Source organism: Equus asinus, chromosome 1, assembly GCF_041296235.1.
Source record: "Equus asinus isolate D_3611 breed Donkey chromosome 1, EquAss-T2T_v2, whole genome shotgun sequence".
Classification (NCBI taxonomy): Eukaryota; Metazoa; Chordata; class Mammalia; order Perissodactyla; family Equidae; genus Equus; species Equus asinus.
Genome location: NC_091790.1, coordinates 133,898,355 through 134,023,066, shown reverse-complemented (window position 1 = coordinate 134,023,066; position 124,712 = coordinate 133,898,355). Strand labels below are relative to the sequence as shown.

The 124,712-nt window shown below is 36.9% G+C and overlaps 2 protein-coding genes and 2 long non-coding RNA genes across 12 annotated transcripts; 2 read left to right on the top strand and 2 right to left on the bottom strand.

Moving 5' to 3' along the window:
• The first annotated feature begins 13,598 nt into the window (after positions 1-13,598).
• Positions 13,599-32,632, top strand: LOC123284715 (uncharacterized). Its single transcript, XR_011502866.1, has 3 exons — positions 13,599-13,711; positions 21,633-21,737; positions 32,499-32,632. It is a non-coding gene; the product is annotated as an uncharacterized lncRNA (long non-coding RNA).
• CFAP69 (cilia and flagella associated protein 69) lies at positions 15,363-73,871 on the bottom strand. Of its 7 annotated transcripts, none has more exons than XM_044767563.2 (24): positions 73,488-73,871; positions 68,136-68,195; positions 65,987-66,052; positions 63,562-63,671; positions 60,969-61,045; positions 57,985-58,083; positions 55,718-55,867; positions 55,441-55,618; positions 53,252-53,375; positions 52,423-52,471; positions 52,205-52,326; positions 49,697-49,913; positions 47,197-47,361; positions 44,273-44,388; positions 42,574-42,692; positions 34,409-34,490; positions 31,066-31,258; positions 29,590-29,727; positions 28,917-28,993; positions 27,765-27,962; positions 25,800-25,886; positions 23,779-23,883; positions 23,040-23,229; positions 15,363-15,480 (listed from the first exon to the last, which is right to left on the bottom strand). In XM_044767563.2, the coding sequence occupies exons 1-23, from the start codon at positions 73,605-73,607 to the stop codon at positions 23,059-23,061; spliced, it is 2,823 nt and encodes a 940-aa protein (XP_044623498.2). In that variant the 5' UTR covers positions 73,608-73,871; the 3' UTR covers positions 15,363-15,480; positions 23,040-23,058. The 7 variants fall into 7 exon arrangements, with proteins under 7 accessions (XP_044623498.2, XP_014698399.3, XP_070364178.1 ...); XM_070508086.1 differs by lacking the exon at positions 15,363-15,480 and adding an exon at positions 22,329-22,671 and having other exon boundaries at positions 58,039-58,083; positions 73,488-73,810; XM_014842914.3 differs by lacking the exon at positions 15,363-15,480 and adding an exon at positions 22,534-22,671.
• On the top strand, positions 73,850-103,767 carry LOC123284716 (uncharacterized). The gene is made up of 3 exons (XR_006526002.2): positions 73,850-73,988; positions 89,178-89,394; positions 103,360-103,767. It is a non-coding gene; the product is annotated as an uncharacterized lncRNA (long non-coding RNA).
• STEAP2 (STEAP2 metalloreductase) lies at positions 79,711-106,355 on the bottom strand. Of its 3 annotated transcripts, XM_044767590.2 has the most exons (7): positions 106,031-106,311; positions 97,299-97,366; positions 93,731-93,855; positions 92,965-93,489; positions 89,844-90,371; positions 86,892-87,056; positions 79,711-84,694 (listed from the first exon to the last, which is right to left on the bottom strand). In XM_044767590.2, exons 4-7 carry the CDS (start codon positions 93,454-93,456, stop codon positions 84,407-84,409), a joined length of 1,473 nt encoding a protein of 490 aa, XP_044623525.1. In that variant the 5' UTR covers positions 93,457-93,489; positions 93,731-93,855; positions 97,299-97,366; positions 106,031-106,311; the 3' UTR covers positions 79,711-84,406. The 3 variants fall into 3 exon arrangements, with proteins under 3 accessions (XP_044623525.1, XP_044623521.1, XP_044623533.1); XM_044767586.2 differs by lacking the exon at positions 97,299-97,366 and having other exon boundaries at positions 106,031-106,355; XM_044767598.2 differs by lacking the exon at positions 97,299-97,366 and having other exon boundaries at positions 105,899-106,031.
• Between the last annotated feature and the right edge of the window lie 18,357 nt (positions 106,356-124,712).

Sequence of the window (124,712 nt, the reverse complement as noted above, 5' to 3'; positions counted from 1 at the left end):
GTCTTTGCCCGCCTCTCCTTTGAAGCGCGCCTTCGTGAGAGAGAGATCCCCTTTCCTCGGCCGCGCTGCACCGGCAGGGGGCTCGGCGTCGCAGTCAGCCCCCTCCCCTCCTCGGCCCTCCTGCAGTAGGAAATGCCCACAGCCGTGCCAGGCGGCCCGGCACCACGCTGCCAGGCTTAGAGTCCCTCCTAACCACCAAGCCTGCTCATTTCTGGAATCCTTTTCACATTTCTACCCCTCCCTTAGGACAGTGATTATTTGGAAATAGCGAGATGTGAAAACTGGCCCTCTCTGTCTTGATTCCTTTGCTGCTACCGAACCTCCTTCTTCCTCACCAATCACTAGAGCTGTAATTGTCATTTAACCTGTGATGATTGATTAATTAGGACCTTAGGTTGTTACTGTGTAGATACTTAGCTTAATCTTGATAATACTTGCTCCCGTTTGGATTACCATCTTTCCTTTTTCTTTTTTCCTTGTGAGGAAGATTCACGCTCAGCTAACATCTGTGCCAATCCTCTATTTTATGTGGGTCGCTGCCGCAAGGTGACTTGATGATCTGTACTAGGTGCACACCGGGGATCCAAACCTGCAAACCTGGGGCTGAACCCCAGGCCGCTGAAGTGGAGCACGGGAACTTCACCACCACACACCTGGCCAGCGCCTGGATTACTGTCTTTACTACGTCTTACTATTATGTCAGAATAGAGTTGAGACCAATCTATTTATTTCTTTAAGGTTTATTTCTTATTAGTGAACACAAGCCCAAATTGTTTCCTTTCCCGTGGTATATACGTAGGAAAATGATAATAGCAAATAAAAAGTAAATGAAAAATTGATATAAAAACATCCCAAAGTACCGAGGAACATTATGTACTATAAATAAAGGAGAAAGCATATTTTTCCTGGAACAAAATATGGTCAGAGACTGAGGTATTTACTACAGCTCTAGTTACCAGATAGTAAAAGAAACATGAGGGGCCAGCCCGGTGGCCGAATGGTTAAGTTCGCACACTCCGCTGCAGCAGCTGAGGGTTTCACTGGTTCGGATCCTGGGCGCTGACTTGGCACCACTCATTAGGCCACGCTGAAGCAGTGTCCCATGTGCCACAACTAGAGGGACCCACAACTAAAATATACAACTATATATACTGGGGGGATTTGGGGAGAAAAAGCAGAAAGAAAGAAAAAAAAGATTGGCAACAGTTGTTAGCTCAGGTGCCAATCTTTAAAAAAAAACAAGAAACGTGAAACTGGAAATTGGCCCCTTTAAAATGTGCAGCTGATACCCAGCTCCCCGACCCCATAAGACATTAACCACAGCCGTGCTCAGAGCAACCCTAACATTTCGTCTTCAGTTTACCAGAAACCACAGTGAGAGGAAGAAGCAGATTAGCGAGACATGGTGGAGACCAGCCTAAACTGGTTGAAGGCACATGGCAATCCAATGTGACCTGACATAGACCCGGCAGCTCATTATATACTCTGTAACCCTAACGTCCCTGTCTCCCAAGCCTATTCCAGGGTTAAGAATTGCCTCGTCCTAGCCTGTGTAATTACAACTGCTTAATACTCCTTGGCTAAAATGGTTTTAGAATATCACATAGCTCTTGACTATCTCCTAGCTAAACAAGGGGGAATTTGTGCCCTACCAAATATCTCCTGCTGTTTCTACATTAACAATTCTAGATGTCTTGATCTGAACTTAGAAAGGGTGAGGTTGGCAACTAATGATTAGGAGGACCTAACTGAACACAAATGGGCAGAACAGATCTGGGAAGAAGTTCAGAAGGTCCTCCCTAGGATTACTTGGTTTCTTCTGCTCCTTGGCCTACTTGTAGCTCTTTTCCCTCTGCTGCTCTTGGGTCTCTGCATCTCGATCTAATAACGTCTTTCATGGGCAAACAGCCGGAGGCTATTAAACCACAAAAAAGTCATATCACAGGGGTATGAACAGCTGGGGATAAAGCCGGGTGATAACTAGACATGCTTATGGTTAGCTAGGGTAAGTTTCTGGGAACCTATAGACGCTGCTCTTCTATTGGGTCCCCAGGTGGATACCCTCTTTCAGCAGGAAGCAGTTACAGAAGTCTGACATCGGTCCCTCTGTGCCCCTCAAGAATGAGGAACAGTACATAGGAAAGGGAGGATTTGTTACCCACTGCACTGACCCCATATGACATTAAGCACAACCCTGCTCAGAACAAGCCTAATATGTTATCTTCAGTTCACCAGAAACCATAGTAAGAGGAAGGAGCAGATGGCTGAGACATGTGGTGGAAACCAGCCTAAATCTGTTGAAGGCAACGTGGTGATCCAATTTGACCTGACATAGACCCTGCAGCTTATTATACACTTATTGCAATATCTTACCATATTATAGAACACACCCACCAATGCAGTGACAGTTTACAAGTGCCATAGCAATGGCAGGATATAACCAAATAAGAAAAGAGAAGAGGTGGCACCCTTGCTTCCCAGAAAAGCCTGCCCATTTCCCTGAATATTCTTCCTCTTCATTACCTAGACCCCTTATAACAGCTGCTTGACCACCTCAAGAGCTGAGAAGTTGATTTGTGAACTTGGTTCTCGCTTCTCCATTCTTTGGCCATTGAATAAAGCTTGTGCTGTTGAACACTCAGCTTCAGTTTCGTTTCAAATCCACAACACCAAACAGGAAAGAACCATCCAAGGAAGGAACTGATTGTGGCTATGAGGCCCACCTGTGCGCCCCACCTCAGAACTCCTCCAAGTGTGGGTCAGAGTCCCACCAGAATGAGGTGAAATTGGTAACACAGCTAAAATGAACATGAGGTGAAATGACCCAGGGTATTATCCAGACCTGGGGTAGAAGTCATTATTGGAAGAAAATATCACTACTTCTGCCATTGAGAGGACAAATGTCTTACCAATGGTTGCTCAGAAGATTAAAGTATAGACAATGCATTAAACTCAGTGGCACCAGAGAATTTTGCATAATGGGCACAACAGTCCCAAATGAGCCATTGGCATAACTCACAATTTGATTTCAAAAATATTTTGATATAAACTAGTTATTCTAATCAAAAAATTATTAATAAGCATTTTATTTTGGAATAAATTTAAATTTACAAAAAAGTTACAAAGATAGCCCAAAGAGTTCCCATATGCCCTTTACTCAGCTTGCCCTAATGTTAACATTTTATGTAACCATTTGTCAAACTAGGGAATTAACATTGGCACACACTGTTAACTGCACTATAGATTTTATTTGATCTCACTAGTTTTTCAACTACAGCCGTTTTCTGTTCCAGGATCCAATCTTGGACACCACATTACATTTAATCTAATAAAAATTTTAGTGTAGCTATTATTTTAAGCATAAAATGAACAAATATATAATTAACAAATCTAACATTTTATGATGTACTGCTTAATTTTGTCAGCAGACAAAAGTGAAAATTGTCTAATTTGATTCTCTGTAGATTATCTAAATTGATCTTTTGTCTTCTCCTCTTCTCTTAATTAGATTCCTACCTTTTGCCTATCATGCTTTTGGTTCTGCTGTCCAGGAGGAGTCAACATAACCAGGTTAGAGGGTTCCTATGTGAAACTGCCAAGCTAGAGTCTGTCATCAGTTTCACACCACTCTCTGTGGTGTTCACTAACTTCCTGGAGGTGCCAGCCTCTTCTCCTTCACATCAAAAACTAATTTCCCAGGGCCAATAAGGGAACTCCTAATGTGACCTTTTCTCCCTCAGCAGGATCTTTAGTTCCCTTTTTCTTTTCTCTCACATCAAAACTTACCCAGCCCATACCTTATTTCCTGAGGACATTTCCAAGGATGGGCCAGCCATTGTGACAAATTAGTTGTGTCAAGATGTTTCTAGATGGAATTGGCATAAAGCTACTCCTAGTAAAAATAACTGCCTACTAAATGGCTTCTGGTTGCTTTGTTGCAGAGAAATAACTCTATTGCTGGACTTTTCCAGTACCATGGCAAGTCAGGGGACGAGATTTTGGTGAACAGGCAAAATCTGCCCTTTCAGATCTGCTTAGGGCAGATGTTTCCTGTGATATCAACCATAGGCCTAAACCAGGATGGAGTTGGAACCAGGTGGGAAAGAAGGAGGTTAAGTGTATAAATAAATAAACTTGTATACGCGAGTGTTCGTTTCTTTTTATGAGATAATAACTGTGCTTAAATTCCCAGGAAGTTTCATATACAACATATAAGTGCAAGTACAGCACTACATTTAGAACCATAAACATATTCTTATTGTTTTATGTTATTGATGCCACTTCTATTAACATAGTTACTCAGGAAGTAAATAGTTTATCTCAGTATTTGCAATGAGATTAACTTTCTGGTACTCTTCAGCACCTACAATTTTTGTTATGAATATCATAGGTTAGCAAGAAGTAATCATTAAATTGGATTTACTAGAACTTATTAATGAAATTCTTCCTCTCTGCATTTCCTCTTCCTGAGCCACCCCAAAGACAAAACGTTGAAATAATTGTTTGTTTTTGGTGTTCTTAACCTCCTTTTTGTGCCTTCCCCCAAACCTCCTCCCTGATAATTACTTCTTCTTGCTACAGGTACTATGTACCCTTCTGCCTTCCTCTCACAGTGCCCATCAAAACTGGCTCTCAGGCATGGTTATGATACCTGCATTTTACAACCTGACAGGATTTTACGTCAGGGTGTTAATTCTCTCAGAGCATTTACTTTTAGTCTTTATCTCTAATTGTGGAATAAATAAAAGGCCCTAGCTTCTCCTAAAAAGAATTTCAAGCTTTCATGTGGGAAAGCCTCCAGTGGGGGGAATATCTAGAAGCAGAAGAGGCTTCTTGGTGTCCTTAGTATAACAGAAGGTGGCAGCTAACATTGCTTCTATAAGATTCATCCTAACCTTAATTATTTTATTGATTCTATAACCCTATTGTTATCAGCCTTCACCAGTTTTCATATACAAAGAAAATAATATAACCCACCGGTTCTTGTTCACTGTAATCCTTTATCCATATGATTTCCAGAGATTTTTTTCCTTCTTAAACATACACATCTGATCATATCACTGTGTTCCAGATCCCCTATGATTTCAGCATGATAGCTGTAGTTTCAGCCATCATATCCGTGTTCCAAGTGGGAACATTCGTAAAGCTGCTTTCTTGGAAGTCCCATGCCACCTTGATCTTGAAAAGATCGTTTTTTCTTTTCTAACGCTGGATACATTGCCATCTCCAATTATTTAGATGTCTACATCTTATACTTTTTCATGTTTCCTAACAGGGGTCATCTGGCTCAGGCCTTGGACTCTGTATGTACTCTCTGAATATTTGTTAGCTAATTAATTCACTCTTAAAAAAGACAGTAGCTAGATTGCTAACTCGTATAATATATGAATAGCCTAAAATGGGGCATAGAGTTCTTCTTATTTATTAGTGTTATAATCCCCTAAAGAAATATCAAATGTTCTTTTAGTTTCATGCCATTCAAAATATTGTAATTCTGAGAACCATTGTAAGTTAGGGTCTTAACACTCTATGATTAAATCGAGTTCTCCTAGATAATAAAGGTAAATGGATCGAACAAATGAGAACCATATACTGGCTAAATTCTTCATCTCTCTAAATCAAAATGTAGCATGTCAAAGTGAGGTCCTCAGACCATGTAGTTTTTGTCCTGAAACAAAACCTATGTGAACAAAAAAAAGGTAGATTTATCTTGTTGCCTTTCTTTCTAAGGATTTACGGGTTATTTGATCCTTCATTCACATAACAGTTACTGAGTTCCTAATTTGTCGCACACACTCACCTGTGCTGGGACGCTGCCATGGTTACTGGAATAACTAAGCAAGAATAATTAAGCAGAGTAGTTGTGTTAATGAAAGAAAGAAGTAAATTTTAATATTTCTGATACCTGAAATCATAGTGAGCTGAGAAAACTTACTCTTATTGAACATGATTTTGCTTTGCTCTTAGTGCACCCTGTTTTTAATTTGAAGGGTATCATTGAAAAGTTTTTTTATTAGAAATATTTATACAAATCCTAAGAATTAGTTGAATCATGTTGTTAAGTCCCCCATTGTCAACCACTTGTACTAGAGGAATAAATATATTTTAAGGGGCTTCTCTTATACTATGAGTCATTGATTGCTTTCTTTTTTATACTTTCTTTTGATCATCTACAGGTATAAGAATGGCAGTGGAATTGTCAGTAGGGCCTTTGATAGTGACGCTTCCTGCTTGTCCAAAGGAAGAGTGCTCATACAGGAGGAAAGTCGGTAATGTATTCCGGATTCTCATTTACCTAAACCATTTTGATTTGTTGCTTGCTACTGATACTTCATAAAGCAATAATCACTTACAGTAAAATGGAATTCTTAGGTAATTTGAATAGTGATTCAAAATAAGGAAATTAATGTTTACATTAACATATTCGTGTATTATTTTAAGTCCCTGTTACTACTATGTCATAAATTAGTCAGCTAGAATATTCTCCTCTAGAAGGAGGCATTGTCAAAATAGATAAGTCATTGTCCTATGCATGTGTGTTAGACTATCACTCCATACATGGTAAACTCCGGCTTTGGAATAGAATAGCATTTATGCACATTGCACCCATTACATAGCCTAGATAGGGGACATGGCAGAGAGTATACTCTGAGAAGGTATAATAATAACTTATTAGAGGACATGGTTTTGTGAGCAGAAAGGAACTTTACTGAGAACTTATTTTGTTCAAGAGTTATATAGAACATAAAAAAATATATAGTTTTTAAAATCTTTCTTAAGGGTCATAGGCACTTAAAAGATATTATTTTAAAAAATTAGATCTGTAGTAACTCTATTTGGCCTTTAAATTCATTTATTCATTCAGTCTAACCCTTGCAATGTCACTAAATTTCTCATTTGGTTACTGCAGAGCTCCCAGAAATTTAGGTATTCATTTCTTGTATCTATTTCCTCATCTCCCATTCACTCTTCAGCCTATTAGAGCTTTATTTCTGTTCTTACTATTACACTAAAATTGCACTCACTAAGTCCTTTTCTCAATTCATATTTTATTTGACCTGGAAATGTCTATTAGTGAGGCAATTAGAGTTATGTGGTATGCCCCCATTTTTGTTGACCAAACTGAATGCTAACAGACAGAAGAGAAAAAAATGAAGATATAGAAAGGTAATATAATCCAGAGAACTTTCGATTTTCTATAATTATTTTATGTAATCCTTAGTAAGAAAAATCAGGCTCAAACCCCAGTATGTAACAAAACTGAGAGGGAAAACACCTGCAAAGTTTTGCAATTATACCTAAGCATAACACCCCTTTGACTGAACAGAATTCTAAGAAAGTTTCTGATGCGTCAAAAGGAGGTGGCAATAACTGAACATAGGAGAGGACGAGTCTATATCTAGAAAGAGTAAAGAATAAGTTGTTTATTCTAGGGAGTCTAATGGAGCGGAGTTGGTATAAGATTTATGTGTGAGTGATTTTTTTTATTACTTTTACATTGAACAAGCCTTGAGCATAAGACCTAATAAAACATTTTTTACTTCCCATTTTCTCTTTAAATCTTTCCAATGGTAGAAGATTTCCCCTACTATTGAATTAGAGTTCCAAGATTTTCTCCTCACTCTTAGATGAACCATTCCTTAAAGACATTTTAAGGCCCAAAACACTGTCTGGATTCACAAATTAGAGTGTTGGTTCCTGTATAATAATGGAAACTCTTCCTTTAACTTAAAGTTACATCTTTTTCCCTCTCTCAGCTAGTGCTGATTTTAGGTGCCATGTTGCTAACCTTGGCTTCAGACCATTCTAGATTTAGAGCATGGGAGGGAGGAAGAAAAAGATAATAAGAATATTCTTTTTTTTTTAAAGACTGGCACCTGAGCTAACACCTGTTGCCAATCTTTTATTTTTCTTCCTTCTTCTTCTTCTCCTAAAGCCCCCCAGTACATAGTTGTGTATTCTAGTTACGCTATGTGGCACGCCGCCTCAGCATGGCCTGACAAGCAGTGCTATTTCTGCACCCAGGATCCCAACTAGTGAAACCCTGGGCCACTGAAGTGGAGTGCATGAACTTAACCACTTGGCCATGGGGCCGGCCCCAGTAAGAATATTCTTACTTGAACTTGTCTTTGGTAGGCTAGATCTGAGTTCTTAGATCTAGTTGGCAGATATTTAGGGCTGACTCTCTCGTGAGTGTTTTTGTGGGTATTTGGAAGAGTGCCATCACTGGGACCTCTCACTTCTGATTCCCTAGTAGATAAATCTCTGAATGCTGACTTTAGACTCTTTCCACCCTTGCTACCTCTAGAAATCTGCAGTCCACCTAGATCCTATCTTTGTGGATGGGGCCTCTTGATCCCTTTTGGGATCCTTATTGGACTGAATCCAAGATGAGCTCTTCATTCATGACCCACCTCCAAGCCATGGGAAATCCTCATGTAGGCTTTACCTGGGCAAATTTGAAGGTACAGGCCTATCCCCAAATGTAGAAACTCTCCTCCCTCACCACCAAAGCAATTGGTGGACCAGTCTGTTGACTTCCTAATTTCTCTGGACAGGAGTCAGACTACAGTCATTATGCCTCACCACTGCAGAAGTAAGACAGTAGGCTCTCTCAGTGGACTTCTTGGAGGCTCCTGCACATTTACAGGAACATGAGGAGAGGGGTCAGGCATCCCCTACTCCCTGCCCACTGGGGATGGAGGATCTGTGAGGTCTCAGAATTTTGTGATCATTTCCTTTAAAAATCTGAATTTGGGTCTGGCAAGTTACTTTTGATATGAAGCATCTGCTTCATCTTGATGTGTCAGCTGTAACTTGGCATTCAATGTCCTGAGATATTTCCTTTTTGGGAAATATGAAATTTGGGGCTGGAATTGAATTTGACTCAAACATGAACACTTTATTTTCTGTTCTTTCTTGCTTTTCTGCATGATGCAAAACTCTTATCATTTCTCTTCTTAGTGAATTAATTAGTTGTGGGGAGCTGGAGAAGGTATTAATATAATTTTTCTCTTTTATAACTTTTCTATTATAATAACTGATATTTATTTGGGGGATGATATTTCCCACCTCTTTTACCTCTTTTCCCCCTTCTGAAATGTAAATGAAATAATAATCTAACCTCGGTTTAGATCTTGGATTGTGAGACCTGCTCTCTGTGTGCCATTAATTCCAAATTTGGACTTCTCTTTACCTACTGTGTAAATTGTCTCTCCAACAGGTAGGAATTATTGTATCTCTTCATTAAGGAAATCATCTCTCACATGAAATTTTATCTTAGAAAAAAATGTTATTATTGTCAATCTTGCCATACAAGGCTTCTGATAGAAAATTCTCTCATAAATGAAAAGTAGTTTATTCTTATTGAAGAAAAATGGTGTCCTATTGGCTGGTGAACACTTTTTTTGTTGAAAGAAGATGAGATCTCTGATGTACAGAAATTTCTTACAGTTCACAGAAAGAGAAAAACCAATAACTACATCAATTTCATATTACTTTCTTCTAAGCTATTGAAGTGTCACAACAGGAAAGCAAACAAAGATTACTTAAAAAATATTACTGTGAGGCTAGATGTAAAGGGCTGTAGCAGAATTAGATAGGATATAAGATTGAGTAATCTTGACCCGTTTTATTTATATAGGCACATAGGAATTACCACTGAGTCAAAGCTATGATCTATCCAGCCCCACATTTTACTAACAACAGTAGCCCAAGTTTATAAAACTGCTGTGGTAGTGCTAGTCATAATGTCTGAGAATTTCAGATGGGATTGTTGAGTGGTTGGAACCCGAAAGTTGAGTTCATTGAGTTATTTTGTCCCATCACATTCTGTTGGTCTTAAATATATCCAACCTCTCACTTCATGTATTTTTAAATAGGGCGACGATTGGAGTCGAGGTGATTCATTGTCTTCTTTCTCGTGGTATGTTTGGTGAAAAAGCATAACTATGGTAATTTCATACTGTGTTAATTCAGCTGTAACTGTGGTTCCCAGAATTTCCTTCCCTTTAGTAGTTTCAATTTAGAGTTGGCCATTAGAGAAATTTGCATGAGATTTGGAAGGGAGAAGCAGCCCCCATTATGCTCAGAAGGTTAATACAGGGCCCCAGGCATTGCTCAAAACTTGCTTGTATCATGCATATGCACGAGTGCACGTGTGTGTGTGTGTGTGTGTGTGTGTGTGTGGTTTCAGACATTTTGGCTCACCTTGTTCACAGGGAACAGCACCCAGGCCCACTGCTTCTCTATCTTCTGTGAGATCTCCTCCTTCAACGTTTCCAGTTCTTGGGCCAGTAGCATGTGTAGCAAGATGGTCAAAGGCACCAACTTTTTCAGCAGGTGGCCTGCATCCTTGGAGTCTGACCTAATGAGTGACCAACATAGGCTCCAGTTTGTCCTTGTGGAAGAAAAATGTGTCCTTGCTTTACCTTACTATCTGTCCAGCTTTTCTTCCTGACTCTCTGATCTGCTAACTTACGATGACTTGAGGCCCACCCCCAGATGCAAAGGCAACAGCCACCTACAAACTTCTTCACAGCTCACTTTGTGATCCCTTGTTGGTGACTTTTCTCTAATCTTCCAACTGTTCACATTCAGACATTTATTTCCTCAGCTTCTCTCACAATTGTGTAAGTTCTAATACCTATAATAAATTCCTATTCCAGACAATTCATAGTATTCTGTTTCCCTGATTGAACCCTATCTGATATAATGCCTATTAATAGAAAGGATTACAAGAGTTACCCTTAGTTATCTCAGTGGGAGAGCTCAAAAAAAAAATAAGGTAAAAAATGTCCGTTGGACGTGGCAAAGAAGGAGATGTGTGTTAAGCCTGGCAGGAGAGGCCAGGAAGACTACAGGATAGTCTGTACCAAGGAATGCCAAAGGATCTTGAGTATAGCAAGGAAATTAAAAAGGAATCCAGAAGTCTTTTCAAGTCTACTCTGTATATATTTATATTCCCAATGAAATAAAATAAAAAAGAGAGCTAACTCTCAAAATATGTCCTTTTTTTAACATATATTTTAAATTCTTTAATAACAATTCAATCTCTACTCTCCTCTCTGCTTTTACATAATCATAAACACAAAAGAAAAGGAAAAAAATCCAGAAAGCAAGATGTTAGGAAGTGCCAACTTGACTTTCCAGAATTAGCTTTTCAAAATCTCTTAAGAATTTGATTAAACTTTGCATACTCCCCACCTAAAGTCCTGTGAATATATACACAAAATTTTCATTCCATTTAAGGGCATTCAGGGATCCAGCAAAGCCCATTATAAAAGCATAGGGAGTTTATGGACTCCCTTCCCACCACTTCTATAACATCATCTTTCCCCAGTCATCCGCATCTTAGTTCTTAGCATGATCATTCATGTAACTAACTGATAAAGCTGAAAACCTCAGAATCAACCTTGATTCCATTCTTCCATGCTTCTCACATCCAATCCTTCAGTGAATCCAGTTGACTAGACCTCCTAAATATTTTCTGATTCCAATACCCTCTCACTATCTTCACTCATACCCTGATTTATCTTCCACTTGGACTGTAGTAAAAGTCTCCTAATTGATATCCCTGCTTCCACTCCTGACCCTTTTGGTCCATTCTCCACAGAGTAGCCTATGGGATCCTTTGAAAACATAAATCACATCATTTTCTTTTCTAGCTTAAAATTCTCCAATATCTTCCCATTGCAATTAGAATAAAACCCAAAGTTTTAAGGTCTCGTATGATGTGGCCCCTGACAGTTTGTTTATGATGCTTTCTTCAACACACTAAACATGTACCCAAATTAAGGCCATTTTGCTAGCTAGTCCCTCTAGTTGGCATGTTCTAACACATGCAGCTTTTCTTATCTTCTTGGCCAGTTCTTTCTTATCATTTTAGTCCCAGCTGAAATGTTATCTCTTCAGAGATAGCTTCTGAAACTACTACATCTAAAATAGCACCCACCTCCCAGTCACCTTCTATTTTATTATCTTCATAACACTTGCCACTATCTGCAACAATTCCTTTTATTTATATATTTGTTTACTTGTTTATTGTTTGTCTCTCTCCTCCAGGGCCTTGTTTACCACTGTAACTCCAAAACCCAGCTCAGCCCCTGACAAGAAGTAAGTGCTCTTCAAATACTTGTTGACTGAAGTGTGTGATGATTTTCCCTTATAAAAAATCATAAAATTAGTTGATGTTGTCTCAGTTATATTCTTAGTTTTTATAACATATTATATGCCTATAGAAACATTTCCTGTGAAGACTTATGTCGCCTGCCTGGATTTTAATGTGAATCTGGATTGCTTAGGATCGCAGTGTTTAGAAATAACAATAATCCATAATTCCCTTTTCCAGCTGCTCTCTAAATGCCTGCTATATCAGCATACCATTCTTTCTGTAACTGTCCCCTTCAGGAAGCTGGTCCATCATTATGGTGAACATCTAAATCACTGAAACCTAAAACTTTCCTTTGGCTTCTCTATCCTTAAATGCACCATGGTGTTGCTTGGCCCACAGTAATCCCCAATTAATCATACTTTATTTTTACTGGAGAGTTTTTAATGATGCCCAGTCCACGTTGGGTCTCCTAAATGGTATAGTTAACTCCCCCCTCCCCTCAAAAAAGCTAAATGTAGGTGGCCGAATGTGCTATGTTACTCTCTGATTCTAGCTAAAAATTAACAATAAGATATGGGTTTAAAAGCATATTCCCTCTAATCTCAAAAGGACTAAGCATCAACTTTTCCTCTGTCTCTGTACCCAGCAGAGTTTAGAGGAACCCAATAATTGGAGTCTACAAGACAGTTCTGGAAAGCATCTCTATATCTATCATTTCAGAATTCACAGGTGGATCTAGAATCCAACTCCCCCTAACAAATCCTCCACATCTAACAGGGAAACTCCAAGATAAAGCACACTATTCTTATTAGTTTCACAGAGATAAAATTATTAATTAACTGTGTAAGGAACTCAATGACTAATTTATGAACATTCATAGCCGCTCTCTTCTCCTTAAACATCCATCTAAACTTAGGAGAAAGAATTTCTTTTGGGCCCCTTGGGGCTATCATTTGGTCTCCAAAATTCAAGTATAGGTTTAAACAAATAAAAAAAAAAACAAAACAAATGAAACCAGGAAGGCAGTGTGGAGCTACATAATAAAAAGCTACAGAAGAAAGAGAGAAGGTAGAGAGAAAAGGCATATGGGGAAGCTGTCAGAGAAGTTGTGGGGGACAGGGAGCTCAGAGTGGAGAAGAGTTTCTGGAAATAGCCATAGTGTTGGAGAAAATGAAGAGAAATGATGATGGGCTGAGAACATTTTAAAGATGTGCTGTTTATTAAGAAAGCACTCTTCCCTCTCCCTTTGGTGTTTCCTGTCAGAGACAAGATCTATCATACTTCTCATTATTTTTTCGTCACTGAATGTGTATCTAGTCTGGGTCATGTGGAGTACCAGATGACCTAATCCAGCCAGAACAAAGGTTGTATTCATGTTATATTAGTCTTCTTTTTGACTTTGCAAAGCAGTTCTTCTTTATGACTGGCATATTTTTCTGTTGCTGGACCTTGTTCTTTGGTATTTTGCATTCTTCTTCCGTCTCAGTGTGGTTCCTGGTGTACAACTTTCTCTTGCTCCTGCACCACGGACCTACACAGAGGGTGCACAAAGGGAACTGCATCTCTTAGAGTACAGAGACTTCACTTCCTGGAGTACTGGTTGGTGCATTCTATTTTCAACCCTTACAGTTCTAAAGAGATTTAGCAGCAAAAGTGTGGCTCTTGAAGATTATTTTATTCTTATACAATATTTGTACTTTCTTAGACATTTTCCCAAATGATCCCATCTACTTCTCATTAGCTGTCTCCTTTTTAATTAAAATAATTATGCTTCAACTACATTTCATAAATGGGCCCTTTACTACCCTGAATTCTATACCGTTCATGCTGGTAGATAATACAGATTTCCAATCTTCCTTAAGTATGGGCTTAAAGACTTACTTTTTTCTACTGAACTTTGCATTGAGTTGAATTTTCCAGTAGGAAGGAAATTTCCTGATTGTGGTAAATGTGGAGATGTAGCACAAGACTCCCCTTCTAGAAGGACTTGGTGGCTCACCTGCTGAGAGTGATGTTAACAGACTTTAGCTATAGGCCCCTACAAGGATTGTCTCAGTTGTAAGAAGCCATTGTGCCCAAGGTCGCACCCATGTGAGGGTGGTCTTCCAATGACTAATAGAGGAGAGGGTATAAGGGCTAATTTGACCCAATGTGGGCAACTCTGATGACGATTTCAGCTTCAGCCCTCCCCATGGGGCTCACTGAGGACTTCATTAGGAATGCATCACAGTTCAACTTTTCCCTCTGCACAATTCTGCTTCCTTTCTCTCCATTTTGCATGTATGGATCCCAAGAGGGCTCCCTACTAAACATCCTGCCCCCAAAATCTATCCTAGAACATACTTCCTGGAGAAACCAACCTGTGACAATGATCCTTAAAGCTCCTAAAATGTTCTACTAGTTGCAAAGGAATGGAGAGCCTAAATTTTTCTTCAAAATCTAGAAATTATTGCTAATTTATGAGTACAAGTAGAAGTTTAAAAGGTTGCTAATGTAGATCCTTGCTTTCAAAATATCTGTTATTTACTTTTACATTATTCTGAAAATTTTTTTATATATAACATTTTTCCTTTATAAATTAAGCATTTTATTCCTTTCACCGTTTAAAGATTTCACAGTATAAGGACATAACTTAAAATTAATTGTAAATAGTTGAGATGTTCGCTTTTATTTTAATAATATTTTCAATGGCACTCATAATAATTTAGAATTTCTAGTGGATTTGGATGGAGCATTAAATCCACAAGATATGAAAAAAGCACGGATAAAATTTTTAAATGAAAGGAAATGTTTTGAGAATTTATTTTATTTTTAAATCACTCTTTTTCTTATTGTAGAGCAACACAGGCTCAAAATATTACAAACAAAAGGAAAAAAAACCCCTAAATTCTATCATCCAGAGAAGTAGTTATTGTTTTTTTTTGGTATATTATTTTAACTTTTGAAATAAGCATTCATGTTAGATTTTCTGTTTACATATGTGTGTATGCTAATTTCAAACAGTTTTTAGTACTCAATAAAACATATCTTCTAGGACCTCCTATTTTCAGCAGTTTGCTAACAAAGTCTTGAGAAGGAATGAAAAGTTGTGATACGGAGCAATGGGCTCACTCTGCTCACTGCAGTCTGAGCCAATCAATCACAACGATTTAGGGATCGAGAAAGGAAGTTTTAATCAAATCTCAAAAACCACGTTCCAAAATTACAGAATCTTGAGGCAGTTATATAGGGAAAATGCGCAGTAAGGGGGGGGTCCAGGGATGTTGGTTTCCAGGCCTGACCGGCTCCAGGCATCACACTGTTCTGTTCTTCTGTCAGCTGTGATACATATCTTGTAGATGTGTTTCCTGCCTGTGGTCAGCCTGTTCCTGGAGAGAAACTCGTAGAACAAAGTTTTAATTTATCAAGCTATTGGGGAGTACATACGTAAGCAGAGGCCATAAATTAGGAGAGCTTATGAATTTTTAGAGTACGTTCAGAGCAGTGAGTAGTCACACAGAGGAGGGGCTAGGGCCGTTTAGCATAATAAGATGGCCTCACTTTTACTTACAGTTATAACATTTCTTTTATAATATTTATAATATAGAATTTGACTAACACTCATTGAGTGTCACTCCAATAAATTCAAACTAGTGATGTATATTACATTTAAGGAAATTGCCCAAGAACCTCTATCTTACTACCACAACTCAATCTGATGATGGCAAATCCCAATTCCAATAAATTCCTCACAAACAAGGAAACACCCCCTTAAGCCTGTTTTCTTAACCTACAAAATGAGGGCCGTAGAGGAAGTTTGGCTGGATTGCTCTTGCCTCCTACATATAACAAGGATTCATGTAACAAGGATAAACTAAGTGAAAGATAAAGAACAAATACCTGAAGTCTTTGGAGAATGAACAAAAGTAAGCAGATTCTGGAGGGCAGTTTACATTTGTAAGAAGGAAGGCACTCAAACTCCTATTTTTACAGTTTCTAGTCTAAGGGCAGGCCTCAGTCTGCTTCCTACGCGTTGGCTAAAATTCTAATACAAAACACAAGGTTTTCTGGCTTGAAGAGTGAGAGGACAGAGTTTGGGATAAGTACAGTTGCTGGAAAGTAAGGGGGAAATCCAGGAAAGGAGGGACCCAGAGAAAGGAATCCTCAAATTTCTATAAATCTCTTGCTGACCTGCGAACCATGCCTGAAGAGAACAAACTTCAAGCAGCCAAGCCCAGGCTAAAAGAACTGACCTGATATTTGAGCTGTTGCCCAAAAGACATAGCCCAATCAAGTCAGTTGCATGCTAAACCAAACCAAACCAACAAACAAAAAACCTAACATTCTTTGGGAGAGTATTATAGAACCAGGGTCGTTGGAAAATAACATTTACAATATCAAGGATACAATCTAAAATTACTTAATAAACCAAGAAACACGAAAATGTGACTCATTTTTTGAGAGAAAGGACAATCAACAGAGATCAACCTAGAGATGTCCCAGATATTGGAATTAGCACAGATTTAAAGCAGTTACCATAAACATATTCAAGGACATAAAAGAAAATATGTGCATCATGAACAAAATACCAGAAATCTAGCAGAGAAATAGAAACTATAAAAAAGAAAGAAATGGGAATTCCAGAACTAAAAATGTAATACCTGAAATAAAAATTCACCAGATGGACTTAACAGCAGAATGAGGATGACAAAAAAAAAATGTCAGCAAATTTGAGGATAAGTCAATAGAAATTGATGAGGATTATTTTAGGCTGGTTACTTTTAAAAACTGCAGATGAGAAGGAGGCTCTGAGGAGTGGAATTTGCTTGCCCTTTGATGAGAGACATTTGCGTTTGTGAAGGAAGTCTCCATCTGTGGGGGGTGTCTCTCTCTCTGCACCAGGCGGAAGGGGGGATGACCTTATCTCTGGAAACTCTTAATGGGGATGGCAAGGACTTAAGTCTTGTTTATTGTGCTTGTCTGGTAACCTCACGTAGCTGACTCCCCCCACCACCAACATCCTCCTTTGTCTTTAGCTGAAGATAATATTTAAGGTGGTGGCTTCTGCCATTTACTTAATCCAGTTTGATTCTTATCTAAAAGTTATAGGACCACCCATTAACCAGACCCCACCTGCCCCAATATCATTTTAAGAACTTTTTTTACATATTTTTTCCTTTGTCTTGTAAAGAGATAACTCACATACCTATGCCTTAAATTTAGCCTTACCCTCCACCCGTGTTTGCATCAGCAGCTCCTCCTGCCTGTGGGTCCTATCCCCATGCAGCAGCTCTGACTGTGCATGGGTCCTGTCCCCATGCAGCAGCAGCAACTCTGACTGCCCATGGGTCCTGTCCCCATGCCAGCAGCAGGAGCTCTGACTGCCCATGGGTCCTGTCCCCATGCCAGCAGCAGCAGCTCTGACTGCCCATGGGTCCTGTCCCCATGCCAGCAGCAGCAGCTCTGACTGCCCATGGGTCCTGTCCCCATGCTATTCCACACTATTCTCTAAATAAAAGAGCACTACTGCCAGACCTTGAGAGTCCAAGAAATCTTTCTTTTGACTCTTTGGCTTGCTGACCCCGCATCAGAAATGATCTAACCTGAGGAAAACAGAGAAAGAATATTGAAATGAAAAATGAACAAAGTCTCAAGGAGCATGTCGAAAGGTCTAAGATATGTATAATTAGAGTCCCAGAAGGAGATGAGAGACAGGAAGAATGGGCAGAAACAATATCTAAGGAAAACATGGATGAATATTTTCCAAATTTGGTGAAAGATATACATTTACACATTCAAGAAGCTCAATAGGGGGCTGGCCCGGTGGCGCAGTGGTTAAGTTTTCACGTTCTGCTTCTTGGCAGCCCGGGGTTCACTGGTTTGGATCCCGGGTGCGGACATGGCACCGCTTGGCAAAAGCCATGCTGTGGTAGGCGTCCCATGTATAAAGCAGAGGAAGATGGCCATGGATGTTAGCTCAGGGCCAGTCTTCCTCAGCAAAACGAGGAGGATTGGCAGCAGTTAGCTCAGGGCTAACCTTCCTCAAAAAAAAAAAAAAAAAAAAGAAGCTCAACAAATCCAAAATGAGATAAATACAAAAAAACTACACTATTTTATAATAAAGAATTTGGCTGACCTTTGTCACTAGTTTCTAGGAGATAACCTCTAAATTTTTGGAATTTCTTGGAGTAATAGGAATGTCTCTGTTATTTATGGTAGGCCCCTGGGACCATACCTGAGTTTATGCTAATGAGATGACTCAGGATGGGGGCTGGCCACACCAGAATGACTACCCCGTAATTACAGGGTTGGGGCTTTGAGTTAGGTGATAAGAGCCCAACCTCTGAAGAGAGCAGGGTGGGCTGGAGATAGAGTTGAAGTATGTTGCCAATGATTCAATCAATCATGCCTATGTAATGAAACTCCAGTAAAAAGTCTGGGCACTGAGGTGAGCTTCCCTGATTGGTAACTATACCTCGGTGTGCCTGGCAGGTGACATGTTCTGAGGACACAAAAGCTTTATGTTTGGGACCCTCCCAGACCTCACTCTGTGGGTCTCTTCACTTGGCTAGTCCTGATTTATAGCCTTTATAATAAAACTATAATTACACATATAGTGCTTTCCTGAGTTCTGTGAGTCATTCTAGCTTATTACAGAACCTTAGTTGGTGGTGGGAACCTCTGAATTTGTTGCCAGTTGATCAGAAGCATGGGTGGCCTGGGAACCCTGGAGCTTGCAGCTGGTTTCTGAAGTGAGGGGAGGAATGTGCTCTTAACTTGTGAAATTTGACCTAATACTGGGTAGTTAGCATCAGAATTGCATTGCATACATCTAGGCATAGTATCATCAAATGTCAGAAAGCTAAAGATATTTTGAAAGCTGTCAGAGAACAATGACATGTTGTGTACAAGCGAATTATGATTTGAGTGATGGACAGCTCCTCATCAGAAAAATAATGGAGACCAGAAGATGGTGGAACATCCTTAAAGTGCTGGGGGTGGGGGATCAAAACCACATCATCTCAGATGTGTTCACACATCCAGTGAAAATGAGCTTCCAAGAATAAAGGTGAAATAAAATACATTTTCAGATAAAGAAAACTAAACAAATGTGTTGACTCTGGGCTTGCACTACAAGAAATACTAAGTTCTTCAGGCTAAAGAGAAATAAAAACAGATGGAAATTCAGATCCTGGCGGGTAGTGGGGGGATGAAGAGCGTAGCGCACGCGGGACACATCTCTTACAAAGGCCTGTGAAACGCAGTTTCTTCCCAGCCCTGATATCGCTGAATTAGAACTTCAGCTCTGATGTGTCCTACATTGAGCTAGAGCTGTAAGGCACAAAGTCCTGCCTTTTTCCTCAAGGGGAGACAGGCCACAAAGCATGTGGCATCCAGCTCTTTGCTCCCTCCCTCCCTTCCTTTTCTTTCATCATTTATTTATATCAATATGGACTTATGTACATTTATTTATACTTTGGGTTATAATCCAATACTACATTATTTATTTTGTTGCTCAAATTGTTCCAGCATTGGCCATTGGGAACTCTATAGGATGCTCCAGACTCATCTTGTATATTTCTGCCCCATCCCCAGAACCAGCCATGTCTCCAAGGAGCCCTGGTTTCTTTCATTGGAGAATGTTATTAGGCACTGATCTGGGCACTGGGTGTATCTACAGAATTTTGACCTCATAGTATCAGGCCGGTTTCTCTTTCTCAGAAGGCATCCTTGACGATTTCCTTAACTGTAAACTAAATACAAGCAATTATGAAACATGGTTGCTAATGAAACTAACATAAGCTTAGGCTGTGTTGGCAGAAAGTGTATAAAAATGAGAGGGACTAGTTTTATACCCTCCATGGGTCCTCCTACACCAGGATATCTTTGTTCAGTTTGGCTGGTCACAGTATACAGGAATATTAACAAATAACAAGCACTTCAGAAGGTGCTGGCCAGATTCATAAAGTCTGGAATGATTAAATAAGAATGAATAAGGAAACTGGATATTTGACCTGAAGAAACTTAAGAGTGAACATCATAGTTTTTTCCTGTGATATGAAATGTACATCGTGCTTCAGAAGGCAGACTGAGGACCAGATAAATGAAAGTTATTCACCTAATTATTCACTGGTTTTCATCCAGTGTAAGTACGCACTGGCTAACAGAGTTGAACCATGGAACGAGCTCCTTCATGTGGTAAAAATCTCATTATTGAAGAATGTTGAAGCCACTTTCATCTATCCTCACTAAACTTCATCATTTTTATTCTTTTGACTTCTTTTTCATTTAGTTTATTAGCAAAAGTTTCAGTTTGAAAGCTTGAAATTTTGTCTCAACTGACTCCTGGAAGGAAAGTGTCCACCTCTGAGTCAGGCTGGATAGGCTAGGCAGTACATCCCCTTGGGCTCAGGAGTGGTGTGGGAGCAAAGGATGTGAGAAGAGACAGGGAGACTTCTTAGAGTTAGTGCCATTGTCAGACAGGTAGACTGATTCACTTGCTTGGTGCAGGGTGGCTGGAATTGTAATTTGCAAACTTGCGTGCAGTCTGTCTACCAAGCACAAGTGTCTGGATTAAGCAACATGACTACCTTCCATCCACCTACATTTCTTTGGCTATTAAATGGCTGCTAGGTAATAACCTGCCCTATTTTACTTTTCCTCAGGTAAGATTTACATGGCAAGGGAAAGGTCCACAGACATCACGGATTATTTTGATTGTGGCCAGTCCTAATCAATCTGGAGATATCAGGTTGTACTACATACAAAAAACGATATTCCATCAAATAATATCAATTTTACTTCTACACATTGGTTATATTAGTATAATAGTATTTATGCCTTAGCTTTTTAGAGAGTCTGTCACTGTCATGAAGTAAATACATGTGAACTATGTTATCATGTCTGCGTTGAGCATTACCTGTATTTTGTTGGCTGAATCTGTGCTTTGAGCTCAGAAATTTGCTGCATATGCAGAGCTCAAAGGAAAGGCTGCCAGGAGCTGAGGCCATCATCACACTTATTCAATAGTTTATTTCCTGAAGTGTTGGTTAAAATAATGAGATATGGTTTCTACCTTGTCCGTAGGGAGCTAGAGTCTGGGGAAGGATCTTATAGTCTACAAAATGGGGCAAAGATTCACTGTTCTTAGCCATGGACACTTCTTCTTGATTCCATGTGTATCTGAGATATACCTGGGGTATACTTTTTGTATGGGTATCTCATCATTGCATGTTTCTGCCCACATCCACTCTTGTGTCTCAGTAACTCGCCTTTACATAGAATATTTGTGCTTAGGGCTGTGAAGAAGAGGAACAAATTATGTCTTCTAATATCTTGTTGGGGGTGGTAGTAATAGAGAAGTAATAGAGAGGAATCAGGAGAGAACAAAGCTCACTGATAAGCTGATGTGTATTATCTACTGTGGGCCACAAGGAGAATGGGCAACTTGGCCAGGGTGAGAGGCCACTGGCCAAAAGTGTAATGGCAACTCATTCCAATTAGAACAATAACAACAGTGCAATTACTTCCCTCATTGCAGATGCTACCATCTTCACAAACGGGATAATGGAAAATTCCTGGGGGAATGTGAGTTGGAGGAGGAGGAGGAAGAGGAGGAGGAAAGAGGAAGAGGAAGTAGAAGAAGGTGGGCCCAGTGGAGTGATAGAACCTTCTCTTATCTGATAATGAAGTTGGATTCTATGCATCTCTTCCTAACTCTGCATTCAGCAGTGTCATGTTGGTAGCTTGAAACTGGTCCTGGTGGGAATATTTACACCATGCAAATCAGCAAACACTACAGATGAGGGCTTTTTACCCTTGAAGAGCCACTTGTACATTTACCAGTACACTGCTGAATGGATCCTATGGGCCCAGCATCTAGACTCAAATTCCAGTATATTTTCCTGTTTAAGAAAACAGGTTCTTGTCTCTGCCAGCCCTGGAGATGAACTCAACTTTGTGGCTTCCTGGGTGTTGGAGGGGGTTGATGGGGCTGGAGACAGGCTATGGAAACCTCATACTGGCACAGAGGGACATAGACACTTTGCTCTGCATCCAGTATTAAGGCTTCTACCTCCTATTCTTTGGCAAGATACCTCCACCACCAAAGGAGGGAAAATACTTCCCCCACTCTCCCTTTCCCTTTCTCATTAAAGAAGAGATGTAGCATTAGAGTTTGCTTTGCATGTTTATAATATTAAGATTAAAACCATCTGTATTTTTATTTTTTATTATTGAGCTCATGACTAACATTTGCTTTTCATAACAGAGATAACTTACTTTACTTTGACCAACATATTTCTTGCAAATGTTTTTGCCGCCCAGTATTGATATAAACTTATGATAACAATATCCTGACTCCCCACTCCATTCATATGCTTTGGATGGGGTTGGCCTGCTTCTGACTCCAGGAGTAGGCAGTACTCAGATCTGGCCAAAGTCGTGGTGAATGGCTCAGGAGTGGCATGTGGCCACTCCAGGGTCCCAGGATGCAGAGGCAGTTGTGGAGACTGTTGAGAGAGAGGTATGCACTCTTCTCTACTGGATATCCACCTGGGGAGAATATAATCCAGGAACTGCTAGGGAAAGAGAAGGTCCTACTCAGAGTTTTAGTCCCTAGGTCCAACAATGCCTGTAGTCTTAATTATTCCTAGATTTGATGGCTACTGAACCTGTAAAAGTGTTTTTCTGGGCTTAAACCAGTTGGAGTAGTTCACATGCGACTGCAAGAGTCTTAACTGATACAGTATGTTTTACAATTTCAGTTAAGAGAATTAGTAATCTTTCCAAAGTAACTGGTGACAAGTCTTCTGATGCTATATGTTGATATTTTTAATAAAAATAAATTCTATGTACTTACTTTTATTTTTTATAGTATTTTACTAAAATATTTGCTTTACATTTGTATATTGATATATTTAACTAAAAAGTTATAAGCAGAATTTACTTCAGAAATCTCCAGTATTTTACGTAGGAATGCTCTTCTTTGGCTCATCCACAGTTTTTACTGCTTTCACCCTCTGTAAGGCTCCTCCTCGAATAGGCAATTTTTTAAGAGCAATATCTGTATCAGCCAGAGGTCCTCCCATTAATCGGGCAGGAGTGCTTTCCACTGTTACTACCCGGCCAGAGAGAACCTGAAAAAGGAAAAGGTAAACATCCAAGAGTCTACTTACAAAATTTTTCAGTAAGAGAAAAAGCCATTCATCCTTCAGCTTACTTTGGAAAAGACACAACATGTACATATAAGTAATTAGGAGGCAGCATGGCATAATGGAAAGATAAGAGCTTTGGAGTCAAGGAAAGTGGGTTTGAGTTCTGCTTCTACTGCTTATCAGCTTTGCAACTAGGGGCAAATTATGTCCAGAAGAGGACACCAGGAAGCCTGGAATATGGCATGGATCTGTTTGCCAAGCAAAGGAGGCACTGCGCATTTTCTGTCAAAGAGATGTGGAGATATATTCTGACTAGTGTTTGTAGCAGTTTCTTGGGAATCCTGAAGGGCTGGGTCCAGTCCAAATAAGCACTGGGCAAGGGTGAAGGTACCTTGGCAACAAATATGCTTTAACTATGTGAAATTTCAATAGTGAAAAGAAAAAACATGAGACAATACCCCATGGAAATAACATTCTTTGGGGCCTAAATTCAATATCTACTAAGAAAAGTTATGAACAAAAAAATCTTACCGTTGTGTTAAGGCCTTTAATATCTGTCTGGTGAAATATTGTATTTGGTGGTTGCTCATTGTATCTAGAGGATTCTATAGCTTTTTCCTGAAGTCTTTTTGCTTTCTGAGGATTTTTCAATTAGAAAGAAAATAATATTAATTGCTATTAAAGCATTATCTATGGTACTTAAAATGAAGTATACAAAGTACATTTAATTGTATCTGGCTTATACTTTGTTTATTAGGTAGCGCGGAACCTGCATTTACATACTCATTTAGGCTAAGAAGATAGTTATTAGCAAGTTATATCTTTTATACATTGCAGAAGCCACCAGGCATCTGACAACATTACTGAGATTTCCAGAGGTATGGTTCATATATGACTAAGGAATAAAGCAGATCCTAAGGAGATCAGGTTCAATTTTTAGCACATAATTTAATAAACTACTAAATTTACATCAGGTGATGCACATTTTCAAAATACATTGCATAAATTAAATACTAATTCAGTACACTTAAATGTTTCAAACATTCAGAATAATATAAATTATATAATTTGCTGCAGTTATATTCAAGCTCAATAGTTGAGACACTAGAACAGGTAAAATTTGAGGTAACAAATGATCTGCACAGAAGAGGCTGATTTTCATTAACTATTCCTTAGAAGTACAGATATGAGCATATGAGCATATGTTGTAGATAAAGTTGGGAAGAACTTTTAGTGAGAAGGGGGAGACACAGTACCTTGAATAAGCTTGGTTTTGCTTTGCTTTTGCTATATTAATATAGTTCCACTATTTTCATGGGCTAACATAAAATTTAACAATTTCATATCTAGAGGAAGAACTGTAACATTATGTAAAAGTGTATCTAAAGTATTAACAGAAAAGTTGGAAAAAAGTAATGAGATTTTGGAAATCCATGGTGCTTCTCATATATTTCAAGTGAACGATTAGCATTATAAACTTTTTAGAGTACTTTCTAGCTTACAGCTGCAGCAGCTTATCACATTTTTCCAAAGGGGTGTTTATCCCAAATTCCCATTTATGCTTTAATATAATGTTTCTTTTCGTGGTCATGGAGGGGAAACAACCTTGGGGGAAAGGGTAATATGGATAGTTGTTTTTTCTGTCCCTCACTCTACTTATTACAGAAAAGATCAATGAATAAAAAGGCTCAGAATGGAAAGTAGGAGCACATTTCTTCTGCTCCTTCCTGGCTACCCATAATCTTCTTTATGCAAGCCAGGAACACCACGCTTGCTTCTCACTGCTAAACTAAATGAAACTCAAGAGCGGCATCTTCTGTAACTATGAAAATGCATAGTTTCAGTTATCATCCTAAATTGCATATCATCCTAAATTGCATATGAGTGTTGGCATTCTATAGAAAGATCAACAGAAAAGGGCGAATGAAAATTTATTCCTGAAAGTCTGTCTGTTAGAGCTGGCTATTTGTTGTGGATATCACAATATTTTAAAAGTCCTACCTTTAGAATTGAAGGCAGGGAATTTAAACAGACACTTGTATGCCAATATTCATTGCAGCGTTATTCACAATAGCCAAAGGTGCAAATAACCCAAGTGTCTATCAACAGATGAATCGATGAATAAAATGTGATCATACAAACCATGGGTTACTCAGCCATAAAAAAGGAATGCTATAACATGAATGAATCTTGAAAACACTGTACTCAATGAAATAAGCCAGATAGAAAAGGACAAATACTGTATGATTACACTTATATGAAATATCTAGAATAAACAAATTTAGAGAGAGAGAAAGTGGATTAGAGATTACCAGAGGCAAGGAGGAGGGAGAATGGGAAGTTATTGCATACTGGTTATAGAATTTCTGTTTAGAATGATGAAGATGCTCCAGAAATAGGTATCGGTGATGTTTGTACCACATTGTGAATGTACTTAATGCCGCTGGATTGTTTACTTAAAAATGATCAAAATGGCAAATATTATGTTACATATATTTTACCACAACTTTAAAACATTAATAAAGTAATATACCAAAAAAAAAAAGTCCTACCTTTAAAGTTTTAGCATTTGATGTTCTAGCTAAGAAATTTTGCCATGATTTATTAGCCAGTTCTCTTTGCTTGTGGGTGGCTTGTATCTGAAATGAAAAAAATAATTAAAAGTTCCAGTTTCTCTGAAAGGATACCAAAGGTCTTGAAAGCCCTCATTTTGAAGGAAGACCTGGTTTTGCAAAGGTAAGTTTTAAAGTCAACTAGCAAAAGGATTAGAGTATTTGTAGAGTTCAACAATTTAAAAAACAAAAATCTTAAAATGAAAAAAATAAATCCTTCCCTCACTATGTGGCTAAGGTTTGAACTGCTTTCCATGAAATGTAATGCAAAGCTGTTGTTATAAAAATATAAAATATAAAGATAACAATAATCATTGTCAGCAAGACTGATTGTTTTACATGCTTAATACTTGTGAAGACAGATTATAGTCCAGAACAAGCTATATAAATCACCCAACAGCAAATTCACAGGAGAAAAGAAAGAGATTCCTGCTGCCACTGATAATAGTTTAGGCAAGATTATATTGGTAAAACTACTTCTAATTTATGGCTGCAGCAAGACAGGCAATTTTGTGAGAGTGCTGAGTTTGCGGTGGTGATACAGTCTAGGGAGGTAACTACTAACAAACTGCAGGGACTACAGTTTGCATCAGGCTATCCACTAATTATATCATCAAAGAACACATGCCCTTGGTTGATGTATAATATACCATTAAGTTTAAATTATGAACCTAAGAGTATTTAATTACACTGCTAAAAAGTAAGTCGGGTCAGCGCCATGATAACAAATCAACAATAACCAACAAATCAACTACAGATTGTCCACCCAGCAGACATTCCGCCGTTCAACAGAACTCATGAGGCAGCAGAACTTCCAATAGGGCTACCCCACTTAAGAGCAACTAAGTGGATCAAATGGCAGCATCCATGCAACAAAAACTCTTAACAAACAAAACTTTCAAGCAAGGGGGTGTCTAAGATGGAGCAGAATTCATAGGTGGACACAGAGTCCCACTAAGCTGAAGCTATAATATTTAATAGTCCATGTGAAAAGAACAGGCAATAGAAAACTTCGGAAATTACTTTAAAGAGTTTTGAATATTTAATTGTAGTCATAAAGGATCACCAAGCAGAAGTGGGAAATCTACATCATCTTTGTAACTGTGGACAAGTTAATTTAAATATTAATCTATTTGCTCAAAAACTTCTGATGTGTTCAGTTTCCCACCTATGTAAAGTTTTAGGAAAATGGCTTATATTTTCCTGATGGGCTTTTTCTGATTACTTCCAGTTAGAAACCAGTTTATCTCTGGATTTATGGAATGCTCATGCTAAGTGTTTTGGCACTGAGGTGGGGATAAAGCTTATCACTATGCCTAAAGTTGGCATATCAATAAGGGCCTGTCACAGAGTGAGGGATGAGGGCCAACTTCCTCAATGAGGTCATACATATAGTCACAGAGATACACTGTTTGTCAGAATTTGCTAAATGTATACATTTAAATAGACCACAGTTTTTGGAACTCTGACATTTCAAAAATGGAAGTGTCTCAGGTGTCTACTTTTTAAACTCTAAGCCTGTAGAAATCAAATTATAAGGCCCTAAAACAGCACTGACTACTGACTATAGGAATTGAATCTCAAGCTCTTAACTCCATGGTTTCTTTAAAAACTTGTACAAAGACACTGAAGGTAACTATACAGAAAACTACACACAACCAGAAGGACCTACAACTAGAATATACAACTATGTACTTGGGGGCTCTGGGGAGATGAAGAAGGAAAAAAAAGAAGATTGGCAACAGATGTTAGCTCAGGCGTCAGTCTTCAAGAAAAAAACTAAACTAAAAAATAACTCTAAGTGCTGAAACATTCACAAGTAAGGCAAATATATCCTATTGATAACTTCAACTAGTTTATACATTGAAATTATTATCTTGTGCCTCAATGGTATCTGTGGCTTACTTTTGCATAGACTTTTTGTTCATTTTGCACATCTTGGCGCGCTTGGCTTTCAATCATCTCACTTTGCAGAGAAGCAACCATCTTTCCAATATTTTCTGATGCTGTTGTAATAGTTTCCAAAATTTTTTTATCTGTAGTGACTGGTCTTAACTTTTCTAATTTTATTTCTTCATATATTTCATTCCATATTTCTCCAATCTGTTATAACAAAGTTTAAGTTTAAAAAAGTTAAATGAGCCAAAAATAAATGACATAATTTTAAGTAATTCTTTACTTGGTGGCCATTCCAAAGTTAACACTTACTGAACTAGCTTCTCCTAACTTACTCTTTGGGAATAAGTTAATGCATTGGGAATGATTTGGGGCACCATTTACAAATGAGTATTCAGAAGTAATTTATCAAATGTTTTCAATGATAAGGTATTCATGGATGCGCCTCCACTACCTAAGTCTAATTCATTGCCATCATCACTGCCCTCTGCTTTAAGTCACTCCGTTTTCAGAGCTGCAGAAACTGCTGCTTTAGTCTCATCCTCCTAAAGCCCTGTACTGAAGGCTAGATCAAGCTGAATTTGGAGGATGATAAACACAGGGATTCCAGGGACCCTAGAACCTAGTCACCCTGAGAAGTAGGGCCCTGCCCCTCACCTTCTAGCTAAGGCAGTGATTGAAGCTCAAGGTCTTAGCTCCACAGTTTCATCATGCTGATAGCTCCACCTCACATTCTGGGTTGTCTGGAAATTAATATGCTAGAGTATGTTTAAATTTAGAGAAAAGTTTATATATCCAGGATAGGGATAAAATTCAGCCTTGTTTTCATTTGAAAATAGATGTTTACTCATTTATAACATTCAAATACATAGTACTAATATTAGTAGAAGAGATTATATTTGAAAAGTTCTGTTAGGCTTCTGAACAGTTCTATGACAGTAACATCCATTTTCTTTTACAAACTAATAGTTGGATGAAATCTTATCCCATGGAAAATACCCAGTCAATTAATTGTATGTTTCTGGAACAGTATCAGATGCAAAATGTAAGATAAAAATTACACAGTATGTCTATGACTGTTCACAACTACAAATAGATCTTTTATTTTGCAGTTGATTTTTGCCGTACTAGATTTTATAACAAGGTTAAGAAGGTACTCACTTTAAAATCAAGATATCTATGTATGATACAGAGGGTCACAAAATCTTCAGCTGATAGGCCAGGTAAATTTTCAAAATCTAAACAAAGTTTATAGAGAGAGAATTACTTTAACAGAGGAACGGATTCCAAAAGGCATACATCTATCATAAAAACAAATGCAAAAAGTTACTTTTGATTTCATCATGATTTATAAAAAAGTTACTTCTGTGAGCTTTTGGCTTCCTCCTATAACAAACCTCTGCCAGGTCATCCTTATCTAGTCATCAGAAGAGGAACACTTTCAAGGTATTGTCAGACTATGATATTGTACTTTCAGAATCTGAAGAGTGAGGACTTTTTCCTTATTAAGAAGCAAGTATTTTAAAACACTCTGGTGATTCAGAATTGTAGTGTTTAAGCCTACTCATCTAAACTAACTGCTTTGAATCCTGGCTGCACACTGGAATTGCCTGGGGAGCTTTAAAAAATACTGATGGCTGAACCCCACACCTGGAGATTCCAATTTAACTGATCAAGGGTATAGCCTGGGCATTTGGGATAATAATGGAACATGCCTTTATCTGTATAAAGGGACTTCTGTTCATCATGTTTGAAAAATGGACTCCAGAGCAAAATCAACTCACACATTCAACAAAATAGAGAGGCTCAGGGAATTTGATGAGTAGCTTCTTACCTAGTTTGCCCAACACAGCATAAATTTTTGCTCTGATATTCTCCGCAACATCCATAACTGCAATAGTCGGGCAGTTAGCAGGCAGTGGTATAATTTTTTGCTCTTCTTGAAAACTAGTAAATAGAGGTTTCTTTGTATCTAATCATTGGATATCATGAAAATACATGGAAGGGACAGATAACAACCATAGTAAATTAATAATTTAATTTTGAGATTTTTAGTCTAGACATCATAAAATATATAAAAATATTATAATAGAGTAAAATAGTGCCTTGTACATGGTCAGTCTTTTGAAAGCAAATGTAACCAGTAATTTCTTCCCCATTCTGTGGCAAAACTTAAAGCTTTCATTTTTATTACTTATGTAAAATATGAAAATTTCACAAAATTACTTTTCTAAAAGTGAAACTTTTATATAAATAACTTTTCTAATTTTGAGATCCAGAAAGTGAACAATGTCAGTTTAACAGTGACATAATCTTTGCTTTGGGTTTCTATATATTATGCTATAAATATAAAAACTATTTTATGATATTATAGATCAAAACTCAGACATAAAGACAGACTGAAGATAGAAACTGTCAGAAGTTAAAGAAGAAATATTTTCATTTAAAAATAAACAATACTAACAGTTTAGATGAAGCCATAATAAGAATCTTAAGAGGCTTAGGAAACGTAATGTAGCATTGTAGAATAGATAAATGAACTATAAATTCTGATACTGTAAACTTCATTAATTCAGAATATAATAATTAAAATTTATGAACATTTGATTTATTTTATTTAGAAGAGTTTCTTATTTCATATAAAAAGTAAATTGTATACATATGAATCAATAGAAATATACAACATACTATTAAAATTGTTTTCAAGCATTCTGTTTAAATCTCAAATTTTATTGGATAAGAAATACTACTGAATCTATTTGTAAAAGCAGATAACCCAAAGAAATTTCTTTAGGAAGTACTGTTAGTTTTTTTCGAGTTAAAGACTCTAACCAGGGGCTGGCCCAGTAGCACAGCGGTCAAGTTCGCACGTTCTGCTTTGGCGGCCCAGGGTTCACTGGTTTGGATCCCGGGTGTGGACATGGCACTGCTTGACAAGCTATGCTGTGGTAGGCGTCCCACGTATAAAGTAGAGGAAGATGGGCACGGATGTTAGCTCGGGGCCAGTCTCCCTCAGCAAAAAGAGGAGGATTGGCAGTAGTTAGCTCAGGGCTAATCTTCCTCAAAAAAAATAAAATAATATAATCAAATACCATTTCCTTAAAATAGCCTATAAAAATATAAATCTGCTACTAATTTACTTAGTTTTCTTCCAATCACTCAGAATTTATGATAGCAAGTTCTGAAAACTCTGTGAAAAGAACTTTAAACAAAGGGGTGAAAATCCTCATACTTTCCTAATATCTATTACAGATTTCTTTTAAAAAATATGCATCTAATTGCTTCTATTAACAATTATAAACACACTTACCAATGATCTTCCCATGTTTATCACGTTTCACTCCTAGTTCTTCTTCTTCCTTTCTCCACAATTTAATTAAAAGACTAGCAGCTGTCTGGCCTTTCTTCCCTCGCCAAGCATTAACATGAGCCGTAGTTTTGGGATTATCACAAAATTCAACCATTATTCCAAGTATTAGATTACAGAATTTTTTTTGGTTCAACTTATGCAAGGAAACAATAAAGAAAAAAGTTGCAAGAAATATTAAGAATTACTGCCTTAAAAAAAAGGAGAAACATTTGTATTAATCAGTAGGTTTCTTCTAAATGATAGTCTTATAAAACTCAGACTCTAAGTATGATTTGTGACAATCTCCTGTTAAAAGATACCCATTGTAATGAGTACATTTTCAAACATTAGGAATGAAAAAGGATAAAAATAAAAAGATTCAATAAAATTCTGATGTAGTCATAAACATATGTCATGACCAAAACTGTAGTTGATTTGGTTGAGTAGGAAAAAGGGAGATTGTAAAAATAAGTGATGCTCATTTTAAGTGGAGCAAGGTCAACAGCGCTATACATAGGTCACTGTAGTTATAGGATCTTTCCAATTTACATGCTTTATTAAGGTTTGTAAAGACTTATACCAGCTATAACCTCATTGCTAGTAAGAAAACAACTGATGGTAACTGCCAGTGGCAGTCATGTATGAAAATAAATCAAAACGGTGTAATTTTGTATTTTGATAATCAGCATCTTATCAAGCATATTTCCTTTGTTTTGCCCAACTAGTTTTCAGCAAACTAAAATTTAGGGATGTAAAAGCCCATCCAGAGCAATGGCCTCCAGACAGTAATGGTTTCTGTGTGAAATATTTTTTGTTGATTAACAGTTAGAGTATGCTGCTAATAGAATATAGCAAAGGAAACATGTAACCTGAGGTTTGAATTGCAGACATTATCAGTTTCCTCTTTGTTAAACGAAGGATAATATTTCCTGCTTTAGAGAGGCACAGTGAGTTACATAAGGCTGCCTGTCAGATGGTACATTCTCAATAACATTGAACTATTATTAGCAATTGTTATCATTGTGCACTGAATAAATATTTTAGCAGATTGTATTAAGCAGAACCCTCGATCAACTGCTTTTTATTCCTATACTTCACTTTCAAGAGAAAGAGGCAAATGTCAAGGGTTGAAGTTGATACAAAAACTTCATTAAAGAATATTTGGAATTTGTAATTAACTTGATTGGTTCAATCCACATTAAGCACAACCTAACAATTATATTCATAATAATATAAAACACATAGCAAAAATATTTGTCAGGAACTATTCTAACTAATGCCTGTAAGTGTGTGTGTATATATCTGCATGTGCACGTGTGCATGCACACACAATCACTTATATAAGCCTCCCAACAGTGCATAAACTAGATACTATTGGTATCTCTTCTTTACAGATGGAGAAATTGATAACAGAGATGTTAAATAACTTGTCCAAGTTACACAGCTAACAAGTATTGGAGGCCTCAGTCAGACTGATTCCAGCCTATGCTCACAACCACCGTGCTATCAGCTGCTCCTACCAGTCTTCATGCCTTTCCATCAAAGAAACCCTAATGGAGGAGAGTGAACACACGTGAGAAATGTCTTTGAAGTCTTCTATATAATCTTAAATAAAATATAAAATTTAATTATTAAGTATGTACAGTATGTTTTATATAACTCCTTACTTCCAAATCTCTAGTAAAAGCTAGATTCCAGGAAGATGTACCAAATTGATTTTGTGACTTTGAGAATCTCTGACACATCCTGCCTCTCTACTCAGAGAAACACGGTGAGCTATACATAACTTAGGACGACGTTAATAGAGCTACACTTACATCCTTCTGTGTTATGTTCAATTTTCTGAACTTTCCAAGGGTTTCTGGTTATGACTCATTCCTATTTATCAATGTGGGTTATTTTATTTATTTACTTATTTGGTGAGGAAGGTTGGCCCTGAGCTAACATCTGTTGCCAATCTTCCTCTTTTTGCTTGAGGAAGATTGTTGCTGAGCTAACATCTGTGTCAATCTTCCTCTATTTTGTATGTGGGATACTGCCACAGCATGGCTTGATGAGTGGTGCTAGGTCCATGCCCAGGATTCCAACCTGTCAATCCTGGAGTGCTGAAGTGGAGAATGCAAGCTTAGTCACTATGCCACCAGGCTTGCCCCGCAAGATGGGTTATTTTTACTATTATTATTTACTTATTTTTCGTTGATAGTGTTTTATATCCAATGATTTTGCTCTGTGATCTCTAGTATCAACTATTTTTCTTTCAGAGAGATGAAAAGATACACATAACTTTAGTACCCTTGCTGCATAAAGCTAGGTTTATTATTCTGTTAATAAAATCAACAATGGGGCAATCACAGGAAGTGATATATCTAGAACTTTGTGTGAGAATATCTCCCAAAGTTTTTCTTTTTTATAAATTTACAATTTTTTGTGTGTGTGTGAGGAAGATTGGCCCTGAGCTAACATCTGTTGCCAACCTTCCTCTTTTTTGTTTCCCTCCCCTAGTTCTACGTCATTCTGGTTCTTCTATGTGGGATGCTGCCACAGCATTGCCTGATGAGTGGTGTGTAGGTCCGCACCCAGGATCTGAACTGGTGAACTCCAGGCTGCAGCAGTGGAGTGTGCGAACTTAACCACTATGCCACTGGGCCGGCCCCCTCTCCCAAAGTTTTACTGAAACAAAATTATACTTTTCCTCCCATATCATCTTGACTATGGACCCACTTAGAATTGAGGCTACTAGGGGGTTACTTTGGGGATAAATGAGGGTCTTTGCCATTCTTCACAGTTGCTAGATGGCAATTGTCTTTCCTGGAAGGCTTAGTGTGCTCACTCCTGCTCGTTCTGTAAAACTGTCCATGACACACTAGATTCTTCACTTTACCTTAAACTATACGCAGTTCTTAAAAAGTGCTCATCTTTACTCCTTTGTCTGATGTGACCCTTATCTTTTAATACTAAGAGAGGAAGCTAGAATGTATTAGTAAGTGATATAGTCTAGCACTTTGCAAGCTGTTTATTGAAAAGTTGGTGGGAAAAAAACCCCCTGTAAAACCAATTCTCTGTTGTCATGTGTTTGGGAGCACTGACCTCAGCAAATGAATTTCTTCACTGGAGGAATTTTCAGCATCTTTAATATGCCAATGCATATTATGAATCTCCAGGAGGGATTTTTGTAAAATAAATATTTGAACACGATTTGGGGGGCACATTTAATCACAGAACAGTCTTCTGTGGTACTGAGTTTGGAAAGGGTTAATAAAGACATATTTATTTTTTGTTTTACAGTTGTTATGATGATACTTACCGCCAATAAATCCAAAAGGAGAAAAATGCCTTCCTTTTCAAGAAAGTAATCCTCTAAAGGATAGCATCCCAAAATGCAGCACCTTTAAATAAAAAGTTAGTCATTTAATAAGGGTTTATTGTTAAACTTAACTTGTGAGTTTATTTCTATCAAAAAAATTTTCAAAGAATATGTTTTCCTTCATTCCCTTAAATCAAGTAGTTAATGTTTTTACTTAAAAAATTGAACTTTGAAGAGACTTTGCCAGTGGCGATTTCAACTATTTTTAAACCTGATAATATCAATTAATTCGTTTTCATAACTGCCTATTTCTTTTCCATAGATGCAATATTCTCCTTGGCTTTCATGACATTATTTGTAGAGGAGATCTTTCCTCTCGTTGCTCTAGTAACTGTTTCTTCAAGCTTTATCCATTTATTGTCTCTCTTTGACAGTGTTGGCGTGCCTCAAACATTTGATGATTTTTAATTACATGCTATCTTTGCAGTTGAGTTATTTGCTAACGTGCCTGCTGCTTAGGACTGCGCAGCCCACATGGAGTGAGCAATTGAAGTTGCTACCAGGGCTACTTTCACTGTTTTCCTGGGTAAGGGATGGATATGGGCTGAACACATTGCTGCTGCTGCTGCTGCTGGTGCTAAATACTAACAGAGGCTAATCTCCTCTATTTCTTTCAGGCACTGCAAGCCTGCTGGGGTCAACTTCCTATGTCCCTTTCCTATTTAGCATGGCTATTACTTAATTATTTATGGTTCAGTAATAATATGGTAATTATTTAACCTGGCTTTCTCTTGTTTCTGCTGCCTGTTTTGTGATGGTGGTTGTGTGTAGTGGGGGTGGTGGTGGTTGGTGCATAAAGGCCATCAGCTTGGCCCCTTCCACTCAGCTGGTTCCAGTTTTACCACCTCTGGGTATGAATCAGGTTTATTCTATTCCCACTTTTGAGGTAGTACTCTGATGCCTACCATGAGCTGCCTTTTACCTCTTTAATCCATAGCAATTTCAGTAACAAAAAATAGAAATCCTAACTTGTTCAGAAATTAGACAATATATTTCTAAATCTCCCAAAGGTCAAAAAGAAAATCACAATGAACACTAGAAAATAATTTGAATTTAATGATAATATTAACTAATATTAATAGAACATATTGAAATTTATGAGCTGTAGCTAAACCTGTGATTAGAGGAGAATTTATAGCCTTAGATAACTATATTAGAGGAAAAGAAAGGTTGAAAATCTTTGATCCTGGCATCCATCTCAAGAAATAGAAAAGGTAAAATTAAGCAAAAGAAAAAAAACCAAATTAATGAAATATAAAATAAAATAGAATCAATAAAGCACACAAATGGATTCTTTGAAAAGACTAATAATATTGATTAATTCCTTGTGAAAGCCATTAAGGGAAAAAGAGAGAGAGAGAGAGAAGGCAGAAATGACTAATACCAGGAAAGAAAAAGAAAGCCTCACTTTATATCCTACAGATATTAAAGATACAAACAACTGTATAACAGTAAGTTTGCAAATTTAGACAAAACAAATGAGTTCCTAGAAAAATACATCTTATCAGAACCTACACAAGAAGTAGAAAATCTTAATAGACATGTATATATATTAAAGAAATGAAATCTATATTTCAGAACCTTTCTACAAAGTAAACTCCAGGCACAGATGACTTAATTGGTGAATTCCACTAATTATGTAAGAAAGATATAAAAAATCTTATACAAATTCTTTCTAGAGAACATAGTAAGAAGGAATACTTCCTAACTTGTTTTACGAGGTCAACATAAACTAGATACTAGAACTTCCTTCAGTTTAAGTTCCTAAAAAAGGAAAAAGAATAGATGCCTGGCATCACAATCCCTGACTTGAAAACATACTACAAAGCTACAATAATCAAAACAGCATGGTACTGGTACAAAAACAGGTGCACAGATCAATGGAACAGAATTGAAAGCCCAGAAATAAAACCACACATCTATGGACAGCTTATCTTCGACAAAGGAGCTGAGGGCATACAATGGAAAAAAGAAAGTCTTTTCTACAAATGGTGCTGAGAAAACTGGAAAGCCACATGTAAAAGAATGAAAATTGACCATTCTTTTTCACCATTCACCAAAATAAACTCAAAATGGATCAAAGACCTAAAGCTGAGACCTGAAACCATAAGGCTTCTAGAAGAAAATGTAGGCAGTACACTCTTTGACATCAGTATTAAAAGGATCTTTTCGGACACCATGTCTTCTCAGAGAAGGGAAACAATAGAAAGAATAAACAAATGGGACTTCATCAGACTAAAGAGCTTCTTCAAGGCAAAGGAAGACAGGATTGAAACAAAAAAACAACCCACTAACTGGGAAAAAATATTTGTAAGTAATACATCTGACAAAGGCTTAATATCCATAATATATAAAGAACTCACACAACTCAACAACAAAAAATCAAACAACCTGATCAAAAAATGGGCAGGAGACACGAACAGACATTTCTCCAAAGAAGATATACAGATGGCCAATAGGCACATGAAAAGATGTTCATCATCGCTGTGCATCAGGGAAATGCAAATCAAAACTACACTAAGATATCACCTTACACCAATTAGAATGACAAAAATATCTAAATCTAATAGTAACAAATGTTGGAGAGGTTGTGGAGAAAAAGGAACCCTCATACAGCGCTGGTGGGAATGCAAACTCGTGCAGCCACTATGGAAAACAGTATAGAGATTCCTCAAAAAATTAAAAATAGAACTACCATACGATCCAGCTATCCCACTACTGGGTATCTATCCAAAGAACCTGAAATCAGCAATTCCAAAAGTCCCATGCACCTCTATGTTCATTGCAGCATTACTTACAATAGCCAAGACATGGAAGCAACCTAAGTGCCCATCAACAGATGATTGGATAAAGAAGATGTGGTATATATATATACAATGGACTACTACTCAGCCATACAAAAGAACAAAATTGTCCCATTTGCAACAACATGGATGGACCTTGAGGGAATTATGTTAAGTGAAATAAGCCAGATAGAGAAGGACAATCTCTGTATGACTCCACTCATATGAGGAAGTTAAACATGTGGACAAAGAGAAGAGATTAGTGGCTACCAGGGGAAAGGGGGGGTGGGGGGTGAGAACAAAGGGTGAAGTGGTGCACCTACAACACGACTGACAGACAATAATGTACAACTGAAATTTCACAAGATTGTAACCTATCATTAACTCAATAATATATAAAAAAAGAATAGATGCCTGGCATCACCAATTAAACACTGCATTTATTCATTACTTGTTATTCCTACCTTATTTCATATCCAAAGGGATTTCAAGTTTCGTTATAGTAAAAGACACAGATAAATAAAACCATTTATTTATTAATTTTTATCTTAGTATAACTGTGGAATATTAAATAAAGAAGGGATAAAACATCAAGACATTTTCTGCAGTGACCTCTGACTCCCAATATACTGGTAGATAGTAAGGGTGGTATTCATCAATACTCATCTCTGAGTTTTTTACTGTGCTTAATGCAGTGTTCTAGTCAATAACAATTTGCTGTTGAAACTTATGATAGGTTATCATATTATCACTAAATCCCTCTCTTCTCTACAGTAACAAACAAACTAGGTAGCTGATTAGCCCTGCTGCGTATGTGCATCTGGAGGAGAGCTGAGTAGTCTGGATCTCCATAAAAACAGTGAATTTGCTTCTAGAATTTTACAACTAGTTGTAAAACTAGTTACTTGATCTTATGCAAAGTAACATTCAACAGTTTCCCCCCCAACTTTATTGAGGTATACTTAGAATAAAAAAATCAGCATATAATTAATGTACAATTTGGGGAATTTGGACATATGTATAACTTGTGTTGGTATTACCACAATCCAGGTAATAAAAATGTCCATCACCTCTAAAAGTTTCCTGCGCCCCTTTGTGTTTTTTAATTTGTTTTTGTACTAAGCACACTTAAGATGCGATCCACCCACTTAACAAATTTTTAAGTACTCAATACCTTATTGTTAACTACAAGCACTATATTGCATAGATCTTTGGAATTAACTAATCTTGTATAACTGTAACATTATACCCATTGAACAACAACTCTTCGTATCCTCCCTTCCCCATCGTTCTAATGTCTACATACCATTGTCTGCTTCTATACTTTTGACTATTTTAGAGAAATCATGTATGAGATATTCTTCTGTCAATTACTTATTTCACTTAGCATAATGTCTTCCAGGTCCATCCATGTTGTTGCAAATGGTAGGATTTCCTTCTTTTTAAAGGCTGGATGATATTCCATTGTATGTATACACCACATTTTCTTTATCCATTCATCTGTTGATGGACATTTGGGTTGTTTCCATATCTTGGCTATTGTGAATAATGCTGCAGTGAATATCGGAGTGCATCTATCTCTTCAAGATCCTGATTTCAATTCTTTGGGATATAAGCCCAGAAGTGGAATTGCTGGATCATATGGTAGCTTTATTTTTAAGTTTTTGAGGAACCTCCATACTATTTTCCATAGTGGCTGCACCATTTTACATTCCCACTAGCAATGTAAAAGCGTTCCGTTTTCTCCACATCCTCACCAACACTTGTAACCTCTTGTTTTTTTGATAGTAACCATCCTGACAGGTATGAGGTGATATCTCATTGTAGTTTTTATTTGCATTTCCCTGATGATTAGTGGTTCCATATAAGTTTCAGGATTGTGTTTTCTATTTCTGTAAAAAATATCTTCAGGATTTTTATAGGGATTACTGTGAATCTGTAGGTCACGTTGGGTAGTATTAACATTTAAACAATATTAATTCTTCCAATACGTGAACATGAGAAGTCTTTCCATTTATTTGTTTCTGCTTTAATTTCTTTCATGAGTGTTTTATAGTTTCCAGTATACAAGTCTTTTACCTCCTTGGTTATGTTCATTTCTTAGTATTCTATTCTTTTTGGTACTATTGCAAATGTGATTGTTTCTTGATTTCCTTTTTGGATAGTTTATTATTGGTGTACAGAAATGCAACTGATTTTTGTATGTTGACTGTATCCCACAACTTTACTGAATTCATTTATTGGTTCTAACAGTTTTTTTGGTGGAGTCTTTAGGGTTTTCTACATGTAAGATCATGTCATCTGCAAACATAATTTTACTTCTTCCCTTCTGACTGGGACGCCTTTTATGCCAGGACTTAGAGTATTATGTTGAACAGAAGTGGTGAGAGTGGGCATCCTTGCCTTACTACAGGTCTTAGAGGAAAAGCTTTCAGCTTTTCACCATTGAGTGTGATGTTAGCTGTGGTCTTTTCATATATGGCCTTTATTGTCTTGAAGTAAGTTCCTTCTCTACCTAATTTGTTGAGTTTTTATCATGAAAGGATGTTGAATTTTGTCAAATGCTCATATTAAGATGTTTATGTAATTTTTGTCCCTCATTCCATTAAGTGGTGTATCACACTGATTGATTTATAAATATTGAAACATTCTTGCATCCCCAGGGATAAATCCCACTTGGTTATGGTGCATGAACCTTTTAAGGCGCTGTTGAATTTGGCTTGCTAATATTTTCTAGAGGATTTTTGCATCCATGTTCATCAGGGATATTAGTCTGTAATTTTCTTTTCTTACGGTGTTTTTTGTCTGGCTTCCGTATCATGGTGATTCTGTTGTCATAAAATGAATTTGGAAGTGTTCCCTCTTCTATTTTTTGGAAGAGTTTAAGAAGGATTGCTATTAATTCTAAGTGTTTGGTAAAATTCACCTGTGAAGCCATCAGGTCCTGGGCTTTTTTTGTTGGAAGGTTTTTGATGATGGATTCAATCTCTTTATTGTTATTGGTCTGTTTGGGCTTTCTATTTCTTCTTGATTCAGTCTTGGTAGGTTGTATGTTTCTAGGAATTTATCCCTTTCTTCTATGTTGTCCAGTGTGTTGGCATATAGTTGTTCATAAGTCCCTTATGATCTTTTAAAAAAATTTTTGTTGTATCTGTTATGATGTCTTCTGTTTATGATTTTATTCAATTATTCTCCCTTTTTTCTTAGTCTAGCTAAAGATTGTTGATTTTGTTATCTTTTCAAAAAACCAACTCTTAGTTCTGTTGATGTTTTTCTATTCTCTATTTTATTCAGCTGCTCTAATCTTTCTTTATTATTACTTTTCTTCTGCTAACTTTGGGCTTAGTTTGTTCTTTGTTTTCTAGTTCCTTGTGGGTGTAAAGTTAGGTTGTCTTTCTTCTTTTTTAATGTAGGCATTTATCACTATAAACTTCCCTCTCGGTATTTTTGGTATATCACATAAGTTTCGGATTGTTGTGTTTTCATTTTAGTTTGTCTTGAGAAATTTTCTAATTTCCCTTTTGTTTGTGTCTTTGACCCATTGGTTGTTCAAGAGTGTATTGTTTAATTTCCATGGATTTGTGAGTTTTCCTGATTTTCTTTTGTTATTGATTTCTAGTTTTATTCCATTGTGGTCAGAAAAGATTTCTGGAATGACTTCCATCTTCTTAAATTTGTTAAAGTTGCGACACTGAATGTGATCTATCCTAGAAAATGTTCCATGAGTGCTTGTAAAAAAAACTCTGTATTTCCTCTCAACACTCTACTCTCAACACTTCACTTGTACCACCAAATGTCTAGTATTCCCCACACCAACCAATTCTCCAGTTCTCTGTGGACACCAAATGGGTGTCCTACAATTCAATTCAATTCAATTCTCACACTATCTACCTGGAGTTAGCATTGGATCTCACAGGTTAAGGGCTCAGTCTCATAGGAATGGACTGCTTCCCTCCTCCTACCTTAGACTCCAGTCCAGGTTGTCACCTGTGCTTCTGATCAAATAGCTATAAATCAGAGATTCCACCCCTCCTCAGGATGGAAAATTTGTTAGTGTGGCTCACAGAACTCAGGAAACCAGTTTATTTACTAGATTACTGGTTTATTGTAAAAAGCATACAGCTTGAGAACAGCCACATGGAGGAGATGCACAAGACAGGGAAGGGGCATAAAACCATGCCCTCTCTCAGCACCTCCATGTATTCTCCAACCTGGAAGCTCTCTTGATCTCCTAGTTTAGAATTTTTAAAGAGGCTTCATTATGTAAGGATGACTGATTAAATCATTGGCCATTGGTGATTAAACTCCATCTCCAGCCTCTCTTCCCCTCACCCCAGAGGTTGAGGGTGGGGGTGAAATTTCCAACTCTCTAATCCATCATATGGTTGGTTCCCCTGGAAACCTGCCCCCCATCCTGTGGTTATCTAGGGACTTTCCAAAAATCACCTCATTAACATAAACTCAAATGTGGTTGAAAGAGGCTTCTTATGGATAACAAAGACACTACTTTCATCTTTATTGTTCTGGAGCTATTATAGGAAGTGAGAATAAAAGATAAAATATTATAGCTATTCCCATTGCTCTTACTTATTAGGAAATTCCAAGAATTTTAGGAGCTCTGTAATAGGAATGGACTAAATATATATTTCTTATTATAAACCACATTATCACAGCACTTGAACACAACATGTATCCTTCTGCTATTGGTTGGAATGTTCTTATATGTCTGTTAGGTCCATTTGGTCTATAATCATCAGAGTTTTCTTATAAATGTGTTCCAGTATGGCTCTCATGAATTCTACCCAAATAGAACAAAAGAAATGTGTCAAGGGTTAATGATATATTAAACTCAAATAATTTTATCCAAGACAAAATTTCATAAATTAATGTTCAGAAAGGCATGTTTTTTACCCTTAGAAAGGCTAAAAAGTTTGGGAAACAATATTGATTAGGAAACACGTAATCAACTGGTCTTCAACTCCTTGAAGAGAAGACGAATGAGGAATTCAACAGTCTTCAATTATATGAAGAATACTGTATGAGTAATGGTAGATGCTTGTGTTTTCCCAGACCAGGCCAAAATGGAATGGGTTCAAGTCGAAAAAACAAGGACTTAAGTTTAGATACAAGAATGGTTGTATATTTGAGTGATGGACAAGACTACTTTCCAAAGGAGACTGGTAAATGTCATTTCTGGACTACTGAAAAGAAAAAGGCATTGAGAGAGTTATCTTTCTGGTGCGGTTTTGAGGGAAGAAAATTGACAGAGAGGTAATTTTCTTGTAGTGTGATTCTATCTAACTTGGGTAGAGTAACACTCACCAAATGCTGTCCAATGTACTAAAAAGAAGTACATTATAGCCTAATCCACTCTGTAACTTCTTGGGGTCTGTTTTCATTACATGAAGAATTATATCCACTCCTTCAGTTCCAAAAATTTCCTAAAAGATTTATTTAAAATTATTTATTGAAATAAATAATCACTTCCTTTTTCATTTCATCCTGTTCCCTAAACTTTTTCTACCAGAAAAATACAACAACATTGTTAGGAAAATAGTACTTTTAATACAATTTTTTTTCAAATTTGTAGTCACTTGTTCTTAGGAATTTAAGACAAATTATTGTAAAGCTAATCATTTTAAGAGAGGTCATCAATCAATATGCCAGCTTCATGTCCTTTTATATATATTTTCCCTTTATTTATCTTTTAAAAAAATAAACTATAAGACTTGTCCCATGATTTTCTTCCCTGTTATAATGAGTATAGTCTAACATCACGTCAGATGAATACCAGCTAGCAACAACTAATTTAAGCAGCTAAAATTCTACCATGGAAGATTTTCTAATGCTCCCAAGGAGAAATAAATATACAAATGTAGATGAAACCTTTAATCGTTTATATGACGTTATTACCAGTTAATGTTTGTCCCTTACCAATTACCTTTCTCATTGCCTTGTTGTTCAGTTCTGGTTCCCAGAAAGCAAGGCTATGAGTATTTTTCCAGAAGAGCACAGGCACAGGTTGGCAGAATATAAGGAGAAGCTGCATCAAAGCTTGGAGCTAAGTATGCATTTACTGTTCCTGTTGCCTCTCCCTAAAATCCCTCTGTTGAAACGTTCATAATTTTTTATTTTTTTCTTTCTAATTTTGTCTCTTGCTATTTAAATTATCATTTTCTGAGAGTCAGAGTTTGCTATAGAATTTAAAAAGATCAAAGGGAATTAAGCTCCTCTTCTAACGTTTAGTTTTAGATATGAACCTAATTCAAACCCCAAACAGCATTTATAATGGTACAGCCCACTTTGGAAAATTGTTTGCCAGTTTCTTCAAAGTGTACACCTCCTTTATGACCCATCACTTGCACTCCTAGGTATTTATTCAAGAGAAACAAAAGCACTATGTCCACAAAAAGACTATTACAAGAATGTTCATTGAAGCTTTATATATAATAGTCCCAAATGTAAACAACTTAAGTGTTTATCATAGGGGAATGGAGAAACAAATTCTGGGATATTCATACAATGAAATACTATTCAGCAATAAAAAGGAATGAACTACTGATACATGTAACAATATACATATATTTCAGAAATATAATTCTGTATGACAGAAACCAGATATGAGAGAGTAAATACTATGTGACTCCATTCATATAAAGTTAAAGAATTGGCAAACTAACTTATGGGGATATAAATCAGGCAGTGGTTGCCTAGAGGCAAGTGGGGGCATGGCTGCTAAAGGGCATGGGAGAATTTTATAGAGAGACAACAATATTCTATATTTTAATTGAGGTATTGGTTAAATGGGTATATATGTTCATCAAAACCTACTGAACTACATACTTAAGATGTATACACTTTACTGTATATAATTATACTCTAATTATAAAAAAAGAATATTAAATTAAATCTTCACAAGATTAAAAAAACACCGACATTTATGGATACTTACTAAGAAAAAGTTCATAGTGTTAGGTGATTGGGACATCTGAGCAAAAGTTTGATTCACAGGCATACATACCTTCCTGGGAACATGATCTTCACAAAGACCAGATAATATAAGTAATATATCAGATTGAATTTCCAAAACAATGGCCTCTTCCTTGTCATTAGACTTGATTATATTTTTAAAGATTCCTTGTATGAAAAAATTTAAAGAATATAAAGTTATTGGACACTGTATTTTTATTTTGATAAACTACTCTTTTGAAATTCCTTCCTATAAAATTTCAGCTAGAGAAACAATTTTAAAAAGGGCTATTTTCATTGCATAGTTACTTCGAAGCTGTAGACAGAAGATGATAAATGGATTCTTTGGGCTCTCAATACAATCAGGAGCCCCATCTATACAGAATTTCTAGTACAGAATTAATGGAGTGTCATTAAAAGATGCCCTAAGAACCTGATAATTTGCCCAGAAAACAAAACTGTCTAAAAATATACAGAGTTACATAAGGCAGAGATGAGTGCCTTTGCAAACATATGACCAAAATCCCTGATCATAGCTTGCCTCATCTCTTCTCCTCATGGTTAACAGCATCAATTTCAAGCAAAGGTAGAAGATCTCTGTATGTGTTCTATTCCTGTCACTTCTTTCTGCATCCTCTCCTAAGGTCTCCATGAAGGCATCTTCAACAACTTTTGGTAGCAGTATTCCCAAGTTCTTTAAAATCTCTCCCTTGCTTCAAATCAAAATTAGAAAAGACTTTAAAACAGCCACTTACACTGAAGGAATGACATTCATAATGAAATTTTACCTCAGAGAGGAATTTTCCTTTAAGCTTTAAATGAGGAACAAAAGTCATTTTTTCTCTGTTAAAGGGGTCACTGGCATTAGCAGAAAGGTGTGGAGCCATGTTTCAAAGTAAGAGGGCCATGGGAATCACAGCCCATCTCCATTGCTGGCCCTGAGGGGACGTTTCTTGGTCCTGCTGGGATGAATTACAGGTGGGGGATCACACCCTAGGGGGCTAGTTGAGCATGCTAGAGGCCTAGTGCACAGACAGGCCAGGGAAGAGGGGCCTATGCTCCTTTATCAGGAGCATCTTCCAGGAATCCAGTCCACAGGTCTGCTTCTCCTTTCTAGATTATCTCATTCTTCTTCCCATCTGGGTGCAGGAATGTTACCTTGTCTGTTCTCTGTAACACGCTATGTTAATACTGAATTATTTTCTTCATATTTCAGTGTCCTTCAACTATCTGCTTTTACCTTTTCCTTGTTCCGTTCTAAATCATCTGATATATTTCTTCCAGATTCCTCTTCCTAAAACAGTATTATACATATAATTTTCCTGATCAAAACCACCAATGGCTCCTCATGCCTAAAGAGGATAAAGTTCAAACTCTATTATCTACCTTTCAAAACTCTTTCTAGCTTGGCCCCTGACTAGACAATTAACCTTATCTTATATTACTTGTCTTCATAAAACTCTAAGTGTACTTAAGCTAACTCTGAACACATCATCACGCATATTTTAGCACCATGTCTCTGCTCATGATGTCCCCTTGCTTGAAAGACCATCTCTTTTATTTTCCTCTTGAAACTAACCTTACCTCACACCCCAACTCAATAAAAGTTCCTGTTAAGATTCCCAGCCTTGAAAACTACCCAAACCTCTTAGTTTCTGTGGTATTTACTCTCTGTATTACTCATTAGGTGCCTTACTGATGGTGCCGGGTAACACACGCTATCTTTCTATGATATTCATCTTTTCTTTTGTTCTCTGCTCTGTACATGTTTGTGATCCCAGTGCCTATGGAAAAGGTGTATAAACATTTACATTTACAATGCAATTACTATTTGTTGAGCACATTACTATTACAGAACCCTCCATTAGATTCAGTAAGAGAAGCTCCCTGCCTCCAAGAACTCACATGATAAAAATCAGTGCTTTTCAAATTAAAGGGAAAGATCTTAAGAAGAAAAGAACCCTTGCTATTTGTTTTCCCTTTTCCCTACCCCACTTACCCTCCAAGGTAAGACTAAGACTTCTTCCTGGACATATGGAGAATTGTGTTTCCTAGACTCCATTCGGTTAGGCTAGGGCCTTAAGACTGAATTCTGTACAATGAAATGTGCATGGAAATGAAAAAATCTACTTTCAGGTATGGTCATCCTAAGTAGACTCATCAAGAAAGTGAATGTTTTTGTCTAGCCCGTTTTCAATATCCTTATTTTCTTACTAGTATTATTATTAGAAGGCACCATTCCACTCCACTAAAGATGGAGCAGGAGGCACCTTAACTTAACAGATAAAAGAGTTTTTGAGTAGGCATTTGTAATTAATTGACACACAGCAAATTATATCACTTACTCATGAGGCAGTCACTGAATATGACTGTAACTAAAATAGCTCTTACTTTTCAAAGTCAGGAAAGGTTAGGACCAGAGGACTATTTATTTTTTAATTAACAAAAGGTAAAAGGCTTTTGTTTAAGGATTCTGAATTTTACACTGAACTCACATGCATGTGTTTTGGGGGATAAGGTGATTTAGCATAGTCAATTCTAAGTTGAAAATCAAGGATATCCTGATATTTCATATCAGAAAAGAATCTCCTGTGTGCATTTCTGTATATACCAGCATACCAGTGTTCTGCTCTGTCAGATTCACTCTTTTAAAATGACTCCAAAAGGTCTGGCCAAAAAGTGATAACATATTACTAGAAGAATGAAACATGACAATAGCCCATTAAAAAAAAGGGAAAGATAATCCTAAATGAAATGGTATCTGAATTGAGTAAACAAATAGTTAAAGGATAAGTTATCACAATGTTTCAGTAAAGACAAACTGATTTATAGCAACAATATGAAACAAAAATCAAGGAAATTTTAGGAGTTTCTCAGCTATAAAGACAAAATAAATTAGTAAAAAAACATTTCAAACAAAATCTGTAATTTATAAATATTCTACTTTCATCAGCATACAAACATGTTGTGTCTTACCCGTCAGTTGCTGGATCGTCCCCTTTTCACACAGATCCTCGTTTATAGTCTCATCTTCAAGGTAGACCATGGCTCTCAAGAGTCTCAAGCTGTAACGCATCTGGGCAAACTTGTTGCCACGGCCACCTGTGCCATGAAAACTGTTCCCATGACTAAAGAAGGCCTCTGCAGAGAAATATTAATAATTTAATTTACATCAAGAAATTTAAAACATAAAACATTTCAAATAAACAAAACAAAATATATCAGACATCATATATATATATATATGAGTTTAAACAGATATTAAAATTTTGTCATACTTGCTTTAGTTTTTTTAAAAATAAATATTATCCCTTCCCCCTCCTTCTTCTATTCCCAGAATAAAAATGTGTGCTTTAAAATTTTACTCAAATATATATGTATCTTTTGTAACTTGCTTCTGTTACTCAACATTATGTTTTAAAAATTATTCATTGTCACAAGTAGATCTAGATCATTCATTTTAATTGCTTTCAGTATTCATTTTATAAATAAGTCACAGCTTGTCCATTCACTAGTACAAATTGCTACAATAAACATTCTGACGCCAGTCCTCTTATTCCCACAGAGAAGAGTTTTGTTATGCGACACCAGAATCATATGGGGGATACTCACATTGAATTTTACTAAAGTTGCCAAATTGTTTCCCAAAGTGGTTACATGGCTACAATGTATAAGACGAATAAATTTTCCCAATCTGTTAAATGCGAAGTGGTAGTTCATTGTTATCTTAATGTGCATTAAAAGACTGTCTCTCAAATTTTGTGACTTGGCAGTCCTTATTCTTTGTCTATTTCTTTACTGAGTTATTTCTTTTTTGATATGTAGGAATTCTTTATGAACCTGAATTCTAATCCTTTCTCCGTTATAGGGATAGTAAATGTCTTCTCTCAGTCTGTAGATTATTTTATTCAGATTTTGTTTTACAGACATTTCTAAGTTTTACACTACTTAAATGCATTAATTTTATCCTGTATGGTTTAAGCTCTTCTGGTCTTTAAAAATCTTTTCCTACTCTGTTATCATAACCATATTTTCCCATGTTTTCTTCTAAGATTTTTACAGTTTAACTTTTCATATTTAGGGCTTTAATTCATTTTGCAGTTATTTTTAACAAGGTGAAAGAATCTAATTTTTATTTTCTCACATGAAAGTCCAACTGCCCCAGCACCATCTTTCTCTCATTGATTGGCAGTATCATCTCTGATAATGCCAACTTCCCACATATTCCATTCCATTCGTCTATTCCTGGTTTAGTACCATACAATTTTGATTACCATTGCTTTATGATAGGTCTTGATAAACAGCAAGGCAAGTCCTCCTTTGTTCTTTACGATATGCATTCTTTAAAAGGTTCTTTTAGAAGTAGCTTTATGTTTAAAGCTTAAGAAAAAAAAGTTCAAAATACTGTTCTATTATGTATAGGTTACAAAGGTGGGTTCTGGAGCTACACTGCTTGCATTAAATCCTGGCTCTGCCACTTAACTGTATGGCCAGGAATAAGTTATTTAACTTCTCCGACTGAGTTCTACCTATCTGACCAACAGAGATAATGATAGTACCTATATCTCCTAGATTTGTTATGAGCACTAAATGAGTTAATACTTGTAAGGTGTTTAGGCCTACCACATAGTAGGTACTCAATAACTGTTAGCTATCAGTCTTCCTCTCGTTAGGCAGCATTTCCTGTTTTGCCTCATAGTCTTCTGTAAACATAAATAATATAAAGGACACAGAAGAATTATTTTATTTAATGCACAGTAATTTAACAAGACTAAATTTAGTAACTCAGCATATTAGAAACTAGAGAATAAAAAAAAAGCTTACAATTTTTTCCTCCCTCGTGGATAAATGAATGATATTCTCGATCTAATGAAAATACGCTATGCAAAACTGTTTCAAGAGTAAGATTACTGCTAGAAAAGAATGCAGTACTTCTCATTTGCTTTCTAAGAATTATGAGAATTGAAATAAAATCTTTGTGCAAAGTGAGGCTCAGCTAATTTGGTAGACTACATGTGGAGTCATTAATTCTGGCTAGAGATCTAGATTTTAAGCTCCATGAAGGTAGAAATTTTATTTAATTTTGAACATAAATGTATCTTTAGCAACTAAAACAATATCCAGTTCCTGGTCGGCATTCAATAAATATTTGTTAAATGATTAATTAAAATATTGCTAGGACTTAGTATAATTGTTGGATACGTCTAATAATACAAAAATTTAAATCAGACTACATGAATGATTTCTTTTACTGAGTGGTTTGCATCAACTATAGTTATGACATTTACTAATGTCTGACTTTAAATGAAATCTCAAGGTTCTTTTAAAAACATATAAATACATTAAAATCACAGGAAGCCAGATCTATATTTTTATTTCTCTTTGCTTAATTAATTTCTTTTTCTATACATATATTGAGAGTTCAGTTGAAATATGTAGGCTAGAGTTTTGACAGGAATCTTGAAGGACCACTCACCTTCGCTCTCACACCATTCTAGAAATGCAAGGACTCGGGCATTTCCCTGGTATAGCATATACTCTTCTATTAATAAAGGAGCCAGTGATGACAAAGTGGCAATTGCATGCAATTGCAATTCTTCATACTGTGCTGCAGACCATTCAATTATTTTGTGTTTCTCAGGCTTTTTAACATAAGTAAACAAAGCCAAAAGAACTTTGCCATCAATTAATAGCTATGGGAAAGGGAAAAAAGTACACTGTTAGAAACATAATTAAAATAATTTTATTTAATCTAAGAAAATTATTAAGATTTCCAATTTGATGTTTTATTGATCCTGTCAAAATATTTCCTTCCTAAAGGTCCCAACCTATGTTAAATACCCCCCCCAAAAAAAACAACCCAAAATAAAACAGAAAAACCAAACTCAATAACAACAGTTAGCTATGATCCCCTTTTCTAGGATATGTACTCTCTAGCGGACAATAATATAAAATAAGTATTATTATTTTTTGTTATGCTGTTTTAGTTCTTGCCTAGGAAAAAAACGACAAGAGTAGAACATTTGGGGCAAATAAACTGCTGGCATATCTCTCTTCCCTCTTTTTTTTAAAGGAAACATTTCACAGACTCAATTGTATACTATAAAAAATCAATTTTGTGTGAAGTAATGACTATGGCTAAGTTTTAAGGATGCACAACAGAACTTATACAAATATTCTATCCAATGAATGTCAGTCAGGTCACAAGCCATATTTAATTACACGCCTAGAATTTTAAAATTTTATTGAATCAATGATTTGAGAAAAAATAAAACAAAAATGCATAGCTATTATAATTTGACAATTAATATTATAGCTGATTCTGATTGATATGTACAGGTATTTATGGTTCAGAAGACAGTAACAAATCATACGCTATAGTCTATTCAATTTTCTCTACATTTGGCATTCTTCTATAAAGACTTTTTCACAATAACATCTATGAATTTTTCTAAATTTTGTACTAGTCCCTATGGAAAGAACACAAGATTTAGAAGTGAGAAAACAGGAATAAGAATAACAACTAGTTCTAGCATTGCTATAAGGATTAAGTGGACAAGGTTTTTGAAATACTCTGTGAACTGCAAATAAGAGTACACATATTCACTACTACTACTATTACTGGCCCACGAAAATATAACGTAAAAAAAATTAGTTGACTCCACTGCTCACATAGTGCTTTAAAAAGCTCACCATAGTCTTTGTGCCATTTGACTCTGTTGTCAAACTAAAGTTGGTTTATAAACTATAGTGTAAATTTTATTTGTCTTTATAGCAATAATTTTAATAGTTATATAATACTCCACTGTAGTAATAAACTATATTTTACTGAAGGATTTTCTACTTGGTATTTCAGAGAATACATGTAGGTTCTATAGAATATGTATTTTTGATAGAAAAAGGTTATAACTGTAAAGACAATTTTTCTTTTTCTGAGCATTTTTCGTATATATATTCCTCAAAGTAGCAGTACCAAGAAAATTCCGAGCTCTTTTAAGCCTCATAACAATTCCACGAGGTAGATGTTATCGCCATTTTGAAGCTGAGATACCTGAGATTTAGAGAAACTAAACAGTCTATTCAAGATCACATAGCTAGAAGGTGACAGCACTGGATTCCACCTGACCAAAGCCTTAATCACTATACTATACCACCCTTATGTTATCATTAACGACGTGGATAGAATGACTTCCCACTTCTGTTCCAAGGAAACCCCTTGGAGCTTGAAAGAGTTTTAGGACTAAAATGAAATTTCCCTTAATGCAGCAAATAACTAAACTAATGGAATTGTTCATAGATTGTTTTCTATCGCTTTATAGTTTATAAAGCCTTCCTCTCAATCTCACAATAGCCCTGGGAGCAGGGCAGAAGTATTATAACTTTCCTCTTACAGAGGAGGAACTGAGCCTCAGAAAGCTTAGGTGATTTTGCCAAGGCCACATAGCTAGTAGGTGATAAGACAGAAATGAAATTCACTTCCACTCTTCTTCAAATTACATCATGTTGTTATGCAGGATATAAAGTATTAATAACAATTCATGGATAATAACAAAAAAATGTAAATAAGTTTGTGTGGAAAAAAAGTAGGTTCCTAAGGGCTTGAAACTGGCAGCACAGAGGTGAGCAGCTTTCTCCAGCATTAACTCATCCCTTGTGACTGTGGCCAGAGACAGACTAGCGGGCTGGATGAGCCTATCTGGATCTTCCTGCATTTTACGTTCTATTATTTAGGAGATCTAAATACATAAATACATCCCTAAGGTTCTCCTGCTTTTCTTTGGTTTATGTGGTTTAAATTTAGGTAAGTTCACTGTTTATTAACAGATAAGCAAAGAATATTTTGAAAAGGTGAAATTCTGGCCAATAAGAGCTTGCTACTTTCTATGGTAGACATATGGGTCGACGAAAGATTTTCAGTCATGACTTAAAAAAAGTTATTCTACAAAGTAAGACAATTTTAATTTTTGTTTTGATTACTCTTTACCTGTACAGTAGGTAAATCTTTACTTAAGATCACGATTATATTGAATAGCAATTTCTTCAACTCAAAATCTTCATAGCAATTAGAAAGTTTAAGACCTTTGACCAAAGGATTTTGACTTTTAACTGTGAGGGGAAATAAAAGAAAGCATAAAATAAAAGCTAAAATGATGTATAAGCCTCATCGAGATAACCATAGGTTGAAAGTTTCATGGTTTTTACCTTCATTAAAGGTTGCAAATAGTATCAAATCCCTGGTAAAGCCAGATTCCTAATATAGATACACAAAACAAAAGGATGAATTAAGTAGATGGAAATTAAGTTACAGATGCCCATATTTACCTAATATTTAAGTATCTTATCAGATTCCCCTTGTCATTGAATAATAACAATAGGAAGGGATGAAAGCAAGAAATAAAAGCATACAGCCAGATTAACTTGTAATTTTTAATACTAAACTTACTTCTGTAGGTTCTAAGAAATATTTTACATTATTCTATAAATATTTTACAGGATGCTGTTTAAAATTTGGTAAGAACCCAAAATGTATCAAGACCACAAGTTACTTACGTAATTCATTATCTATACTTTCAAGTGACAAAATAAGGGAGGAAAATACAAATATTTTCAACAGCTTTTCTTCTTAAACACCCCTGCTCTGCACTCTGATCCCAACCACTCTCATTATGTCAAAGGTTTGGCCAAGAGATAACAAAATCATTCCTACTTAACGTGAAAAGCCCCAAAGAATGACCAGAATTGCAAACATTTCGGCATGAGGGAATGCATTCCTGACAGGGATATCTTAGTTGGACTCATATCACCAGGAAGGAAAGAAACACATCATAAATGGTAAATATATAAGTAGATTAAAAAATAAAGAGGATCTCAAGTTTACAAAAGGATGCAAAGAAGACTTGGCAGAGTGTAAGTATACTGGTGACAATCACGACATTACAAGTACATAAATGTTATAAGATAGTGTAAGACTCCCTTCCCCAACACGCAACACTTCCACAATTAAAAAGAATACAATTTGATTCATACTTACAATCATTGGTGCTCCAGGATTTTGAGCTATAATTGTAGTGATCACTAATATGTCGTTTCTAAGCTGACGATCATAATGACTAAAACTTCTCATAAACAGATTTTTAAATACTTCCTTCAAAGTCCTAGAAAGTAAAATCATATCTTTAAAACTACATTTCTATGGAAATACTACTTTTGCCTATCAACAAAATCTCCCTTTTTATATTATACTATTCATTTCAAAGTATTTCTAATCTTTTCTACATTTCCAAATGTGCCCTAATTCACTGTGTACCAGATAAGAATATATCTCCTTAGAAAGGCTTAACAGGCCTTTCATGTTATGGTCCCTGCAAACATGGTTAGCTTCATCTCTCACTACTCTACCCTGTACTTCCTGCTCTTACCATATTGAATTTCTTTCAGTTTTTTGATTTTGCTCAATTCTATGTTCACTTCTGTTCCTCTGTCTAGGATCTCTCTCCATGTAAAACTCTTCTGTGTTGCCAATTTGGATTTATCATTCAGACACCAGACAGGGTTCCTTAGGAAGCATTTTAACTCTCCAAGTCTGGGTCAGGTTCTCTGGACAACGGGCATTTGTTGCTTTGCCTCCTAGGACCAACTTGCCCTTCTTAGAATAACAGTACCGGGGGCCAGCCCAGTGGCACAGCGGTTAAGTGTGCATGTTCCGGTTTGGCAGCCCTAGGTTCGCCGGTTTGGATCCCGGGTGCAGACATGGCACCGCTTGGCAAGCCATGCAGTGGCAGGCGTCCCACATCTAAAGTAGAGGAAGATGGGCACGGATGTTAGCTCAGGGACAGTGCTCCTCAGCAAAAAGAGGAGGATTGGCAGCAGATGTTAGGTCAGGGCAGATCTTCCTCAAAAAAAAAAAGAAGAACAGTACCCTTATTTTTATTTAGGCACTCACTCTTTCCCCACTTTTGGTCTTGTGAAGCTACCTTCAACTTCCTTTTAGCCAGTCAGAGTATCCCTTCTCTCTACCATTAGTATTTCACTCTGGAATGGGCATATAGCCAACACCAGACCACTTAGGGCCATCAGAAACTCAATTCGAAGAATTTTCTTTGAGCTTTCAGAATAGCAAGTCTTTTCTGCTTGATTTGGGATTGTGATGATGTGAACCTAGACTTCTTAGGTCTCACTATGTAGAGCTTGTGAATAAAGACAACACAGTGGAAGACAGTGCAGAGAGATGAAGAGTCCTGATAGTTACTGAGCCTTGAAAACAGCCGTGCATTCTGGTTACACGAGCCCATGAATTTCCTTGATGGTTTAAATCAGTTGGGTTGGATGTTCAGTCACGTGCAAACGGAAATGTTCTGATTGTCTCTCTTCTGGAGAACACAATGCACCTTGTGATAATCTCTTTCATAACATTTAATATGCTCTCTTTTAGTTGCATATTTACTTGTCCATCTCTCCTAACAACGCAAATTCCACGAAAGCAGAGATCATGTCTCCATTGTTTTCACTTGTATTCTATGGCCTAGTACTGAACTTGGCACAGAGAAGACAATAATTATTTGATGAATAAATGAATAAGTAACTTAAAGGCTCACTCATATTTTATTGCTGATGCTTACTGTGGTATCTGGAAGACAGTAAATTTCCAAAAATGGATTTTTTGAGAATGAACTGAATGAACAAATGAAATAGTTCTTTTAAATGTCGAACTTTATATATATTCAAAGACATAATTTAGTTTTGTTAACTAGCTACTTTAAAAAACCTTCCACACAGAAAAAAATGGCTTGGGGGCCAGCCCAGTGGTGCAGCAGTTAAGTGTGCACGTTCTGCTTCTTAGCAGCCTGGGGTTCGCCGGTTCGGATCCCGGGTCCGGACACGGCACCACTTGGCACGCCATGCTGTGGTAGGCGTCCCATATATAAAGTAGAGGAAGATGGGCATGGAGGTTAGCTCAGGGCCAGTCTCCCTCAGCAAAAAGAGGAGGATTGGCAGTAGTTAGCTCAGGGCTAATCTTCCTCAAAAAAAAAAAAAGAAAGAAAAAAATGGCTTGTAATTGTGCAGATGCCTTTATACCATGGCACAAAAAAGATATCCTGAAACATAGGCATTACATCACCAAAAGCCTAAAGGAACACAAATTCAAACAAAGATGTTAGTTATGCCACTGCCTATCATTTTAAGGTTAAAAAATATTCCTATATAACCACATGTACTTACAGCAAACATTCCAAATTACTAAGCTGCTGTATGATTTCTTCTTTTGAAGTTTTTTCCAATAAGTTCCAAAGTATTTCTGATGAACGAAATAGAAGCTGTCCAGAGGGATCTGGGTCATTGAGGTGAACACAGATTCCACTGGCTGCTTGTGCTTCCATCATTAAAGTACAATTAACTTCTGAAAAAAAATTTTAAATTATGTTGTACAGTCTTGACATTGCTAGATAGAAACAAAAATAACTGAAACTGACAAGTTCAAATTTAATACTATACAAACCAGAAGTTGAGAGATGTTGCAGAACTTTAAGCACCCAAAGTTTCTCAACAAGTTGATTTTCCAGCAAGGCCAATGACAGGACCATTGTTTTTGCCAATCCTCCGACTTCAGCCATTTGAATCTTATATGATGAACTAGCTTGCTGGTAACCTAACAACAATCATTTAACAAATATGTACAGCTATTTCACATAGTAATCATGTGTACTGTCTATGTTAAGACAAAGGAATGAGTAATTTATCATTAAGCATCAGCAACAACAAAAACTTTAAAAAAGTGTATGGCATTTTAAAATGGTATAGCACAGGGATAGGCAAACTTTTTGTACATAGGGCCAGGTAGTAAGCATTTTAGACTTTGCAGGTTATAAGGTTTCTGCCTCAAATACAGTCATGTGTGGCATAACGTTTTGAGCAATGAAAGACTGTATATATGACAGTGGTCCCATAAGATTAGTACCATAAAGCCTAGGGTGTAGTAGGCTATACCGTCGAGGTTTGTGTAAGAGCACTCAATGATGTTCGCACAGTGACAAAATTGTGTTGATTCCTGTCTTTAGGGCTATGTCTCTTACAATTGCTCTACTGAAGACTTTTCAGCTATGGTCCCACATGCCCAGCCACGCCCATCATTTGAAAGCAACTGTGACAGTTAGTGAGAGCATTGCCTAAGGTTCTTAATTTCCAGAGCCTGATTAAATTAAGGTCAACCTCACTTCTCTGCATCTGAGCTTCTCTATCTCTACACCACTGTCTCCCTGTCTATCTTAAAGAAGGGTGCCTGTATCTTTCCAAGCTTAACCCTAAGCTTGTGCTCTTAATTCCATCCTCTCATGTTTTCTTTGGGAATTTCACCCTCCCATTTTTCACCTAGCAGCTTCTTCTTCCTCTGCCTACAAACTTCATGTTCCCCTACCCTAAAAACAAATAAACAACAACAAAATCTAAATATCTTTCTTTGATTTTTGCTACCAGTTGAGCTGTGCTACATTTTCCTTCTTTTTCTTCACCATCTGATCTTAAAACATGTCTGCATTCACTGCCTTTACTCCCTCACTCCCACAGCCTCTCCTCTCACAATCCTCTCATTCTTTAGTTCTCTATCTGCCCTGACCACTTTCAGGCAACAGATTTGCCAAACATTAATTATATTTTTTGGATACCACATTAACTTAGCCTTTTCATTTCTCAATTATAGAATCCTCTACAGTATTTGACACTGAGAGCACTTCTTCCCTCATCAAACATTTCGTTCACTGGCACACTGACATGGCAGTCTTTAGGTTTTCTTCCTCCTCTTTGAGCCTCTGTTCACTGCCAATTTCTTTGGATCATTTCTTTCAAGATCTCAATATGGCTACTCTTCATGTTGCCATTCTTGGTGTCTTGCTGTTTATATGCTTGATCTTCCGGCAAACTGGACCATTCTGATGGCTTCACTTTTCATCTCTATTTGGATGAATTCCAAACCTGTATTTCTGGTCTCTGCTTTTAGTATACAATATTATTCCACCTGTCTATCTCCTCAATAGCTCAAATTTGACATTCAGTAATCTCTTTACTCATTTCTTTACTTTACTTTAGATATCTTCCTATTTTTCCCTAGTCATAAGTAATCTTTCTTTTCTACTACAGTCCTATTTCCACCTATCTTAAGGAAAATACAACTTTGAAAAGTATTATTTATATCTTCTCTCTTTTCTTAGATTGATTATAACTTACAGAAAGTATGAAGGTAGAAAGTACGTCCTAAATAACATTATATCCTCCATAGTGCCAGTGCTCTGTGTTGATAGCACCCATTTCAGCATGATTCACCATTACATATTAAGACCCCTTAGCTGTGACATGCAGAACTTTTCTCCCAAACATGATGGAAAATGTTATTAGCATTAGGAATTTAACATCTAATTTGGTGGGACAGATATGAATAATTATAAAATGTTAGAAAAATAATAAATAATATTATCAACAATATTAGATAACATTAGCTAATAGTAATAATTATAATTAACTTGGGTACAACTAAAATTTGTGTCATAAATATTTAGCATCAGAATAAAAATATGTAAATATAAAGTTGAAAAAATACATATAAAATTTTTTGTTTAAAAAGACTGAAGAGCTCTGGCTACAAAAAAAAGCTTTGTTTTTGATGTGTCGCATTTATGATCCCATTGTGTCTTTCTAAGTTCAAAGAGAAATAAGACAGAATAGTCTATTTTATAAAGACATAAGTTATTTCTGAAAGACCATTGCAACCTTCACCTGTAATATGCTTCTTTGGTGGTTCTGCATGATAAAAGTCCACAATACACTTACAGATTTGTATCCTCAATTCAGAACTTGGTATTTTCATTAAGTCACCTGCCAGAAAAATAAATGAAAGTTATTTAATAACATTGTCATAAGTTTATTTGAAAATTTAAGCATAAAGTGTTAGTAATACGATTATTAAAAATATCCTCATCAGAGATTCAAATTGGATCATGTAATTTTATACACACACACACACACACACACACTCACGCATGAAACACCTTGGATCTATCCTTATAATGTTTGGCCCCTCAATCAGCTCAGCCCCTCCTTTCCAGGAAGAAATGAATGGTGATTAATAGCACAAATGCTGGAACTAGACTGTCTAAGATTAAATCCTGGCTCTGCCACTTACCACCTGTGTGAACTTGTGTCTTAGTTTTCTCATCTATAAAATGGGTATAACAATAGTTACCACATTAAAGATTGCTGTGAAGATTAAATGAGTTAATATGAGAAAAGGGCTGAGAACAGTGTCTGGCATATAGTAGTTACTGTTATTATTTTGGCAAGATATGGGTTAGCATTTTCCTCCCTAAACAGAGAGCTAGTAATTGTTGCTTCTAATAATGCATCCTTTGCTTAGAGAAGTTCCAAGCGAGCTCTGCTCTTCGATTTGCTGACAGACTGGAAGGCAGTGAGTTTCTAGGCAGTCTTTGCCCTACAGCTAATAGTTTTATGTTCAAGTAATCTTGGTGGGGATGGAGGATAGGGAGAGTTCCTTTTCAGCCATATCTAAGCTACTTCTGAATTGGCTTCAGCCTATACTTCAAACTCGATTGCATTTGCTCTGGTGAAGTCCTACAAGTACGGTCCCCAAGAGAATCTCAAAATGATCTGTGGGATTCTGGAAATGGTCCATGCCCTCTGGGTGCCTGAGGACAACTGAAGTTAGGAGTATCAGCTTCAGGGCTGAACCAGGTCTGGTTGGATTCTCTGAGGGAAAGAGATAATTAGGTGTTCCTTGAAGACTAGTATTTTGCATTAGGTCTTGTATAATGTTCATCTCTAGGGGTGGTCAGTGAGTAGGGACACAAGTGGATGAAGGAGGGAGCACAAAGGAAAGCCTCATCCTTGCTTTGGGAGAATCTGCAAAAGACAGCACTTAAAAAAAAAAAAAAGACAGTTTCAAGATTATTCTCTTAATTTAATTTTTTGGACCCATCCTTTAAAGTTGAAAGATCACTGTTTTGAAAAAATTTAGGCAATATGAACAACTTTTCCAATAAAACTGACCAAACATTCAAGTTTATGGGACATTCTAAGGCTTCTCATCTGCTTCTCCACCCTTAGTTCTTGTAAATTTGGATCATTTTTCACTGTTTCCCGATTTATAATCTCAGGGCAGAGTACCAAATTTTTCTTTTGTGTGTTCCCAGAATCCTGCTCTTAAGTCAGAAATATCTATCATGTAGAATAAAAAGTAATATAATTTACCAGTACATAGTAGAAACTGGAAGTTATTCATAATAATGAATAGCCTTTGTTCAACACTTTTGACTATATACAATTATTTTAATTTAAACTCAAGTTTCCTGCAATCAAAAAACTAAGGGACAGAACAGCAGTACTTGCGGTCAATAATCAGTCAAAGGAGCTCATTTAAGCTAAGAGTTCATATCGCCATCAAGTGCGACAGCAATGTGTTCCATAGGCCGGCAGTCATTCAGCAAAGAGCAGACTAATACAGTAAGCAACAGGACGTGTATTTATCATAAAAATGTCTGCCCAGACTTTTGGAGGCAACATTTAAAAATAATAAGGGCAACAGAGGCATTTTTTAATGTTATCAACCAAACATACACTTTTTATCTGTTAATACCATCATGTCCTCTTTTGGGTTGGCTTCCAATTGTAAATTTCCACTGATGATAGAGATGCACAGAATTAAAGTTTCCCATTAGTTTCCAGCCTGCCTGCTCCTTAAAGTCATCTTATCTAACTCGTCATGTTTATTCTAATTTCCTTGATACCTTCACTCACTCTAGGCCATAATAATTTCTCCCAAAGTATCTACAATTGAAGACTATGAAAATTATTTAGATATAAAAGGGTTAGTGTCTATGTTAAAAATTAAAAAATGCTTTTTACTTATTCCAGTTGAGTCTCTGACATCTTTCAATATGAAGTATAATTCTCGGAACATAACTATTCAGTAACTATTTATTTTTATTTGTTGGGCCAACTGTGTATCTTTTATTTCCCCTGTACAAAGACCTAAATTAATAAGTTTAATGTAGGATTTCTTTTGGGAACATGCTGTCATGTCTCAAGGGCTGATTAAAGAAGCTAGTGTTTGACTGATCTCATTTCCTAGGAAATTATTATTTTCTTTCTCTAGAAAATTGAGCAATAACCCAAGTACAAATGCTTGCTCGTTTATGATATTTCTTGATATTTTTGTACATAAAACATAGGCACCTGCATCTTTATGCATGTTATGCTAAAGTTCTTAATGTTCTACCATTTTATGATTTTACTTAAAATTTTGGATTTTTTATTTTATTTAATCAACAATTTGGCTCTCAATGATTATAGCAATTAATTAGATTCTAGCAATTATTAGAGTTCAAAGTTGGAGGCATTTTTCTAATTACTGAAAGAAAGGGACACGTACTTCTCATTTACAAAAAACGTTAACAAACATTTCATCGAACTGACTAACATCAAGATAAATAAGTGGAAAGAAGTATCTGCCAGTCCTTATACCTTAAGGAACACAGAATCTTGTTGGTATCACGAAACACCTGAGTGGAAAACAATACAAAAATTATCACCAAGCATACTATGATTAATTTCCAACCAGAAAACAAGTAAAGAGCCTAGATTTGGAGAAGTACTCTTAGTGAAACTTAGTGAAGGAGACATTTCTTTCTTGTCAGTAGGGCCTGTTGTATGTTACACCCCTCTATCTTAAGGAAATCTTAACTTACCCAGTAGTGCAATTGAATTAGCAGTATCTTCAGCATAGGTTATTTCATCTGATGCTTTCTTTTTCAAAAATGGCAAGCTTCAATAAGAATGAAGAATGTACGAATTATACTTAATGAAGTCCTTAATTGAAGCATCATTTGCAAAGTAGGGGAGAATTTCCTTTCTAAAGAATAAAATGAGGATAATATCCTATTCTTTGGCCCTGGCAAATGACAACTTTCAAAACAAATTTGTTTCTAACTAACTAACCAAAAAGAAAATAAAATAGATTTGTAAAAATGAAGACAGATGGACATAAAAGGCAAGAGTTAAGAAAGCCATCTTGTAACACTGAATAAAAAAAAACCCATAAGAAGCTCTTTTTCTCTGAGGGTAAAATAATAATGGATTAGAGCTGTACTTCTATTAAAATTAGGAAGATACTGGATAATATGACAAAAATGACAGATCTAGGCTTATCTGTAATTTAAAAGCTGTTCAAGGGCTTTTTCTAAAGTTTTTGAAATTCCAATTAATAGATCAATGGCCTATTTTGTTCTTAAAGGTCAGAGACCTTTTCCTTATTAACTGGATCAGTTATCATCCACAAAATAACAGATATACTTTTTGAGACACTAAGGAATTCAAGTTAACAAATATTAATTATATTGGAATCATATTTCACAACTACTATAAGCAAAGTGATTTGAAAATTATTTATTTACAAATCATAAAAGATGGAGCACTTGAATCAGGGTCATTAGTTCTAAATGTCAAAGGAGAGAGAAAGTAATTTCTTAAATACAAAATATAAACTATTTTGGCATTTCATAAGTTCAAAATTTGAACTTCCTGTGCTATTTAAAGTATAATATATCCTATATATAGGACTTTTAATTCGTTTTTTTCAAGAAAAAAACAAGTGGTTGAAAAATGGCATTTAGAACTATAATGTGGATGTAGTATATATATATAGGTCAATTGGAATTGAAAGATATTTCAAAGGCAGGCTATGAAAAGGTTCATTTCTGAATGAACAAATAGAATTTTTCATTTGAAACAAATAACTTATTACTTGTTATCCAGCTCATTATTGGATCTCTAAAGTAAAAAACTCTAAAACTAGTTTTTCTTGTCCTCAACTTTTTCCTTTTCTACCAAAGGAAACAACCTAAAGATAAATCATCAGAAAAGCTTTCCTCCAAAAAGGTTATGAAAAAAATAAGTATTATACTTCTCATGCAATGAGAAAAACGTACTACTTAAAGGCCCAAACAGAAAGGTTTTATTTTATTTTCAATGTTTTTATCTCCCAAGAATGTCTTGAAAAGAGAATCAAGTGAGGGTGAGGTATGGAGAAATGCAGGATGAAAGCAGAAATTAGGAAAGCAGAAAAAATTTAAATAATGTGAATAATTATGAAATACGAGGGAAAGTGAAGAGTCTAATTCAAGAGAGTTGTCCTGTTATCCAATGAAAGCTTCAGTCACAGCCTTCAGAGAGAACCAGCTCTTGCTGGAGCTCTGCAGGAGCTGATGTTGAAAGTAATGCTTATGAATGTGGTGTTCTAGGACTTGCACACACTCAAAATCTGAAAGTGTTTTATGTAACATAATCTCACGTCAATATAATAGGAATTTCCAATTAGCACAGTAACATTCCTTGAAGGCATGAGAGCAATCATTTATTTCATTTTTCATGGTCTCTATTAAAAAGTAAAGCATGGTAAAGGTATTCAATAAATTACTTTTGACTATTTTTTCAGTCAAAAAATTAAATGTTAGTATTATAAAATATTAAATATTATTGCTGCTAAATCTAAAAGTGGAGAGTTAAAACCTACTATGTATACATAGTCTTATTAATATTATTATTTGTATATTAAAAGAAACACACTATTTAAAAGTTTAATTGGTAGAAAGGTTTAGAAGGTTAAATTGTCAGAAATGTTTATTTCTACTTTTAGAAATTAACTATATTATATTGAAAACTAAAAAGAGATATTTTAATATATATCTTGGTTAGTCACTATGTGGCAGCAAGGAAGCAGAAGAGATTCCTAGTTCCCCCAAAATATAGGAGAAAAAAATAGTACAGAGGATGGCACATATTAATTTTATAATTCTGACCTCTAATTTACATTTTTAAAAATATATACCAAAAATAACTGGTGACATTTAGTCTTCATTCAAATTTGGAAAATCAAATAAAATATGACATAGAACCCAATATATCTTTGAGAGAAATTTTCTAAAGAGAGAGAAAAAAAAATTAGACTGAAACTATTAAGTATTGTCCACAAGTTTTCTCAAGGATTCTCTAAAAATATTATGATGTCTTGGTTTCTTCTCACACTTATTCACTTGAGAGCAACTTATCATGAGAAGACATTTTAATATATTTACAGTTTAATCTCTTGTGGCTAGCAATCTCAGACTACAATAAAATTGACTACCTTTGAAACACCAACTGCTGGAATCAAGTGAGCAAGTAAAGTTTTCTGAGTTCTGTATCACTTTGCTACACCATACTGCATGGTATCTTTGTAACGCAAAATAAAACATAACAAAATACTGCGTCCTAATGTAAAATAAAGTTAAAAAAACAACTTACCCACATAATTTTAAGATATTATATGCAGATTCTATAAAACGAGGTTGGTTTTCAATTTTTCCTGCACACAGATTCAGAATTTTAAATATCTGTGCTAAATCCCTTAGGGGCTGTAATATTTTTAGTTAAGAAATAAAACTAAGATTAATATTTTTATTAACATATTCTTTATAGCACTTCTGTCAAGAAAGTCTATAGCATTCTATTTCGTAAATGTGGTTGACACTGTTTTAACTATACTAATTTTGAAGTCCAAAGAAGAAAACAGAACCATATTTTGGGGGGGAATATTATTTAATTTTTGTCTCAGTAATCTCTTACTCAAAATATTTTTTTCTCCTCTCCCCACACCTTTAGAATTTGATTACCAACTACTACACCACAGATTCAATTGATCAATAACTTACTACTGGCAATGAGTAATAACACATTGAAAAAAATTAACTTAATGGCTCAATTATAACCTTCTTCCCCACCCACCCACATACAAAAAGTACATTGCTCCGTAGTAGCCAACCCAAACCTACCTTACTTTTCTGAATTACTTTACTAACATTAGTCAGATGCATTTTCTTGTTTTTAAGATTTAAATTGGTTGAGATTTTCATTTAAAACTAGTATGAAAGCAAAATGTGCCCTCTCTAGATCTTTAGGTAAAAGTACCTTTTATTTTACCCATTTTAAAAACCCAACTGGTACCTAAACAAGTTTCATAGATTTTGTTTTACAGCTAAGGGAACACGGTAGTTGTGACTCGCACTTCTTGGTTGAATCTGATCACTTCTAGTCTCTTTCTAGGTGCTTCTTAGGAAAAGATGGGCAAGCTAGGAATATTAGAAGTACAAACCTCTGTTAACTTCCTAGAGAAGTGACCAAGATACTTCTTTAATTTATCTTTGCTTTACGTTTTACAACCTCTATACAGCCTACTAGAGGCATTCAGAGATAGAGCCATTTGCCACCAACTCTCTAACCTAAAGAAGAAAAAATAATGGAGGTGTTGATGTATCAGGTTAAGAGAGGAAAAGAATCACTTGCTACTATATTTTCTTGGCTACCAGTAAATAGTGCTTGATATCCACAAGCCCTCAGGTAACTGACTGACCCAACAAATCCATGTCAAACAAGGCTAAAATAAGGTAAGAAAAGAGTTAGAGTTATAAGACACATTTCCCTGAATGGGAGGCCTAAGATGTTTTTAAACACTGGAACAAGCTAATATTAGAGACTGACATCATCTTCAGACCACGCCGGACAACTGTCGGAAATTGTTTAGATCAACACTACCGAAAGTGTGGTCTATGGACAATTGCCAGATCTGGAATTGTATGTTACTAGTCTGTGTGTGGCAAGATGACCAACAGAAAGTGAGTTTCCTATGACAGTTTTATTTCATTTCACAACAGCATATATATGCAAAGGTTAAAAAAACAGTAACAACGACCTAACAACAAAGTGGTTCTTAACGTGTAGACAGTTTTGAGACACACTGGTTTCCATGTATTCTGATTAGGGTGGTATATTCAGTGGGGATAATATCTTATATTTATACAACGTTTTGCAGATTATAATGCACGTGCATGTACATTATCTTATCTAGTCTTCCTAACAACCTCATGAGGTGTGGTTATTCCTATTTTATAAGGGTGGAGAAGTTAAAAAGCTTAGCAGCAGTGCAAATGCTCAAGTAAATTGGTAGAAACAAGACTGACTTGGCCCTCCTAATTATTGCCCCACTGTCTCTCTGAGTCTATAGAAACTGACATTACCTGCACAGAGCTAACTGCACTATACTATTTCTTCAATTTTATATTCTCTGGTGAACAAAAAATATAATTTTATAAAAAACACAAAATGTTAGCTATTTTCCATGGTAGACAGAAGGATGGCCTGCCCAAAGATGTCCACATGTTAATCCCTAGAACTTGTGAATATTTTACCTTATAGAGCAAAGGGGCTTTTCAGATGGGATTAAGTTAAAAATCTTGAGATCAGACAGTTATCCTAGATTATCCAGACAGACCCAATGTAATCACAGGTCCTTATAAGGGAAAGAGAGAGGAAGGAGAGGATCAGAGAAGGACATGTGCCGACAGAAGCAGAGGAGAGAATGATGCTACTTCAAGGAAGTGGCCATGAGCCAAGGAATGCAGGCTGCCTCTAGAAGCTGAGAAACGCAAGGAAACGCATTCTCCCCTAGAGCCTTCAGAAGGAACCACCCCTGCTAACATCTTGACTTTAGCCCAGTGAGGCTGATTTTAGACTCCTGACCTCCAGGATTATAAGACAAAAAATGTATGTTGTTTTAAGGCACTAAGTTTGTGGTAATTTGTTACAGATGAAGTAGGAAACTAATATATTTTCTAATAGAAATTCTCCCATTTTAGTGTAAATGAAACAAAGATACAATATATGTAAAGGATACAAATCCATTCTGATAACACTCCATGAGTTTCTTGACAGATTTAATTTGCTTTTCTTCTAAATCATCCTAAAACAAATTATTTATTTTAGTTATTTTGTGCTATTAAATGTTGAGATTTTAACAATTTTCTTTGATATAAAAAGAAAGCAGACACATTAAGATTATCAAGTAATTCTTCAATTATCATATTATAATGTAAGCATTACAAATGTTTCCTGAAACAAAGATGATAAAAATAAACTACCATTTAAATTAGATTAGAGGGGCTGGCCCTGTGTCTGAGTGGTTAAGTTTGCACGCTCTGCTTTGGCAGCCAGGGGTTTGTCAGTTCAGATCCTGGGCACGGACCTATACACCACTCATCAGGCCATGCTGTGGTGGCATCCCACACAGGAGAACTAAAATGACCTACAACTAGGATATACAACTATGTACTGGGACTGTGGGGAGAAAAAAAAAAAAGAGGCAGATTGGCAATAGATGTTAGCTCAGGGCCAATCCTCACCAAAAATAAATAAATAAATAAATAAATAAATAAATAAATAAATAAATAAATGTGATTAGGAAATTGAGAATAAAGACCAGGTTAATATAAAAGCAGTAACTGTTTCCAGAAATAATATTAACAGTACTTGAAATATGTTGAGGATTTTTCTATGCCGTGTACCATTTAGGCGCTATATAGACACATCATTTCATTAATCTCCAAAACAACTCTGTTAGGAAGGTACTGTTATTATCCCTCTTTTCCAGAAGAGGAAACTCAAGCTGCAACACTAAATAATTTGTCCAAAATCAAACAGGTAATAAGCGGCAGTATTAAGAATCAAATTTGGCAATCTGACTCCAGAAATTGTATTTTTAACCTCTACAATATGCACAGTATTTTGGTGCAAACCAAATATCTTCAGCCAATTCAAACAAAACTCTACACAGTGATGTGTTTTCATGACCAAATCACTTCCGTCTTTTAATCTTCTTAAATTGTTCATGACAAGCTGTAGCATTTTCTATACTTCTTTTTTTGGGCTACCCTTACTCACCAGCTAGTAGGAGCTCTATGTAGTTGGATTCTCTTTTTCAAAAAAATGCAGATACAGTCACAATTAAGAAATAACTTTCAAAACAAACACAGGCAGCAAAAGATAAAATATTCTTATAGAGACATTATTCTTATTGTTTTTTCTTCTTTCTCTATGTAAAAATTTAGAGACTAAAAAAATCTTAAAACAATGACTAAATTTTTGTGTGTACTAATCACAGGACATTATTTTGTTTTGATTGGCTTTACCTGGTCAACTCATTTTCTAGATATTAAAAATAAGCACTCTCCTTCATTTTGTGTACTTCAATAGTGTGTGTTGGCTTTTAGGCGTTCAGGCAATTCTTAGATAACATCAGGAGAGTGTGGTGTATGAGCAGGTGTATATATGCATTTATTATCCTTTCTCCCAATGCCTAAACTCTCAATTTTGAGGTTTGTGTCTCAAATAATTTTATTTCCATTACTTTCTATATAAGATTTCTCTCAAAATAAATTACTTATGAGTATGTATGAGTGTGTGTATATGTATATATCTTGATTTCATATCGGAAATTTTTTTTTTTGCTGAGAAAGATTCACCCTGAGCTAACATCTGTTGCCAGTCTTCCTCTATTTTGTATGTGGGCTGCCACCAGAGCCCGGCCACTGACGAGTGGTGTAGGTCTGCACCCGGGAACCAAACCCAGGCTGCTGAATTTAACCACACTGAATTTAACCACTGGGCCACTGGGGCTGGCCCAGAAAATCTTAAGTAGTACATCATGATGCACTTTTTCTACCCTCACTCCCCATATCCTACTTGGTAACAGGCAATTAACTGAGACTAGATGACTCTTTTTCCTCTATTATGATTCCTTCTGTTTATATCCACCATGGATTTGTCCATGCCACAAAACCAAATCTATTCTCCTCAAACTTCCCTATGAGTTAAATATATTCATACTAAATTTAAACAGTCGTTAGATGTAAGACGTATATTATTTGAAACAGTTTCAATGAAAGGAGAGAAATGAGACTTAATTTAGGGTAATATGTGTTATCTTTCAGGGAAATAACAATTTATAAGTGATATAGCAGAGAAATTTTCTCTCAAAGCTTACTCACTTTATCAGTTTCCTCAAGGAGTTTGATGACACGATTTAGGTCCATAGGCTTGAAAGTACGCTACAAAACAGACAACTCTTAGCATTCTATATCATGATAACCAAGGAATCCCACCAAATACACTATTTTTATATGATATTGTCTCTTGACAACTTAAAAATATCTTATGACAAAAAGATAATGAAGGGAGAATGAAAAGCAGATGAGAATTTATAGGAGTAAATAAATTTTGGAGTAAAAAAACAACAACAACAGTAACTTCAGACTTTGACCAAAGTAGCAGCAACTGGGATAGACAACAGTGAATGGAATGGAAAACATCAAGGAGGTAGAACCAGCAGGAACTATTGAGTGATTTGATTTGCTGGGAAAGAGAAGAACAAGGTGAGGATGATTCCTCAGCCTGAGGAATTATCTAAGTTGTGGCACCATTTGCTGAGACAGAGAATGCTGGAGGAGGAGGCTCGTGTTGAGGCTGGAGACCAGTTAAATTTGGGGCAGAGATTTCTAAATCATAGGCTTAAAGTAAAAATTAGAAGAGTTTGGGTAAATGAGATCACAAAGCAGAGTACAGAAGCAAAAGAGAACATACACATGTAAATATCAAAATAAGTGCTGTTATTATCATCATAGGATGTTTATGGAGAAATTGTAAAAACATTTAACAAAATCTTTTAAGACCAACAGTTTAACAAACTGCTTTGAAGAAAATTAGACCTCCACTTACTTCAAGTTATAGGATGAACTTATTTTCCCACCTTACCAAGGGACATTTCAAAGGGGGAAATCCTGCTTATTTGATACTTAGTTATAGGGAAAGGAACTAACATTTATTGTGGTCTTTTTATGTGTCTGGCACTTTATATCTCAATTAATCCTCAAATCTTCCATATAAAGGTATTATTATTACCCCTGTTGATGACACTGAGGCCCTGAGACCTAATTTATTAAGGTCACATAGCTAGTAAATTGGCTAGCTGGTCTGTCTGATGCAGGAACACTGGTTCTTTGCATCTTAGTTCCCTGCCTGACTCCTCAATTGACCACAGAGGTTATTTCTAGTAATTACTCCAAAGCTGAGGTAGGCAATTTTAAGGACACAGTCCACGGCAGTATTACAGACAATGGCTGGATGTGATATCAACTAGAAGATTGTGGAGGTTCTCATAGGCTCTCAGAGGGAGAGCAAATTTGGGCAAGGAAGCTCGGCCATGATACCTATGCAAGTCAACTAATCACAATTACATATTTTGCTACAAATATTTACTGGGTCCCTACAGTGTTTCAGGCATTGTTCTAGGAGCTGAAGACATGGTATTGAATAAAATACACAAAATCTCCAGTGTGGCTAAAACACAGAAGGCTTTTGTAAGCTACATATAAGGACTTAAATTTCTACTCTTAAAACTGAAGACAAAGGAGTTAAAATTTTCCTGAATTAGGGTGAACTGTGCCTTGTACCCACAAGATTAACGTGGGAAACAAAATGATCAAAGTTTCTGAGCTTGTTTTGCAGGACAGCAGGAGGACCTCTGATAAGAGAGAGCAGCTTGCTGACAGTCCCCTGCCTGACTGAGCATCGCTGCAAGAGTATTGACAAGCTAAAATGACGGATTGTAAACTTTAGACATCACAGACTAAAAACCCACCACGTGCAACACATAGAACCCTCCTGAATTTGTACATGCAACCCATGAAGAAACATGAAAGACAGTCACATCTGCAGAGAGGAGTCTTAAAACTTCAGCCTCCAAGGCCACATGCTCTCCGCTCCCCTAAAACTCCAAACAAAAACTCTTGCTTGTAGCTTTTCAGGGAGTTCAGGATTACTCCTTAGCTGCCCGTTCTCCTTGCTCAGTGCTTTGCAATAAAATTCCTACTTTCTCCCACTCTACCCAGCATCAGAGATTGGCTTGCTGCTTGATGGGTGAGCAAACCCACCTGAGGTTCAGTAACACTCTGAGCTCAGAGTAGAGGAGGAGAAAGGCATATATTTCCTACACTTAAGGAATCCATATTCTAGTGGGAGAGATAAGAGTTAGACAAATCTAACAGTGACCAACATGAGTGATAATTAGGTGAGAAATTGTGTGACTCAGCCTAGGACTATACCCATTTATGAGAAAAAGATCTGTGAGAGTGAAAATAAAGGGGAAGTGCTTCCTACTAGAGGAGTACTTATGTTGGAGAGGTAGGATCTGAAGGTAGGGTAAGATTTAAATTCAGAAAACAGGGGAAGGCATTCATTCAATAAATTTATAACGTTACCTCCTGTGTACCAGGTATTGTGCTGGGTGCTACTGGGGAATACTGGGGGACACTACAGAAAAAACAACAGGTAAGGTTTCTGCCTTCATGGAGGCGACACTAAGCAGAGTGTACGATACACATAAAGTACGGATTGTGCATTAGAAAACCTTGAAAACAGGACAAGAAGTGGAGCTGAGACACTTTAGGGATGACAGAGACCTTGGACATCATCTAGTTCAATGGTTTTGAGGGTAAAAATCACTTGAGGGAGCTTTTTAAGAGTCCTAGGATCCACACTAGGGGTTGCAATTGAGAAGATCTCAATCATAGGGATAGGGCCCAATTATGAACAGTTTTTAAAAAGCTCTTCAGATGACTGTGATAGTCACCTAGGTTTGGGGAACATTCATCTGTTACAGGCTAGTTTTCTAGAAACAGGAACAGGCCTAGACATGTTCAGTTATTTGGCCAATGTAATTATGTTAGGTGAGGTAAGCAATAAGAAACTACAGGGAAAGAGGGGTGAGTCTCAGGGGGAGGAAGGACGATGATAAAGTGATGTCTAAGGAAAATAGATTCGGAAGAGAAGTGTGAACCAAGGGGCTGATTAGATGGGTGTGACAGTAATCCAGGACTAACTGAGGCATTGTGGTGACAGGAAAGGAGAGCAAATAGTTCCTTTAAAGCCCCATTTGGTGCTCCTTGTTTTTTTACCACATCATCTGGCTTGGGGGACGGAAGGTGGGAATTTTATTGTTGTTCTTGTTTATTTTGTTTTATGATCTGAATCCACATGAAACTATCTCCTCCAGCTTTCCAGGAGCTAGTTGTTGTGAAACTGCAGCACTGTCATACCATACTGCAGCTGTAATACACTAAGCATTGCTACTGAGAGGGTGAAATGGGGTCCTCCAAGCGGTAGCAATGGCATCACCTGGAAACCTGTTAGAAAAGCAGAATCCCGGGCTCCACCCCAGGCCGAGAGAATCAGATTCTGCATTTGAATACGATCCCCAGGTACTCTAAAAGCACATTAAAGTTGAGAAGCACTGCTCTAAAGGGCTTGGGCATTCTCTAGAATGAGGGGAACAACATTAAAATAAATAGGAAATAGATAAAGACAAACAATGTACTTTGTGATTTCAAGCGTATGATGGAGCTGCCTTAATGAATTGAGATAGACTTCACACTCTCTGTTAGCCGCTAGGATATACTGTCTGTCAAGTGTAGGCAAAGGAGGAGGTTGCAATGTGGAAAGGTTTGAAAGGACTGGAAACATTTAGAGTTCCAAAGGTCTTTCCTCTACTGGCCTAAGGTAGAGGTCTAAAAGGTTATCATTTTAATTATAGCAAAGAGCACTAAACCCCACTTTATGAGTAAAGAAACTGAGCAACTGTAAGTCAACTTTTTATGGCGCTAGGGTCCTCACTGGTAAAAGTAACTACAAACAAAAAACAAGACGGCTCATTGATCACTAAGATTTCTCTCAGCTCTAAAAAGTTTCCATTCTATTTCATTTCTTTTGGTAGAAACTGCCCTTTTCTTCAGTACTTTAAAAAATGTAAATACTCCTTAAGTAGTTATTAACAAGATAGGAACTTTAATTAATACAAACTGGAAGAGAATTCCTGGCCCTGGAAAGAGAGGTAATAATGAAAGAAAAAAAGAAAGAAAGGGAAAAGGGAAGAGAGAAAATACATGCATACATACACTGGAATTCGTGTCTTGCTTTACTTGGTATGTTGTGGCCTATTTTGGTAATAACCTGTTAAAAGTATTTTCCCTTTTTTCTTTTTAACCCATGCTTGCCTGACTCGTATTTAACCGTGTCTCCTCTCCCCACTTTTTTTTTTACACCAAGTAAAGGAAGAATGAGAGCCATCAGATACCAAATCCACCTACTTCTCAGTTTTGCCCCGTGCCTGGGAGAACAGCGGTAGCGTTGAGCCCCCTTGCAGCCCTGGGAGCGCGGGGCTGCTGTTCCTCAGAGTTCTTCCCGCCTGGGTTGGAACACTTCCACAAAACCGATTAGGTAAATTACCCTAATACCTGCTCCTCCTCATGCAAAAGTGCTGTTGCTCTGCTGGTTAACGTGTAAATGTCTGACCGTCCTCAGAGAGCTCAACCCTATTCCCACGTAGAAGAGGTCCCCAGTCAACTGGCCCCTCCCAAGGAACTCTCCAAGGCTCCGAGATGAGGACGCAGGCGACAGGGTTCCTGACGCAGCCAGAGACTTGCGAAGCCTCAACAGGAATTCCCATTGGCCGCACACCATTAGAGTGAGGAGGCCGAGCACAGAATTCACGTTTTAGGGCACGATCCTGGCTCCTTGGATAGGGGCAATGGAACCCTAGTATGAAACAACCAACTTGAATTTTCTAAACACCCCCGCCACGAAGGGAGATCCAAGTGAGGGTTCCCAAGTGAAACTTCTCAACAGATCAACTTGAAAGAATTAATTTTCTACTCATAACAGAAGTAAACTCAAAAACAAATACAAGAATAAAACAAATCAATTTTATTCTCTCCCAATTCTTGCCCAACCACCACATAAACTAGCTTCTAATTTCATATAAAAACGATGCTTAGTTTCTAATTCTAACAAAGTTTTTGTCCCCTCTGGGTGCAGATTTTAGTAGCAGCATATTTAAACACGGGAGAAGTTGCGCCTATATCAAAAACATCACTTGATAACAGGGATCTACATATAAAAGCCCAATGCAAACAAAGTACTCATCAAATACAGGTTTTCGCTAAGAATCATTCCTGCCCCTGACCCCCCCGCCCTCCCCGGGCCGGTCGTGGTCAGACTTTTCGAAGAGGAGCCGCAAGCGTCGTCTACGCAGTTTAGTGGGACGGTCCGGGAGGACCACGAGGCATGACTCCCCAGACAGCCTGGATGACGACAGCCAACCCTCATCGCAGGCGGCGCAGTTCTCGGGGGATCAGCTCTGCGCTTGGAACGGCTGTCCCGCGGGCTCCCCTCGTTTCTACTCTGGCCCCCATTTCCGTCCTCGCTGCCCCCAGGCCCCATCCCCGCCCACATCTCACTCTCCTCCCTCCCTCCTCCTCCCTCCCCAAAGCACCGGCGGCAGCCCGTACTTGCGCCTCCTCGTCCTCGGTCACCACTCCGACCACCGGGATTTGGCGAGGGCTGCTGGATTTGATCCTGCTGCCCGGTTCCTGGGCCTCGGTCGTGGCGGCGGCCTCTCTTGTTGACATGGCTGCGGCGTGGAGTGAGGGGTGGGAGGCCCTCCTGTCCTACACTGTGCCCGCAGCCGAGGGACCAAAGGGGCCCCGCCAACGAGAAGAGAAGGCCGCCTGAGAGCCGCTAGAGTCGCGAAAGGTCCGGCCGTGGCCTCGGCCACCACGACGCTACCCGCATCGTGCAGCCACAGCCCACCCGCGGACCTCGGCGTCTGCCTGCCGGCCAGTTGTTAACAGAGCCAGTGCGTTGCTAGGGGCGGGGCCAGAGGCTGCAGAAGCGCGGGCTCCTACGGAAACCCGGGAATCCAAACTACCCGAAAACCTAATTTGCTCCACTACGCTCAAAGTGGGTGGGTTTGCTTGCTCGCCAGAGGAAAGCTGGAGAAGACGACCTCGGTACGTAGCAGTGGAGTGCTACCTTGGCGGAATGTGTTTTTCAGGCTTGGTGGCTTGCGCTGGGCCTTCTTAAAACAGGCATGAGTGAGTGGAGGGATGAGGGGGTGGCTGCGGGATGCATGAGTGGTGGACGATGGATGGATACAGCCTTTTACCGCTTCTCTACTTTAGTGGTCCTACCAGACAGTTAAATAAACAAACAAGTCATTGTACACAATGTTAGAAAGTTTTTGAGTCAAATCATTGAATCTAAAGCAAGTTAACCCCTGGAAGCCCCGCTTTTCTCATCTGTAAAATAGAATTGCTGTAAAAGGATTGAATGAGATGATAATTTTGTAAAGTGGTGCTTGGCACATAATAAGCACCCAGTAAATGGTCAAGAATATCTTCATCTTTATTATTACTGTGTTATCTAACCATTGTATCCTGAGGTCAAGATTTTAATGGGAAGCTTCTCATGAAAATCATTAGTAAGACAATCATTACAAACACTATGGCTTTGAAAACTTATTAAAAATCCTTTGAACATTTTAATCTTTTTTTTAACCTCCAGAAATTCTTCAAGATTTAATGTGTTTTTATATCTTCTATAAAATTTAGGGACTTAAAAATTGCACATAACAAACTCCATGAAAATAATGACAATTCACTTTTCAAGGTTTCTCTTCTCTTTTGTAGAATAAGTAGGTTGATCAGTGATTTCTAAGGTTTCTTAACCTTAGTTCAAGCACTGTCTGACATTCCTGGCCCTACAAATTAAAAGAAATGGAAAAACTAGATTGGGCCTGGCAGCAGTTGATGTAAATCGTAGCCAAAGAAACCAAGCTTCTCTGAAAGAGTGCTGAGCACTTCCAGGCCCTGTTTCCTCTCTTCTACTCATTCATCCATTTTCTTCATCACCCATCCTCTGAAACTGCTCTGACTGAGGCCACCTACACTTGTAGTCAAAGTCCATAGACACTTTCCTGTCCTCATCTTGCTGTACTCGTCTATGATATTTTACACTGTTGACCACTCTCCCCTTCTTGAAACTCCCTTGCCTGCACTTTAGCATTCATTTTGTTTTTCTTTTATCCTGACAGCCACTCATTTGTATTTTTAGAGCAACTCTCAGGCTTTTCACCTAGAAGTAGATTCAGTACCTCTAAGGTTGCTATCACCCCAGGAGAGCGCAAAGGGTATGTCAAGAATGTTATTAACATGACCTTAATTGCTGTTGCACATTCCAAGTATAACACATCAAAAAGGGATGGCAACCACTTGGATAAACACAATGGAATCCTGTGAGAATGGAACCCGAAACCAAGATGGTGATGAAGAACTGACACTGGGATGATTTGCTTATCCTTTGTGGCTCATCCTGGCATGTCAGGATGAGGAAAAACTACAGCGAGGAATGGCAAAGGAAAATTTTCCACTTAAGAGCTTGCCTAGGAGATATCGACTGACTACAGTATTGTGTTTCAGCACAGCAGGCGGAAGCTGATAAGGGTCCATAAACCTCAGTGACCCTGGAAAGTCAGACTCTCCTCACTGGACTTAATAGAAAACATTTTCCTGACGAATGAACAACGGGATTTTTATTTTATTTTAACCAATTGTGTACAGACTTAATTCTGTCCTACATCCAGAGTACCAGTTTCCAATGCTTAATTAGAGTAACTCCCATGAACTCCCCTTTTCTAGTACTTAAAAACCCTTTACTTTCCATCCTCAGTGAAATCAGTGAAATTCTTCATGGAGTGGGTTCCCTTACCTGGGAAGTTAATAGATCCAAATTTGTAAATTATTTTATCATCTCCAATGGTATTTGTTTTATTCTTTGACAGGTGAGCAAAAGCCAGAATGGAAGTCCTCCAATATCCCATACTCAAGTCATCTTGAGTGAATTACTTGTAGTTTTACAAAGGTGCCAAGCTTCCTCCTGTGTTACCTTTGCATATGTTGTACATACAACTGCTGTCAGATGTCTAACTCCCTATGAAACTCAGCTCATGTGACCTTTTCTAGGAAAGCTTTTTTACATCCTTTGCTGTGTTAGCTGCCACTTTGCCTGTCATTCTGTTTTTGTACTCATCACATACTTAATGGTATCTACTGGCTCAGAAGCCCAACCTCTTCCTACTAGACTGAGATTTTTGAAAGCAAGGAGAGTCACTTCCCCAGGTTTGCACTCCAAGCTCTTGGCACAGTATCTAGAGCAGTGTTTCTCAGAACTTAGCGAGCATCAGAATCATCTGGACAGCTAATTAAAGCAGACTCCTGAGCCCCATCTCCAGAGTTGGATTCAGTAAATCTGAGTGGGGTCCAAGAGTTTGCATGTACAACAAATTCTCCGGTGATGATTCTTCTGGTCTGGTGACCATACCTTGGGACCTCAGTATCTCCATTTTAAGATTCCTGGGTGACTAGTATGCATTAAAATTTGAAAAGCACTGCTCTAGTGTGTTTGGTTTCATTAGTATTGTTTTGGAGTAGTTTTAACAATCTCCATAAAACTGGCTTTCACTAAGTATTCCATTTGTGAATTTTTCATGTCCTTTGTTTTCTTACTGATGATAATATTGGGTGTATTTGTTTTTCTTCTTGTTAGGTGCAACAAGCTTAAGCTTTTTAAAAGCGTTAACTGTTTAAATTAGGTAGTGGATTTATGTTTAATCGTTATTCATTCGTCCTTCCTTAGTACAGAGTTTTGAAGACTGTAAGTTAGGAGCGCAGGAGGTATTTTTATGACACCAAGAACACAGAAGGATGTAAAGTGAAATGACCAACTAGTGAAATTGTAAATTATTTCAGCAAAAAGATCAATTAATAGAGAAACAAGAGAAATGAATTATACATAGAGAATAGACAGGCTTCAATCTGGTAACAGTTCTGCAGAATTTAACATCTCTAAGTTACAAATTGCAATTTCTTAAAAGTAGCCCTAAAGATTAACCAGAGTTTTGTTAACAACTAACATGTTGACCTATGCACAATTTTTACTTTTAAAAGTAACAAAGAAAGCGAAATATATTTTTAACATAAATAAATGTAATATTAAAAAATAATACTCTTCTGATTTTTTCCTGACTGTTTGCACACTGCCTTATTAACAGTGTTTAGTAAAATTATAATTATTCATTAGCATAAATTAGGAACGTTTCTAGTAAGTATTTTAGATTATATACGAATTTGGTAGTCTCTAAACTAATGCCAGATGTTCTAAATGTTCAAGCAAATGTTATTCCTTTCTGAGTCAGAGTAATTTATTTTAAACAGAATTTTTATAGCACATATGAAACGTAATTAGAGTATCGTTTTAGTAGGTTAGCTTTAGTAGGGGAATTATGTAACAGAAGAAATAGACATAAAGCTGAAATTTAAGCTACTTTAGTGTTTTAAAAATTCTTTCAGGTTGATTGTTACAGAAACAAAGCCCAAAAAAGAAACAAAAGTAATTACCTCTTTCCTACAGAACCATTAATGCAAATTAGGGAGTAATAAATACATGGAACAGATAACAAAAGTAAAAAACAGCCACCCCTGAAGTCAGCTATTCTAATAAAAAGCAATAATCCAAATTGCAAGTGATTTTTAAATAGGAAGCTGGAGGAGCTATTCATATTTAGTGCAGAAACTAAATGGTAAGAAATGAATTTATAAAGGGCGACGTTTACCTGATCGAAGCTTCAGTTCCATGACATAGGAATATTTCCGTGAAATGAAAATGTTCTCAAGCCTTTAGAACGAAAAACTATTGTGTTTACATGTGGTGGGAGGTTAAAGTGAAGTACCCCCAAGAATAGATCTTTATCGTGGAGGACTAATCAGACAAGTTTATTCTAATGACATTAGTTATTCAAGTTCTGTAACTAGACTTATTCCGATTCCATGGCCCATGTATTAGTTTGCCAGGACTACCAGAATACCATCAATTGCGTAGCTTATGCAACAGAAATTTTATTTCCTCATAGGCTGGAGGCTAGAAGTCCAAGATCAAGGTGTCCAAGATTGGGTTCATTCTGGGGCCTCTCCCCTTGGCTTGTAGATGGCCATCTTCTCCCTTGGTCATCACATCGTCTTCCCTCTGTGTCTTAATCTCCTCTTTGTATTAGGACACCCAGTCATATTGGGTTAGGGCCCACCCATATGACCTCATTTTACCTTCATTACCTCTTTAAAGGCCCTATCTGCAAATACAGTCATTCTGAATTGCTGAGGGTTAGGACTTTAACATATGAATTTTAGGAGGATACAGTTCAGCCATAACAGATCCCAACATCCTTTGGGTTATAATTTGAATTCTTATAAAGAACAGATTCAAGAATAGAATATGCTTAGTTAAGACAATACTGGTATTCTTGCCCAGAGGACATTGATAGAAATTACTATTCTGATTTAACAATCTATCACTATATTTGATCCATGTTAATCTGTCCTTGGGAGATGTATTCATACTCAGGGCTCTCAACCAATCTGGATTTTGAGCCTGCGGGGCCCTGTGCTTGACTTTGTCAAAATCATCATTTATTTCATGTTTCATTTTCCATTTGAAGAATCCACTACCAAAATTACTGTGCTAGCTAGCCCTATAGAGCCTGCCCTAAACAAACAACAAACACTCACCTGCTGCTGCTTTCCTGGGGAGCACTATCTCTGGGAAGCAGAAGTGAGGAAAAGATGGCAGTGAGGCACCAAGTGGAGGAGGGAGCACAAATATAGGTGTTACCGAGCTGGCCATAGCTTTGGAACAAGTACAGTTTAATTGCTTGGTCTTTTAGGATATTTTCATGAAGTCCTTATGAATTATTGCATTTCGGGACAGCCCATCTAGGGGAAAGGAAAGGAGAAGAATTTATTCACCAGCTCCCTCTTGTGCTGCATCTCTTTGTCAAAGTTCATCACTCAAGTAGGGTTGCCAGATTTAGCAAAAAGAAAAAAAAGTCCCACGCAATATTAGTAACAGAATTACACTAAAAAGTTATTGTTTGTCTGCAATGCAAATTTCACTGAGTGTCTTGTATTTTACCTGGCAACCAAACTCTCATGACGTTAACACCCATGCATTTCCAGGCAGCTTCCCGGGAAGCCAGAGCCTCCACAGGTCCTGTGCATAGGCACCAAGTTCGGTTTCTCCCCCTCAACACAGCAGTGTGGTGGTGGTGAAGGTGGCAGTGACAGCAGTAGCAGCAACTCCACTCTGGGACCACAGGGCAGTTCCAGGCCAAGGGCCAAGAGGCAAGGCGAGAGGTGGAGGCAATGCTGGGGAGGGGTGTGGACAAGAGGATGCAGGCATGGCTGCATGGCTGGGGAATGATCAATAACATAATTTTCTGTAAAAATGAGTCAACATTCATGATATCTCCTTATGATCTGTAGGACCATACTGCACTTGACACTGGAATATAGTAGTGAATAAGACAGACAGTGTTCCTGCCATCAGGAGGCTTACAGAACATAGCTTGAATATTGTGTTGAGTCCTGGTTTAAAGATACTTAATGAATGCTAGTGAAATGGAATAATTTTAAGAATACCACATCTCATTAATGTTTTTCTAAATGAGTAGTTTGGCAAAAACAAACAAACAAAACTCCAAAACTATTACATGTATTGCTTTCTCAATGTTTCTAAAGGAAATAGTCAGAAAAATACTGGATGGTGTTCATCAAATACTGAAATTATTATTCAATAAGAAAAATCCGTTTGTGTATGACGTTTTAAAAAAGAAGTTAACACACATTAAACAGTACTTTTTATTTAGATGTTTATAAGGCAGATCTATGAGAATGATATAAAAACAGCATGTAATTTGATAGTGATATTTAGGAGATTACAGAGTTTTAGCAAATATCTATTACAGGGTTACAAAGAAGACAATATTTTCCAAGCAGATACAAAATATCTAATGAAAGACCGAGGCAAGAAAATGAGTATAATTAACAATGGAAAATCAATTCTAATGTGAATTGTACATTATCCTTTAAAAACTTTTAAAGGTAAGAATTATTGCAATCTAGTTTATTCAAACAGTGTTAATATCATGACAAAGAATTGAAGGCCAGAATGGATTAGTTTTGACTTCCTATAAAGAAACCCAAATTTACAATGGCTTAAATAAAGGAAAAGGCAGTCAAAGTAATGAAGTAGTCAAGATCTTTTTAGTCTCCAACATGCCTTCCTTATCATGTAGCCTTGGTCCTCTTGGATATTTGCCAGGGTTCCTGTTAGAGCTATAATTCCAGCAGCAAGATGGAGGAATAAGATAAAGAACACATGCCACTTTCTTTGAAGAGACTTCCAAGAAGTCACTCATACATCTTCCTATATCTCACTGGCCAACACTCAGGCACATGGGAACACCCAGCTGGAAGGGCAGTTGAGTAATGTGATGGGCAGCAGCTTTTAAACAAGAAGGGTAACTAGACATTGGGAGACAACTTCTAGTACCAGTTCAGGCTGGATATCTGCAAAGCTATGAAAGACCTTTAAAGAAAATCTTAAGAGAACATTTCCTTGAAGTTGACAATTTGGAAATCATACAAAAGCACCTGCTGTGATGATTTAATTTAGCCCATCTAGCCACTGGGAGAATCCATATAGTCTGCCCTAATTATGGATGACTGCACAATGGAAATCCAATCATTTGGAAAGTTAAAAAAACTCACTATGTGCATGTGTTAGGCAGAACTAAACATTTTTTGCTATCATATGGACAGAATCTCTGAATATTAGAACTTAGTTTTTAATTTTCTTAGATTAAAAAAATTATTCATTCCTGTAAAATTCACTGTTCAAAGGTATGAACAGATTGTATTTCTATTAGATTACAGTTTCATTTAGAGCAATTACATATTCTGAATATATACCAGAAGTTGTTTTATTGACTTATGAACAAGTGGGGGTGGAGCATCTCATTTTCATGATGACACATCATAAATATAAATCTTAACACTGGACTGAGGTGTGTTATACTATTTATAGCATTGCTTTAAACATGACATTTTAGACTGTTTAAATTCTTATTTCAAAACAGATTTTATATACTGACACAGGTTCAACATTCACAGTATTCTGAAAGAAATACTTATGAATTATGTTTATGGTTCTGCATTTAAAATATCACATAAGAAACCTTAAATTTCACAAATAAGCCTCTTTTTTGGAGGAAAACTGTATAGAATTTATTATGAATTAGTTTAATGGCAAAAGGCAACTGAAAAGAATTAAAGTTGTATTATATTACACAAGAAATGATACAAAAATTGGATATGATAGATTCTTGAAGCCCTTTTATACAATTTTGATAACTGGACTGTAAGTATATTCATAAATTACTATACTTAATTACTATTATCAAATTAATTTTGAAAGTAAAATTCCTTAAGTCAAGATTAGGCTAATTTTTAAGAAATTAATCAGGTAGTTTAATACTGGAGCTCATTAGCCAATCCCCAATATAGCACACAAAATAATTATCTCTGACAAATGCCTATAAATATAATTTATTCATACTTTAAATTTAAATAAAAATCTCTACATGGAGACAATCTAGGCTAAATTTCCATATATGCTTTGAAAAATATACGTTAGCATGAATATATTCTTATTTAGACATGATTTTAAACATTCTTAATAGAGGAGACATGAAGTCTGCATGCAAAAGCTAAATAGCATGATTCACTCCATGATTATTTTCCTCTTAGGAGAAAATTACTTGATTTTTTTGCATAGGATTAAGACTGGGTATATTTTCTACATTCTTATAATTTTCTCAGGGGCACTTCTCAAAATACAGATTAGGAAACAAACCTTCGCTACTTTAAAGTTCCCACCACTTTCTCACATCTACCAAGAGCAGAACTCAGTCCTATTTCTGAGGCCAGATGATTTAAAAAAAGAAATTATGAGAAATAATGATTAAGAAAATAATCAAGTAGGAAATAGTAAAATAAAGCAATTAAAAGTCAACTAATATTTTTGCATTTTTGAAAGGCTTTTAAACATTTAGAATTATAATGAATATATTACGCTTTTATTCTAGAACTTCAAAATTATTTCATCTTTGTAGTACTGAAAAGGAGATATTACCATTTGAAACAGCACTTACATCTTACATCCATTTTCATAAATTTTGTTTTTTATATTTTCAAAGGCCCCATTTATCTGTAGTGATAATTTTATTTATATTATTGGCTACTTAATATATACATGGAACAATATACTTCAATAGTCATTTAAGTTTTAAAAATATTTCATTGTATTTTCACATTAAATGGAGAAAGCATGGTCTTAAGAGAGAAGGAACAAGAAAGCATTGAAAATATGCTGTTAATTTCACTAATCCATTACAATGGTTTATAGGTGTTTACCCTTCAAAGTTATCACTCAACTGAATTCTTATAAGATCTGACAAGTAATTATCAAGAGGGGAAGAATATAATTAAAACAAAGAAAATGGAGAGCTCAATTTAAAAGTTCAAGATATTAAAATTCACCAAGAAGAGAACATCAGAGAATCATGGGTGATTTACCAAACTGACAGGATGCGGCAGGGAAAGGGCCATTGGTGGGAAATCGAGCCTCCACTTAGTAAACGTCCTTTTATTGGTGGCAGCTGGATTCAGTAGTACTTCAGTGGGTAAGTTTAGACATGTTATAATTTTTGGAAGAGGAATGCATATAATTGTATCTTGTCTGCAACTTCCTATTTTAATAAGGAAAGAGCAAATGGAAAAAAATGTAGGGCATTCTAACCAAAGTTAGAAATGAATGAAATGAAATTTTAATGTGGAATGTCAGCACTGAAAAATTTTATGAATAAGTTGTATAATTATACGTCTCTAGAATTGATTTATAACTAACCACTTATCCTACAATCGTTTATGACTGCAAACCGCTCTCTAATGGATGACTGAGCAGGCGAGAGGACTTCTCAGGAAGAGAAAAAGTGATGATCAACTCTACAGAGACTTTTTAAGATTCTGGAGGACCTCAGCCATTCATTAAAACTGCTATGGTCCTATCTCTGATGGGGTCCCTCACTGCAAAGAGAGGCTTATGGACCGCCATGGGTCTCCAGGCAAGAGCCTCCCCCAGGGTAACAAACTGTGGATTATCTCACAAGCAATAATAAATTTATGATTGTAATATTTCCCTATATCTTTGGATACCCACAACCCACTCTAAAGAATGTCAAAGCCGTTACACAAAAGAGGAAGCATCTAGACTGGCATCATGAATGTGATGCATGGGGATGGAGCAGGTGCCATACAGGCTAGTGGTTAAAACCACAGCCTCTGAAATATGACTGCCTAGAATGCTGGCTTGGAACTTACTGTGTGACCTTGGACAAATTACTTAACGTTTTTATCCTTCTATTTTCTCATATGTAAAATGAGGATAATAACCACCCCTGGCATGGGGCTGCTGTCAGTACATATTAAATGGGACAATACAAGTAAAGTGCTTAGAACAGTGCCTGGCATGTTATAATCCCTCGATGAGCAGCAGTAAAATCCTATACCATACAGAGCGGTAACGGGCGAAGGGGCAACAACACAGAGCAGTTGACATTTTACACAAATAAGGCCAAATTACATACTTGTGTGTAAACTTAACACTTTCCCTCTAACTAGAAACAATTATAAGATTCCTAGGATTGGTACTATATTAGAAAAATCAGTCTTGGAGGCCAAATACTACTGTCTTCTCCCTGAATGACATATTAATATGCAAATGAAACTGCTCTGTTAACAAGATAAAGAACAAAATCTTTCATGAGGTACACATTTTCAGTTTGTATTGTCTCCAATGCATTTTAAGTATAATTTCAGGTTCAATTTGTCTTTTTAATTTGTGATTGTTCACAAATCACATTGGTTCATACAATTAATTACATTCTTCAAACTCTATCTCAGGAGAGAAATATAGGAATGTTACCATGACCCGTACATAGATGTCAATGTAATGTGTCCTTTCTTAAAAATAATGTATGCTTATGCATTTTTATTTAAGCTAGATAATAATTAAAACCTTATTTAAGCTACAGAAAAAAACATATATTCATTGAATTATATTAAAACCTCTGCTGGTTTGCAAAGTATTTTTAACATTATATTTTATCTATATTATTAACTAAATAATTTTGCCTGGTTATGGAATATAGTTTGTTAAAATAACAATAGTGTTACACTTGTACAAAACAAAACATACCTAATTTCAACAATAAATTGACTATAAAAATTCATATTGGCAAAATATGACATTTGTGAAAACTAGTATGAAGAAAATTCTACCACTAATTTGGTTGAGATCTCATCGAACAGGTTTCAGCCCACAGCAACTTGACAGTGCACTTGCAAGTGAACGTAAAGGAAGTCATAAAAATAACGGCATGAGCAGAACTTTATATGGCATCAGCGAGCACCATTTATCATCACATCACTGTAACCCGCTCTGGTGAGAGATGAGGAACTGCTCCTCCAATACTTTCTTCCAGAAATTGGCTCTTTTCCCAGCCTTTTTTAATTCTCTTTAGCTTTCGGTTTATACATGGAAGGAGTAAAATGATCTTACCCAGAATTACAATTGAGGGCAAAACAAGAGCAAGAACAAAGTTTGGTGGTGTATAAAACCTGTAGTACTCTTCTTCAAAAGCTCGTTTCCATCCATAAATTAAAACATGGAAAGTACTTATGAGTAGAGCAACATATCCAAGCGTAGACTTGGGGTAGGGGTGGAAGAAAAAGGAACAAAGAATAAGAAAAATTATTCAAACTCATAAATTAACTCATCCAGCTATACCATATTTTGTTTGTATTTTGATAAAACTATTTTGTCTTAAATTATTGAGCTACTCTTTGTTCTCTACTGAACTAAACAATTTTTATATTTTCATATATATTTATTTATATATTTATATTCACACTATATTTTACACAAATAAGGCCAAATTACATATAGTCTAATATTCTGATTATTTTATTATATCAAGAAACTTTTCCTCATGTCATTAAATATGAAAACATGACTTAAATGCTGTATAATATTCTGTTAAATGTATGTGCTCTAATTTACTTAACCACTCCTTTTTTTAAATCATTTACTCTGTTTCCAACTTTCCCCAACTATAACTAACGTCACTTTAAGCCCTTTCCTATATTTTGAATTATTTCCTTAGAACTGATTTCTAATAGTGGTATTATTGTTCAAAACACCTGGCTTTTCCTTAAGGGTTTGTTAAAACTGCAAAACTTCTTTATAAAGCTTATCCACATTCCCACCAGTTGTGTATAGTAAAAAAAAAATATGTCAAGCCCGGCCCAATGGCGTAGCAGTTAAGTTTGCATGCTCTGCTTCAGTTGCCCAGGGTTCGTGGGTTCAGATCCCGGGCACAGAGCCACGTTGTGGCAGCATCCCACATACAAAATGGAGGAAGACTGGCAGAGATGTAAGCTCAACAACAATCTTCCTCAAGCAAAAAGAGGAAGATTGGCAACAGATGTTAGCTCAGAACCAATCTTCCTCACCCCCGCAAAAAAAAGTATATGTGTGTACACACATACATATATAATAAAATTAAATGCTGAAGAGCATTCTCATGGGTACGCACACACACATAGACTAATTGACAGTAAATATGAAAAATCTTATAGTATTAATATGTAATATAAATAGCATTTCAAACATGTAACTTTACTGACCATGTTAAATGAAATTATCAAGAGTACTTCAGTTAAGTAGTTTATAGGTTAAAATCTAAAAGGTCAGCATTCCAAGTTCACTAAATTATTATGTTCCGTTGCTTACTTTGAGAAATGGTCTCTGTTACATAAAATGTATTCGTACATCAGTGTGATGGTGTAATGTCTAACTTCACTGGGAAAGGATCAACTCTCTAGCAGAAAATTGTTTTGTTTGCAATTACTCGTCTAAATTTATAATGATAATTTTCACCTGTCTAGCATCTTTTATCAGAGGGTTTTTTATTTCTTTTCAGGTGTGATTAAACTAGCTGTTGGGGAAGTTTTCACATTTCTTTCCTTCAAAAGAGAAAAGTGAATTTAGACAAGGGATATGCCCTTAATTTGAATGAGACTTTTAGATGACTTAAAAAAAGGGTCAAGCAAATAGGCAAAAAACAAACCAACCCCAAATTTAGTGTACCAACCAACACTCATCCACCTACTCGGTTATAAAACATTTGGATATAACTAATACTGATTTTGTGATAATATAGGTAGGGTCTAAGTTTGAGTTATATATTTTTAAAGTTTGCAAATTTATTTTATATATATATATAATATACAGCTATTACTGGAGAAGTACACAATGCTGTTTTGAAAGCCCTTTATAGACACTCATATGCATATGTATACAACTGATATACAAAATACATATACTAACAAGACTCATAAGGCTAGTTGCTTGTCATAATCCATTAAGCTAGTTACCTAGTTTGCCACTGCTTGTGCTTGTGTTTGTACACACACACATTTCTTTTAAAATATTCAGACTGACCTTCTCGCCACTTAAATTTAATGAGATTTTTCTGGAGAGATCAAAATGACTCAAAATATAAAATCTTCATTCATCTGGCTACTAATAAATTGACTTTTGGCATTAAACTTGATCTAAATTCACTCATCCCCTGCTTTCATTCTTTTTCTTTTTAAAATAGCTTTTATCCATAACATAGTAGGCAGAGCTATCAATGCCTTCCAGTAGGATCCTCTGCTGGTCTTTCACGTACGAAACCAGAATGGTCAGTCCAACGTGGCCTCCAGCAATGTGTGTTCACTGAGCTAAATACCTAAACATAGCCCCAAAGGCACTCTTATAAGAAGCATATTGAAACTGAACTGTACCTAACACTTAAATTCTGTGCCACCCAATCTCTCACCAAACAAAACCCCACATACTTGAATAAAACTGAATTCTCTCCAGTTTAAAGCATTGCTCACTGAAGGGATGGAGGTGACTGCCAGGAGGGAAAGTAAGCCAAGACTCATTATGCCAAAGGAGATATACATTTCAATTCTCCAAACTTCTTCTTCATTCCAAGAGTTTTCAATATTTGCATGAACCTAACAAGAAAGCAAACATGAATTTCCTTTATTTGGTAGAACATTAACTGATTCAGCACAGAGTTCAGTCTTGGACTAAGAATATGTCTTATATGGGCATATTTAAGTTGTATTAGTTCAATTTAACAAACTGTTATGGAGAACCTGTTACTGGATGGTATTATTTTAGGTGTGGGGGAAAGAGAAGGGAGAGTTAATCAAAAAGAGACTAAGATTTTTTCTCCTTTCTTGCATACATGTGAGAAGACTGGGTAAACCTGTCGTTCCATTTGTAATACATCCTGGTTACAGGGACTCTGGAGTCCCGACGCCACGAAATGCCCAGCGGTTGGTTCCAGGATAACACCAAAGAAGTGTTGGCAGTTAAGACTTAGTTTTGAGGTACTTTTACAAGTTGGTTTAAACTTGTGTGGAATAAAATAAAAGCAAAAAGAGCCCTGAGAACCATATGGACTCTGTGTGGCTAACCAAGACCTAAAACCAAAATGGAGTCAAGTGGCCATGACAGGACCAGGAGGCAGTCACATACTCTGTTCCCCCGCAAAAAAACCCAAGCACTCGCTTTGATTCTGCCGAAGTTCCCAATTGTGCAAAAGCCCCTAACAGCCACCTGGAGCTAACCAATAAAACTGGGACCTGCCCCAACCAATCAGGACAAAGCTGGCTTGCATCCTTCATTTGCATAAGTGGACCTGAGTGGGAACCTGGGTGGGAACTTTTTCTATAAAGGCAGTCCCCTTTTTTTGTTCTCCCACAACATACTTTTGGTTTGCTGAAGGCCATGTCTCCCTGGTTTGCAACTGTATGAGCAATAAAGCTTTCCTAACTAAATTCTTGTATTCTAGATATTTTTTGTTGACACTTGGTTGAATGTACATTCTGACCTTAGTTCAACTTAGAATCCAGGAAGGGAATTTCTAGTCTACATCTGTATCTTCCTCTCACATGAAGAATATTTATATGTTGGATTTATCTCTTTCTTCTTATCTTCTTTTCCCCGGAACACTGAGATTTCCCTGAGGATAAAGCCCTACCAAATGCAGATATTTACCCACTTGAATTGCTTCACTAATATACTTTTCCAACTGTCCAAGTGCCTCATCCCTATACAGTTCCTTTCCAAATGTCTTTCCCTTATGTTGAAAATGTGTATAGAATCAAGGCAGACTTGATTAACTCTGAATGTGTGGTATTCTGTGTAGGGACTACTTTTAGAATTATCTATTTACACGAAAACAATATAATTAGAGTATAAATCAAGGGTTGGACTCCTTGGGCTAAACGTTTAAGTAAGTATCTATTCATGTAAAACAGATTCTAACTTAATACCAGCTTAACTCTGTCCAGTTTCAGTTTACCAAACATACTTGAAATTAAAAAAAGGGAAAGCTAGTTCTTAGCCATTAGGTCTCTGGAGCAATACCAACATCCTGTCAAAAGCACAAAGCTCCTCTGTGGAAAAAGGCTCTTAGTATCTCATTTGATGCCCATGCAACAATACAGAATAACAACATACTTCAGTCTACCCAGAGATTACAAACTGGATCTACCTGCCCTCCCAGTTCATTCATTCATCCCACAAATATGCTTTGTGAGTGTCTACTATGTGTCAGGCACAGTTCTAGGCATTAGGCATATATCAGTGAACGAAACAGACAGAGATCCCTCCTTTCATGAACCTACATCCTGATGAGAGAAGGCAGACAACAGTAAATATAATAAACGAGGAAAACAAAGTGTGTTGGAAGGTGGTAAATGCTACTGAAAAAAGAGAAAGCAGTAGAGCAGAGTGAGAGGCACTGGGAGTACTGAGGCCGAGTCAGAAGCAGGTGGCAGAACTTAAAATGGTGTCCAACGTAGGCCTCATTGAAGAGGTGAGATCGGAACAATCGGCTTGAACCAGCAATGGCATTGAGCAGATATCAAGGCCTCAGGAGTCAGTTAAGAGCAGTGGATTTTTAGAGAGAATGGCTTAAAGAACATGAATGTATTAATTTTTTTTCAGATTATTTTAGGTTGAAATTGTTGAAACAGGCATAAGTACTAGATGCCACATACTGGATCATGATGCCTCGGTTCCTTATAAAATGCAAAAGCTTTTACACATTTGTTTTGGTGCAGTGTCTTTGGCTTTCACTGAGAAATGCTACATCAAATGGCTTCAATGAAACCCTTTCTATTACATTTGCTGAATGGGAATCACTGAGGAAAATCAGTCTACTCCATCATCAAGCTCCTTCCACGAAGCTCTCCCTGAGATTTTCTTCAGGAGCTCTGTGCTAGAAAAGCTTCACCTGAGGAACTAGTATCTTTCCTGCTTTCTGAAAACAAAAACCTCGTAAGTGTATGTCTCCTGATCTTGACTTCCCATTGTGTTTTATATTTTCACTGGTTCTAATATTATTGTATATGTTTACTGAGAGTTGCCTCATCATTTTGTGGAACATGGCCAATCGTAAAACATTAAAAGAATTAACTGTTCAATGCTGAAAGCAATCATTGCAATCATAACAGGAAAAGGAAAAAAAAAAGAAACTCAACCCTTTATTTCTCTGCTTTTATTTTTGCAAAGAAAGGGAAGGTAGCAGCTTTTACCATAAATGATTTTGAATTACCCACATAATTCTTATGCAGAGACATTGTTTAAAGAACAATTCTTTTCCCTCCCTAAATATACCAAAATTTCTATTACAAGGTATGTAAAATTTTACACTATTTTAAATCTTACATTTTACAAATTATACTAATAAAGTATTTTACTATAATATAAACAAGCATGTTCCATACCTGCTGATAAGCCATGTTGAGAAACAAGTATCTCTCTGACCTTCTCATTGGTAAGCAGAGGCTGTAGGCAACATGGACGGAAGCGAAGAAAAAACTGAGTAATCCAAGCTGTTTTCTACACTGTAACCAGGTCTCCAGCCAAGGTGGAAATCTCCTATACTTGGTGCCATAATAAAGCTGATAAGCAGCTGCCAGGAGACCTGCTAGGTATACTAGGGACAGCAGAGTAATGGCAACGATGGGCAAGGTTTTATTCACAATCTCAATAGGAATCTTATAAAAGTCACTCTGCTGGTTTCTAGCATATGGATGGATCACATCTCTGACAAAGGAATAAAGAAAGAAAAATGTGGCCAGGCTTATGGCAACCACGACTGGCCCTCTCCAGAGAGTAAACAGTCGCAGGGGTAAATTTTCAATCTCCCTAGCTGACGATAATAATCCCAAGTCAACAGGAATGAAATTCAACTGACGAGCAAGTTCAATAACCTGTTGTCGAGCTTGAATGTTGTTGCTGCATATATAAACCTGTGGCAAAAACAAAAGACTCATCATTACTATTGTTTTTAATAAAAATGGTAAGGATTGCATGCTCCACATAATCTATGGATTATGATGGATTTGCATTATTTCATTCTATGGATTCTATGGATTTGCATCACTCAAGGTACTTATAATAACCTTGAGTGATGCAAAAAGTTAAGGAGATAAAGCATTTATTAATCTATTTATTAATTGGTTAAAACAGTGTCATAGAAACAGAAGTCTTTGCTACCTGTGATGACATAAAAATACAATGCAGAAAAATCTAGCTAGGATCTGGAATTGGGAAGTCCTGGGGGAAGGAAGGCAAGAGGAAAGAAAGGTTTCTCGACCACGTGGTTCAGCAGCAGCGACAAGGTAGGGTCTCCCCTCCAGAGGTCTGGGCGGAGCTTGAGCTGCTGGCCATGCCCCTCCCCCGTCCTCTTCTCTCACTCCCGCCGGGGAGGGGGCTGGGGGGAAGTGGTTTAGAGGGGTGGGGGTGGGGAGGGGCTGGCGCTTCAGGCTTTGTGGACAACATTTAGTTCCAGGACTGTAGTGATTCTGCCTAGTAGAGTGATTGCAAGCACTGGCCTTCATAGATATTCAGCAAGAGAGAAGAAGGGCATGAACTCCGGATAGTTGAATTTCCAATTAAAACCTTTATATTATGTCATGATGCTGTACTATTTATAAAATTTATCTTTTGCCTTAGAAACCAATTCACCAAGTATCTCTGAAAAACCATGGATAATCTCAGGTATATTATTTCATTGGTCAGAATAAAATTCTTTCATCTTTATGTGGTGATAATATACCTGGTGCAGGAAAAAATGGTATTATAAGGCTTAGTTAATTTAAATAGTAAAGCAACTGCCATTTTCTAAGACTAAGGTATTACTTCTGCAGGAACTCTAACGACATGACAGGTTGGGGTGAGGGTGGGCTTTCAAACTGCCAAAACATCTTAGATAAAGTAACATAGTTGAGAATTCAACAAATATTTGTTGAGCACCAAATTCACTGCTGGAGCGAGCCACTGTTATTTATGGGTGGTCATCTCACTTAGGGCTAGAATAATATTACTATAAAGTCTCTGAGTAATGTTTGGGGAAAACAAATTTCCAAATATATCCCTGAAGATGTTTATATAAGGACTCTGGAACAGACCACGCTGAAATATTTGCATGCTAAACCTATTTAAATTATGCTGACAATGTAGAGCTCTTTGGATTATTAACTTTACCTAACATTAGCCAGATAAATGACAAAGTCTATGCTATGATACAAATGTTCATGAACTTCTAAAATGGAGTGGGGAAGAACTCCTACACGTCAAAGAAATAAGGAAAAGCATTCTAAATTAATTTATTACAGTTGTGACAATGGTGAAGTAAACTATTTTTAATTCACTAGGAAAACACCCCTATAAATTACAAAATTTTATAATAAAACTACAAGTATAAATCAAACATTCAGAAGAAGGGCATGAGGACTATGAAATACAAATGAAATTACTTTTGTAGCTCACTTTGAATTTAATCACTGTTCCATATTTTTTCTTGTTAAAGAATTAAAATTATCATAAATATGGGCAAAGGATTAATTTCAGGTTTATCCTAATTTGTTTGTTCTGTATCACTGCTAAACTTTGGTGGATATGTGAAAGAAGAACAAAAGGATTCAGAAATAGCCTCCAGGAAAGTTGGAGAGTATATATTCTTTTACTAGTCTCCCAAATTACACACTTGAAAGTGAATAGTTATCATGACTCTGATATGCAGCATACAGTGACACAATACTGAAATGTATTCTCTAAGGCATCTAATCAACTGTCTCTATGGACAAAAATAATAAAAGTATTTTATTATCATGCTTCATTATAATGCACAACCACACCTTTAAAAGATTTTAAGGTGCACTATTTTCTATCTTTACTTATAAAACTCTCATTCCACAAAGGCATTGATGGAGCTTCCCAACTGCTTTAAAGCGGATAGAACCTATAGTCTTGCATACTAAAAAAGACCCTAAGAAACCCAATCTGCTCCTACCTTCCTCACACAGATTAAAATCTACACTTAAAATAAAACAAACTGTACTATTTAAAATTCTATGAATAATCTATGTAAAGCAAAAAGGTACTTCTAAAGCATTCTTCTTGAGGATCAGACTAAACAGTATTTCATACGGAGATGGAACACTGTGTTACTAAGTAGTTACGAGGGAGGAAGAAGAGGAGGAAGAAAGGAAGGAAGGTTGGGAGGGAAAGAGGGAAAGAAAAAAGACGTCTTCTGTTTTTGAGGAAGCAAGGAGAAACTCAAGCAATGTGTCCCAGTCTTCACCAGCCAACCTTGGTTCTTCTTGAATTAGCTGGTTATGACAGGACAGTCCAAGTTATTTTCTCAGCTTTCCACATTATTTTGGGAATAGAAATGTGCCCTTATAAGGTCAGGACATGAATTTTCAGGTACTCAGACAAAGTTTTCAAAATTATAATCATTGGAGAGTGTCAGAATTTGGTTTTTAAATATATGACATTTGTTTAACTATTTAAGTACAAAACACCAGATAACTAAGAACAAAATTTAAAAATACATACCTGCCGGCTGGCATCCTTAGGTCCTAACTGAAGTGCCCAAGCTGAGACAACATTAAATCCTTTGACAATCAAGGAATCCGGGAATAATGAAGCCAAATATTCAGCATTGGATTCTGGGTATTGGTTTATCCTCATGTTATTACTCACATCAATTAGGATTTTACCCACAAGTAGATGTCTTAGGTCCCACAGGGAGGTGTAATGTTCTCTATGTATAGCAACAAATATTATATTTGTTTTTGTTAGAGCATCTTCATGATGAGTGACATCTACTACATGAGGAAAAAATTCAGAAGCAAACTTAGGATTTCTGCTTCCTATGACCACATGATAGCCACATCTAATAAGTCGAATGGTCAGAGATTTAGCAAAATCCCCACTTCCAATTACACCGACAGTGACCTTCCTTGCATCTTTGATGCCATTTATGCCGTTAGGCAAAAAAGTTTCGCTAAGGCTCTTAGGGCTTCCCATCATAGAGATCGATTCCATGATATGGACTCTTCCAAGATCACCAGGGATATCCTAAGAGACAGAAAATAAAATGTTCATCAATGACCTATTACCAAACATTAATACATTTCTAGACATTTATAATAATGTCCCTCATTTCTACAGGTAAAACGTTTTGGCAAGCTTTGTAACCTAGAACACAGCAAGACACGATTTGTAAGCTATAAAAAGTTTCCCAAATAGAAAAACAAACTGTCACAAAGTTGATGTGCTAAAGTGGGGCTTCTCAAATTTTAATATGCACATGAATCACCTGAGAATCTTGTTAAAACGCAGATTCTGATTCAGTAGGTATGGAGTGAGGCCCAAGATTCTGCATTTCCAATAAGGTGATGCCGATGCTGCTGGTCTGCAGACCCCTCTTTGAGCAGCAAGGCACTACAGCACAAAAGGAAAGAGAGCAACGTTTTCACTTAACACTTTTTAAAAAATACAGTTCTAACAAGTCTGACTACGCAGTTTTTCAGCAGATCAGAGGCAGCAAGTCAGAAGTGCCACTGGAGGTAGAGAGGACTGTAATAAGATGTGACAGCACACAGGACAGAAGACAGAAAAACCATAGAAAACAAGAACTATTTAAACCGAAACTGTCTAGAATCATTTGAGGTGGAGCCTATAAACTATCCTATATACCCCATTAGCTAGTGAGGGACTTTATTATTAAACACAAGTAACATAAATCAGCTAATAAAAAATGAACCCTGGCACTTAATATTTTAAGAAAAATAGGTATCAAAATATAGCAAAAGATGAATTAAATACTATTAATTTGTATCATTCACCCTATATATGGTACCCTATCATTGAGAAAGACAGCTTCCCTATGAAAAGGGGATAGTAAAGTGTTTATGGCCTTAAATTATACAATTCTTAGGAAATATTTTGCTTCCCCTTTTATTTCTTGGCTGTATAGAATATAACGCAGTTATTCTCCCTGGAAAAATCTGTCACATTATTTTTTAAGTGATTAACATCGGAAATATTCATATTTGTAACAACTTGCTCAAGAACACCAATCAGATTGCCATGAATCAGTATTGCTGTTGGATCTGAATGAAAAATACTCTTCCATTCCATCTCCATTGCACAATTTCTTTCACGCTAACAGCAGATGTGGATCACTTCAGAGGATTTAACAGATTTTACAGGAACAAGTGGAATCTTTCAAAAAACATGTTTTTTGGGTTTTTACGAAAGGAAATTTGAAATTACTGGAGCCAGGAAAATTCAACTTTTTACCCTAGAAATGGAGCACATTCAATGACTACAAATACATCAATAAATTAACCTTTAGAAAGACAATAATAATATTACTTAATATTCATATAGCACATACTATGTGCCAACTCTGTTGTGCTTTACATATTAACTGATTGAATCCCCACAACCACCCAATGAGATAGGTGCTAATACTGTCATGCCCATTTTACAGATGAGGAAACTGACACATAGAGAAGATAATTAATTTGTCCAAGGTCATATGAGAGAAAGTAGGGGAGCCAAGATTAGAACCCAGGCAGTCTAGCTAAGGCATGTGTCATTTGGGTGCATGTAAGCAATTTAAGAAAGAGATTTTTCTTTGGGTATGAAGGCAAGTTGGAAGAGTTATGGTTGTGCTCATATTAGTTTATTCTTCTTTCTTCTTTGGACGTGTCATTGCTCCTCAGCATTACCTAGTGATCTTAATGTCCAACCCAGATCCTGGGAAAGGAGAAAACTCATTATTTTTTAATGTATTACACATGTTTCATTTCACACTTTGCAAGATAGAAGGGGTGGTAACATCTGCTTTCCCTTGGAGTGATCCCATGCACCCAGAAGGCCAGGCGAGGGTCAGAGGCACCAGCGTAGCACAAAACCACCAGTGTCTTGGGAATCAGGAGCAACTACAGGAAACTGAAGCAATTAAATCAGTGTTCATTTCAATCAACAATTCAAAGCCGAATGACCAACCTACCCCAATCATGTATGTTAGCTAAGGGTGACAAGGATTACTAGACTCACACACAGGATTCCAAGGTTCCTACATGCCAGTCCCCCCAGTTCTTCTGAGTAGAGATTATAGTATCCCCCAAAATATAAGAAGTGCAGAATCTTTAAATCTAACAGTCATGATGATCAAGGCCCTTTCAAACTAAAAATGAAACAAAAGCAAAACTTTATCAGTTATCTGTATTTTACAGAGCAAGTTCAAATCTCTTTTGTAAATCAGAATGTGAAGAGGTAAAAATACATTAGGACGTAATGTCACCTATGGGCCCCTCATTATACCATGTAATTTATACATATTAATAGGTGACTCTGCTCTAACTATGTTTGGGCCTTAATCCACACTGTATTTCTAATGGCACGTTCCAAGTGAATCCTTTAATAGTATGACTGTGGCTACAAATAGAAGCTGGCCTAGCAAATGAGACTCTTTTCACATTATAGTTTTAAGAATGTAAAAGCATTCATGAGAGACAGAAAAAAACCTCTTTAATGGATCTGAGAGATGGAATATTTGTGTATTGCTTAAAGCATATAATAATACCACATGCTTGTGTGCTATTTCATAGTTCACAATGTTTTCATGTATATTATTTGTCAAATGGCTGTGGAGTACACATCATGCCCATCTTAAGAGGAGGAAACACTGGCTCAGAGAACTTTACCTATTTGCCTAAGACAGTGCAGTTTGTAGTGACACAACCTCTGCTTGTTCTAAAACTGCAGTGTTAACATTATAGGGGGATCTTAAAACTGTTTAGATCTCCAAAGGTCATCCATAACTGTATTCTCTAAAAGCAGTACTAACTTTAAATGGTTAAAATATGAATCTCAGCTTAGAACAGTTTTAAGTAAATCCAAAACTATAAATTTAGGAATTCTAGACAGAAAACAGATAAAATATTGAAATAATTCCAAGTTTTGGATTAAAACCAACCAAAGACCTGAATTTATTAATACTGCAAACCAAAAAATGATCGGTTGTGTGTAACTCTTGAAGAACCTTAAAAGCAACCCGTTTGTCTTTTTGGGATGCTGTAGACACTATGAAGGTGTGTAGTGCTTTTAGAGGGGAGGGGAGAAGAAAACCCAAGAAGTGTGTCCATATCCTGTGGAACTCATCCATACAGAGACCTAAGAGCAACTCATCTCCACAAGCTATAGGTAACTACTATCTGGTGCTGAGACACTGGAGCAAAATCTCATTAATCAATTAATCAAGGAATGATGCAACTATAATCTAAAGGCAGATCTACCCTGTTGTGACCCAGCATGAATTTATCTAGGCCATTACATGCTTTGCACATAGGAGATAAAGGACAAGAGAAGCATGATGCCCACACTCAAGGAATCTACATCTAGCTAGGAACAGACAGGAGGTACTTGGATTAAAAAGCAGAAAAAACTGCACATCAGCATACAATTAAGAATGAGAGCGGCCGGCCCCGTGGCCGAGTGGTTAAGTTCTTGCACTCTGCTGTGGCGACCCAGGGTTTCGCGGGTTCGGATCCTGAGCGTGGACATGGCACCACTCGTCAAGCCAGGCTGTGGAGGTGTCCCATGTGCCACAACTAAAAAGACCCACAACTAAAATATACAACTACATACTGAGGGGATTTGGGGAGAAAATGCAGAAAGGAAAAAAAAAGAAGAAGATTGGCAACAGTTGTTAGCTCAGTTGCCAATCTTAAAAAAAAAAAAATGGAATGAGATTGTATGATCAGAGCGTAGTTCCTCTAGAAAATCAGGGAGAGGAAGTATCACATGGTTTTCTCTTATCTCAAGTCATTCTTTCATATATATGTTAAACAAATAAATGATATTGTACTTACAAAATAATCTCTAAATTACACAGAACTTCTTCAAGCCAGGTTCACAGTGCACTACTGGTTCATTCTATCTGAAAAACCACAAGGACCCAAATTTAAATTCGGCTTTCTGTGACCTTACCTTAAGAGTGCTAGAGCACTAGTTTCCAGATAGGACGTTATCACTGGCCTACATCAATTGAAAAGTATATGGGGACAGTAGGGAGTTTTCCATAAAATTATTCAACTTAACAAATTGTCCTATACTCTGAGAGTGTGTCTTTCCTACTTTTCGGGGTCAAAATGTCATTTTTTCATAAAAGGATAGTGATAACAGTTGTTTGAGTTGGGTGTCCTATGTAGATCCCCTCCTTCCTTTTTATTTTACTGGTCTGTAAAATCTATGAGTCTGGGGCCCACTGAGTTCGCAGACATTAGGAGCTCTCCACATGAAAGTGCTCCTTAAGCCTGTTGGAGAGAAACCCTCTCTGGAGAGGGGAGAAGGGTACCCTGAGCAAGCTCCCTCCAGCTGGAGATGGCTGCTTAATCCTCAGGAGAAGACATTCCGGAGATGAAATATCAAATATCCCAGTCTAGTTTTCTGTAACTAAATGGTGATTTTCACTTTCATGACCTTTGGGTTGCACAAAGATAATCCCTAAATTCTCTCAGTATTTAAACAAATAAATAAAACCCAACTGTGTATTTATATCTATGATGATAAGGAACTTCTCTGAGGGAAGATGTGGCTCTTCTTAGGTTTTTATTTTTCAGAAGACATTCTTAAGCCTTTTAGAAAATGCCAGAAGCAAAGCTGCAATTCTGCTTGAAAAATAAGAACGTGATTTTCTAATGCACCAGTCGTCCAAGCGTGGTCCTTGCACCAGCAGCATCAGCGTTACCTGGGAACTTGTTAGAAAGGTAAATTCTCAGGCCTTAGCCCAGATCTCCTAAATCAGAACTGCTGGGGTGGAGCCCAGCAAGCTGTGTTTTAATAAGCCCTCAGGGGATTCTGATACTCAGAATTAGATTCTGATTCTATAAAGTTTGAGAATAACTGCCCTAATATAATGCAGTCCAACTACTATCTGAATATTAAAATCCACTTAACTCAGATTATTAAATTCTTTCCCTCAGTTGAAATTCTTGGGTAATTGGTATGCACCTTGATTTGAAAATCATTTTCCAGAAAAGTATAAAATAGCAATTTTACTAAAACTATATAGATTTATTCTTTGAAATTCTGTCTATAAACTATTGCAAGTGCAAATGATTTATTAATATTTCATACTTGGGTCTGAGGGTCTTTTTGGTTCATGTTTTATAGAACCAACCAAAGAATTTTCAGAAAAGAAATATAATAGCATTATAGTTAAAGCTTACCTCCAAGACTACCAGACTCTTCAAATAACCAAAATTTCAATGAGACTAATTCAAAATAACAAGGAATTTCCAAGCTATTTCCTTGGCTTGGTATGTATTCAATATATACCTTTATATGGGCATGATTTTAGGACGTCTCTAGGTCCTAAATCATCAAAATAAAACTTCATATGTTTATTATGTTGCAGTTACTAGGACAGGAAAGCAGTCTAATTCATGTTGGAAAGATTTTCAACAAAAAAGCTGTCTGGTTAAATTTAGGTTTAGAAATTCAATTAAAAAATTTATTTCCCAAAGACTTCAGTTAATAAAATTTAGGGTATTCTTCAACAAATTAAAGCAGCAACACTCCAATACCTCCCCACCCATTTTTCTTCCATGTATAGGACAAAGAATGGTACACACATCCCTCCATCCACCTCACAAGTGTAGCCTGCTTTGTCAAGCAGAGCAATGTGCCCTGTGCATACTTGGGTTTTCATCACTTTCATAGGTTAACATGACCTGGAGTATGTCTAAAATGAAGCTGGCAGTAGCAGGTCAGAGCATGGCTGAAATAATTTCCCCATTTGATGACCTCGTTGCAGATGAGACCTTGAGATAAGGATACCTATGTTTACTGGCTAGCAAATACAAGTTTTTCTGTGTTGTAGTAACTCACTTGCAAATAATCTTCTATGAAGGCCTGGCATTCTAGCCTCTACACAAACCCATTTCCCTAATTTCAGTGCCATACCATATAACTGGTTACAAATGGCACTGATGCCTTCTGGGTGCTATGAACTTTAGGGATCTCTGGTGGCTGACGTCAACTTAGAATCCAGCCCACAACCCAAGATCATAACGATACTCATCCATCCATCCACCCATCTATCCCCATCCGATATCTTATTGAGCCCCAGCCACCAGGCATTAAGCTAGGTGCTGACACTCCAATGACACAAAACAGGCAGTGGCTTCCAGCCTATCTAACCAATATGATGAAATCCTGAATGTTGAAGCATACAGAGCAACTAAAAAAATTAAAACTTTATTGAGGTATAATTTACATACAAAATTTACCCATTTTAAGTGAATAAAAAAAGTAATGATTTTCAGTAAATTTACAGTTATGCAATCATCACCACAATCCAATTTTAGAACATTTCCATCAGCAGTAACTGTGATTATTCAAATTTTAACAAAACTGCCGAGAGTAACGCCTCTAAAAAAAAAATCCTACCTCCCTCAATGTTCTGAAAGCCCCACCAGCTTTCATACACACAGGAGAGTGTGACCCGAGTTTTGCTGTTTGGTGCCATGGGAGTAATCGAGGGTCCCACCACCCGGGTAGGTAGAGAGGCAGAATTGCAATCCCTAAGCTGCCTCTTCCCACAAGGGGGAATGACCAACTAAAGTAGAGGTCCTCAGCTCCACCGGCACATGGAATGAATGACCTGAGGAGCTTTAAAACATAGTGATACCTCGTCAGCACCATCCCTCCACTCAGATTTTTATTTAATTGGTCTGGGGTTCAGCCTGGGCTTCAGGATTTTTTTAGGGATCATCAGGTGTTTTAATATGCAGCCAAGATAGAAAACAGCTCTAAAAGATACAGGATTCAACCGAATATTTTGGTATGTGGAGATAACCAATGTGGCTTTCTGATCCTTGATTATGCTCATTTTTACACTGTTGTTTGTAATAATGAAAAATAACGCTAGTGAGAGAATAACAGTTGCCCTTGAACGCAGGCAGCGAAAGGATATGTGTGCAATCCTTTCCCCTCTCCCACTCAGGCAGGAGCAGTATCAGAAGGTCCACTCACTATTTTGCAATTTCCTCTCTTCATTCACTGGAAAGGGCAGTGTCATTCCTTAAAATGTGTCATCCCACCACACAGCACATTTTGTTCCTGTTCTTTGATAATATTCAAAATTCAGAATGTTCCAGTGATGGTATCCTCAGTTCTCCAGGCATCATAGGTTCTGCTGACCTGAGCAGATGAGTTTCCAGGCGGACTGACCCGCTCTAGAATAGCACCTACCAAACTTTAACGCAAATGTGATCAGCTGGGATCCCGTTAAAAAGCACATTCTGATTCTCTATGTCTGGAGCGAGGCTCTCAAAAGTCTGCATCTCTCCCAAGTTTCCAGGTGATGCCCATGGTCCTGGTTCACGAGCCACACTCTGACTAGCAAGGTCCTAAAGTCTTTCTATCTTTTCATTTGCTATTATTCACACGTAATACAGGCTAAATAATTGAGAAGACTATGACACTTATAGAAAGTTTTGTTTATGTAGTATCGAGGAGAAAGGACAGGCCTAGGCTTTGGAAATCACCATGTTTTGAGTCTGTTTCCTTTGTTATAATGGAAAACAAAGAGGTTGTACTTGACTCCTGCAGTCCTCTCTGACACTAAAATTCTTGTGTTTCCAAGCCTTAAAGCTATATAATAATGGTAATATTGGTGACTTATATTTAACACTAATATTTCAACTTTATGAGCTCTGCCTAAAAGTGTGACTTAAGTAGTACATGGGCTCCTTGAAGTTTCAAGGTCACAGTTTTCTTGAGTGGACATTTGGCTTGATGTATGCATTTAATATTTGATGTATTCAAAGTAAGAGAATTTGATTGCAGTCAGCTACAGGCCTCCTAATATTTTCAGTTTAGAAGGATTTCTTTGACATTCCTCTGGCTGAATGGCAGCTGTTGTGCTATATTAATTTTGAAAAATAGAACCTAATTTGTTTTGCATATAAACATCTAGGGCATTAATTACTGGATGATGGTAACTCTGACAGAGCTGTCCTCAGGGATTTTGATGACATTCACAACCTGCTGAGTTGGATAGGTTATTAATAAAATGTAATCTTCCAGGGCCATGAGGTGGGGTAGGTGTATCTTTGACTTTGCAAGGCCAGTCTGAGCCCTTCTTCTTTCTCTTGCTAACAGTCAGCTCCTTTGAGGCTCATGGCCTCATAATACCCTCTCTCCATACTCACGGCTGTCACTACTAATTTCTAGCTTATTCTTGGTCACTGGAGACTTTGGCCCCCGGTATGTACACAGTCTTCTTCTCTGCCCCACCAGCTGTCATCCTCCTCTGGTACCTCATCATTCATGGGGATGAACCTCATGGTCTCTTGTTTCCTTCGCTTATTTTCATCAAAGGCAATGAATCTTTGCCTCCACCCCACCTCAGTGACTCACTTCCTGATATCTCCAAGTATTACCTCCTAGCATTCTAATAATCTTCCAACGTTCCAATAGTCAAAGATTCACACTGATAATTCTAGAAAGCAGAATAAATTTGATCCACTGACCCCACGACTTTCTCACTCTCCATCGACCTCCTCCTGGTTTCCCTTTACCCATCCTAGACGCCACAGTGTAAATTTATCATCACTCACTTAAAAAGATCCTCGTCTCTTGTTGTGAACTCAATGTGTGTGTCCCCTCAAAATTCATATGTTGAAATCCTAACCCCCCAAAGTGAAGGTATTAGGAGGTTCTGCCTGTGGAAGGTGATTAGGTCATGAGGGTAGAACCTTCATGAATGGGATTGATGCCGGCATAACACAGACACCAGAGAGCTCTCTCTCCCCTTCTACCACATGAGGGCACAGCGAGAAGACAGCCTTCTAGGAACCAAGAAGTGGGGCCCCACCAGACACCGAATCTTCCAGGGCCTTGATCTTGGACTCCCCAGGCTTCAGAGAAATAAATATCTGCTGTTTAAGTCACCCAGTCTATGGTATTCTCTTATAGCATCTTGAACGGACTAGGACAACCCTCTTACTCTCTAACACATTTACTTGGCAAAACTCCAGTCCTGGAAGAACCCTGCTATCCATTTTCACTGTATCTATATCAAGTTGAAGGTTGCTGAAGAAAAATCAGACGACTGAGCTCATTAGTTTCACTTTAAATTCACCTCTCAAAGGCCAGTCTGTCCGCTTCTGTCCTGGAGACCATCCCTTTTCTCCTCCCAAGGGTATATGGTTATGGCTTCCTCGATGACATCTCAAACTTAACAGAATGCAAAACAGAATTCTTTTTCCACCCAGAGCTGTCCCATTCACCCAAATTTCCTCATCTCAGGTGGGTACCATTACCCACCTATTGCTCAAGTCAGAAAGCTAGCAGTCATTCTTGAGTACTTGCTTTCCCTCACCTTTGACATAAAATCCAATACCAAGTCTGTTCTCCGAAATATTTCTTAAATTCCTCTCCACTGACACCAGCTTAATCCAGATCTCTATCATCTCTCACGTGAATTCTGCAAACTTCTAACGGGTCTTTCTCCTTTGCCCTTTGCAAGTCATCTTCTACGTAGTATGTAAGATCATCTTAAAATGTAAGTCAGATGATGTCTCTCCCCTCCTTAAAATCAATGGCTTCTTGTTGCACTTAAAACTACAGCCACCTTCCTGACCATGACCTAAAGGCACTGGATGAGCTGGCCCCTGCTCACCTCTCCAACCTCATCCCATTTGACTGTTATTCCCTCTGGTCCAGCCACAGTATCCTTTCAGGTCCAGCCAGAGCATGCTTTTCTAGAAGTAGAAAAGGCCAATCATTTTCCCATCTTGGAACTTTGCTCACGCTGTTATGTCCCTTCAATAGAATGACTCACTCCAGTTTTGTTTTGTTTTGAGCTCTTGTTAAGTTTCCTCTGTAATCATTTTATGTAATTGTTTCTATTTCCCCTACCAGACAATAAGCTCCTTGAGGATAGAACCATGACTGTCTTGTCCAACACTACCTCCACAATGCCTGGCGCATAGTAAATAAGAATGCAATAAATATGCTTTGTTACTGAAGACATCACAAACTGTCAGAACCAAAAGAAACGTAACAAGTCTCTAGGTAAGACCCCTTTTCTTGCTGATCAAGACATGTGGCCCAAAGGCGGTGAGTGATTTGTCAATGTCCTAGTTATGTCAATGTCATCGTTACTGGCTAAGGAAAGAATAAATGCATCTCCTGATGTATTGATTGTGTCCTTTATTGAAACTGCAGGCCTAGTCTTTTCCAAGTTTTTTGTGTACCCCTTTTCTAACATTTCTAACTCATTTATGATCCTTTCTTTAAAAATCAGTTTGCCTTCTGAAAACAGGATTGAAAGAAAAAAACAAACCACTAACTGGGAAAAAATATTTGCAAGTCATACATCTGACAAAGGCTTAATATCCATAATATATAAAGAACTCACACAACTCAATAACAAAAAAATCAAACAACCCGATCAAAAAATGGGCAGGAGACATGAACAGACATTTCTCCAAAGAAGATATACAGATGGCCAATAGGCACATGAAAAGATGTTCATCATCACTGATCATCAGGGAAATGCAAATCAAAACTACACTAAGATATCACCTTACACCAATTAGAATGACAAAAATATCTAAAACTAATAGTAACAAATGTTGGAGAAGTTGTGGAGAAAAAGGAACCCTCACACACTGCTGGTGGGAATGCAAACTGGTGCAGCCACTATGGAAAACAGTATGGAGATTCCTCAAAAAATTAAAAATAGAACTACCATATGACCCAGCTATCCCACTACTGGGTATCTATCCAAAGAGCTTGAAGTCAGCAATTCCAAAAGTCCCATGCACCCCAATGTTCATTGCAGCTTTATTTACAATAGCCAAGACGTGGAAGCAACCTAAGTGCCCGTCAACAGATGACTGGATAAAGAAGATGTGGTATATATATACAATGGAATACTACTCGGCCATAAAAAAGAACAAAATCGTCGCATTTGCAACAACATGGATGGACCTTGAGGCAACTATGTTAAGTGAAATAAGCCAGATAGAGAAGGACAATCTCTGTATGACTCTATTCATATGAGGAATTTAAACATGTAGACAAAGAGAACAGATTAGTGGCAAGCAGGGGAAAGGTGGGGTGGGGGGTGGGCACAAAGGGTGAAGTGGTGCACCTACAACACGACTGACAGACAATAATGTACAACTGAAATTTCACAAGATTGTAAGTTATCATTAACTCAATAAAAATTAAGAAAAAAAAAAAAAGCTTGAAGCCGAGGGGAAAAAAAAAATCTGTTTGCCTTCATCTGTGCTACTTCTTCAGTATTAAAATATAATTAAGCTCATTCAATACAAGTACATTTTCCATGTCACCAGTACAGTAAAAAGTGACTTGGATAAAGCTTTTCATTTCCTTTCTACACAATTAGCTCAATTTATCATTATTGATAGTCTCATTTCCCTACCCCTCAAAAGACTGACTAGGTAAGATAAAGAAACTGCAGCCATTCCAATTATGTCTCTAAATATCTCTAAATATCAATTATGTCTGCCAAAATATGTAGGATGGGTATTTTTCTTCTGTAAATATCTTTTAAGCTTTGAAACAACAGAGGGAGAGATGTAGAATGAAAAAATATAGCCTTAGATAGGGGAAAAAAAATAAACGGAGGAGATCTACCCAGAAGAGAAATAATAAAAGGTGGAGGCGGGGGGGGGGGGGGGGGGGGGGGGGGGGGGGGCGGATAGGGGAGATGGTTTGGAGAGAACTAAAAAGGTTCCCAGAAGTGGGGCTGTTAACAGGACTAGAATCTAATCACTCATAGGGTGGGGGTAGGAGCTGGAGTTCGAACTGTTTCTCTCAATTTCACCCACAGCGATGAGTGATAATTAACACGGCCTGGAACAAGTTTTTCCATCCAAAACTGAACTGCCTGAGGAGTAAAAACTGACATCAATCCTTCTCCAAGTGGTAGGGCAGCTAATAAATGGAAGTCTCTCGACAAAAATTCTCTTTATCTCTCTGCTCTATTTTAAGAGCAAGATTTTTAGGGCATAATTTTCAACAAGTTTTGGCTGAAGCTGAACACAGGCTCAAAGATAATTTAGGACACTGAAAGAAGAGGCCAATTACTTCCTAACACATAATGGCCTAAACACACCACGGTCACATAATTGGGTAATAAACAAAACGACTACTGGAAAGACTTTCCTGTTCGCAAAGCAGCGCAAGAAGATCTTCAATGAAATGCGCTGCAGGAACCCAAACTGGTAGGCAGACTATCAGGGAGGCTAGGGTAACTCGCCTGTCCTTTCCCTTTAGGGTACATTCTACCTGGGACGAGGTCTCTCCTGGCCTCCTTTCTACTGGGCCCAACCTCAGGACTTTCTGGGAGCTCAAGGAAAACCAAGAGGAGTAGGGGGCGGAATCGGTGGAAGAGACACCTTTTTTCCCCACCTTTCCCACGTCCCACCTCGAGGTGCCAGGAGATCAGGAACCCCGCCAGGTCATGGGGGACGCCGGAGAGGACGGATGCGGCGCCTACATCTCGACCCTCAGCTCCGCCGCCGCCGCCTCACCTCGCGCCCTTCCCCGACCCGCTCACCTCCGCGCCCTTCGCGCAGGGCAGGGGCCGGCGTGGCAGCTCTAGGGGCACGGCGCCGACTCCGCAGGGGCCGGGCCGGGCTCCAGGGCCTAGGGACTGCGCCTCCGACCCGCGGCTGCACGGTGGCTGCCGCGGCGGTCGCGCTCCGGCTGCTTCCCTGCCTCCCCGAGCGGGATCGCGTAGAGCCGGCGAGGAGGAGGAGGAGGAGGAGGGGGGGGGGGGCGAGTGGCGCGCCGTGGCGGCCGCGCAGTGACGCGCCGCTGGGGGCTGCGCGCAGGGAGGGCGCCGGGCCGCCCGGGCTCGCCGGCTGGTTGGCCTGGCGGGCGAGCAGGGAGATCCCTGGAGCGCGGGGTGGCGTCGGGGAGATCGGAGGGGTCAGAGGAGCGCGTGGGGAGAGCTGGGGACGACGAGGAGTGCCGAGGGGGGCGAGTAGTGCCGCGGGGAGCCCCGACTGCGCGGCTCCACAGTTTCGAGCACCCCTCGCCCTGCTGGGAGCAGCTGAGTATCGTCTCCTCGCCTGCGCCCACCTGCAGGGCTCCCCCAGGATTCCTTTTGAAGCAGTTCTAGAAAAATCAAGCCTACTTTTCTACTCCACTGCCTTTGTGCTGTCTCGTCTTTCCACTCTAGACTTTGTTTTTTATTACGCCCCCTCACCCCCCGCCCCATTCCCTCTTCCCTTCTCTCCTGACCGCTGCTCTTTTTCTCCTGTACGTGTTCTGTCTCACCACTCCTCCCCAAAACCAGCTCTTGGCTGGATTGTGTCCTTGGAATAAATTGTTCAGAAATGCCCATTTCGTGAACCACATTTTCAAACTCCCTGGGATAGGAGGACCCTCACAGCCGGCGGACTGTAGATCAGTGTGTTGACTTTGACCTTCGCTGCTTCCCTGGTGCAGCGTCAGCTTTGGTGTTGGGGGAAAGAGGGTTGGGCGGAGAGTCAGGCAGACCTGTGTTCCCGGGAAAGCCATTGAACTCCGGGGCCGCAGTGGCCCTGAGCGTTCAGGGGATCTCTGAGCTCTAAGGGCACCTTTGGTTCCGGGATTCTGTAATTTTCTCCCTGCAGATTACCAAATAGTCAGGTATCCTTTATCTTTTGTGTAGAAGGTGTCAGTAGAAGCAGCAAGAGATCTTTGTTCTCAGACATAAACCTAATTTGCCGAAAATTCTCAAATTTGGGGAAATGTTTTAAATACGTTAGTAAATTCCTATTTCAGCAAATTAAGTTTAAAAATTCTCTCTCCCGGTGGCTTATTAACCAGGAGAAAAACCGAGAAGGGGGTCTTGGCTGGATCATTGGACACTGACTGCCCTTTCCCTTCTGTAGCCCATACAGAGATTAACCTTTGCAAAGGCTGCTTTGGAAATACATTCTTTCTTTGACTAGACGTGTGCCCCTGCCCCACCGCTAATATTATTAGGGTTTAAAGTTGAGGAATAAGCTAAGCTTTCAGTGATGTATTGGCGCGGGGGGGTGGCACATTGGAAGCTGGTAAAATTCTTTCTATTTTGGTAGCTGGAAAAAATTGCTTTCTATCAATTTTTATTATTTCACCTCAACACTACTTTTAACTAATGAAATTAAGATTTTTCCTAGTACTTCCTCTGGAGGACAAGTGGAGGAAATTCATGAATCATTGCAGTTAATGAAAAGCATATAGCTTTAAAAAACAAAAGCATTATATAACTTTTGCAAAGGGCTATTAAAAGATATAGCGTTTTCTAACTATTTTAACACCACGAATTATTGTATAAGACATGCAGGTAAATTATCTACTTTAAGTATTTTTAAATGTTGTCTTAACATAGGCTCTAACAATCCAAAAGAAACTCAGCAAACAATAGGTAAAATCACTTATCCTAAAAGAGATTCAATGAGTCAATAATTTGCACTTTCTGGAAGGAATATCTGCTTTTAATACCTGAACTATTAAAATAAGCAAATATCCTTGATGGAAAATCTCATGCTGCCAAATGTGTTACAAAAGATTGTTGATGTTGATGCAAAGTAGGATTCCTTTCAGATTATCCCATGGTAACTGCAATATTTACTACTGTTTTTCAGTTGGAGTGTCTGAGTATAAAAATGATTTTACAAGATTTTTCCAGGTCATGACGACGTGCTCTCTGAGCAATCTCTTCAGTTCCCTGAAGTAGTAATTGAATCCGCTGAAGCACAGCAATAATTTATTTAATGCATCTCTCGTGGCCTAGCAGTGTTAACACAATTTTTTCTTTGAAGTTATTACACAATCGAATAATTATAGAGTGGTAGTTCCCCAAGTGTGTAGCTTCGAGCACTAGTCCCTCCAGATGCTCCTCCAGTAACTCATTCACTACAAAAATATTTATTGAGCTTCTGCTCTGTACCCTGGCTGGGGCACTAGGAACGATAATGAGGAACACAGATATACTTACCTGTCCTGATAGAATGTATAGTTTGGTTGGGAAGATAAATTAGCAAACAAATGCAAATAAGATTATACAAATTTGTGTATATAAGTAAAATAAGTGTAAATCATGATGAAAATAGACTGAGATAAATAATAAGAACCTCTTCATTTTAGAGATTCACAGTGCATATTAATGGATTAAAGGCTTTGAAAATATCTGCAGTAAAGACATTTACTTAGCTATTCCCAGTAAACTCCCAAATTTGATTTGAGCCCTCAAACTTTGTGAGCAATACTTATTAATAAAATAGAACCATTTTTTTGTGGAACACTGCTTTTTTGAAGCCAAAGAATCCAATAAACAAAGTTCTATTAATATTACCTGCCATTTATTTGTCAATGTACATTCATATATTTTAATAGATTTATAAATATACATGTAATCTGTTTGAAGTAGATTTTGAAGACAAAATGATAAATATTTGTAAATACATTCATATATTTTAATAGATTTATAAGAATAAATATATTTTTATAGATTTTGTGTGAAGACAAAATGACATAGAAACATTTATAAATCTATTAAAATATATGAATGTACATCTGTACAAAACATATTTTGTTATATTGTTTTATGAACATTTCCATATATCAACATGTTCAAAATGCTTATAATTCTTAATTGCTATGTAGTCCATAATATTGGTATAGAATAATTTTCTTAACCATAAGCTTTAGGAAAATATGTTTTCTGACTCTTTTACTATTATAACTAACACTGCTTAACCTCTTTGGGGTAATAAGTGGAGAGATTATGTCTGACATTAGTTCTCTATCAAATGTTTAAAGTGTGTATTTTAAAAAGATGATTATCTTAAAAATTTCAGGATAAGCAGATTAGATTCTGGGTCTCATAGGTGACTGCCGTCTAACTGAGTACAACTGTGCAATCTCTGAGCCCATGTTTTTTGCGGTTATCATGGCATTGTTGCCTGGCAGTGTCACCCTGTTAAACCTTAATGAGAACTCATACAGCTGAATAATGAAAAGACAACTCAATTATAAAATGGTCAAAGGATTTAAATACACATTTCTCCAAAGGAGATATGCAAATGGCCAATAAGCACATGGAAAGATGCTCAACACTATAGTGCTTAGAGAAATGCAAATCGAAACCACATGAGATATCACTTCACACCTGGTAGAATGGCTATAATCAAAAAGTCAGTTTCACAATATCAAGTGTTGGTGAGGAAGAGGAGAAATTAGGACGCTTATACATTGCTGGTGTAATGTAAAATGGTGCAGCTACTTTGGAAAACAGTTTGACAATTGCACGCCTAGGTATATACCCAAGAGAATTGAAAACATACGTTGGCAGAAAATTTTGCACTCATATGTTCATTGAAGTATTATTTATGATAGCTGAAAAGTGGAAACAACCCGAATGTCTATCAACTGATGAATGTATAAATGAAATGTAGTATAGCCATACAATGGGATATTATTCAGATATTATTATAAAAAGGAATGAAGTACTGATACAGACTACAACATTCAAGTATGAATCTTGAAAAATTAGGCTAAGTGGAAGGTACCAGACACAAAAGCCCATAAAGGTTATAATTCCATTATGTAATATGTCCAGACTAGGCAAATCCATACAGACAGAAAATAAATTAGTAGTTGCTGATCTACTGGCTGGTGGGGAAGGGAATAGGGAATGATTGCTTAGTAGGTAAGGGGTTTCTTTTTGGTGTGATGAAAATATTCTGTAATTAGGTAGTGGTGATTGTTGCGCAACTTTGTAAATATACTAAAACCCACTGAACTGTACACTTTAAAAGAGTGAACTCTATAATAGGTGAATTATATCTCAATAATAAAGAAAAATAGCAGTCAGAAATTGTGTAAAAAAACCCAACAATGAGTAAAGAGATGTAGATTTAATTTATAACAAGGCATTCCCTTCAAGTGAAGACCAAATAATATTAATTTCTGCTCTAGCAATATATGTTTAGCAGTTGACAGAAGAGAAAAAAGCAATGGGGGAAATTAGTCACTGTCCAGCTCATTTTCATTAAGGTATGTTAAACCCAGAGATCTATACAGTTGCAGTCACTACCATACTTATATTACGAGTAGCAACTTAATTTCTGTCAAACGATATCATTCTTTACATTCACTTAATTGTCTTTGAACATTTTTGTGAAACCCAAATCTCCCACTTATCAGCTATGTGATGTTGGACAAGTTGCTTAGCTTCTCTCAGTCTTGATTTCCTCATCTAGTCAATGGGTATAATAATAGTGTGCACATAATAGGGTTGTTGTGAATATTAAATGAGGTGATATATGTAAAGTACCTAGGACTAATTAAGTAGTTTTGTATATTAGATGTTATTTAACAAACTGCAAATTTGTTTTGGTTTTATAATTGTGTACATGCTCCAATCATAAGAAATTTGTATGAAGTTTTATATTTGAACATGTATTTTTTAATTAAAAGAACTTAAGGCCACAGTGTAGTCATTGAGGGTTTTTTTCTCTTCTTTTTTCTTTAAAAGGAGTTCATACTTTACTCAAATGTGGGGACACTGCTCTAGAACAAACTTGGGCTTTTTTTCTCTCCATTCTCTATTCTATACTCTCTACTACCTCAGAGCTGTCACTTTTCAGTCTTAAAAATTAATAAGGATCAACCATACTCAATTCCGATTGCCTTATTAGTAATTTAGAGTTTTAGTTGAAATACTACTGAGTAAATGAACAAGGCAGCTTATTGCAGTGCAAATTTGTGGACCAGGAGTTAGAATGTCTTAATGACTTTTGTGAAACTTTAGCAAGTTACCTAACCACTGGGCCTTAGTTATAGTGTGCTAAAATGAAGGTTGATCTTCAAGTCCCTTCATGGTCTAAAATTCTGTGACATTTTTAGTATACCCACTATAATACTATGGTAAGTTGTCATGCATTCCTAGTACTTAATAGAGAAGTGTGCCTTTCAAGGCTAAGCTTTCATGTGGTATCATCCACCTGGGAATTGCTGGGTGTTCTGCCCTTTTCTCATTCTCTGGTATCAGTTTGAATATACAGTTAAATTTCCCAAAGTAGCAGAATGGAATATGGTCAGAAGTAGGAGATATAGGAATTATCTAAAGAGTGGAAAATTCACACTTGGCTGCATAGTTTTAAAGAAACATTCCTGACTTTTTCCACCTTTTTTAACCCATCATTTTCTTTTGATGTCCTTTTGGGCACCATCTTTACCAGCCTCTACATAAAATGTTGTAGAAAGCACTTGTAATTGGTCTCCAAAGATGTTCTACCAATGAATTACACCTTCCAGTATTCATGCCCTTGTGTAGTGTTTCCCCATGTTGAATCTGGGCTGGCCCCATATGACAAATAGAGTGGAGTAGTGATGACATTTTCTGAGTTATAAGGATAGATCACAAAAAGCCTACAAAGCACAAGATCCTTGGTCTCTTGGAACTCTTATTTTGAAGGAAGCAAATGGCCATTTGAAATTTGCCTTGAGACCACCATGTTATGAGGAAGCCCAACCTAGCATAGAGAGGCTGAAGAGGCAGATGCCTGACTAGCCTGCCCAGTTGAAGTGTAAGTCATGTGAGTGAAAAAGCCATCTTGGATGTCCAACACAAACCTTCATATGACTTCAGCCCCAGCTACCATCTGATGGCAAAAGCATGAGAGACTCCAAGTGAGAATCACCAAGCTGAGGTCAGTCAACTCATAGAACTATGAAAGATAAGAATTACTTATTTATTTATTTTTTTGGTGAGGAAGATTGGCCCTGAGTTAACATCTGTTGCCAGTCTTCCTCTTTTTGCTTGAGGAAGATTGTTGCTGAGCTGACATCTGTGCCAATCCTCCTTATTTTTTGTACTTGGGATGGCACCACAGCACCGCCTGATGAGCAGTGTGTAGGTCTGTGTCCAGGATCTGAACCTGCAGACCCTGGGCTGCTGGAGTGGAGTGTGCAAACTTAACTACACCACTAGGCTGGCCCCTAAATTGTTGTTTTAAGCTGTCAATACTGGGGCAGTTTGTTATGCAATGATCAATAAACAGGACTGAAAAACATTCATTTTCTGTTTTGATTAATATCTATTCCATATCTCTCTTATGTGAACTGCTTAAAAAAAAGTATAGCCATAAACATTTTTTTCCAGTAGATTATTTCCTTTTTTGTTTCATTAATTTACAAAGATCACAAAGACGTTATTTCATAGTTTCATACCGTTTCATCATCTTTTTGATGCCTAATTTAAGATGTAGGTTCCAGGAAAAATTGGGTCATCTCCAACATTAAAGGACTTAAAGATATTCATTTTCTCTTTTGATCAATATCTATTCCATATCTCTCTTATATGAACTGCTTGAAAAAAAAGTACAGCCATAAACATTTTTTCCAGTAGATTATTTCCGTCTTTGCTTCATTATTTTTAAAAAATCACAAAGACATTATGTTATGGTTTCATACCATTTCATCATCTTTTGGATGCCTGGTGTAAGATGTGGATTCTGGGAATAATTGAGTCATCTCTAACATTACAAATCCTATTGTTAACACCCGATAAAAGAAACCAGCTTTATGAAACAAAACCCAACTGCTGTTTCTATAAACATAAATGTTTAACCCTCATGTCTGTAAAAGGATAAGAGATGATTAGGAATGGAAGAGATATTAAATGAGTCAATTTTAATCTGTTTTATTATTTTTAAAATTATATTTAACTTAGTTCATTTATTTTAAAATACATTTAAGTAAAACTGAAATGTCCTTTAAAATGTTGGAATTTTTTTTTAGTTTAAAGATTGGCACCCGATGCTAACATCGGGTGCCAATCTTCTTTTTTTCTTCTTCTCCCCAAAGCCCCCTGGTATATAGTTGTAGATTCTAGTTGCGAGTGCCTCTGGTTGTACTATGTGGGACACCACGTCAACATGGCCTGATGAGCGGTGCCATGTCCACGCCCAGCATCGGAACCAGTGAAACCCTAGGCTGCCGAAGTGGAGCATTTGAACTTAACCACTCGGCCACGGGGCCGGCACCCAAAATGTTGGAATTTTATGACTCTAAATCCAACTGTCTGAAAAGAGATTGCCATTTATTTTTATGCAAAGTTATAAGAATTGCTCACAGTGTCTATAAATAATAAAGTGCTTTATAATACTTAATTTACAATATGCCAAAATAAATTCGATTTAGGTCAAGTGTTAAAATTTAAAAGTCACATGATAAATAAAATTCGAAAAAACAGAAATGAGTATTTCTCATATTTCTAGTGGGGAAAGGACTTTTTAAGTTTGAATAGTTGGAAGCAATTCCAAAGATAAAGATTTATAATTTTGACTAGATAACGGTTAAAGTTCTGTATGTGTTTGTAAAAAAATAAACTAAAGGAAATTTTTTGCTGTAAATTTAACAAACGGTTAATGTCTTAAATATTCAAAGTAAGTCACACAAATTCAGATGAGAAGGCAAAGTTTAGGCTCCAATAAATGGGCAAAAGAATTGAACGAATATTTTAATAAAGAGAAAATATAACTGTTTAATAAACAGATACTCTTGGAAAGATACTCTGCAGGTTTTCTATAATCTTTTTATTATTTTCCTGTTCATTAATTTTGAACAATTGGGTATTTGCCTCTTTAAGCAAATCATCAAAATTTTAAAGTGCAGTGCATCTTTAAAATTCACAGTGCATCTTTGTCAAGGCAAAAAGTAAGAGGCAGGCTGTTGACTTAAAATGCCAAGGACATTTCTTTTGTTCTTATTTTTATTATGCAATTACATAATAAACTAATTCCAAGACTTTCTGATATTCAGTGTATATGCTGGGCCTTATTATCTTAATTCCTAGATTATTTTACAGCAGTAAATTTACCTATTTTATGAACATCATTAATGTTTTGTGGCCATATTTTCTAAGATTATGTCATTTAGTTGAGGGTCCATGTTTTATTTAAAAAAATAATGAATAACTTTTATTTTTGTGTTTCTTCAAATTATTTATTCTACAAATATTTATTGAGTATTCTTTCTGTGCCACTCTGTAAGGGGCTGGAGACACAACACTGAGCAAAACAGATCCCCGCCTTCACGAAGGATGCACTCTATTTGGGGCTGTGATAATGGATGGCCAGACAACTGGCTGAGGAGTTGAATGGGGGAGGAACCCCGAGGGAAGTGTGTGTAAAATTCATCCTACACTCTGCTCCCACCCATGCCTTTTTCTTTGCACAAAAGTGGTTGCTAATCAAGCCCTGTGAATGGGATAGGATGGGTGTTGGGGGGGGGGGGGGCGGGACACAAATACACCCGTGTCTGAATCTTTTTCTAATTTGCACCAAAGTGTCAAAGATGAGATCCTAATTCTACTGAGAGAAGACAGACAATAAGTAAACTACATAAATGAAAATACAGTTTTTTATTTCAAAAAAGTACATCTGATGATAATGAGTATTATAGGAAAATAAGTGCTATAGGAAAAGTAAAGTAAGAAAGAGAAATAAGGAATGTGATAGGCATCCAAGGTGACATTTGAGAAGTGAAAGAGCTCAGTAAATGAGCCTTGCAGACAACCAGGGAAAAGTGTCCCAGTAGGGGGGAAATCAAGTGGAAAGGCCCTGAGGCCAGACAGGAGCTGTGTCCAGAGAGCAGGCTGGCTTGGCTGGAGCAGATTGAATGAGACCAGTAGTGGGAGGTAAGGTCAGAGATCTCAAATAGAGGGTAGGATGTGAGCATTTGAGTGGGCCTAGATTGTTTAGGTCTTTATAGGCTAATGCAAGAAATTTAGTGTTTTTGAAGAACCGAGGTGAGAAGACTTGGAAGATTTTAAATAAGAGTGACTGAATCAGATTTACATTTTAACAGACTAACTGCAGCTATAGTGTTGAAAATAGACTGAAGGGAGACAACGACTGTTTCAGGAAAACCAGTTGGGGGCTATTGTAATAATCCAGGTGAGGGATGATGGTGGTATAGACAAGGGTGATAGGGGTTTAGTTGGAAGAAATGTAGGATTCTTGATATATTCTAAAGGTAAAGCTAACAGAAGTCAATGGCAGATTCGATGTGGGGTCTGAAATAACAAAGGAGTCGAGGATAATGCCAAGGTTTTAAGCCAGACCAACTGGAGCAATGGATTTACCATTCAGTGAGAAGGGGAGATTGTGTGTAGGTCAGATTAGGAAGGGGGAAGATCAGGAGTTCATTTTGGGGAATGTTATGTTAGAGGCGACAAGTGGGGAGTTGGATATATGAGTCTGGAATTCAAGTGGCCTAGAGATATTAATTTGGTGGTTATTGGCATATAGAGTATTTAAAGTATGAAGTCAACAGTTGAGTAAGAGTAGTTAGAAAAGAGAAGAATTCCAAGGACCAGGACCGAGGTTTGGAACATTCCAATGTTTGATGATGGGAGAGATAAAGAGTATAGGACAAAGGAAATTAAGAAGCCACTAATAAGGTAAGAGAAAAAGTGAGACAGTTGAGTGTTCTGGAAGCCAAGGAAAGGGGAGTAATCAGCTGTATCAAATGCTTTTGAGTGATCAAGTAGGATGGGAAATGAGAACAAGATTTAAAATGGGAAAGTCATTAGTAGCTTACCTCCTGGGAGTTGCTTCAGAGAAGGGGAAAACAGATACTAGAAACGAAAAGTAGAGACAACTTTTCTTAAGAGTTTGGCTGCAAAATGAAGAAGAGAAATGGCGCAGTAGCTGGAGGAAGAAGTGGAGTCCAGAGACAGGAATATTTTAAGATGGAAAAAAATATATATACATATACTTATGGGAAGGATTCTATTAAGAGCAAAAGACTGATGATACAGAACAGAGAGTGGAGAATTGCTGGGGCAAGGTCGTTGAGAAGGCAAGAAGGGCTGAGATTTAGGGCATAAATGGTAGAGTTGGTCTTCACTAGGAGAATGAACAGTTTATCCTCAATTTAAAAACGGTACTATGGTTGGACCCATACGCAGTGAAGTGGGTAGATATTGTGGGTGAGCTTATGGAAGTTCTCCCCTGACTGCTTTTACTCAGTGGAAGAGGAAGCAAGATTGCCCGCTGAGAATGAGAGTGAGAGGGAAGGGAAATTTGGGAAAACAGGAAAAGGCATGAAAAATATGATAAATAGAAAGCACAGAAGAAGGAAGTGAAAATAAATCTAAATATATCAGTAATTGCCACAACTATGGATGAAATAAACTTTCCAGTCAAAAGGCAAAATTTTCAAACTGGATCAAAACAAACATTTATACTATTTACAAGAGTCAGATGTAAAACACAAGGACACAGAAAAACTAAAAATCAAGATTCAAGAGGGGTACCAGGCAAATATCAAGTAAAAGAAACATGATCTAATTATATTACTACCAGACAAAATGACTTTGAAGAGGGTCATTACACAATGATAAAATATTCAGTCCAGCAAGAAGATAAAATAATTCTAAATCTGTATGCCTCTAATGACATAGCCTTGAAACAGAATATGACAGAACTACAAGTAGATTTTTTAAAAATCTACCACCACAATAGATTTTAACACATTGTTTGAGAAATTGAGTCTTTAATTAAAATCTTTCCATAAAGTAAAAACAAACAACAAACAAATGGGATCAGGCCCAGGAGACTTTACTGGTCAGTTAACCAAACATTCAAAGAACAGAACAATCAATATAACACAAACTCTTCCAGAAAACAGAATGAGAAAGAATGTTCCCCAGTTCATTTATGAGATTAGCATAACATTGAAACCAAAATTAAACAAAAATAGTATGATTTTGTTTTTGAATATCAATGAAAAATTGGAAAAATGAATAAACTGAATCAAGCAAATTTAAAAAAGGTAGTAGGGGGCTGGCCTGGTGGTGTAGTGGTTAAATTTGTGCACTCCACTTTGGTGGCCCAGAGTTCGAGGGTTTGGATCCCGAGTGAGGACCTACATGCCACTTATCAAGCCACATTGTGGTGGTGTCCCACATACAAAATAGAGGAAGACTGGCACAGATGTTATCTTAGCAACAATCTTCTTGAAGTGAAAAGAGGAAGATTGGCAACAGATGTTAGCTCAGGGCCAATCTTCCTCACCAAAGAAAAAAAGAAAAAAGAAAAAAGGTAATACATTATGGTTAAATTTATTACAAGAATATTAGAAAATGTAATGCTAAAAAATATATTAATGTAATTTACCATAGCAACAGTTCAAAAGAGAAAATCATATGATCTCAATAGATGCAGAAAATGGACTTTGCATATTTCTATTCATGAAAGAAACTCTTAGTAAACTAAGAATAAGAGGGAATTTTCTTAACCTACTATGGGGCCTGCAGAAAACCCCTACAGCTCTTCCCAATGTAATGTGAAAGCATGTCCTTAAATAAGGAAAAGGACAAATATGTCCTCTATCACCATCACTGTTCAACATTGTACTTGTAGTCCTAGCTTATGTAGTAGGGAAAGAAGAAATGAAAGGTATAGTGATCAAAAAGGAGGAAACAAAGTTGTCATTATTCACAGATGAAATGATTTTATATAGAAAACCCGAGTCCACAAAGTATGAGATTTAATAAGAGAGTTTAGCAAGATTGCTAGAAAAAAACATCGACATACAGCATCAATGAGCAGCTAAATAATGCAATTAGGAAAGATAGCACTTATTGTAGCAACCCAAAGCACCAAGTACCTACTAATAGATCTAACAAAAGATATGCAAGCTCTTTATGGAGAAAAGTATTAACCATATTGAAAAAAAAGTGTTAAAGAATATCCAAATGAACATAAAGATGTTCCATAATCTTGGGTAGAAAGACTCAGTATTGTGAAAATGCAATTCTCCCCAAATACTTCTATAAGTTTAGTGGAATTCCAATGGGCTCCCCATCAGGATTTTTCATGGACCTGGATACATTAATTCTAAAACTGACATGGAAGAGCAAGAGGTCTAGAATAGTCACGAAATTCCCAGAGAAGAAGAAGATAAGATGGTTTGTCCTTCCAGATATCAAGGCTAATATAAAGCTGTGAAAATTGTGCAACACAGAGTTAGACAAACAGACCAAGAGAATAGCATAGAGAAAATCAAAACTGACTCAGACATAGACGAAAGGTTTGATTTGTGATAGAGCAGGCCTTGTATATGAGTGGGAAGGAAGGGCTATTTCTTATGTTAATTTATGAAAAATCATTTTATGAAAAATATAAAATTGTACTTTACCCTACAAAAGTCAATTCTAGGGAAGAGAAAGACTTACTACGAAAAGAAAACTTGAAAACGTAGGAAAATATCATTAAAGAAGAAAACATAGGAAAATATCTTTGTGACTTTTGAGTAAAGATACATCTATTAAATAGGAAACACGTACAAGAATGGGAACCAAAAAAGGGAAAGATTTATGCATTTGATGCTAAAATTAAAACTCTTCATAATCAAAAGAAACCATAGAGAGACTGAAAAATACTAATCACATTGTAAAAGATTTTTGCTATAAGTGTGGGCAAATGATTAGTGTCCAAAAATAAAAATCGTACAAATTTATAAGAGCAACAGCAATCCAAAAGGAAAATGTTCAAAAACATGTGCGTGGTATTCAGCCTAGCAATACCATTCCTCTTGTTTACCTGAAATACTTTTGCCTCCGAACCTGTTTACACTCAAAAATTATTGAAGAACCTCAAAGCATTTTTGTTTCTGTGGGTTATATCTATCAATATTTACCATCTTAGAAATTAAAGCAGAAATTTTAAAAAAATTTGTTTCATTTCAAAATAACAGTAATAGATCAATTACATGTTAACATAAATAACATTTTTATGAAAAATAATGAAATTTTCCAAGACAAAAAGCAAAAATAGTGGCATTGTTTTATGTTTTTTGCTAATTTCTTTAATGCTTTGCTTAATAGATAGCTAGATTCTCTTATCTATTTCTGTATTCAATCTGTTGCAATATCACAGATCATGTAGACTCTGAAAAACTCCACTGTTGACTTGTGAGAGAATGAAAGTGAAAAAGGCAAATAACATATTATTATTTTGAAAATAGTTTTGTATAGGGATACATACATAGGACTTAAAATGATAAAGGAAAGCAAGAGAATTATAAACTAAAAATTCAGAATGGGGTCTACCTCTGAGGCTGGGGATGGGGAGCCAGCTCGAAGGAGGAAGGGCCCTTAGGGGGCCTCTGAAATACTAAAATCTTGTTTCTTAAGCTGGATGTCTGCTACATGTGTTTATTTTTTTATTATTATTTTAGCTGTGCAGACATATACACATTATATATAAATATGATATAATTTAAAATGTATTTTATAATGTAATAAAAATCAACTCAAAATGACTTAAACAACAAAAGAAATGTATCGGCTTTCATAACTGAAAGATCCAGCAGTATAGAGAGCTTTAGGTATGGTTTGGTCCAGAGGCCACCCCTATAGCTGGAGAAGAGGTCATCTTCCTTCAGAGCACATGGACTACACTGGAAGAGGTTGAATACTAGAATCAAGAATCACCGAAAGAGGAAGAGTCTAGACAGGAAAAATTAATAAATGTCCAGAGCCACAAAACATACAACAGTTGCCGTAAATATTTCAATTAGCATTTCTTATCTTATACCCAATTTTTAAAATTCTTGTTTTTCGTATTTGATTTTCGCTAACCTGGATGTCTAGCTGTAGTGAAACTTAATAAGAGGCATAATAATTTTCTTACATCCCTCAATTATTTTGTACCCATAATGTTCAACTTATGGTTTAACTTTTTGCTAGAAAGATATTTTGATTCAATAATAAGCACTCCTTTTAAGTGTGGTGGCATTCTGACTGAGAAATAGTGTTAAAAACTTGTTAAAATAGTGACTTCTGTGCCTGCATCCTTATATTTCAGATGTTTCTACAGGTCATAATTAGGATCATATTGACTTTTAATATAGTTGCAACTTTATTTTACGTTGTCTTACTATTTAATTATTCATATTTTTCCAATTTTTAAAATGTCATTAAGATAGACAACTTTCCCAAGCTAATTATTATCACAGTTTGTCCTTTCTTTCAAATAGTTATATAATTATTTAAATAAATAAAAATTTCCCTTTTAAGTCCAAAAGGTTTTTAAAAAATTTTTCTTGATAGTAATCTCTCAAGGACTTCTTAAACAGATTAAACGCTATGTAATTTTATGTTTCCTTTATGACACAGGGTCATTAGGAATGTAAATTGCTTTGTTATAATTACGATAATTTTAGATGCAAGTAGCTATTTGCTTCTATGCTTAAGGGAACTACACTAACTGGCGAGTGTAAATTTTTCATGTTTTTTGGGCTCTACTCTCAACAAGAGCTTTAATTTTCTGGTGCTATTAACATGCCAGCACCTGACAGCAAAACTCTTCTAAGTTGTTGCATCTAAAGTGCTGTAAACTGATAAAATACTAAAAATTTGATATAACCATATCAAAAGTATCTCCAAACAGGTTTTGAGTGAAGTTCTCCCTAAAAAAAATTATCCGAATTTTAGAGCAGAGATTTTTGATATTTCTTTTATATCACAACAGCTTTAAAATTTTTACTTATAATTTTCCTCCTTACAGAGTTTTCAGTTATATTTTACAAAGTTAAAATCTCTAAGAAATTCTTCTAAACAATGTATATGGATTGCTTTATAATCAGAAAAACGTACTAAATGTGAATGAAAGTGCTGAATTATTTCAGTTATGTCATATTATTACTTTTTGTGGTTCAACTACTATGTTTGAATTCTGTGCTTCCTACTCATAATGTTGACTTTGAGCTTTATTAAGTCCTTTTTAAGCTATCTGTGATTTCTGCTAGAAAAAAGTCTGTATTTAATTGTCTATTTCTTTTTATTCAAAAATTATTTTAGTGGTTTAAATATTTCTCATTTTGATATTAAAACACTATTTTTCAGGTGCTCTAAAACTTTCAAAAATCTCTATTATCAATAGGATAAAACATAAACTTCTTTAGCGTATTTCCAAATTACCTACCTTCTTTTACTTACCGTGTCCCTGTGGAAGCTCTCTTTTGACATTCTCTTGGCCTAGAATATGTCATTTTCAGTCCTATCTTCTGGTGGGGCTCTAATAAATGACCGACTGGTCTGACTAAGTGATCCGCTGGTTAGATCCCTTCCGTTTGTGAAACCTTTCTTGAATTCCCCCAGCCCACGTAAAACTGTCTCTTCTCTAATTACATATGGCATTTATAATCCTTATTACGTAGAGCATGCATACTATTTTGTATTGCCACCTTTTCTAGGGTAAACTTTGGATGATTTTGTATATCTGCAACACTTAGCACAATGTTTATCCACAACGCCTAGAACAGTGTCTTAGAAGATATTTAGTAAGGATGTACTGATAGGTGGGTTCATTTCATTTAGAGTACACAGTCTACCTGGGAGAGTTCCTGTCCTTTCATGATGAAGTGGGTTGGGTTTCCCTTTGGCGAGGCATCTTTGCAGGCAGGATACTATGAGTACACGTTTCTACCAGGAAAACAAAATAGAGACTGCAAGCCAAAACTAAAGTAATTCTGGCCAGAGAAAGAAACTGCCAGATTCTTTCAGAAATGGTTTCCTAGAAGGAATTTGCATTGACTGTGCTGCTTCAGTCCAAACAGGCTCCTTTAAAAGTGATATAGCAGTATGTGGTAAATCTAGTCATTATAGCCAGCTAGCTTGGAGTAGTAGCATTTAACTGTTGGCCTAAATCATCTAGATTACTGCTTCAGCAATTCCATTCATTTTGGAAAGTCACAATTCATTTTCTGCACATATGTAGTAGAAAGTACACATCTTTTTAGAACTAGAGTACCTTTCTAATTATGGAACAGCCCTTCCTCTGGTGTGGATTTTGGTTAGTGTGTTGAAGGGATTAAAAAATATATACGAATGTCATTGTACAATGACTAAAGAGTCAGTGGAAACGACATTTTTCCTTAATGTGTACATTAATCAGAAAGTAGAATTCCTAAACTGAGTTAAAAATACTCATTTCTATATATATCCAGAGGTGTACAATTAAATCAAATAAACAAATGTTTATTAATTGCAAGCTAAGCCTTACATGGGATGAAAAAAAATAAGCCATAATCCTCACCTTTAAGGAATTTGCAATCTGGATAGATAGGTATTGGCAGATAAAATGTGTTATCTATTGAAATATGAATTCATGATAGAATAAAGAGGTACATCATATTTGTCAAAGAATGATACAATAAAAATATTATGATGAGAGAGAAGGAGAGAGGAGTTCCTCTGGACTAGGTTGACTGTAGAATGCTGTGTGAAAGTAAACTCTGAGTTATAATTGAAGAGTGGGTGGACTTTGAACAAGGGAAGAAGAGAGAAAAGGGTACCCTTGGAGAATAAAGAATGTGAGCAATATGAGCAAGGCCATGGAGTCAAAGCTATTTTGGTAAGAGAGGGAGTAAATGAGTTTTTCAGAGAGGTGAAAATTTGTAGATAGGCTAGAACAGGAGTTTGGGGTCAGATTATGGAAGAGTATGAATGCCAGGTTAAGGACTAAGGAGTTATCTTGTAAACAGTGAGGAGCTATTTGGGGAAGATTTTGATAAAAGAAAAAGCTTGATCCAGGTTGAGTTTTTGGAAGATTAATTTGTCAGCCATGTGCCATTTGAAAAGGAAAGCAAAGAAACAGGGAAACATAAGGATGTTTAGAAGACTAATAAAGCAGTTGAAGTGCAGTGTAGAACAGAAGACATATGTAATTCGTCTGTTCAGCATTTCTTCTTTTCTGATTCAGTGGTTCAGGTGAGATGACACCATTCCCCCTCAAGAGCCACAGGTAGGCACACGACCTTGATTTGCTCGACTAGGGGAGTCCATTCCTCCAGTCATAATTATTGGTTCATGAATGGGCACATGATCTAAACTGAGCAGCTTAGTGTTATCTCTAGAACTTATCCTGCTAGACCTATCAACAAGGATACCTGCTTCTTCAGGGATCCTAACGTTGTTAGTCGTTGTCTTTCCTGTCACACTGTGTGGTAGCCAGTCTCCAAGATTGTTCTCAATGTTCCCTTCTGATATTCATGACCTTGTATAATCTCCTTCCATATTGTGTTGGGGTTGGTCTATATCATGAACTAGTATACGGCAGAAGTGATGGTGTAAGCGAAACTGTGTGGGGAGAGAAGCTGCAGATTCCAAAATGGAATCGACAAGACTTTTTAATTGGTTGGATTTTTAGATGTAAAGGAATACAAAGCTTTTGAGTTTGACAAAATGGTTATATCATTGTCAGATGTAACAGTATCTGGAAGTGGGATTTGTTGTTGCTGTTGAGGGAGATGCAAAGGAAGAGATAAGGAATTTATTTTCAGTTTGAGAGTCTGGATAACAATATTAGAAACTGGCTGGTATTTACAAAAATGAAGTAGACTGTCACAAAATAGTGAGTTCTCTGTCACTGTATGACTCCTTATTGAGGATATTGGAGACTGGACTTTTAATAATAAAGCATCTAAAATCACTTCCAAGAAGTGATTTGATTTCTACTAGTTGTTATACACACACACACGCGCACACACACACACTTAACAGAGGGGAAACTAAAAGTAAATGGAGGCAATAGCCATAATCTCTCCTACTGTAGAACTCTTAACAGTTTTCTCCTCGTTTCTCACATGTTGCCTCAGGTGAATTATGATCTCTGTTGGAGCACCCGCAGTTTAGCAGACAGGCTGGAACCAGGATCAGAGGACTTGTAACACTCGTTTCTCAATTTTGCGAATTACTTCAGCTCCACTCTTATTTGATGCCATGCTGTATAAAACTGGCCATCTCACAAAATACTCAGAAAAACAGAGAAAACCAAAAGGTACCTAACAAATTGACAAACCCATATGTCTTCTTTCTATTAGAAATGATTTTATGCCCTGTAAATTTCTTTCCTATATTGCCCCATACACTTAAATTCCCTTTTTCCTTAATTTTCTTTTCTTTTTTACAAATGTTATCATCTATTCCTTGTTTTCAAAAAAATTTCTCCTTTTCTTTAACACAATCCTAAAGCAAACAAAATACATTGCTTGAAGAAAATAAAACAGAAATGTAGGAAGAGGAAGTTAGACTAGACAATTGCTAAGATTCCTTTTAGCTCATAAACTTAAATAGCAAATCCTAGGTATTTCGTATTCAGCATCATTGAACTCCTTTAGTGATAGTTAAGAATATTTTTAATCATATAATTATACAAGCTATGTTTTTAATGCTTTTTCATCAA

Excerpts from the sequence above, each read along its gene's own strand:
- CFAP69 (XM_044767563.2), bottom strand. The coding sequence starts at position 73,607 with ATGTCAACAAGAGAGGCCGCCGCCACGACCGAGGCCCAGGAACCGGGC. Across the intron at positions 63,672-65,986 it reads AGTGTTATCAGAATGGATTT|CCCCTAAGGGATTTAGCACA; the intron begins GTATCCTTTACA and ends AAAATATTACAG. Across the intron at positions 47,362-49,696 it reads AGAATGGTGTGAGAGCGAAG|AGGCCTTCTTTAGTCATGGG; the intron begins GTGAGTGGTCCT and ends ATTTCTCTGCAG.
- STEAP2 (XM_044767586.2), bottom strand. The coding sequence starts at position 93,456 with ATGGAATCGATCTCTATGATGGGAAGCCCTAAGAGCCTTAGCGAAACT. Across the intron at positions 90,372-92,964 it reads CTAAGGATGCCAGCCGGCAG|GTTTATATATGCAGCAACAA; the intron begins GTATGTATTTTT and ends TTTTTGCCACAG. Across the intron at positions 84,695-86,891 it reads GAGAATTCAGTTTTATTCAA|TCTACGCTTGGATATGTTGC; the intron begins GTATGTGGGGTT and ends CCCTACCCCAAG.